At 36.6% G+C, this 144179-nt stretch overlaps 1 protein-coding gene across 1 annotated transcript; it reads right to left on the reverse strand.

The window, feature by feature from the left end:
* Positions 1 to 134823: 134823 nt before the first annotated feature.
* On the reverse strand, positions 134824 to 135219 carry LOC110698233. The gene has a single exon (XM_021875630.1). It carries the CDS (start codon positions 135217 to 135219, stop codon positions 134824 to 134826), a length of 396 nt encoding a protein of 131 aa, XP_021731322.1.
* Between the last annotated feature and the right edge of the window lie 8960 nt (positions 135220 to 144179).

The following is a 144179-nucleotide window of genomic DNA, read 5'->3' on the forward strand; positions in this document are numbered from 1 at the left end:
CGATCAACTTGCGGATGCTCTCACCAAACCTCTACCAAGGCTCACGTTCAACAATCTGGTTTCCAAAATCGGACTCTCATCATGGCCGTCCATTTTGCGGGGACATATTACGGAATAGCATCTCTGTCAATACCTATGAATGTGCCTATGATCATGGGATTATAATCAATCATATCAATTCCTATAATCATGCCCATGATCATGAACAGTACAATAATTCTTTCCCTAATTTCAGCTTGTATTTATTTACTTTTCCTTTCTTACGTTACACAGCTTGTATATAAATAGCATTGTAATCTTCTGTACAAATCAACACAATCAATATACAACTTTATACTCTCTATAATAACCACCTGCCTACACCCCAAAATCGATCACCCCAATAAAAAATCCTAACCCACCCCAACCCCCCAACTCCCCCCCTCCCACCACCCAAAAAAAAAAAAAAAAAAAAAAAAAACAAACTCATTTACTTTAAATTCAACCTCATTCATTACAAAAACTCACCAATTAATAACTAGAATTGAGAGAGAGAGATAAATATTAATAAAATTGAAGGAGGTGAGAGAGACGGGCCGCAGGCTTGGGAGATCGAAGGGCAATGGCGACGAATGTGTGGGGGGAAGGGAAATATCAGTAGTAATAATTTAATTTCTGAAAATATCAGGCATAGAAAACAGAGCCTTAGCAAAGGTTAGTGGATCTTATTTATATTTTGATTTTAATAATATAGTTAAATTATAAGTTTGTTGGGCTATATTTTGTATAGTGGTGATATATGTACTTAAGTCCTAATTGAGCTCAAAGCAAGGAAATACATTTACACAAAACTTGGCATGGCAAAGCCCTAGCAGTCTAGCAAACCAATACCATCTCAATTTTTTTTCTTCACGAATTGTTTCACGAACATCACCAGTGTGACTGTTGTTGATTACCAATGGACAACAAACTTACTTGATTCTTCTTCTCCGTTCTATCTCGGATCGGGGGATCAACCGGGAAACTTATTCACTCATGTATTATTGCGTGGTGAAAACTATTTGGCGTGGTCTAGAGCGATGACTCTCACTCTGAAATCCCGCCGCAAATTTGTGTTTGTGGATGGAATAATTACCAAGCCCACCGAGAAGAAGCTTCTTGATTGGGAAACTATTAATTCAATGCTTGTTTCATGGATGTTGCGGAGTATGGAGCCCAAACTCGCTTCCTCTATTCCCTTCCATGATGATGCTAAGAAATTGTGGAATTATTTGGCGAAGAAATATTGTATTGCTAATGGTCTGCGTTAGCAGCAGCTCCGAGGTGAGATCGTTGATTGCAAGCAAACTAAAAATATGTTTATTGAGGATTATTACTCCAAATTAACGAATCTGTACGCTGATTTGGCTCAATTAAAACCTTTCCATGCGTGTGAGTGTTTGATGACGATTTATATGCTACTGTTCGTACTAATCTCTTATCAAGAGTTCTAATGCCCTCCTTGGATGAAGCCTATCTTGCTTTTACTCAGGAAGAACGCTCCAAGGGAATTGCTTGTGGGAAGGCTGAGAAAGAGGAGATACAAACTCAGTCTATCTTTGCGTTAAAGGCCGATCGTAATCGTACCCGTTTCGAGAGGCCTGATAAATCGAAACTCACCTGTACTCACTGCAAGAAAAGGGGTCACGAGGTCAGCACTTGCTTTACATTGCACGGTATACCACCTTGGTTTGAGGAGTTGAAGAATCGCCGTGCTAAACCAAGTGCTGCATCTGACTCTTCGTCTTCACATTCTGCTTCTGCTGCAGCCCGTGTTCCTGCTCGTGCCAATGCCATCACAGGTCCTACTACCACTCATGATGAGGTTGGTACTAGTTGCGGGTCCTTTTTGGACAATCTGAAACCGAAGCAGCAACAAGCCCTTTTGACCATGCTTAATAATCAAGACCTCCATCAGATGACAGGTGAGCCCACGATTCCATCTTGGATCATTGACACTGGCGCTTCGCATCACGTCACCGGAAATATATCTTGTATGACGAATATTCTGTCTATTTTGCCTTGTCCAGTTGGACTGCCTGATGGAGGGGCGTGTAGTTGCCACCAAGGAGGGGCGTGTGCCTCTTTCAGGGAACTTAATTCTTGAGCATGTCTTATATGTTCCATCTCTACATTGCAATTTAATATCGGTATCGCAATTGACTGATAATTCTAACTGTATTTTACAATTCACTAATTCTTTGTGTGCAATACGAGACCAACGTCCGGGACGCCTGATTGGAGCCGGTGAATGATAGACTCTATTATTTCAAGGGGATTCCTATAATGTGTGTGGTGACAGTTCCTGAGGTCTCTACTTTCGAGCTTTGGCATCGTCGATTGGGGCATCCGTCAGATAGAGTTCCCAAGTTAGTTCCTCTGGTTAAACAAAGTAGTAGTATTGCTAGAAAGAAATTAAATAAAGCTTGTTGTGTGTGTCCGCAAGCAAAATAAACTCGTGATAGTTTTCCATATAGCAATAACAAAGCTAGTAGAATTTTTGAGTTAATACATATAGAGTCGGAATAGTATACAGTCCTCTAGTGGTGCACATTATTTTCTAACAATAGTTGATGATTTTTCTCGTGTTATTTGGGTGTATTTGTTGCATTCGAAAACTGAAGTTTATAAAGCTTTTTGTTCCTTTTTTTCTATCATTGAGCGTCAATTTGATACAACTGTAAAAATTGTGCGAAGTGATAATGGGATGGAGTTTAAATGCATGTTTGATTACTTTGATAAGAATGACATTATTTTTCAAACTTTTTGTGTGGGGACACCCCAGCAAAATGGTAAAGTTCAGCGAAAATACCAACACATGTCGGTCGTGCCTTGATGTTTCAGGGTAATTTACCGATTTCTTTTTGGGGAGAGTGTATTTTAGGGGTTGTTTATTTAATTAATTGAACTCCTTCGGAATTTCTACAAAATAAAAACCCCTTATGAGATACTTTGTGGTAGAAACCTAGCTTTGATCACTTGCGAGTCTTTGGCTCTCTTTGTTTTGCTCAAAATAAAAAATCGAAAGGGAACAAATTTGCTTCGCGGAGTAGGAAATGCGTTCTTGTGGGCTATCCTAATGGCAAGAAAGGGTGGAAGTTGTATGACCTTGATACGGGTGACATATTTGTCTCTCATGATGTTAAATTTCATGAGAATGAATTTCCATTTGGGGATGAGCTTGATGGCTCTTTAGGTGACACTACTATACAATGTGCGGGGCACGATGAGGTTGATGTCAGTTTTTTGGAGCACTTGGAGGGGGTATTACACACTCCTCTCCAAGACGATATGGCTGCTGCCACAGGTGGGTTGCGGTAGGGGGTTGAGGGCCACGCTCAGCCCGTGGAGTATGCTGAAACACAACAACCTACCACAGCCGCGACAACATCCCCCCATCCAGTTGTGGCTGTTATAGCTTTCCAGCCCACTACCGAGCTGCTGTCCAAACTCACACAACAGGTGCAGCAGCCCCAGCTAGAACAACAGCCTACAGTTGTTGATGAACCGGTTGAGTTGGGCCGCAGTTTACGTACCAAGCGTCCCTCGATCTTGCTAAAAGATTATGTTACACCTAGTGTTCACACTATGAGTCCATCCCCAAGTTCATCGTCCACTTCTTGCTCTTTAGGTTCTCCCTATCCTATTGCACATTTGGTGGATTGTAGTAATTTTTCTATGCGACACCGTAATTTTATTGCAGCTATTCTAGACAATCATGAGCCTCGTTCATTCAAGGAGGCTATGAAGGACGTTGGTTGGCGTGAGGCAATGCAAAAGGAGATAGGTTCTCATGAGGCAAACCAGACATGGGAAATGGAGGAGTTAACCCCCGGAAAATGGACACTCAGTTGTAGATAGGTGTATAAAATCAAATATCATGCCGATGGTTCTATTGAGAGGTTGAAGGCTCGTTTGATCATTTTTGGTAATCATCAGGTAGAAGGGATAGACTACAATGAGACATTTGCCCCTGTAGCAAAAATAGTCACCGTTCGTGCCTTTCTAGCTGTTGGCCTTAAGGCCTTCGAGTTTCCCTATTGAGCAAAACCACACTCTTGCTCTCGCTAAGGGTGAGGTCCTTGCTAATCCCGAACAGTACAGGCGGCTCGTGGGTCGTCTGATTTACTTATCTTTCACTCATCCTGACTTGGCCTACACCGTACATATCTTGGCGCAATTCATGCAAGTCCCGTGGCAAGAACACTGGGATGCCGCCATTCGGGTCGTGCGTAACTTGAATGGGTGTCCGGGTCAAGGCATTCTAGTTCGAGCTGATGGTTTGCTTTCCTTATCCGGGTGGTGTGATTCAGATTGGGCTAGTTGCCCTTTAACTCGCCAGTCCCTCACCGATTGGCTCATGTTTCTTCGTTGTTCTCCTGTGTCTTGGAAAACCAAGAAACAGTATACCGTTTCTAAGTCATCCGCAGAGGCCGAATATCGGTTTATGGCAGCCATTACGTCAGAGTTGAAATGGTTGAAAGCCTTACTTGGTAGTTTGGTAATGACGCACCCAGGTGCGATGGATTTATTCTGTGATAGTAAGTCGGCTTTTCATATTGCTCAAAATCTTGTATTTCATGAATGTACTAAGCATATTGAAGTTGATTGTCATTATGTTCGGGATGCCTTTCAGGAAGGGATTATATCTCTTAGTCATGTTTCGACGGATAAGCAACTAGCTTACATATTTACCAAGGCTTTAAGCAAGCGGAAATTTTTGTATCTACTTCGCAAGTTGGGCATTTATGATCTCCATGCTCCAACTTAAAGGGGGTGCAGGGCTATATTTTTTATAGTGGTGATTTATGTACTTAAGTCCTAATCAGGCTTTAGGTTACACTTAGATTGTAATATATATACTCGGTTGATATGCAATACAAAGCAAGAAAATACATTTACACAAAACTTGACAAAGTTATACTTCCCAATGACCATTTTTTATTCCAATATATAAGTTAATTTTAGAGTAACATATACATCAATTTTGCGTGGTATAACTCAAATTAAGAAAAATTAATCATGCAAGATAAATTACTTTTAATTAATAGTACGTTGATATATGTACAAGTTTATCTCTATTATATAAGCTAAGGGGGGAGACAGTGGTGTCTCCCTAAAAATACCTTATTACCCCTCTTGATACTCCCTCCGTCCCATAATACTTGGGACGTTGGGGTGAACACGTACTTTAATAAAACTATAAATGGGTCCATTTAAAACATTTGTTTATTGTATAAAAGATTCACTTTTGTATTTTTATATTGCAAGAAAACAACAAGTGGAGTGAGAGTAGGGTAGGTGAGGAGAGAGAAAATGTAAGAAAATATTTGTTTATTAGTGGTCCCATTCCATATTTAGTAATGTGTTAGGTATTGTGGGACGGACGAAAATGGGACAAAGGGAGTACTTCTTCCGTTCTAGTAATATTGCAACAATTGGACTTTTGCACTATTCAGCATGCTTGTTTGACTAGAAATTATGATTTATACATAAAATAAAATATAGTCATGTGGGATCTTGTTAGATTCGTCTCGTAAAATACTTTCACAATATCAACTTTTTATAATTTTTACTCTTATATATTTATGGATGTTTAACATATAAAATGTGCTTTGAGATGCGTAATTTCATCCTTGTTGCAATATTTGTGGAACAGAAAAAGTACTACAATAGTTAAATAAGGGTTAAAAAGGAGTATTCTATTTTTTAATTGCATATAATTGATTTAAGCAATATCATGATCTAATCTATTATCTTCTATTACACCAAATAGCTTCCTAAATTATTAATTCCATTAACTCACTCAATTAGTTATGTTAGAAAATCAATTTCCCATTTTCATCAAATCACAAATTCTGTAATTATAATAAAATAATTCCCTTCATTAATTAATCTACTCATGCACAAATCAATAATTTTCCTAATCAAATCCTATAAAATCTTCCTATAAATCTAATTTGTTTCACTTACTCTTTAAATTGTTTATAATTTTTACATGTATTTTATTTTATGCTAGATTTTCCACTCTAGATTTTATCTTTGTTGAATTTCATGGGGTATTAATTCCTTTTAAAAAGTTTATTTTTTTTTTGGCTTTTTGGTATTCTAATTTAATTGGAGTATCTTTATTCTTAAGTCAATCAATTTGGCTATTTAGGTTAATTTTTTTTAAAGCAACTATTAAGGTTGTTTAAAACAATTGATGCAAATATTTTTATTATTGTTTAACGCACGTATCGCCTGTATATAAAAGCTAGTTAGCTTAGCTTAAAAAAATCCAACAAAAATTAGGAATATATGTAATCAAAAAACTTATAAAAGGATACAATATTCACGTTTCAAAGATATAAAAAAATGCGTAGTTGCATATGCATGCATAGCTTTTTTTTTATTTTAATTCCAAATCAAATTCATCACACTCCGTAGACAAAGAAATTCACTTTAAAATATACTCCCTCCAATTTATTTATTTAATTTTAGTTGACAAAATTTGAAACAAGAAAACTATACAATGATAAGTGTACATTGGATGTAAAGCTATCCTAAAATAAAAAATTACCCTAATATGGAATAAATGTTGTTTATATTGCGTATTAATTATATAGATACTAACTTAATTCAAAATAAATTCAATAGATGATAGGGTAACAATTGTTGTAGCATCTGCTAATAGAGCAACAAATGATGTGCAAGAAGACTGTGAAATTAATAGGTAACAACTAGGGTGAACAAAGTCTAATATTTTTCTATATCTTCATCCTCCCTCACAAACTCAAACCCATTCAACTTAGAGGGTTTTTGGTTAATCAAGTTGTAATGAATTAGTATGCAATCTCATACTAGAGAGGTATGAAATTTAAAACCCATATTAGTCCAAAGTTATTTGGTTTTATTGTTGGAATGGATTAAATCCTTCATTAATGGAATTTATTGTGAATCTTAGGAGGAGGGGTAGGTATGGGATTCCGTGGGTATGAGGGGGTGTTAGAACCCCTTGGGTATGAGATTCCATTACTAAAAACCTCAACCAAACAAAAAAATAGATAAAACGGATTCTAACTCCATTCCAAATGATCTAACCAAATGACCCCTTAATTAATTAGTTTGCTACAAACCCACCTTCACTTTCTTCTACAACAAACCAACCTTCACCCGCTCAATTACCACAACAATGTTTAAATAATTAAAAATAGCAAGAGAGATAGATGTCCGAAGTAGGATCCAAATCACAGTTTGGAAGGGTATTCACCAAATATTGCAATCCCCTATTCCCAAACTCTTTGAGAGTGGCAGTCTGCAAATGAGGGTATTTTGTTAGCGCACTAGTTAGCCGTTAGACCGGTGACCGATGAGAGTTTGATTGAATGATTCAATCGCCAATGAAATTGAGTGAGAGACTCGAATCACCGGTTGAAGTTGAGTAAGAGAGTCAAAGATGTGCCTCTGAGAGTGTGTGAAGCGCCAATGAGGATGGGTGAGAAACTTGAATCACTAGTGAGGTCAATGAGCAATCAAAAGCAACGATGATGAGGATGACGGTGAGTAATTTGGTCGAAGTTGCGACGATTTGAATGAAGGTGAGTGAGATAATCAAGCGGTGAGGTTAAGTTAAGACCAATGAAGGTGGAAGAGGAAGAGAGAGAGAGCGTAGTGTATGAATTGGGCAGTTATGAAAGGACAGTGGCGTCTCTAGGATTTTCGAAGTGTGGGTTCGAAATTTCAAAAATTTGAAATCATAATTAACAAAGGAATAAAAATATAATAATTAAATATTCAGTACATAAATAAGTTCAAACTATGGATTACAAATAGATTACACATAGGAAAATGAAAAAAAAAAGACTACAGAAGCATTACAATATCAATATGTCAATATCAATTTATCAATGAAATAGAATATCAGAAATAATCAAATAATAAATCAGTATAAATTAAATAGAAATTATACTATTATACGGCATTACGGCTCAAATACTCAAATATACGGTCACAACTCACAAGCAGTCAAGCAAAACTTCAATTTCTGGAGGATTTTTCCCCAGATCGGCTAATCAAAACCACTGCTCAGTTTTTAATTAGCTAACCATATTTAAAAAATCATTTGGGACTAATAAATTATGAAGACTAATTCAAACTATCATAATTAAATATTTACAGTCAATTAGTAAACATATTATAGCATATGAAATCCAGAAGGCAGAAAACGAAATAGCATATGAAATTCAACAATGTAACAAAAAAATCCCCAAATTGAGAACTTGAGAAGTAAATTAGCAAATTATAACCAATCTTCAGCAATTTAAAAAAAATCCCCAATTTGTAATGTATATTAGCATATGAATTTCAAGTATTCAACGATTTAGCAAAAAAAATCCCCAAATTGAGAAGTAAATTACATTAGCCAAAAAAATCCCCAAATTCACTTACCTAGACGGCTATTACCTGTGGGTCTGCTCCGCTGCGGGGATGCGAGGTTGCGGTCGTGCTCTGCTGGCTGCTGCGCCGGCGCGCCGCTGCGGACAGCCGGAACTCTGGAAGACGGGAAGAGAAGGAGGAAGAAGTTAGGGTTTTGCAATTGGGGAAATGAGAAAGAGGAAAGCTGGGAAGGTAAGCTTCTAACTTTTGAGGAAAACAGGAAACAAAATTTAAAAAAAAAAAAAAAAGTGTGAGTTATGGGTTTTGAACCCACAAAATCTTGTGTGATGGGAGGTAAAAATAACCACTGGGCTACAACTTTACTTGTTACCATATAATACACAAATATTCTATTTAAACCTATTTCAATTTTATTTTTTTATCTTATTTTTAAAAAAAGTTTTTAATTTTTTTCAAAAAATCACTGGGTTCAATGAACCCACTTGAACCCGCATTGGCTTCGTCCATGTGAAAGGAGAATTTAGAGTAAATATAGGATAATTTATTAGCAGCAGTTCAAAGGAAAAGTCATTGCTAATCAATAACATAATACTAAAACAACACCAGAAATGACACATGTCACTTCCTAGTCTTATTTTTTTCCTCCAACCTTTTAAAGAAAAAACTAGTTTTTTTTTAATATCCCTTTATTGATTATATACAAGATTTTCTGTATATTTATTGAAAAAAAAATATATTGTATATTTACCAAATCTAAAAATCATTGACTAACATTATACAAATATATTTAGGTCACTACATACTGTAGGATTTTCAATTTTTTTTATAAATGCAATAACTCCTATTTAATTAAGGAAATTATATGAAACAGTAAATTTTTAAAATTACAATTGATCACTTATACACATGAAGTACTCCCTCGCTCCGTTTTATTATAATCACAACACTTTGATCGACACACATACCGATGCACAATTTTGACCATTAATATTTTTAATTAAATATTTTTAAGAAGTATAATAGCTTGATTTAATGTAAATATACATAAAGACTAATCCAGAAATATGTTACATGGAAATATATGTTTTTTTATAAATTAAAAAAAAAAGTCGAAGTAAACATTTGAATAGTGCAAAAGTCAAAGTGTTGCAGTTATTACGAAACGGAGAGAGTATATTACAATAAGACCTACAAAAGTGTATCAAATTAAAAATCTCAATTTATAACCTATATTATTGTCTTCTCATTTTTTTTAATCATATTCAATTTGTATAAAATTAAATAAAATATTTGTACATATCTTCAATAATATACTAGGTAAATTTTTTATATATATACTATTATATAAGGAAATTAGAATTTACCTGAAAAAAAGGCTAGGGTATAAGAATAATATTATACCAATGATTCGATCCGATTACAATAATATTATCATTCTTTTTAACTTTATTTTTTGGCTATAGAATTCATTTCATTACAAAAATTATTTTGATAACATACACGAAGTATATAGAAAAAAAAAGCCACAAAGGGTAATAACTTTGATGTCTTTGGTACTGAATATAGATTAAAGTTAATTTATTTGGTTAAAATTTTTTTTTTGTTAATACATCATAAAAAAAATTCGATATACTCCGTAAAATTTAAGATAATTGTGCATGATACGGGAGTTTAGCTAGTCAATATTTCAATTAGAAGAAGTAGTTATAGATTAAAATCATTGCTAAATAATATCACATATAAAAATTCTACTATGGTCATGCTTAAAATGACCATTAATATTCTTAAATCTTATTGGTTGATTTTTCCATTATTTTAAATACTTGATCAAACCTCTTTTTTAATTCATTTTCTTATTTTTAAGAAAATTAATTTCTGATTTTTCAAAAATAGATTTTTTTTTATTTTCACAATTATTTTATTAAAATCACTATAAAATTCAAAAATAAGATTAAATCAAAAAAATTAAAATAAAAAAATTGTACGTCATTGTTCTTCAAGGTTCTCCAATCTTCTTGTTCTTCATCCATGGATGAAATTAACCACTAATGCATGATCTTTTTCCCTTAAATTCACTCACGTATCGACGGAGAATGAACACATGCGCCGATCTACATACCATCTGCAAAAAAATAATTTGTTTTCGAAAATTGGGGTTCGTGCAAATTTGGGTTGTTTCCTACTCCTAAATAATACATTTAAATTGGACAATCTCAATCAAGGGATGCGAAATCTGCGATTATATGTATTCGTAAATCTTTAATTTTCACTTTTTCGATGATCTAGATTCGTGGAGCAAATCTTGGAAGAAACCGTAAAATATTTTCTTCAAAATCTTGTTTGGCCAAAAAAACTAAAAACGAATACGAAATTTTAAATCTTGTTTTTGTAATAGGTATTCACCAATATGCTAATAGGACATTACATATTACAAACAATTTTATTGTTTATTTGTCTAAGACCGTAAAACGTTTTGTAATTATATTGAATGCTATGATTATGACTTTTGTGATAATATTTATGTTATCATCAAACAATTTTTATTAGATTATCAATGCAAATTCAATTTAACTATTAATAATTGATCTAAATTACAATGAAGACTTTAACATGTTTATTATCAACAGAAGGTTATGACCATATACATTATATGTCATTACATTATGAAATGATATATGCCAAGCTTATATCATAAAGTATTTATTTAGAAATGTGATTCAACTAATTAAATACCAACGATTTATGGCCTATGAATTATTCATATAATCTGGCACTAGCGTGATTTTTGAGATTTAAAAAAATACTATAATATTGTTTTCTAAAAAAATAACTAATCAATAATCATATATATGGGTAACTTACCAATTGAGGTCTGAATGTTTTTTAATTAATACTTGACAAAAGATTGTTGGGCATGCCACATACAAATCTTACAATATGTCAATTTAAAAAATCATGCCTTAAATAAATCGAGTTATTATAATTAATTACTTATCATCATAAATTGTATTCCATATATATTGATACTATCCTAATAAATTAGTAGAATAAAATACTTAGTGACCCTAAATTAGGTTCATATAAAAGGGATATTAATTAATATGTTTCCAAAAAAAAAAGTTATAAAATAAAACTATTTACAAAAAAAAATAAAAAAATAATAAAGAAAAATTAAGACATAATGCTATAATTAAGCCAAGGCTAAGTAAACAAATTAACTCAAAAACCTTAACTAATTCTAACAGCATTATTGACTAAGGTATATATTGTATTTATAAAACAGCAGGTAGAATAATTATTTAATTACTCCGTTATTTTTTTTTTTTTTTTTGACAAGAATTATATAATAACTCCTTAATACTAAAGTTATTGAATATTGTTGTCTTATTTTACTTTGGAATTTATCAACGTTTTAGGGTGGTTTATTTGTTATGAGTTGTTAGAATAAAGTTTGATTATATTTTTTTATTTAAAAAAAAGGAAAAAGAAAAAAAATAAAACCAGAAGCTTATGACAAATAGTTGTCCCACATATACTTTTGTACCAATTTAGAAGATTCACCTCCTAAACAAGGCAGTAGATTTTATAGTGGAATATTATAATAGATATGGTTGAAATAACAAACTTATATGAGATGATCACTTTACATATCTTATAGTAACAAATACTTTCATTTTACCAAAAAATAAGCAATCACCACTTATTGAGTTATCGTCATAAAGATAATTTTCTATATATTGATCTTAAATTGAACACCTGCCATTATTAATTAAAATTTAATTTTAAATAGTTGCTTTAATTTTTAACATTTTTTTTTATTTTTAGAAACATATTAATTGATATCCCTTTTATATGAACCTAATTTAGGATCACTAAATATTCCATTCTACCACTTTATTAGGATATTATCAATATATATGGAATACAATTTATGATGATGAGTAATTAACTATTATAACTCGATTTATTCAAGGTGTAATTTTTTAAATTGGTATATTGTAAGATTGTATCTTATGTTAAATATTAAAAGGCATTTACATTTCAATTGTTAAGCTAACTGTATATATAATTGCTGGTTAGCTATTTTTTTGGTAAACAATATTATATATTATTTTTAAAATTCTCAAAAATCACGCTAGTGCCAAATTAAATGCATAATTCATAGGTCATTGTTCGTTGATATTTAATTAATAGAACCACATTTGACATTATTAAATAAACACTTCATGACATATACTTAGCATATGTCGTTTCATAACGTAATGACATATATAATATATACGGTCATAACCTTCTGTTGATAATAAACATGTTTAAGTATTCATTGTAATTCAGATCAATTATTAATAGTTAAATTGAATTCGCATTGATAATCTAATGAAAATTATTAGATGATAACATAAATATAATAAAAAACATCCGAATCAAATATCATTCAATATGATTACAAAATTCTTTATGGTCATAGACAAATAAACCGTAAAACTATTTGTCATAGGTAATGTCCTATTAGCATATTGGTGAATACTTATTACAAAAACAAGATTAAAATTCCATCTTCGTTTTTTTTGGATCAAACAGGGTTTTGAAGAAAATATTTCATGGTTTTTTCCTAGATTTTCCTGACGAACCCAGATTATCGAAAAAATAAAAATTTAAGATTTTCGATTACATATAATCATCGATTTCGCATCCCTTGATTTAAGATTAAAAAACAATTCAAATTCGCACGAACTCCGATTTACGAAAACAAAAAAAAGATTGTAGATGGTGTGTGATTGAGGCATATGTTCATTCTTCGTTGATTAGTGAGTGAATTTAAGGGACAAAGATCATGAATTAGTAGTTAATTTCATCCACGGATGAAGAACACTGAAGAATGTTGAAGAACATTGTAGAACAATATTTTGATTTTAATTTTCTAAATTTAATCGTTTTTTTTTACTTTATTAAAAAATGATTTTAATAAAATATTTATAAAAATAAAAAAAGATTTTCGAAAAATCAGAAATTATTTTTTGGAAAAAAATTAAAAAGGATTAAAAATAGAAAAATAAAATAAAAAAAGAGGCTTGACCAAGTATTTTTAGAAAAAAAGAAAAATCAACCAATGTTTAAAAATAGTCACGGTCATTTTAAGGATGACCATAATGGAAACATCCATATCACATATATGTAAACCACACTTAATTAATTTGCAGCGAATTGCAAAAACTGCAGTAAAGTGAATAGCAACAAATTAAAAAATTTCTACTATTGAAATCAACCGATCATATTGTTGTAAACATAAATAGCATGGGCGGGGCCAATGTGGGTTCATTGAACCCACTGATTTTTTGAAAAAAGTTAAAAACTTTTTAAAAAAAAAAAAAATTAAAATAGGTTTAAATAGAATATTTGTGTATTATATGGCAACAAGTAAAGCTGTAGCCCGGTGGTTATTTTTACCTCCCATCACACAAGAGTTTGTGGTTATTTTCCTCAAAAGTTAGAAGCTTACCATCCCAGCTTTCCTCTTCCTCATTCCCCCAAATTGCAAAACCCTAACTTCTTCCTCCTTCTCTTCCCGTCTTCCAGAGTTCCGGCTGTTCGCAACGGCGCGCCGGCGCAGCAGCCAGCAGAGCATGGCTGCAACCTCGCATCTCCGCAGCGGAACAGACCCACAGGTCACAACCGTCTAGGTAAGTGAATTTGGGGATTTTTGTTGGCTAATGTAATTTACTTCTCAATTTGGAGATTTTTTTTTGCTAATTCGTTGAATACTTGAAATTCATATGCTAATATACATTATGAATTGGGGATTTTTGTAAATTGCTGAAGATTGGTTATAATTTGCTAATTTACTTCTCAAGCTCTCAATTTGGGGATTTTTTTTTGTTACATTGTTGAATTTCATATGCTATTTCGTTTTCTGCCTTCTGGATTTCATATGCTATAATATGTTTACTAATTGACTGTAAATCTTTAATTACGATAGTTTTAATTAGTCTTCATAATTTATTAGTCCCAAATGATTTTTTAAATATGGTTAGCTGATTAAAAACTGAGCAGTGATTTTGATTAGCCGATTTGGGGAAAAATCCTCCAGAAATTGAAGTTTTGCTTGACTGCTTGTGAGTTGTGACCGTATATTTGAGTATTTGAGCTGTAATGCCGTATAATAGTATAATTTCTATTTAATTTATACTGATTTATTATTTGATTATTTCTGATATTCTATTTCATTGATAATTTGATATTGTCATATTGATATTGTAATGCTTCTGTAGTCTTTTTTTTTTCTTTTCATTTTCCTATGTGTAATCTATTTGTAATCCATAGTTTGAACTTATTTATGTACTGAATATTTAATTATTATATTTTTATTCCTTTGTTAATTACGATTTCAAATTTCCGAAGTTTCGAACCCACACTTCGAAAATCCTGGAGACGCCACTGATAAATAGTACAATTAATAAATCATAGGAATATGGAATATCATATTTATTTACTTTTATGCTTCTTCTATACCAATTTGTGTAAATTGTTATTCTCTTTGATTATGGTTTAATACCCTGATTATCATGCAATCTACTAATTATTCACTTATCTCAATATTCAGGTTGGTGACTAACATCCCAGCGAATGGAAGCATCAATTTAGGTAAGTAATTATTTTAATTGACGCTAGATTTTCTAAATTTGTAAAAACGTGTACTGTAACTTGTTTAATTTGGGTTTTGGAAATTATGTGTGTTATTGCTTAGTACGTATATACCTTGGTTGAATATACTACAACTCTACAAGTAATTATTTTGCAATCATACACCAACACTCAACTATTTAACAAACCAAAAGTTGAAGATGCTTATTTTGCAATCACACAAGCTGTAGTGTATAAATAAAGACATGAACCCCTATAAACTCAAAAAATAAAAAATAAAAAAACTATCACACACATTATTTTCATTTTGGTTTTCACTAATAGGTTAGTCTACTCCACCAATACTAAATTTTATTTATGTTCAAATATCTTTACTTTCGCAATTGTTTCTTAAACGTGGGTAAATTAAATACTTAAAGTTCATGTTAGAAAATTCGCTTAACAAATTAAGTCATGTTGATTTCCATGCATACTATAAACTCATGAACATGGTAAGGAATTTTGCTTAACAAATTGAATGATCATGTTGGTTTACACGCATTCTAAAATCCATGCACATAGCCACATATAGTTAAAAGAATAAAAGTTACAATAGGGAATAGAATAAACTAAAAAAAAAAGGAAAATTATAAATTAGAATAGGACGAGATTAAACTCTGTCTTTAGGATAATATTAGCTCCATATACATATTGTTGGAAAAATAACTATGACAAATTACCCCCAACATTCTCATATTTTTTAGAATAGAAAATACAACAAAATTCTTCATTATCCATTGACACATTTTGTGTGAAAACATTGACGATACGTCTGGTATAAGGGATAGGATAAAGAGGGATAAAAAAGAAGGATAAAAGTAGAGATATGTGGGATTAGATTTATTTTATCTCTATCCCTTGTTTGGTACTTTGATTGATAGGGATAAAAGGAGAGGATAAAGGTAAGGAAATTGATATAATAAAACAACATATTTACTATATTGCCCTTTTATAATCATCATCAACCAAACAATTTTCCGCGACCCACACCATTCTCTCTCTCCAAAGACTCCAAACCTCCAATTTTGTAGCATAGTTCGTTCACTCCTCACCCTGAGTCTCTGATTTTCCTCATTTTAATTGCATAAATTGCTCACAAGTTAACATTCCATCATCAAATCATCATCAATTGAAGTTTTTATGTTTGAATATATCAAAACCCCATAATTCTCTCTGTCTTTCTTTTCTTCTCTCTTTGCCCACTGTGTAGGACCTGGGACGTCGTGAGTTGTTGCCGCAGTTTACTGCTGCTTGATGGAGTTGTCTAAGGTTGATGATGATGGGTAGAATAGTAATTAAATATGGGAAGGATTAATCGCCATTCTTTAAATTAAGAAACCATGATAAAAAAAGATTAATTGGCAAAGTAGTCTTATTTAATTAATTGTTCGCATGTCTAACTGTTAAGTGCTAAGTCTATAGTTAGTGTATAAATATACTACTAACCAAACCACTAGCATACCCATGACCAACCATATATACAAGGGCGGACCCAAGAAAGAACAAGGGGTAAAAAAAAATTGTTGATTGGGAGATCGGTTGTTATAGATAACTGGTCTCTTTGAGCTGCCATAGTAAATTAATACCAAATTAATATCGATTTCTTAGGTTGTCTCTATTTTTATTATTTTTTTTTTATTTTTTTTTATTATTGATTCTACTTATACGTGGTGATGATTAATTTTGTATTCATCCAAATATTTCTTTAATATTATTTTTTTTGAAGGCATTATTTAAGTTATAAAAAAAAATAGTAAAATCTATGATTTTTAAATTATAAAATAATTAAATGCTCATAATTTAATTATTTTTTAATCACCGTACATGATACCAAACATTAAAAAAATAATAAAAGGAGTAGCTTATTATTATTCTTAAAGACTCCTTCATTTGATGAAATTCTTCCCATTTTTATTGCACTTATCAAAGAAAATATTTGTTAAGTAGTATATCATTTATACTAACTTAATACTAAAACAGACACTGAAAATGACACGTGTCACTTGTTGGTGCTGTCGTTTTACTCTAAAAATTCATTTCCAATATAATAAAAAAAAAATTCCTACTTTATTTTCTTTATATATACTTCGTATATCCTTTTTCATTGACAATATCTATATACAATAAATATTTGTACTAGCAAGTACAGATTCTTAGTATAAATATAAATATTATTTGCTAAAAATGAAATGATATTATAATAATATATTTCAATTAAACTTTTCCATTCAATTTATAGTATAAATATCGTAACTTAAATTTCTTACAAAATAACATTAGCCATACAATGTATAAATTTTTTTTATCACTCTCTCTCCTTTTAAAGTGTTACAGTATTCTTTTGTTTTTGTTTTTATTCAAGCATTACACCTCCTTATCTTTGGTAAACTACTTTTTAAAGTGTTACACTATTCTTTTGTTTTGTTTTTATTCAAGCATTACACCTCTTTATCTTTGGTAAACTACCATTGAATTAAAGAGTAAAGATATTATTATTGTAGTAAGTTGCGTATTTATTTAAAATCTAATTTAATTTTAATAATATATAACTTTACACAATATTTTTTGGTTGAATCCGTGCATCCCACGGGCACTAACCTAGTTCTATACAAGATTAGTCTCATGCGATGCACGATTTGAACAATTAAAATTTTCCAAATTTGTTAATATTTTCTTACCAAAATTATAAGCAAAAAAAATTCCTAAAAAAAATAATACATCAAATAATAAAAAAAAAAATAGAGCTCATGGAAAAATTGAATGATAAAAGAGGTATTTAAGGAAGAAAAATTAAATTATTATTGCTAAAAAGAATAGACTGTTTTTTTGGAAATCGATACTAATAATAATATAGCTGACCATAATTTTAATAAAAATAAAAAAATGATGACATCATTTATAGTTTGAAGGAAAATTTTTTAATGACAACATAACATGTGTCTAATTTTAAAATAGGATGATGTCACCAATTGTTATTTTAATATTAGTTATAGATGAGTAATTTCTAAACAAACATTTGGTAAGTAATATTGTAGATTTTATACGGGTAAAGCAATTACAAAATTTTATTATAAACAAAATAATTTCATAGTGTTGTGTTTTCTTTTTATTTATAATTTACTAGTATATATTACCATACACGTGGTAGTTTTGTAACGTTATGATTAATGGATACGAAGTACATAAAAAAGTATTATTCACATGTTGAGTACTTTTTAATTTGATTACTGTATTCGGTGCTTTTTTTTATGTGGTTGGTCACACCGTGTGGTCAGGGTTACTTATTTAGGACTTACTCAGTCGATCAAAGATTGCTTATTTTGGAGTTACTCAGTTGTTTAGCGCGTTTTCACCAGGGTTACCTATACAAGGGTTACTTATTTAGGGGTTACTCAGTCGATCAAGGGTTACTTATTCTGGGGCTAATCAGTCGTTTAGTGTGTTTTCTGTGTGAGAGTAACCCCTGAGCGACCGAGTATCCCCTGAATAAGTAACCCCTAACTGAGTAACCCCAGAATAAGTAACCCGGCCACACAGTGTAGCCAGCTACATATAAAAATTTGAGTATTGTATTATATTATATTGATACTTAGAATATAAATTATTCCATATTTGTAAAATAAAAATTAATCTACCAAAATAAAAGTTTAAATTTTAAAGGCTAATTATTAAACAATAACATATATAATAACTAGTCTCTACCTTTTTATTTAGTTATTGTTCACAGCTACCCCTAGTTAGAAATTTTGGATCCACTACTGCCTATATATTATAGACCTAAAACATTTTAATTATACATAGCACACACAAGTTAATAAACACATCAAAGTTAAATTACTAATGATATAACCTTTATAATTAATGTAATTCAACAAGTCTACACATGAAATTATTACTCCCTCCGTTTTTGAATATTTGACACTGTCAAATTTGGCACATGTGCCAAGTTTGACCTTAGATATATACAATTACATCTTTGTTAAAATTAAAAAATTAGATAAATTGAAACATTATATTAATACGTATTTAGCAATATAAATCATGATAAAATTTGTTTTTTTATTTGTTACTAAAAAACGATGGTCAAAGTTAGTATATGTATAGTGAAATAAAGTCTAATGTGTCAATTATTGGGGAACAGAGAGAGTATTATTTTTTTATTTTTTTTTTGAAACAAAGTACTATTATTATTTGTTATACACAAACTGCTATTAAATATTTTTATTATTATTATTATTAATTATTATTATTATTATTATTATTATTATTAACAAAAACCTACATAGTCAAACAATTTACAAGAAATTAGTGGGGAGTCGAGATACAATTTGGGCCCCACCCCTCTAGCTATACTGAACCCGATTCTGTTGAAGATGTGAGCAGCTGCACGAGCACCAATATCCTGAGTCTTAGCGTACGCCTAAACCCGCTTCAGCAACGCAACAATATCCTTCTCTAATTCCTCCACTGAAGAAAAGGAGAAAGGAAGAAAACCATAGCCAATAGCCCTGCAACGCGCCCCATACTTGTCTCGCTTCTTCTAAGCCGCAGCCGACACAACACAACCAGGAACGAAGTCAGACAACCCACATTGTGTCAAAGGAGAAGACCCCGTCAAGTCAACACATACATCAAGGCCTCTATCCTAGGAATAAAGCAACACATCTGCTAGTCGAAGAGTCTCGTCGTTCCCTCCAGTCAACCCAACGTTAACCTCCTTTCTTGCAGAAATCCCAGAGCGAAAACAAATATCAACAAGGGTACCACGAACAACGTTGTGCCGATGTTTAATACCTACCATCCCAACACAAGACACTGCATGATCTCCATATATATCCCCATCAAAAACCCTTGAGAAAGCAGAATACGGTGTCAAAACGGAGAACAAGGGAACACCCAACTGATAGCAAAGAACACAACGGTAAGTCTTATCATTCATAGTCTGACCTAAACTTGATATTGGGACCGCTCGCAACCAGGCAGAAGTGTGATCCCCCTGCTGGGACTTCCATAAGGAAACCTGATGCAGAGATAAGGAGAAAGTGGATTCTACAAATGCAGTGACCTTCGTGAAATATATATCTGCCAATTTCTTCATGAGTTTGGGGGCAGCAATCTCACTAGGGTTACACATAAGGTCAGTCTCCACAGTCCTATTAAAAAGACTAAAAGCACCATCGAATGTCAGTCTTGGACCAACAATAGCAGAATTGCGAAGAAGCGTAGCCTGAAGACCAGAAGACTGCAAACGTGACGCAAGGAAAACATAGTGCCGAACATCTCCCGCTAAATAGACACCCAATCCACCATAAGAAAAAGGTAAGGTGGCAAGTTACCATTGCCAATCACCAAAACCTGGCCCCGAAGTAGTTATAATGCGCTCCAATAAAGCTCGAAGGGCCATATAAAAGAAATCTGGGCCGCTTCAAAAAGACGAGGAGGACAAGTGCGCATAGAAAAGTAGAGTTTTAAAACCCCAGTACACGCACGAAGTAGTAACAACTCACATTGGGGATCATCAAGCTTAGCAATAGCATCCATTAGCACAATGGTCTTCGACACTCTATGCGAAACAATCTCACCACAGAAAGAGGAATCCGTACTGACAGGACGACCAAACAACTTAACACCATGTACAGGACGAGCAATATCTGGAGGAAAGACACTGACAAGACGGCTACGAGGGTCCTCCGTGGGCCAGAAAACTTCCGTTTTCTCAACGTTCACATGGAGGCCGAGACGAGGTCCCTCCACCAAAATCAACTCCATAACCTTTCCTACCACCAAGGTGTCACCAATAATAGTGCCGTCATTTAAATACCAAGCCTGCAAACATAAGTCGAAAGAATCCCTGATTCGACACACCAATTGATGGAGCACCAAAGCAAAAAGCAAAGGGCTAAGAGGATCACCCTGTTGCACTCCTTGACAAGACCTTAAGGTTTGCTCCCCATAAAACAGTCTGGCTGGAGAAGAGTAACAGAATTCAACCCAACGCGAGAGAGCAAGACAACGGAGATGGACCTCACGCAGTAAAGCCGTACGATCAGCCAAATTAAAGGCATTATGAAAATCCACTAGCAACATTGAGAGGCCAACATAACTACCACGAGCCTCAACTAAACGATTAATAGCATGAAGAATAGCCTCACCACTCGCCGGCACACCAACACCAAACTAAAGACCTCCTAAATAGTTTCCCAGACGTGGACCAATTAAAGCAGCCCCAACCTTTGAAACCAGACGCCTCTAAACTGTACCCACAACAATAGGTCGAATACCACCACAAGGCTTAACAAGTGGCGTGAGAGGAGCACTGGCGATGTATTCTCCCAACACAGCAGGACATTTCCCAGCGAGAAAGAGATTAACCACCTGCGTAATAGAGTCTACCAACTCATCCGAAATAGCAACTACATCACCACCCAAGCAATCTATAAGGTGTTGAGCACGCAAGCCATCTCTACCGCATGACGTACCACGCGGAAACCCCTAATTTGATCCAAAACAACAGCAGGTATAGCAATAAGGGGCTGATCAACGGGAATATCCGGTAAGATAGGAGCCGGAAAGGAAGGGTTCTTAGCTTGCAAATCAGCAAGAGTACAGTAGCATCATTGTAAAGGGCAAGACCAGAAGACGAAATAACCCTTACCGCAGCAGTGTAATGTCCGTCACAAATCTTTCTATTACATTGCTTAATATTACGCCTAGACAAATCATGCTCATCATCTGCATCCAACAAAGGTGGAGACACATCTGCCAACGTATCCCGCACAAGATGCACTGGACCACCAGGCTCACACCAAGATCGAATAGCAGCGGTGATACTCTCTTCCTGCCGCTGCCGCCTGACACCCGAAGAACACTCACGACTACTCCTCTTATTATTATTATTATTATTATTATTATTATTATTATTATTATTATTATTATTATATATCGTTGACCAAATGGAATAGTAATTTAAGTGAGTGCGTGTATAACAACAAAATTAAACAGTAATTTAAGAAGCATAAAAAAAGTTCATTTTTATTTGGTGAAGGTATAGTTAAGCGTTCTTATTGTTGCTCTTCCCATTTTCATAAATGCTCAAGTACTTTCTTAATTTCTTTGATTATATATGAAAAACTAGTAATGATATAACAGGGCAAGAAGTCATGGCATATGAAAGCCCAAGACCATCATTGGGGATACATAGGTATGTATTTGTGTTATTTCATCACTTGGGACTCCAAACAATCACTGCACCTGGGTGGCGTCAAAATTTCTTCACCAGAGAATTTGCTGAACTTTTACAATCTTGGCATGCCGGTAGCTGCCGTGTACTTCACCTGTCAAAGAGAAGGTGGCTATAGAAGAAGACGCTATGAATGAAACTTGAAGAACATGCAGCGTGAAATATGCACCTATATAACTATCTTATCTTTCAAGTACAGTATTATTGGCAATAGTTGCTTAATATTAGCTATCAATATGAATAATTTGGATTGTATACGAGATCTAAATTAAAAGTAATGGATACTGTAAGTACTCCTAAAAAAAAAAACATACCTTTTTCTTTATTTTAATAATCCATTTTTAGTCTTAATTTAAACAATATCCCTTCTCCTTTTCATTTTAATTTAAATGAATTTTCTTAAAAAAAAAATAATTAAATGATTTTATTTCCATTTTGGTAAAAAATCTAGAACTTAGCTAGATTATTTATGCTTGCCAAGCATTGCCGGTGACAAATAGCACCTCCAAAACACTAGACCTAGCACCCCAGGGCCCAGGCCCAGGCCCATGCACAGATTTCCTGCTTGCGTTGGCACTTGGCAACTCAAGCCTCCTTCCCTGATGCCATTTTTTTTTTTTTTTTTTGGACTAATGTCTAGCTAGAAATTTGATCTTTTTACTTTATCATGTCATTGATGCACCGGGTCAAAAATGACATTTCTTAGAAAGAATGTTATATATAAATGGAACACACGCAAATGGGAATAAGTAGAAAATTTAAAAGAACATTGAGTGTAAGTGTTCGAAAATAGTAATGGGGAATGAAGAATTAGGAATGTGTGTACATTGATCTTCAAGGAATTTTAAACCCCATTATTATAAATATGGGTTTCCTGTTAATATACTTCTAGGAATTACCTAAGTATCGAGATCAAGTATAGCATTGTAATTAAAATTTTTTGAGAACACTTAAGAATAGTGAGAATAGAATAGAAAATGAAATGAATATTTTTATGTCTTAATGATTGATATTTATAATGTATAAACATTTTAACCAAGACTCACCATTTCCTAAACTTAATTAATTAAGTTAATCTGATTATGTAATGAAAAGTCACGATTATCTACCTTAAATGGATTAAAACCGAAATCTAGTACAATCGAAATTGAAATAGTAATTCAAATCGGATTTTTTAAAATTCGGATCAGATCGGATTGAAAACAAAAATTAAAATTTGATTTTTCAGTTTGGATTTGGTTTAGGGATCCTCAAAATCGTAAAACCTGATGCAAATCGAATTATCCTACTAAAGTACATGTTCTTTTCATAAATTAGGTCCAAAATTTAAGCTCACTTGCTTATTAAATCAGACCATATAAAATGAAGAAAAAATCCCTAAAATTTGTTCATTCGCCATTCCGCATGCCTCACTTCCTCTCGGATCGTCTTTCTCTCTCTTCTCATTTCACCTTTTTCATGCTTAGATTGTCCTTTTTTTTCTTCTTTCGATGCAAGTTTAACCTTTAATCCCTATCTCCCATCTTTTACTTTGATTTCTCTAGACTTTTTCTTCAAACGATTCAACAGATGTAATTACAAGCCCAACATTTTTGTTTTTCTATGCTTATTTTCAAATCAATCTATTTTATCTGATTTATTATTTATCTTTTCTGGGTAATGTTGACGAACAATGAATCTAAAGTTCATGTTGACAATCAAGCAAGAGGCGTACGCAAAGAAACATAGAAGATCAACGATATGTGGATATTCATGATTTTTCTTTTACTACCTCCGTTTTCCTGAGTTTTAGTTGTAGTTACGCAAATAAACCAAGAAAAAGTAAAAAAATGAGACCATACATATGGGTATTTTTGTATTAAAGGGAAGAAAGATATAAAGTAAGGATTTATTAAATGAAATTGGAGCCTAAAAAGTGGGGTTGTGCATAGATGATTAAAAAATGAATAAAAAGTTGTCATAAAAGAAATAAAGTAAAATCGAGTAGAATTTAGAAAAACAGATAAAAACGAAAAGTGAGTAAGACATAGGACAAGTGAGGTATACTATATAGTTTGGCATATAAAGATTAATTTTGAGATTATTGGTGGACAAGTTTAGGATTTTTAAGAATTCTAATAAAGGTTTTGTGAATTTCTAGATCTTCTTAAAATATAATTTGTAATTACACCTATAATAATTTGCTCAATTTTAGAATAAAAAATCAGCAAAAATTTGGCCGAAATATTTAAGTTTTCGGATTTGCATGAGTTTAGTACTTGAAAAAATTCGATTTGATTTGGATTGGACCGAATCATTATTCAGTTTGGATTTGGATCCAAAAAAATTGAACAAATTGTTTTTTAGTTTGGATTCATTTTGTGTCATAATCTAAACTGTAAACCGAACTTCCACCTCTATGGGAACTACCAAATGTACACTTGCCCCATCAGGCTAAGCCCACTCAAATGGACGAATAAAATGATGGAAGTGGAACTAGATGCGTGCAATTGGTCCAAACTCACCCAACCCGACTTTAGCTTTCTAAAAACAAGTGTGCTTTCGCACCCGGTCGGGCTAGCGATCAAACTATCCGTTTTCTAAATATGTTGCGCGCTCGACCAGACAAATTTAGCCTGACTAGGCTCGAGGTCAAAGTCCTTGACTTGTGTTAAAATTTGTTCATGATCCAAATATTCAAACTTATACGCTTGTTCCAAGCTATACTTCTTCTATATAAACTAAACTATATATATAAACCAAATTTTATTCTAGCTACTAATGTGTGTGAGACTTCCTTCCCAACATTAAGCTAAGCTATATAGACTAAACTATATAAACCAAATTATTTTATTCTACTATTGTGAGACTCATTCTCATTATTAAATAACATATACTATAAAAACTACTCCAACAATAAGTAGAAGAACACAAACTGGATTCTTTATAATTAATAATTATGAATATATAATACCACCTTCCTACATAAACTGTTAGTCTTTTTGTTTCCATTTTTATTTAATTTCATTTTCATTCTCTACAAAAATTATGTTCTCCAAATAATACGTTCATCTTTTTCACCAAAGAACCATTATTGAAGATCATTCCAGAAATTTTTACAATATATTGTCATAATTAAACCATTACACACTGATGCGGATCAAAAGTGTCAAGATCGAAATTTAATTGCTTTGAGTGATCAATCCAAAGATTACGCACGGTTAATGGGACTAGTGTTTGTTTCCATAATTAGTTTAAGGAAAATCTGCATTTTTATCTTTTAATAAGATATAATCACGATTTCCACTTTCTTAGGGTTAACTTTAATCTTATAGAATCCTAATTACCCTAGTTTACGTAAGATTTATTTTCTATAAAAATCTTTTGATTTTCATTAATTAAATCTTCGATTTAATTGTGAGTTGCAATTGCTTTAGTTTTTGTGATTAAACTACCAATTTTGATCAAGATTTCAAAATTGAACACTCAAGTCTTGCGATTGATTTGAGTCAATTACAAACACTATAATCCACTACGTGAATCCATAAAAAATTTGTATCAATAGCCTTAGGTTTTTGAAGAAATTTTCATTTCATCATGATCTTGAAAGTGCTCTGTTTTCGTCAGTTTTCGTCAGTTTCAAAGGTCGAATTCAGGTGGCTATTTCTCCTTCATCACATAGGCTTTTTTGACGATTCTTTTTTAAATTTGGATATTTTTTTTGTCTACTTTTCAACTATAAAATCTCATAAAATATTTAGCTACGTAACTATTAAACTGGGTGTGTTATTCATAAGGACTCTGTTCTTACGTCAGTTTAGAGTGATTGAATGCTAATGCTAGCAGCCTACTTAGAATTTTCAACAGAATTCTTTTTGCAGTCGTTTCCTAATATATTGAAGTTTATTTGTTTAAAATTTCATGGCCTAATTCATTGTAACGAGTCTAGTAGAGCACTACACATCTGTTGCCCTGTTTTGACTTGATACAACCATGGTAAACCAAAACGAGTCATGACCAAATAATGAGATCTGAATCCATGACCTTTGTGTCACGTTGACTCTAATACTATGTATGTTAGAAGTCCAATTCAACCAAAAGATTAACCTGATGATTGACACCCATGATCGATTTATATTTTCTATCATGTTGTTGTTCGTTTTCACCTCTTTTAAAGCTTATTTATTATTGCTTGAATTGGTTGATTAATGTTTGAATTTGGAGGCTCGAGAGAGATATTTGTTGGATGGGCTGAGATAGCTAGGCTAGGTTAATGACTTGCATGTTGTAATAAAATATCTTACCAAGTACTACAATACTCAATAGCACTTGCCTTTAATTTGATGATTGTTAGTTCTTGTATCTCAAACTCTAGCAAGATTCGAGTTTTCTTAATGTATGTTAAATGTTGGTAACAGTGATCGGGTTTGACTAAAGAATCCTTGACACCTTCTTTGAAGTCTTTGTCGACAAGTGTCAAAAGGAATTAGAAAGGACAAATACTACCATAAGTGCTTGCCTTGCATGTTAGTAGTGTTTGAATGGAAATTTTTCTTGATGATCTTGAGTGAAATCCATTCCCCTAGTCCTCCACAACTTTAAGTGCACATTTGGTTAGGGTTTTTTTTCAAGAAAGGGGAAAGACAATCATCTACCCTGAATCCCTTTTGTGATGTTTGTTAAACAAATTCAATCATTTTCTTTATCCCTTTGTTTAGCCCACTTCCTCTACTTTGATTTCCCAACCACCACGAAATCAGTCTTAACTTTTAACTCCACTTCACCCAATACCTTGACCACCTTTATAACTATCCTTGTCCAACTAATAATTTGAAAACACCACTTGAACACCTAGAACCACCGTTTAGCCACTAAAACCAATGCATAGCAACTAACACCACCGTCTTGACGCCATCAGAATCGCCATCTAGCCACCGGAACCACTGCCTAGCCACCACTTAAACCACCTTCCTTGCTACCGCCAACCCAATATCACTCTAAACCCATCTAGAAAAAACCCACCTTACCCATAATTACCTACTCGCACTCAAAACCACCCAAACCTACCCGATTTAAAATCCACCCTCTTCGAAACCACCTAACCCCACTAGAAAGTAACCCCAAACTGTAGGCATCAATCGAAGCGCGCCTACTTAAGCATGTGTGAATATGCTTGGCAATCATAGGAAGTAAGGATTTGACATATACGATTAGGGACAACGATTAGACAAATATAGTAGGGAGCCGCCAACAAGTTTTTAAGGAACTTGTAAACCGTTCACGGATCATTTAAGGCAACCACGAATAAAGGACAACAGTAGGCAACAACGATTGAAATGTGAAGGTTACACCCCATTCATAATCCATGATATTACTAACACCATATGGTGCGGAACCACGAAAGGAGGATCAAATTGGTGATCGATGATGGTACGAAGTGAGTCATGGAGTCACATTCGCCCGCATTGGCCTCTACTCGATTCTTATAGTGAAAAGTATATTCTGCGATCTCAAAGACATACAATCAAAGATCTAATTTGCTCTAAACTAAATTAGGCTAAATTGGTTGAATATGCAACACATAATTTTAATTAGTAGTGACCACTTGATTAACAAAAAGATTAAAAAGGAACCTAAACCGGCCGTCAAAATTATCTTATTAGTCGTGATTTGCAATTACATATTCCCTTTAAACATGCAATATGGTTGTAACACCCTAGAAATTCCTTTCCTTAAAAAACTTCTCTCTACTTGTCCCCACTACTCCCCATTAGAAATGGGTCGTCGTAGGTCCAAGGTAAAGACAAGGCCAAACAAACATACAACATACAATCAACAATGCTGAGTACATAAGCGTAATAAAAACACACTAACCTGCTTTCATCTTATCATCACACAACTTACCTTGTTGCACCTATTTACAAGCATAGAACATACCAAAAGACCAACCAATAGATAAATAAATAAATTGCTTATTTAATTTGATTAAGCATCGAATTCCCACCAAATTCTTGCCCCAAATAAATTGAGGTAAACTACACCGGGAGTTAACCGGGTAGGCAAATGTCACATGAAGTGACTGGACGTCCTACGCATAAAATAAATAAAAAGGAAATTACAGTGTCCTGTACTCCCAGTAGAAGTCATGGTTAAATATAAAACCCCATAACTCCCCCCATATGTTCATACTCAAGGTATATACGTTCCAAGAGTTTTGGTGCGTAATCTCTTTCACTTTACGTTGTTTACATCTTTTTAGACTTGGTGATGACTCTCAAACCATAACACAATCAATCAAAATAAATCATTCAAGCAATCAAACATACGAATTTAATTCTTGAACAATTAGTGGTCACATAATTTAATAGTAGAACCCTTTTTAATCTACCTCGGTTCCAAAGACACCTTAAACGCATAATGTGCCGCAAATCCTATCCCTCGGTGTTAGAAACACCTTAAGTGCACATAGGCACCGCAATATAATTTATTCCTGTGTACTAAGACACTTAAATAGTTCCTTCCTCATGCTTATAGCATCAATAAAATTATATGAACCATAATAAAATTTCCTTTTCATATTCCAAACCAAATTAAACATTTAGTTTAATTAATCATGCTCTCTATCATGCCAACAATAAAAGTGTGGTTCATAATCAACATGGCAACATAATTAATTCCAGTCACCAATTCATCATAAATAATTCTTAAATCATAAATCATTTATCAACATCAATCCAATCAACAAATTCCAACCAACACCTATCATGATACTACTTGGAATTAATTTATCAAATCCTAGCATGCTTCTACATATTCTAATAATTATCAAGTATGCGAACGTACCTTGAATATGATCTCAAAATCGCCACAACTAAATAAAATCACTCACTTGGAAGTCTCCTACAAACCAAAATTACAAAGAGGCATTAATACCTATTCCACACAAATTTTTAGCAATATATACCCTCTTTAAATCACTCATAAACCCTCTAAAACAAGCTAAAATTTAATTTTAAACCCTTACTTTTATTCCCAATTAATGGGTAATTAAAAATCCTTTCAAGAAACATAATAATAGCTTATATATAAAAATTCTAGCTTTATTAAATCATCTATAAATTGTTGTAATTGTGTTTTAAAACACTTATTTCAATAATTTAAATCACGTATAAACAATTTCCATCAATAAACATTAATTTAGAAACCTAGGGTTTTCAATTTAGGGTTTTTTAATTAAAAACCAAATCTGAAAATTTATATACAAAATACTTATCATCAAACATCATAAAATCATCACAAAACCTAAAAACAATAATTAGATTAAGAGTAGATTTAATTAAAAAAAAAGAAGAATTAATTAATTTTTTTTTCGTTCGACCACAAGCACACAACCACCAAGGCCGGTTGTTGTTGCGCCTGCCTAGTGGCTGTTGCTACCGGCGAGTTCTGGTGGTGGTGGCCGCCGGCCGGTGGGCAGCCGTGGTGGTGGCCGGCGGTGGTGGTGTGTGTGTGGGTGGTGATTGAAGCAAAAATAAAATAAAATAAAGGGGAAGGGGAAAAATTAAGGGGAAAAGAAAATAAGAGGAGAGAGAGAATTTACCTTTGGATGCACTCCACCTTAGGCATATGATGGGTATTTATACCCTCTCTCAATAACCCTCCTACTTAAAACTCCTTTACTACCCTTAATCATCCCTTTCCTAATTAAACTAGTATTTTGACTTTCCTTAAAAAGACATTGACTTTAAAATTTCCTTTTATAAAATAATATGCCCCAATATTTCCAAATCATGAAATAAAATTTTAATTAAAATAATTCTTTTTAAATTAATGAAAAAAACATAAATAATTCATTTCGAATTATTTAAATACTTTAAGAGATATTTATTTAAATTAAAATACATATAAAAATACGGGTTATTACAATGGTGATCATCAATAAAACAATAGAATCAACATTAATATTGGAAGAAATTTAACCATAATAACAACGATTAATATGTTACAAACGTAATAAAAATCGTGAGAAATATATTAGGAACAAAAGGGACATGATTCCTTACTTTGGTTGCATTTGCTTGCAATTATAAAACAATAAATACGTTAATAAATTAATAAACAATAATAGAAAGTAAATTAAATGAAAGAAGAGTTGATTTGGGGCCAAACCCTCAAACAATTATACCTTTCATGCCTTGGCTTAAGTACGGAATTTCGAGTAAAGTACGGACCCCAAGGAGTGCTTAGGGAATAAATGATAAAATTAGGAAGGCAAGTGTATTAGGCTAGAGTATAAGAGAGAAAGAGAATCTGAATTGGTGGCCCGAGAATGTAAATCAACCTTGTATTTATATAGAGGAAATGAGGGATGAGGTCCGGAACCTAGAAATGAGGCGCCTTAGAAGAATTATGCACTGCACCATGGCATTGGGGACCATGGCACGGTACAGAGGGTCAAGGCACGTCACAGATATGTAGGGTTTCGTAGTGACCCGAAACTACGCGGAAGGAAACCCACCAAGACCCGCCCCTTAATTAAAACAATTAACAAGCATATTAAACTTAATCAAACAAGATTAAGAACAAGAATTAAACCTTTGTCGCGTGCTTCGCTCCTAAAGAGCTCTTACTTCAAATTCCCGAAAACACGAGATCTCCAACGGATCGTACCCTCGACCCGACCCGAGCGTCCTAAGTCTTGAAGGTTAGTCAAGACCCGGACAAAAATAACTATAAGTTTTACAAATCAAAGATTTACTCTTAAATAGAGTTGCCTTTTTAATTCCACTCAAGGTTGTCCATTCCCAAATACCCATGCTTGGTATTTATAGGGAAATGAACCCTTGAACTTCATTCCCCAACCAATTCGTGGGAGAATGAATAATTTCCTAATTAATTTATTTCTAAAATAAATCAATAATTAAATTCAATCACAATGCAACAAGTGTCAATGGGAGAGAGAAGGTTAGGTGAGGACCATGGAGAGGTGGGGGGACCATTGCCTTGCTCCCCAAGTCTTTTCCCAAGCCTTGGTCCCCACCCCTCACAAAAATGCCTCAACCAAAGGGTTGCTGGGCTGCTGTCAGCTAGCACCTGCCCAGCTAGCAGCCTCGCAACCCAGCCAGGCAGTGCTGGTCGATGCTTGGAGCTGGTGCGTGCCAGTGCTAGGCGCTGGTGCATTCCAGTGTTAGGCGCTGGTGCGTGCTGGCGCTGGTGCTGGCCCTCGCATCCCATGCACCACACGCATCATCGCTGCACCTTTCGCCCATGCTCGCATAGCCAGCATGCGTGCTGCTAGCGAGCCACGCATGCTGGCCCCTTTGCCTCGCTAGCCACACGCACCATCCTCGCAGCATCCCTCGCACATGCACTAGCTACGCACCATGCGCACTAGTCATGCACAACACGCATCAGCCTCGCACCACACGCACACCCACGCATCACACAACAGCCTTGGTGCGTGGCGATGCTAGGCTGTTGTGCGTGGCCTAGCAATATGCTGGCGCCCAGGCCCTCGCACATGCATGGTGCGCTGCTTGGTGCTGCCATGCGAAGGCTAGCACATAAGCCAGCACGCATGCTGCGATGGGCTGCTTGGTGCGCCTGGTGCCTGCGATGGCAGCGATGGTGCCTAGGCATGATGCTAGGGCTGCGATAGCGCCTAGGCATGATGCTAGGGCTGCGATAGGCTGCGATGGTGCCCCCTAGCACACCTAGTGTGCCTAGGCTTGCGCCTAGCCATTCTAGGTGCATGCTAGCCTGAACTAGCCTAGCATCCACACGGCTAGGCCAGTGTGGTGCTAGGGCTATGTTCATACTTGTTGCTTTGTGATTTCGCGACGCTCGTTCTCGACGCCCTAGGCTCGATATCCGACGTCTGTATTCGTAAAACTCCGCTAACTCATTAAATCCTTTCGGATTAATTCGTCATCTCGGATCGGTGATTCGATTGGGTTCGACCCGAAGGGTTCAGTTAATATTAAGCTGTAACATCAATTGTACATTGATATTACTGATCGGAAGCGGCCTCCACCTAGGCATTCCGATCACTTGACCTTACCTAAGAATTAGCTCTGTAATAATTCTGAACCCTCTATCGGAAGAATACACTTGTTGGAAGGACACCATTTCTTTTAATCTCCCACTTGTCCTTCCGGACAAGTGTGCATACAGTGTATAGCCCATGTCCTATGTCACTTAATTTTTCTTCGTGAACTATAAGGTAAGATTCTTTGTCATCCTTATTACGTTCAGAAGTGTTTCTCAATCTCCGAGTTCGACTGTCAATAAGCAGATGATTTCTAAAATCCATCTGAGCACGACCATGCATTTTCACAGTCTCGCTCTTCGAGCGGCCTTGTAAACAACAAAACATTTTCCCAATTGTTAGTGGGGGGACAATCCCAGTCTTGTATTGTAAGTTGAGTATAGTACTCAAACAAGAAAACTTCACAATACTCATGGTCGGAGGAAACAGGTTCCGATAGTCATAATGATAAATGTACTTATGACAATTTTAAAATTTCTTAAAGTACTCTCATAGGTCTTATCCAGTACAGTTCCAAACTGTGCCTGTGCAAATGATTTATGACCGTCACGTCCTCACAGCACAAGAAACGGTGCTGTAAATCATACTACACACTAATCTATGGCGATCATCAATCGTCCATCCGTTAGATGACCTCGATTAGGGACAATTTTCGATTTAAATATTCAATGTTCACTTAACAGGTGTTTCTTTATCCAAGACATGGTCTTGATACCCTGTTTTGAATATTTCCGTAAATCGAATGGACTCATTATTTAATTCTAAACCACAATTAAATATTAATGGAGCGAATGATAATTTTGCACAAAATTAATTACTCCATTAATGAATGGTTTTAATACAGTGTCTTACATTAAATATCCTATTTAATTAAAACACATGTACAGGGAATTTCAAAGCCAGTCTCCAACATGCTTAATTCCCATCGCCTCAATGCGTTTGTTGTGTTTCACTTGAGGCAGCGATTTAGTCAAAGGATTAGCTACATTATCATCTGTGTCAATCTTACAAATTCTGATTTCACCTTCGGATTTCCATTCCCTTATCATGTGAAATCGCCTTTGCACGTGTTTGACTTTCTGGTGCTCTCTCGGCTCCCTGGCCTGAGCGATAGCTCCATTGTTATCACAATAGAGGTCTATCGGCCCCTTAATTGAGGGTACAACACCAAGTTCGCTAATGAACTTGCGAATCCAAATAGCTTCCTTGGCAGCTTCTAAAGCGGCCAAGTACTCGGCTTTAGTTGTAGAGTCTGCAGTGGTGCTCTACTTGACACTTTTCAAGCTAAACGCTCCTCCATTCAGACAGAATATGTACCCCGACTGTGACTTGAAGTCGTCTCTGTCAGTCTGGAAGCTACCGTCGGTGTAACCTTCAACAACTAGTTCTTTGTGGCCTCCATACACCAGGAATTTATCCTTGTTCCTTTTCAGGTACTTAAGGATGTTCTTGGCCGCAGTCCAATGCGCCTCTCCTGGGTTCGATTGGTATCGGCTCGTTGCACTCAGGGCATACGATACATCTGGCCTTGTACATATCATGGCATACATGATCAATCCGATTAGCGAAGCATATGGGATCTGATTCATTCTTTCTCGCTCAACAGGTGTCTGTGGACACTGTTTCTTGCTGAGAGTTATGCCATGGGACATGGGTAAATGCCCTCTTTTGGCATTCTCCATGTGGAATCGATCCAGTACCTTATCAATGTAAGTACTCTGGCTTAATCCAATCATCCTCTTAGATCTATCCCTGTAGATCTTGATGCCCAATATGTACTGTGCCTCTCCTAAGTCCTTAATTGAAAAGTACTTTCCCAACCAGCCCTTTACGAACTCCAATAATTTTGTGTTGTTTCCAATGAGAAGTATGTCATTGACATATAGGACTAGGAATGCAATATCACTCCCACTTACCTTCTTGTATACACAAGATTCATCTGGATTATTGATAAAACCAAACTTGCTAATGGCTTCATCAAATCGCAGATTCCAACTTCTGCTGGCTTGCTTTAGTCCATAAAATGGACTTCTTCAGCTTGCAAACCTTTCCAGCGTTGCCTGGATCGACAAAACCTTCTGGCTGTGTCATATACACAGTTTCTTCCAAAATTCCATTAAGGAAGGCGGTTTTGACATCCATTTGCCATATTTCGTAATCGTAACATGCAGCAATCGCTAGGATGATCCGGACGGATTTTAGCATTGCAACTGGTGAAAAATTTTCATCATAGTCAATCCCGTGGACTTGTCTATAACCTTTTTCCACCAGCCTAGCTTTGTATATTGATACATTTCCATCCTTATCTGTCTTCACTTTGAAGATCCATTTGCAAACAATGGGTGTATAACCCTCGGGCAAATTCACCAAGTCCCAGACTTGATTTTCAGACATGGAGTCCACCTCGGATTTCATGGCCTCTTGCCATTTTGCAGAGTCGGGGCTCGTCATAGCTTGCTTGTATGTTGCCGGCTCATCACCATCCATGACTAGGATGTCCTGATCATCGGTTAAGACGATACCGAGGTATCTGTCTGGTTGAGATCTTTGCCGTTGCGACCTACGAAGGGTAATCGGTTGAGCATTTTCATTGTCAGTTTGATTCTGACCAATCTTCTTAGATGCTTCCAAAGCATCTAGATTGTCAGTTTTGTCAGGTTGACATTGTTGCTCGTCCTCTCGAACTTCGTCGAGTTTGATTTTCCTCCCACTTGTCATTTTGGAAAGGTGATCCTTCTCCAAAAAGACACCATCACGAGCAACAAATACTTTGTTCTCGGATTTATTGTAGAAGTAATACCCTTTGGTTTCTTTTGGATATCCCACAAAGAAACACTTATCCGATTTGGGGTGAAGTTTGTCCGAAATTAATCGCTTGACATATGCTTCGCATCCCCAAATCTTGAGGAAAGACAACCTAGGAGGTTTCTTAGTCCATAATTCATATGGAGTCTTTTCAACAGCTTTTGACGAAGCTCTATTCAATGTTAGTGCTGCAGTTTGTAGCGCATGTCCCCAGAAGGAGATAGGGAGTTCACTAAGACCCATCATTGATCGAACCATGTCTAACAAGGTTCGATTCCTCCGTTTGGACACTCCGTTCCATTGAGGAGTTTCGGGAGGTGTCAACTCCGAAAGAATGCCATTTTCTTTCAAGTGATCGTCGAATTCATGGCTCAAATATTCGCCACCTCGATCCGATCGAAGTGCTTTAATTTTCTTGCCAAGTTGATTTTCAACTTCTTTCTGAAATTCTTTGAATTTGTCAAAGGATTCAGATTTATTCGACATCAAGTAGATATAGCCATATCTACTATAATCGTCGGTGAAAGTGATGAAATATCGGTAACCTTGTCTTGCGGGTGTGCTCATTGGTCCACATACATCTGTGTGTATTAGACCTAATAAGTCACTTTCCCTTTCTCCCAACTTGGAGAATGACTGTTTTATAATCTTGCCTAATAAGCATCCTTCGCAATTTTCAAACGACTCTAAGTCGAATGAGTCAAGAACACCGTATTGAAGAAGTTTCTTGATGCGCTTGATGTTAATATGGCCAAGACGACAATGCCACAAGTAGGTTTGATTCGACTTGATGGTCTTAGCCCTTTTGGCAGTATTATCGATGTTATAAACTTGTTTGTCTAGTGAATGCACATAAAGACCATTTTCTGAATGTGCCTTACCATATAAAACATTATCAAAATAAATAAAACAACTATTGTTTTTGATTCGAAATTCGAATCCTTTGGAGTCCAACGCCGATATTGAGATAATGTTTTTGGTCACTCTTGGAACATGATAGCAGTTTTCAAGTTCTAGAATAAGCCCTGAGGGCAAAGACAAACTGAGAATTCCAACGGAGACGACAGACATCCTTGCTCCATTGCCGACCCGAAGCTCGATCTCTCCCTTCTCTAGCCTCCTATTTATCCTTAGTCCCAGAGCATTGGAACAAAGATGTGAGCCACATCCGGTATCTAATACCCATGATGTTTTGCTAGCGAAGATTAAGTCTATAACGAAAATACCTGATGAAGAAGCAACGTTGTCGTTCTTCTTATCTTCCTTAAATTTGAGGCAGTCCCATTTCCAATGTCCCTTCTTCTTGCAGTAGAAACATTCGGAATCAAATTTAGAAGAGGCTGCCTTCTTGTCCTTGCTGCCCTTGGCAGATTTTGACTTAAGGGACCTAGGGTTTCTATGTTGGTTGATTTAAGTGAACTTAACTAATCGTCGCAACATAATAGAAATCCTAGACATGCATCTAGCAATCATATATAATAACAATATATAAGGCATAAAAATAGATGCATTTGGCAACTAGCATGACCCCTTGAAATCTTCAATTTCCATGGGTCTTCATCTTGGCTCGTCTTCATCGAAACGCCGTCTTGAGACATCTTGGCCAAAATAAAATAAAAGAAGCTAGCTAGAATGACTAAGATTAATCTAATAGTACAAAAATACTTAACGGTTCGCAGACCGTATTTAGATTTACAAAAATACATAACGGAACGCAGTCCGTATTTTCTACCTAGTCGGGCCCCACTAGTTGCCATTTTCATAGACCTGTTTTGAAAAAACAATCTTCCATTCACCCATTCACTATTTGTGAATGGCCCATGCAATTTTACGAAATACATAATTAAACACGCAGAACTAGTAACTAACTTAGGTGGTTAATCCAATTAACGCGCCTAATTAAACTAGTCAAAGTTGTTTAATCCATTATTTCTAAACGCAAAAAGCTCACGCAATTAATTAACCTCCCACTAAATTCTGCATCCATACTTAACTAATCCGATAATTTAAGTCGGCATAACCCAAAATTTGTCAAATTTTGCAAAATCGAAAATCGAGGTTTTTAACCTCGTTAAAATAATTATTTAAAAATATTAAAATTGGAAAAATTGCAAAATCATAGTTCAAACATTAAGCAATAACTTCCCACAAAACCCCTAGTGGGTGCGCACCATGGCTGCTAGGCAGCCCATGGCCCTGCGCCATGGTGCGTAGTGCTGGCAGCTAGCAAGCATGCCTAGCACAGCCTGCCTTGCTAGCTAGAACCAGCAGCAAGCTACGCATGCTAGCTGCTTGCTGGCGCAGGCAGCAATGGCCTGGCTGGCGGGGGCTTGCTGCCTCGCTGCCAAGCATCAACACAAGCGCACCAGCAGCGTAAGGCCTATGCACCAGCACACGCACTACACAGCTGCCTCCTCGCCACACATCAATGCACAGAAGCATCATGGCACACCCCTGTGCGCACCATAGGCAGCCACATGTGGGCTGCTAGGCAGCCCGGCTAGCCTTGGTGGCGCTTGGGTGTTTTTGCCTTGATTTGCGTGCCATTTCTCGAAATTTAATTCCGATTTGTGTGTGACAAAATTTAATTCTAAATTACATTTTAGAATTAATTAGAAGAAAATTAAAGTAAAATAAGATAAGACTTAAATAAACTTATTTTCATTGGTTCACAAGCCTAAATTATCCAAAAAATTTATTTTGAACAAAATTAGGTCTTTCTTTATGCTTAAAATAAAATGAGCTATGTCCATAATTAATCTTGCCAATATGCAAATTAATAATGGATTTGACAAATGGGAGTTGGAAAAATAAATTAACCATCCAATGATAAAATTTTTAAACTTGCATACTTGTGTAAAATACCAAGATTATATCTTCCAATATGAAGATTAATCAAATTTTACTCACAAGTAATTGAACTTGATGGATTTTAATCAACCAAACATGAAAAATCCAAACTTTGTTCAACATGGAATTTAGGGTTAGGGTTCCAATCATTTAAACCTTTAAAGATTAGAACTTTAATATTATAGGAACTTTAAAATTACAAGATCACAACAAGCTTTCACATTTTATTGCAATTTATTTGCAAAATTTGTGAAAAACAAGTTTATGTGAAAAATTAGTATATCAACTTAAGCACTAATAAAAACTCCATTATTATGCTTAAGGATATTTAATCTAACATTGTAATGCTTGCATTAATCAAGGCTTAAAAAGAATTAAAATTTTCGTTGAAAAACGAAAAACCCCAGAAAAAATGGCTTTCTGGTTCGAATTTGGCTTCTGGACAGCTCTAACAGGGTTGAATCTGTTCCAGAATGTCGATTCCACCCAAAAATCACTATTTTTGAGCCAAAATCTGGGTTCGACAGCCAAATCAAAAATAAAATCGAGTTTTAAAATTAATTAAAACGAGCATCTAATCTAATTAGAAGAACATGAACCAGAAAAATAATTTTTTTTAAAACACCTTAATTAAAAAATAATTGCAAAAATTAAAAGGAGCGTGGCTCCGATACCGCTGTAGGGTTTCGTAGTGACCCGACACTACGCGGAAAGAAACCCACCAAGACCCGCCCCTTAATTAAAACAATTAACAAGCATATTAAACTTAATCAAACAAGATTAAGAACAAGAATTATACCTTTGTCGCGTGCTTCGCTCCCAAAGAGCTCTTACTTCAAAATCCCGAAAACACGAGATCTCCGACGGATCGTACCCTCGACCCGACCCGAGCATCCTAAGTCTTGAAGGTTAGTCATGACCCGGACAATAATAACTATGAGTTTTACGAATCAAAGGTTTACTCTTAATTAGAGTTGCCTTTTTAATTCCACTCAAGGTTGTTCATTCCCAAATACCCAAGCTTGATATTTATAGGGAAATGAACCCTTGAACTTCATTCCCCAACCAATGTGGGAGAATGAATAATTTGCTAATTAATTTATTTCTAAAATAAATCAATAATTAAATTCAATCACAATGCAACAAGTGTCAAGGGGAGAGAGAAGGTTAGGTGAAGACCATGGAGAGGTGGGGGGACCATTGCCTTGCTCCCCAAGGCTTTGCCGAAGCCTTGTCCCCACCCCTCACAAAATCGCCTCAACCACGGCATCCCACGCACCACACACATCATCACTGCACCTTTCGCCCATGCTCGCATAGCCAGCATGCGTGCTGCTAGGGAGCCACGCATGCTGGCCCTTTTGCCTCGCCAGCCACACGCACCATCCTCGCAGTATCCCTCGCACATGCACTAGCTACGCACCATGCGCTCTAGCCATGCACAACACGCATCAGCCTCGCACCACACGTACACCCACGCATCACACAGCAGCCTTGGTGCGTGGTGATGCTGGGCTGCTGTGCGTGGCCTAGCAATATGCTGGCGCCCAGGCCCTCGCACATGCATGGTGCGCTGCTTGGTGCTGCCATGCGAAGGCTAGCACACAAGCCAGCACACATGTTGCGATGGGCTGCTTGGTTCGCCTGGTGCCTGTGATGGCAGCGATGGTGCCTAGGCATCATGCTAGGGCTGCGATAGCGCCTAGGCATGATGCTAGGGCTGCGATAGGTTGCCATGGCGCGCCTAGGCTGCGATGGTGCCCCCTAGCACACCTAGTGTTCTTAGGCTTGCGCCTAGCCATGCTAGGTGCATGCTAGCCTGAACTAGCCTAGCATCCACATGGAAAGGCCAGTGTAGTGCTAGGGCTATGTTCATACTTGTTGCTTTGTGATTTCGCGACGCTCGTTCTCGACGCTCTAAGCTCGATATCCGACGTCTGTATTCGTAAAACTCTGCTGACTCATTAAATCCTTTCGGATTAATTCGTCGTCTCGGATCGGTGATTCAATTGGGTTCGACCAGAAGGGTTCAGTTAAGATTAAGCTGTAACATCAATTGTACATTGATATTAGTGATCGGAAGCGGCCTCCACCTAGGCATTCCGATCACTTAACCTTACTGAAGAATTAGCTCTGTAATAATTCTGAACCCTCTATCGGAAGAATACACTTGTTGGAAGGACACCATTCCTTTCAAGATACTGTGGCACGGTATTTATACCGTAGCGCGGTACTCAATTTTATTCTTTTTGAACATAAAAACGTGTGAAAAAGATTAAAATAGGTGAAAAATGTGTCGTGGCACGGAAAAACACAATGTGGCATGGTATTCTTACCGTAGCGCGACAATTATGTTTTCTGGAAGCTTCTTTAAAATTCATTTTTATCCTGTTTTAAATAAAAACACCAGGATAATTAGGCGTCATTTCCGTCATTCCCGGATTAGGGTTTTATAATTTTATTAATTGGGCTTAATTAATAAATAATGAAAAGGATTAAAAATGGTTTGGGCTAAAATGAGGATTGGGCAAGGTTTGACTAAATACTTGGACTAAAATGTGGACTGATTTGTAAACTATATTGGACTGAACAATGATTTTAGCACTCTCGAGATTAAATACTCGACCCGACCAATAATGGCGATAAAAAGTTTTTCATCATCGAGTTTAGTTTTGGGGAGACATTTTTAGATGTCTATACAAACCCACCACTTACATACACCACCCAACACCTTTTAAAACCACTACACCCACCACAAAAACCACAAACATAATAAACCCTAACCATTATAATAAATACCTCTATCCATCGCATAAATAACCCCCCAAACACCCAAAAACAAACCTATAACACCATGAAAACAAACAAGAAACCAAATCTAAGAAAGGTTACGTAAGGAAAAAAAGAGAGAAGGGGACTTGCAGCGGTGACAAAGATGAGGGCTGGGGAAATAGTAATAAGCAGTTGGCAGAGGGGAGGGTCACGACGGTAGGTGGTGAAGTGGACAATTGCAAAAGTGGAGGTGGTAAGGTGAAGGATAGATTGAAGTGGTGGTGGTTGTAGAAGGAGGGGTAGTGGCGGTTCTAAAGTTGATTCTTTTCTTAATGTAAAACGAGAAAATACATGTATCTTAACCAGAGATACGTTTGAAGCATCTCAAAAGTGTATGCTGGACTTTTCCTTAATAAAAGATGGGTTATATATGTCATTTTATCAGATTGGTATAAGACGGTAAATTAACTTCGTTAATTACAGTAGATCCGCAAAAAAATTGCGAGATTAGTGAAGCTCTTAATTTTGCAACAATGGAGTTCGGGAAAATGAATAGGGGAGGGAAACTTTCAAGAAAATGACAAACACTTACCCTTTGGGGTTAACAACACCCTTAATTTCTCTTAGTGTTTTTCGTGAAATTCGGCGGCGAAGTCGCCAGAAATGGTGTGTGGGGGTCGGGATTAATTACAGTATTAGTGGTGTTGGAGATGATATTTGTTGTATTGGGCTAATTCCACCATTGTTGCACAGAAATGAGGAAGGAGGGTGAATAAAGAGGATGAAGAGACATTAGGGACGAAAAATTAAAGGCAGTCAAACAAAGTTTTTGTGAGTCAGCGGTGAATAAAGAGGATGAAGAGACATTAGCGACGGAAAATTAAAGATAGTCAAACAAAATTTTTGTGAGTCAACAAAAATAATAATTAAAAAATAATTATTTTACACACACAGTAGCAAATAGGCATTTGAGATATAAAAAATGTATCTCTATTTGAGATACTGGGGCCTTCCCATGTAAAACAAACAACAATACAAAACTGAGAGATCAGTTTTTTTTCTCCTTATTTTCTTATCTTAAAAGTTTTCCTGTTTTTCTCCTTGTTTTCTTACCTTAAACTTTTTCCCTTTCCCCTTCACCAAGCAAAAACCCCGTATGATCTTTAGCTTAGATTCGTGACTACAATTCTCATCCCCTATACGATTGTTTGACAAAACCAAGTCTAAGCCCCATTGGCCGTTGTAGAAAAATGACCCTACTTGCCTTATTACATTAATTAGTCGTTGGGATGACTTGAGTATAACTTAGACTAGAGCCGCGATATCCTAGTCACTAGCTAGCAATGCATTTTGGTTTGATTATTTCCAATTGAGGTAAATTACGCGCACCCTAAATTGTTATGGGAATTGGGATCAGACTTAAAAATTTAAAAAGTGAAAAAGTGAAGTATAAGTATAATGTAAACGAGATAAATAATTAAAAATAACAATAAAATTAAAGATCCCATAGGGAAACCCAAAAAAATAAAAAAAAATTGTGCTTATGAGAACTTTCGACCCATTGAAATTTGTGTCATGTGCTATATGCGTTGCACACCTTCACCTAAAAGCCTCTTAATACTAGCCCAAGTATTAAGAAAATTTGAGAGAATGTGTATGTACTGTTGACATAGGCACGTTCTTTTGTACTTATAAGCAGAACAGAGCAAATTTTATCAGAATAGAGAAAATTTCAGTAAAACGGAGCAGATTTTAATAGTGTAGAGCAGAATAGTTGTTATTATTATTATTATTATTATTATTATTATTATTATTATTATTATTATTATTATTATTATTATTATTATTATTATTATATCTCAAAAACAGACAAAGTCATTCAACCTACAAAATGTTAGTGGGAAGCCGAGATACAATCTGGCCCCCCACTCCTCTAGCTATATAGCAAATCCTATCCTAGTGAAGATATGAGCAGCAACACGTGCCCCAATGTCTTGCGTCGTCGAGAACTTCTGAACCCGCTCCAGCAATACAACAACCTCCTTCTCTAACTCCCCCAATAAAGAAAAGGAGAAGGGAATGAAACCATATCCAATCGCTTGACAACTAGCCTCATACTTAAACCTCTTCCAATGAACCGTATCAGCCAAAACCCGTCCAAAAATAAAGTCAGATAGCCTAGAATGTGACAAAGGAGAAGACCCTGTCAAATCAACACAAACATCGCGACTTCGATCCCAGGAATAAATTAACACATTTGCAGGTGTGAGGGCCTCATCATTCCCTCTAGGCAACCCAATATCAACCTCTTTTCTTGCTGAAATCCCAGAATGATAGCAAACATCAACAAGGGTATTTCGAACAACATTATGCCAATATTTAATACCTTCAATACTAGCACACGACACCGCGTGATCACCGAAAATATCCCCAGTAAAAATCCTTGAACAAGCAGAGCATGGCGTCGAGACAAAGAATAATGGAACACCCAATTAGTAGCACAACACACATCGGTAAATCTTTGCGTTCATCGTCTGGCCCATCCCCGAAATAAGGACCGCCCGTAGCCAAGTAGAGGTATGATCTCCCTATTGCAATTTCCACAAAGCTGATTGTCGAGGAGATAAAGAAAAGGCGGATTCTGCAAAAGCGGTAACCTTTGGGAAATATATATATGCCAATTTCTTCATGAGTTTAGGGGCAGTGACCTCACTATGATTACTCAAAATGTCAGACTCCACCGTTCTATTAAACAAACTCAATGCATCTTCAAAGGTGATTAGGGGATTTTGCTCCAACCAATCGGAATGCGCCACGTGGGACAATCAGGTTCTGCCAAGTGTTCCCCAGTTGGACCTCTCAGGGCTTGCCACGTGGCACACGCTTATTCGTCCGCCTTGGACCTATTATGTCATGACACGTGGCATACTCCATGCCTAATGGAGAAGTCGGCCACCCAGGCCCAACTTCCGAGGGAAGCCCAATCAGCCCAAGGTTAACCTAAACCTAGATTGGCACGTTTCCCGAGGTTATAAATACCTCCCTTAATCCTCATTAAGGGAGATTACGCAGATTACACACATTAAACTCTCTCACCTAGAGAGACCCAATCACTTTAATTTCCGCATTAATTACTCCTTAATCAAGTACTAACTTGACCGTCGGAGGCGGATCTCCAATCATCCGGAGCATCCGTTTGTTTTGCAGGTACAAGCGTCCTGTTCTAGTCTCGGAATTGTAACTCTCCCGCAGGACATCAGAAAACCCCGAAACATTTTGGCGCCGTCTGTGGGGAGATTACTTCTAAGATGGCATCCACGTTTGTATCGGCTCCTGAAGAGAGACGTCCCCTGGACGACCCTCTAGTTCAGTCGAACCACGATACTGAAAATGAATTTGAAGTTGAAGCTCACACAGCTTCAGACGGGACCCTAAGGGCCCGACGTACCCGTCATACCGAAAGGAGGGAACGGGAACATCTTCAAACTGGAAGCGAGCCAGCAGGCGCACCGCCTGTTCGGCAGCAGCCGACTGATGGGTCTGCTCCCATCACAAGGAACGAACTCATGACCTTCATGAGGGACTTCAAGGGAGAAATTCAAGAGTTGATCAACAAGAAGCCGCCTGCTCTGGACAAGGAGCAGTCGGCTAAGAAACCCTCCACTTCACGGAAGAGGAAGCCAGTTCAAGGGCGAGAGGCGACCCCTCATCCGAAATCTAGGAAGTGGGAGCCACCTGCCCTTGATTTCACAAAATACCGTTTTCCTACTCTAGGAAATAGGAAACCTGTTCGTCATATTTAGGCGGACGGGTCGAGGAAAACATACACAGACGCTCGGCTACTGCTAGAACAGAAGAAGAGTGACCGATTGTCAGAGTCGGCCTCTAATTCAAACTTCTAAGACAGTCTGCGAAATACCTCGATGAGGCATACTCAGTCGTATCATGAGAGTCAGTCAGGCGGCACCTCCCGTCAGTCCGGCTTTCATAGCGACCAGGCGGTACCAAACTTACCATTTGTACCGCAACAACGGTATTTTTTACAGCAGGCGGCTACGGACTGGCAGCTACGATTGCTTAGACTTGGTGAACAGCCGTCGACCTTCTCCAAGGAAATTACTAAAGCCGCTCAGCCGGCCAAAGTGAAAAATGTATTAGTAGGCGCCTATGACGGCACTACTAACACAGAAGACCATCTGATGGCATTCACCAACCTGATGTACCTTCAAGGGTTGGATGATCCCACTTGGTGCAAGTGTTTCCCAGCGACTCTCAAAGGAATCGCACAAAAATGGTTCGGCAACCTGCCGACTGGTTGTGTAAATAACTTCAAGACGCTTGCTTACTTATTCACCTCCAACTTCGCCATGAACATCCCTGCGAAGAAGACGACCCTTGATTTAGGAACAATTCAGCAGGGCGAGAAGGAGGGGCTTCGTTCTTACATCTGGCGGTTTAACCTGATGAGAATACATATTCAAGGGTTACCAGATGAAGTAGCCTATACTGACTTTTTCAGAGGTCTCAAAGACGGGTCGACCTTCAAATTTGATTTGGTCCGAAAGAGGGTGGCGACTCTTCAAGAGGCCTTGATTGAAGCAGAAGCCTATATACAGGAGACTGATCTTTGTAGTACGGTAAAACAGTCAGACGGGAAAAGGTCCGACAAAAGAGAAGGACGACATAAGCAGTCGTCAAACAAAGACGAGAAGAGAAAAGAGGTCTGGGCAACTGATTCCTCTAAACAGCCGTCCCAGAAGAAGAAAAAAGAATTCAAACCATACTCCCCAAAGTATGTGTTTAACAAGGATTGCCAATTTATCCTAAAGGAAATCAAGGGACGGATCTCAATTGAGAAGCCGGTCCCCATGAAGGGTGCTGCAAAAAATCGGAACCAAGAAAAATTCTGTGATTATCATGAAGATGTTGGTCATCACACCAATGAATGCATCAGTCTCATGCGGTATCTGGACCGCCTGGCTGAGCAAGGTGATCTTGACACTTATGTCAAGAAATCTACGGGGAACACTTCCTCGAAAAAGAAGTCGACCAAAAAGAATCAACAGGCCGACAACCCCGATACAGATGATGCAGTCGTCTACACCATTGCAGGCGGCTTCTCAGGAGGCGGCCCCACTATTAGGGGCAACAAAGACAATATCAAACGGTTAGATGTAAATTCCGTTCACCAAGAACGGCCCTCCAAATATTCATTTCTTGAGATTGTCATCACTGAAGAAGATCTAAGAGGGGTAAGAGGGCCGCATGACGACCCTATCGTTATTGAATGTAAAGTAGCCAACCAGAGAGTTGGCCGAATCCTCATAGATACCGGAAGCTCCTCAGATCTCATCAGTAGCAAATGTCTGTCGAAACTAAAATATCAGACTGATTGCATACATCCGGCATCCCACCCTTTAGTAGGGTTTGGAGGAGGAGTCGTCCACCCAGTGGGACGAGTGGATTTACCCATCCGCGTGGGCGAAAAAGAGGAAGGACGACACATGGTAGTCCGGTTCCTGGTAGTAGAAGAACTCTCGGCCTACAACATGATTCTGGGACGACCAACCCTGAATTCCAAGGCTGTTATAATCCCATCTCTTATGTTGCTCAAGTTTGAGAGGGATAATGGAACAGTCGGGTCCCTAAGGGGAGTTCAGAGGATGGCCCGAGAGTGCTATCTCTCGGATGTCAAGCCCACTGTTATGGCCACTATGTTGAGCGGTGGAAAAATAGACCTTGACAATGTCAAGGAGAGTGCGTCTGTTCAAGAAGCAGGTTTAAGAAGAGAAAGGCATCCCGGACAGGGGCCGCAAGAAAAGACAGAAAATAGCAGTCGTCCAGGGGCATAGGCGGCGTGACTAACTATCCGTACCTGTCTGCAACTATCGGCCATGTAAAACAGTCGGTATAGTGTACAATTGGATATCAGAATATTCAATACTTAAACAAATTTGAAGCAAAACAAAAATATTCATTAAAAAGAAGCCGGTCATTAAAGACCGGCAAAATATTCAGAGCCCCAGCCCCCTGGCCGGGTAAATACAAACAAACGGCACGCAGGCCGTGGAAAGAAGACATAAAGCTTAAGAAGGGGGCAGATCTTCAATATTAGCAGCTGCCGCCTGGTCAGCACTCTTCTTGCTGGACTCGGCTTCAGCTGCATCCTTCTTTGATGCATTACCCCCAAGCGGCACAAGCGCCACTACCGGCTGCTCCTCCTCCTCCAACGCCTCTTCCTCAGCAGCCGCCAGGATCTCTTGATTATATCTATCAGAACACTGGCGGTACGTTTTTTCCCATGAGGCAAAGTCGGCATTGGGGAAGAGGCGGCCCCAAGTCATGCGCTGGATTTGAGCAGAGTCTTCCATCATCTCCCGGACCAGCTCTTTCTTTTCTTGCTCGGCCTTTTCTGAGAGCTCCTGAGTAAGACTCTTCTCCTGGGTCACCAGGCGTTCCTTTACGCTCGCCAAGGATTTCTCCAAGGTTTCGTATGAGGACATCTTTTGGCGAAGAGGTCTCAGCTCGGCCTTGAGGTTGTTGATGGTCGCCTCCAGCTCGCTATTCCTCTTCTGGGCCGCCTCTAACTGAGCCCGGATAGCGGCGGTAGGCTGCGCCTGATAATAAAGAATATCAATGGTCAGAACTTCATTTTGGGCAATTTGAAACATTGCCTTATCACAGTCAGTGGCGGCCATAGCTTTTGCAGCCTTTACCTCTTTGTTCTTCCGGTCAAGCGGCTTGCGAAGGCCGTTCACTCGGAGCAGGGCCTAAGTAAAAAGGGGAACAGGCGACAGTTTCCAAACAAAAAAGAAAATAGGTGTCCTGGAATTCAAATACTCAAAAATATGCTAAGTATACCTCAGCAAGGACCCCTGCAATCCCGTCTAGGTCAAGGGTGCCGACACCCCTGACTGCCTCCCTTTCAGCTGGAGGAACGACCTTGATCATAGACTTGGCCACCTCGACCAAGTCAGGCTCCTGAGGGTCGGCTGCATCAAGCATAAACAAACGGATTAGACCTAGTAAAGAAGGGAGCAAGTCTAAAATTTACAAGGATAATTTCATACTTCTAGGTGGCCCAGCTGGAGTTTTAGAAGAAGTGGCCGGTTGTTTCTCAGCCGCCGCATGTTTCCTGGCAGAACTAGGAGAGCTCGCAATAGTCGTCCTCCGGGCCTTGGGGTCTGGCTGTTGGGAAGAAGAAGCTCTTGGAGCGCCCGTCTAAAAAAGAAGAAAAGAGTCAGTATATGCATAAACACAACTCCAAAAAGAGGGTGAAAGGTTCGAAGCCCACCAAGGGTGCCCCCTTGTTGGGGGGGATGGTTGAAGACTGTTGCATGATGGAGGCCCGCAACATGGCCGTCGGAGTCTTGGAGGCGGTAATTTTGCTCATGGCGTCCGCTGCAAAAACAAATAGCAAAGTTAATAAAAGTCATAACAAGAAATGCATGGAACAACAGAGTATTCGACAGGTCAGCTACCTCTTGAGCACTGACTGCTGAGGCCACAGGCGGCCAAAAAGTACTCGTCGTAGAGCCTTTTGAAGCTCGGGACGCAGTGCAGGGGTACTTGCTCTCGTACCCCTGAAGTAGAGTTCACCTTCGACTCTACTTTGAAGAGTCCTTTATCTAGGATCTCTTTCTTAGCCTTGGGGGGAACAGGCGGCATGCTGCGGCCGCCTGCAAGAAGGGGCGGATTCCTGTTCCACCTGTTGAAGCGCTTGTTCAGCTCTGTGTCTGAACTCTCAATGATAAGGAAGGTGCTCCGCCAGTCCTTCCATTTGTTTGCTTTACCTCTCGTCATGAGGTAGCCCCTGTGGCTCGTCAATTGATACCAGCCGGTACCACCTGCCTTAGGGGTCCGGCTGAGGTAGTTCATGTGGGCGAAAGCCTTGAAGTTCGGCTCCACCCCGTGCAGTTCGCACCCGGCCACATAGCCGAGTACGTTGACCCAGGAGTTCGGGGCTAACTGCCATAACCCCAACTCATACCCATCCAAGATCCGCTGAACAGCCGGATGTAGTGGGAAGCGCAGCCCAGCCTTGATGGCCGCCTCGTAGCAGCCAAAGCAGGCGCCATCATAACTGGTACCAACCGGCCAGACGACTGTGTCTTCTGGATCCGGCACGAACACTAAAAAGTCGGGGCCCATTGTGTGGTTTGCGATAAAGCTCTCCACTTTCTCTTGCATGGCTGTGATCCGGCCCCGAGGTACCGTGCAGTAGTACAGGGTATTTTGCTCTCGGTGAGAGGCGGATGGCTCCGCCCAATCGTCCCCCTTCTCAACTGCGTGAGAAATCCTCGCCTCTTGTAGGCGACTTTTTTCTCTTCTATGTCCAGAGAAGCATGACCAGAAGAACTAGACTCGGAATCGTCCTCTGACGAGTCCGAAGAGGACGAATCCTCCCCTCTCCCGGAGGGGCCCGCCTCCTCTCCTTTAAAAGGAGCAGGAGAGAATGTAGAATTGTCAACTGTAAAATGGGAAGGGGTCACTTTGACTCCTCCCTCAGAACTGCCAGCTTTCAAGCCTCTTTGTTTCACTTCCACATCTGGCGCCTGGTCAGATGTTTCACTAATCGACACCCTGTGGGAGGAGCCGTCTGAGTTTGAGATCCTGGCAGTCTTTTTTGTTCTGGCCATCATGCTCTGCATAGACACAGATACAGTCGGACTTTGTATAAAGGGCAAAGATGGGTCCAGAAAAGGGTAGGCGGCACTCCTAGTCCGAGATTCAGCCGTCCCCGGTGACCGGCTGATCACTAACCTAGGTCGTGTCGTGTGCTTCCGTGGTGTCATTTCAAAAAAGAATAAAGTAAAGAGAAAATTAAGAGTAAGAGAACCGACGGTTACCTGAACGAGTGACGATTGATGAAGTTATGAAAATCCTTTGCAGTCGGCTTGTCAGAGCAGGCGGTAGGCAGAAAGGGTCCAAAATGTCAGAGCAAGTTAAGGGGTCCGAATGTTCTCTCACAAAGTTTTCAAGTGTGAAAATGACCGAAGTCAACACTCCTTTATATAGGCGAAGTGAGAAGGCGAAGGGTCACTTCCAGAATTCAAAATTTTGGCGGGAGAATCTCTCGGCCTCTCGCCGAGTGACACCTGTAGCAGGCTGTCGCCTGTTACAGGGCGATACCTGTCACAGGTAACACGTGACCAGTCACGTGCCACCTTTGAGGGGCAAATGATTAGGGGATTTTGCTCCCACCAATCGGAATGCGCCACGTGGGCCAATCAGGTCCTGCCAAGTGTTCCCCAGTTGGACCTCTCAGGGCTTGCCACGTGGCACACGCTTATTCGTCCGCCTTGGACCTATTATGTCATGACACGTGGCATACTCCATGCCTAATGGAGAAGTCGGCCACCCAGGCCCAACTTCCGAGGGAAGCCCAATCAGCCCAAGGTTAACCTAAACCTAGATTGGCACGTTTCCCGAGGTTATAAATACCTCCCTTAATCCTCATTAAGGGAGATTACACAGATTACACACATTAAACTCTCTCACCTAGAGAGACCCAATCACTTTAATTTCCGCATTAATTACTCCTTAATCAAGTACTAACTTGACCGTCGGAGGCGGATCTCCAATCATCCGGAGCATCCGTTTGTTTTGCAGGTACAGGCGTCCGGTTCCAGTCTCGGAATTGTAACTCTCCCGCAGGACATTAGAAAACCCCGAAACAAAAGTCTCGACCAAGACCAACAATGCCAGCACGCCGTAGAAGCTTTGTCTGTAACTCACTAGACTGTAATCGAGAAGCAAGAAAAGCATAATGACGAACATCACCTGCGGAATAAACACCAAGCTCTCCAAATGCAAAAGGTAAGGTGGCAAGCCGCTATTGCCACTCGCCAAACCCAAGCCCCGAAGCAGTAACAATACACTCCAAGGAAGATCAAAGGGCCCCATTGATGTGCGCTGAGTCGCCTCAAATGTACTAGGAGGACAAGTACGCTAGGCAAATTAGAGTTTAGAAACTCCTGTACATGCCTTAAGCAACAACAACTCACACTTAGGATCATCAAGCTTAGCAACCTTATCCATAAGCGCAATGGTCTTAATCACTCTCTACATCAGAAGCTCACCACTAAAATCGGAATCGGAACTAGCGGGACCCCCAAAGCAACTTAACACCATGCAAAGGTCGAGCAATATTAGGGGGAAAGACACCCACAAGCCTGCTTCGAGGGTCTTTTATAGGCCAGAAAACATCAGTTTTTTTCATGTTAAGATGTAACCCAAAACGAGACCCTTCCTCCTTAATTAACTGCAAAACCTTCCCCACCACCAAAGTGTCTCCAATAATAGTGTTGTCATCCAAATACCACGCCTGAAGACATGTTTTAAAAGCATGTCTAATTTTACAAACCAGAGGTTGGAAAACCAAAGCAAAAAACAGAGGACTTAGGGGATCACCCTGTTGTACCCCCGAGACGACCATAAGGTATGGTCCCTATAATACAATCTGGCTGGATTAGAGTAGCAGAACACAACCCATCGCGAAATGCCCGGACAACGACGACGAACTTCACATAACATGACCGCATGATCAACTAGATTGAAGGCATTTTGAAAATCCACCAACAACGAACATAGAAAGACCAACATCAGAACCACGATCCTCAATCAACTGATTCACAACATGAAGAATTGCCTCACCACCTGAAGAAACCCCAACACCAAATTGAAGACCATCAAAGTAACTTCCCAAAGACTGGGCAATCATAACAACACCGACCTTCGAAATCAGACGGTGCCAAATAGTACCCACAACTATAGGACGTATACCACCACCGGGCTTGACAAGTGGTGTGAGAGGAGCACTAGCAATATACTCTCCTAATTCTATAGGACATCTTCCAGCTAGAAAGAGATTAACTATCCCGGTAAAAGATTAACTACCCCGGTAAAAGAGTCTACTAACTCATCTAAGACTGCAACAGCAGCACCACTCAAGCAATCCATAAGGTGTATAGCACGTAAACCGTCCCTACCACAAGATGTGCCACGTGGAAAACTCTTAATCCAATCCCAAACAATAGCAGAAGTCACAACGAGATGAAGGTGATGAACAAGTATATTAGGCAAGGATGTAGCTGGAGAAGAAGGGTGTTTTGACTGTAAATCCGCAAGAGTGGCCTCATTATAAGGAGCAACGCCTGAAGAAGAAAGAATAAGGACTGAAGTGGTGTAATGGCCATCACAAATCTTCCTACGACACTGCTTGGTATTATGCTCTTCCAAATCAAGATCCTCATCATCAACCACCGACAAATTAGGAGAATCCTCTACCAAAGTTTCCTTACAAGCTGCAAACTACCACCTGGTGCACTCCAAGAACAAATAGCATGGGAAATACTCTCTTCTTGATGACATCGTTTTACCGAAGACCTAGACTCACGACTATTCCGCGGGTGAATGGTTTTAAGGGTGCAAAAAGGTAACACCAACAAAGAGACCCAAGTAGAAATGTCATTCGGCTTAGAGATCACCTTATCAAGAGCGCCTTTTAGAACCTGGGAAAACCCCAAACGACACTTAGAAGGGATAAACTTCACAGTGTGAAACCCCTTAGAGAACAAACAATCAAGGAGTGCCACATCAAAACCATAATGTTGATCTTGCACCAAATTACCCATGTGCCCAAGCCAAGCTTGAGAAGAGGGAGCTTCCGGCTTAGAGAAACCATGAAGCACAAAATGAACAATATCATCTCCTTCATCAGGGGGTGACACAACCTCACCCCTACTATGACGGCACTTAAAACGAAGCGTCTACATTTTGTAGCAAACCCCACATAACCAAATCCCCATACGCGATAAAGTAACTTCAGCCTTATATAAACAGCCAAATTAGAAGTAAGAGAATGTCATTTGATATCCTGCGCACCGATACAACAATGACGGTCACAAAGATGCTTGATTAGAGAACTTCTGGTAAAACCATTTCCACCCCCATCTTGACAACCACTAAGACCTACAAAAGGACAATGAAACCTCACAACAGCAGTCGATATAGCTACACACAACCAACTACAGCAAAAACTAGCTGCATGAAATACCAACAAAACCAAAACGAAACAAAAGCAACCCAAAACAATAACTTGCAAACTAACCAAAGGCTAACACACCAAGAAACCCCTGCTACCTCCTGAAAACAACACTAGAAAATGCACCAAAACAGCACCCGAGACTGCACTAAAACAGCACCCAAAATTGCACAAAAATAACACCCAAAATTGCACCAAATTGCCCAAAAAAACCTTGAAAAATGGCTAAAAAATTAGCCTGAAAACTGCCCCCCAATTACGTCTAAAACTGCCACAAATCCTCGCCGAATATACAAGAAAACCTCGCCGAAAATATCACCAAACCTTGCCTGAAATACCAAAAGGATGCTTAAACTGTTGCTTGGAAAACCGCTGTCGAACCCTCTAGATACTGCACCAAAAACTGATTAGAAACCAACACCACGTCCACGACTGAAACCCCCTGTAAACGATACCAGTAACCACCACGACCACGAAAGAAACCTGCCTAAAAAAATTTATTACCGGATCCCAAAATAGAAACCAGCGTTGCGCCCTTAATTTGAAATATGAATGTTGAAAAATAATCGCTGAATTAGAAGCTTGAACGCTGACCCTGAAACTTGAATGTTGATGCTGAACAATGATCACCGCCTGAGAGGCTGGAGAGCCGGTCGACGCGTGGAAAAAGAAACCTGACCCACAGCCCTAACCTAGTCGCCCTTACGAGAGAGTTTTTACGATGATTATTATTATTATTATTATTATTATTATTATTATTATTATTATTATTATTATTATTATTAGATAAAAGCCCGTGCGATGCACGGTTTTTTCATTTAAGATTTTTAATTATTTGATTTATTGTATTTAATAATTTCAGACAAAATTACAAAGTTTAATATTTATTTTTTTACTATAATTTATAATGAATTTATTAAATATAAATAAATTGTAAATACGATATTTTTTTCCATTATATAAAATCTTTAATGTGAAATGATAAATTTTTAATAATTTATATTTACCGTATCTTTTATTTTGATAGAATCACCAACCTCGTCCACAACCAACCTACTACATCAAATAAATTGAACAGTGAAATGTTAGCCAAACTGAAATTGATATAAATTAAATCTTTATATTTATTTAAAATAAATCAATATATTTACGATTAAATGAAAAATTATTGCGATATAAAATCAAATCTATGCATTGGAATTTTTTCATCATCTCCAAAAATAACCAAAGTCATCCATATATTAAGTATACAACATCTAATCGTATGCCATTACATAAATAAATAATCGTTAAGTATCCAAAATAAATACAATGTAACTAATAATTACAAATATAAATTTAAACATAAGATATTAAAAATTACCCGGACATAGATGACCTAAAACTAAAAAAATTACTAACACAAAATTCACTTGATGGGATTTTATATTGATACGAAATTTTATTTGTGTCATATGATGTGTTAGTTCTGCATGTAAAAAAATATTTAGTAAATAAAACATGAACATATAATCGTTGAGTATCCTAAATTAATACAATGTAAGTAATAATTAGAAATACTAATTTAAACATAGGATTTTAAAAATTAAGCTAAAAATTACGCGGTCATTGATGACCAAAAATTAACACAAAATTACTAACACAAAGTTCGCTTGATAGAGTTTTTTTATTGATACGAAATTTTGTTTGTGTCGTATGATGTGTTAGATCTGCATGTAAAAAAAATATTTAGTAAATAAAACATAAACATATAATCGTTGAGTACCAAATTAATACAATAAGTAATAATTAGAAATACTAATTTAAACATAGGATTTTAATAATTAAGCTAAAAATTACCCGGCCATTGATGACAAAAAATTAACACAAAATTACTAACACAAAATTCGCTTGATTGGTTTTTTTATTGATACGAAATTTTGTTTGTGTCGTATGATTTGTCAATTTATAGTGGTAGGTATAACAAATTTTAATTTAATTATAATTAACGAACAATTTATATTTCTTATCATAAATACTATCAAAATTTATCTTATAATGATAGGTATCAAACTTTATTATAAGCGTTTATCATTTAAATATTATTTAATATATTTTGTTTTTTTGGATTTCTTATACTCGTAGTATGGAATTAATAAATTTATCTTTTCCTATATATTTACTTTATTTTTTTTCATTAAAATAATTTAATTCGTGGATTATAATCTACGTGGCATTAAAATTTTAGATATATCAAATCTAATTCGTTAATTTTATCTAGGTAGCGACATAATTTAATTCAAAAATAAAATAAAAATCTTTCTTCTTATTGGTCGAAATAAGTATATCTCTTACGTGGCGCTCCGAATGCTCTCGAAAAATGCCTACTTTATTTATATATATTAGATTATTATTATTATTATTATAATTATTATTATTATAATTATTATTATTATTATATTTAAAAACAAACAATGTCATACAACCTACAAAAAAAGTTAGTGGGAAACCGAGATACAATCTGGGCCCCCACTCCTCTAACTATAGCAAATCCTATCCTAGTGAAGATATGAGAAATAGCACGTGCCCCAATGTCTTGCGTCGTAGAGAACTTCCGAACCCGCTTCAACAATGCAACAACCTCCTTCTCTAATTCCCCAATGTCTTTTGTCGTCGAGAGGTTTTTACGATTATTATTATTACACTACTACATTTAAGAGCTAATACAACGACTTTTTCCGTTGTATTAGGTGTCAAAAACCGTTGTATTAGACCTAATACAACGGCTAGCAACCGTCACATTTGCTAGGGTTGGATTAGGTCTAATACAACGGAAAAAGTGACCTAATCCAACGGATTGAGCAATCCGTTGGATAAGGTCCTTTTTTTTTCTTTAATCCGTTGTATTAGCCCCCCCCCCCCACCCCTTTTTTTTTTATACCGTTGTATTAGACCCTTTTTTTTCTTTTATTTTTTGAAGACCATTGTATTAGGTAACTTTTTTTAATTTTTTTTTAGAATATATAATTATATATTTATACCTAAGCTATATATTATATATAATTAATTAGTTTAAATCTAAAAGGTATAATATATAATAAATATAAATTATATTAGTATATTTATAATTAAAAATAAACAAAGTGCCGATACTAACTAATGATAAATGAAAGTTCACTAATTAATTAACAATCGTTTGAAATTAAATTAGTACTTGCAATAGATACATAAAATCAACATTAGTCCGTACTTCATTCATCCCGGGGTAGCTCATCGTCATCAAGCACCTACATGTAATAATAATAATAATAATAATAATAATAATATATTAGGACAAGTAATGTATATAAATCAACATTAGGGACAAGTAACAAATAATATAATGCATATAAGCCAAACAAAAGCTAAAACAAGTAATGCATAAGCCACAACACCAACAACAACACAACAATAACACCACCAATTGGGGAAATTAAATAACGCACAAGTGTAAGAGCCTAAAATGTTCCAACATGACAACTTTGGGTCTAATAATTCCAGGAGCCAATGCCACCCAATACACGATTTCCCTCTTTACTCTTCATAGTTTTCCCCAATGGCACAAGAGGCTTCTGAGAGGGACTTGTAAGAATTGATAGTGACAGTCAATATGGCGTGCAAAGTTATATGTCCAGCAGGCATAAGAGATAACCAGAACTAAAAGGCAATGAGAAAATCCACATCCTTGCTTTAGTATTAAAGATCTAGACTTACACATAAATAGACAGTATAACTTGTACTATGATGTTGAAATGGACCAAAAAGTGTAGGAAACATATAACATAGAGGCATATCCTTCTAGTGGAGAGCAACACTACACACAACACTACCCTTCCCTCCTCTCTCTGAGTTCATTGCACAAGGGCAAGAGATATAAAATAGAGGGGGGTGGGGAGGGGGGAACAAAGGTAAATGAGATATCATTCTAGAGAGAAGGATCCTCATACACGTGGAAAAAACACGGCATCAACAAATTCAAGAAAAAATACCTCACAAATTTCATATCCCCTCTGGAACTCTTCTATCATAATCCGCAGAGTACTGGCTGTGACATTATAACTAGAATTCATGCATGTATAACTAGATATGTTGTACAACTATGTATATGTGCAAGTGTAAGGAACATCTAGGAAAAGAAGAAAATAGAAATTAACAGAGTAAATAGGTACCAAAGGATATGCACTACATATGAAACCAGTTTCTTAATAGAGGATTACTGCTTGATTAAGATCTATCTCCTTTCTATCATAATAAAGCAATAAAAAGAGTTCAATGTGTTATTTACTATCCAAGATAGATATAAAGAACCATGTTCTAATCTTCTACTATTTTCAAGATTCCAATGACCTATGTTTCACAAGTACATTCATTAAAAACTTGAAACTTCGTAGATGGCAATTATTGTATGCTAAAAATAAATATTTGGATCAGTAGTGCACTAGTATTCAGCATCCAATGTGTCGTAAGAATTCAATATCAAATTTTATACTATGATTACTATCTGTTCATCAAAAGAATTCAGTACTCCTTGCTATATATTTGACCTCAGACTAGGTTCATCAACAAATTAGACAAACCGCTGTTGTCACAAAAAAAAAAAAAAAAAAAAACAAAACAAATTAGACAAACCACATGAAGTGTAACATTGACCTTAAACTAAGTTCATTAACAAGCAAACCTTGAAATGTAAGTAGACCTCAAACTCGACTTATAAACAAACAAATTAAACCATAAGCTTTATTGGCCTCAAACTCAATTCATTAACAAACAAACCATGAAGGGTGTTATTGTCCTTAAACTCGATGCATTTATTGTGAAATTGTGAAGTGCATTATTGACCTCAAACTCGATTCATTAACAAACAAACCACGCCTCACAAGAGATAGGGCTATTGGACATGCCCTTGCCAATTCGGCCCATGATAAATTGGATCGGTAGTCATTATCGTTCATGTAGTACGATAACAAAAGAAATTTCTACGTTATTTCTGCCTAACATTATATTGTTGTCGTCATTAATTTTTGATATTATATATGCTACTCCCACAATTACCGCCCCAATAACAACAAAAACTACTCTAACTATTTAAAAATTACTCCACTTACTCTTAAAAACAACCAAAATAGGTTGGGGAGTGACAATGGTGGTGGTTATGGAGAGTAGTGGTGGTGGTGGTTGACCTTCTTTCCCTTTCCTTATTTTTTTAAAAAAAATTAAAAAAAAAAACAACCTAGAAGATATAAGGGAGTAGCTATCATTTTCCCTTCTTTCCCTTTCCCCTTTACAAACAATCGACCCATTACATTGTTGTTATACCAAGACCCCTGGAAATCAAGCTAACATAGATTAGTTTGGTTTCGAGCTAAATATCCCACTAACATAAAACTAAAAATCCAACAATTTTGCATACAGTTTATTAAGTTTTCAGATAAATTCTAAACACACAGGTTTCTTCAGCAAAGTATCAGTACAAAAATCCAACCAGTTAGAGGTTAAGTGCTTGAGGTAGATAAATTTTTCACAATAATGAGAATTAGGGAGGATTCAAGTAGAAACTAAAGATATACCAAAATCTTGGTCATCCTAGTGAAAACCACAATAAAAAATAAATAAAACAACTCATTAGATAAAGTATAAAACTACATTTGCATGCAACTCAAAACACCATTTGATACTACTACAGCAGAAAACCGAAATCACGCGTTTAAAAGTAGCTAAAATTACCACAAGCTAGCTAGCAATCCCCCATTTAAAATCAAGCTCTCTTCTTAAGGCAATTCAGACAGACTAAGTATATCATGAAGCATTAGTCAAGGCTTTGGTTTCCAAAGCTAACATATAATACTTTTAGACTAGTTTGATACTTAATTTCGAATTGGAGGGAATACTATATGGGCGAAATTACGAAATATGATCTTAAACTAATGGTCAATCAAAACTTGATTTTTTTTTTTTTTTTGGAAAAATCAAAACTTGATTTCTATTCCAAAAATTTCCTATCAAAACGTGATGTCTATTCAAAAAGTTCCTACTAATTACCTTTGCAGTCAAATTTGCCAATAATAGTAACCAAAAACCCTAATTATTTATGCATCAATCAACACTGAAATCCATTGTGTTAGAAGAATAATCCGTTGGATTAGCTCATCTAGTACAACGGATTAATATATCTAATACAACGGTTAGTATAAACCGTTGTATTAGCCCTGTTATAGTGTAATACAACGGATTAGCCTACTCTAATACAACGGTATGAAATTAGCCGTTGTATTAGCTATTTTTGTACCGTTGCATTAGATCAAAAATGTAGTAGTGTTACTAGATGTAAGCCCGTACGATGCACGGTTTTTTTATATTTATTTTGATCTATGGTTCTCTATAATAATTTTAATTCTATTTTAATTTCTTTTACATAAATTAAAGAAATTAAGATTTTTTTTATAAAGTCTGACCGAGAACCCCTATAACACTAACGAAGTAACCATGGATCTCTATTATTAATTAAATATAAGTATATAACATTAAATATTCGTTGCGTGTACACAATGAAAAACATATCTGTTAATAAAAAAAATCTATTAATAATTAAATATAACATTAAATAGTCATAGCGTGTACACGATATTGTGTTCGCATACTGTAATTCGCCCTCTTGCAAAATGAACATTTTGACTTCTTAATTATGACCACCGTTCATCACTTGTTTGTTTTTTTTTTTTTTTTTTTTTTTTGCTGTAAAGTTGTAGACACTTGAGATAATACTTTTATAAAATTGTATATTTAATTGTGTGGAATTGACTTTAGATTGATTTATATAGGTTTGAAAAAAATATTGAATTTAATGTGGTGATGAACTTTTATCATGAATATGATAAACTTTGTAATGTAATACTTAATCTTTTTAGTTGAACAGATAAATGATGAACAATTTTTTTGTTTGTGCAAGATGAATGAGAAGGAATTTTTTTTATTTTTTATTTTATTTTAATTCTAAAGATTTTTATTTAGTTTTTTAGTTTTTTTCTAATCCACAATTGAACTTTTTTATGTGTTTGAATTATATATTTTTTTGAATAGAATTTTTTTTGTTTTACTTGAACGTGGTTTATTTATTTATTTATTTTTACTTTTTTTTTTGTTTTTAATATATGTATGTTATTACAATAACTTTTTATATTTCATCATTAGTTTTAATTGTAAACATGTTTATAAGTTTAAATAAACGTGATTTTTATTTTGTAATATTAGTATTTTTTTATTTTTAATATTGTGAATAAATTTTTATTGGAATATATATATATATATATATATATATATATATATATATATATATAATGCTATTTCATTCGTTGACAACACTTGTATTGATTAAAATTAAAATAAAATTCTCATAACATTTTATTGAACATTGGCATGAATCACTATTAGTCGTTTTTCAACTACGTGTAAATTGAATTAAAATTGTTAAATTTTATTTGTTAATTTTGCTTAAGTGATGAATGAATTTTTTTAATTCTAGAATAAAATATAAATTATGTTGTGTAATTTTTAGTATTCTAAATAATACTTCCTCTGCTCCACAAATATTGCAATAAGGATGAAATTACGCATCCTAAAGCACATTTTATATGTTAAATATTTATAATTGTATAAGAGTAAAAAGTATAAAAAGTCGATATTATGAAAGTATTTTACGAGACAAATCTAACAAGACCCCACACTATATTTTGCTTTACGTATAAATCATAATTTGTGGTCAAACAAGCACGATGAATAATGCAAAAGTCCAGTTGTTGCAATATTACTAGAACGGAGGAAGTCAAATTTTAATATCTAAAAATATTTTTAGTTCTTTAAAAAAAAGATAAGTTTTAGTTTTTTAAATAATTTAAATATTATTAAATCAGTATTCGTTGTTTTACGTACGTGTCCAAATTCTTAAATCTCATTCGTCACTTTTTCTTAGATGGCGAGTGAATTTTTGAATTCTGAAATAATATACAAATGTAATTATTAATAGGTCGAAATAATACTTTTGCTTATGTGGCCACCGAATGCTCCTGAAAAATGCCTACTTTATTGATATATATATATATATATATATAAGCGCTATAACTATTTATCGTACTTATAATCATTATGCTCATTAGCTTAATAAAAGTTGTCGTATTTTTATCTTTTCGTTATCATTTAAGTATTAATCATTTTTTAGCTATAATTAGTTGTTCAATTTAATTTTTATTTTTTTTTATTAATTATCGTTTATTAATTATTATTTACTATTTATTATACATTTTATATTATATATTATTATTTTTATTTAATTTTTTATTTAAATATTAATTTTTTATTTTTTATTTAAATATTAATTATTGAATATTAATTAGTAATTATATATTATTAATTATAATATTAATTAGTAATTATATATTATTAATTATAATTATCAATTATTGATTATTAATTATTAATTATTAATTAGTAATTATATATTATTAATTATAATATTAATTAGTAATTATATATTATTAATTATAATTATTGATTATTGATTATTAATTATTAATTGCTGATTATTAATTGTTGATTATTAATTGTTGATTATCAATTATTAATTATTAATTGTTGATTATTAATTGTTAATTATTAATTGTTAATTGTTAATTGTTAATTGTTAATTTTTAATTATTAATTGTTAATTGTTAATTGTTAATTGTTAGTTATTAATTGTTAATTGTTAATTGTTAATTATTAATTATTAATTGTTAATTGTTAATTGTTAATTATTAATTATTAATTATTAATTATTAATTATTAATTATTAATTATTAATTATTAATTATTAATTATTAATTATTAATTATTAATCATTAATTATTGATTATTTATTATTAATTATTAATTATTAACTATTATTGTTATTTGTTATTTATTGTTTATTAATCATTAATTATTTAATATTAATTGTTAATTATTTATCATTATTTATAAGTTGTTAACTAGTAATTATTATTCATTAATTATTAATATTTAATTATTACTATTATTACTAAGCAAGGGCGTTGAGTAGGTAGGGATCAGCAGAATATAGCAAAACATAGCATATTTCAGCAGAGCACAACGTAGTGGAGCAAATTTGAGCAGAGAAGATCATAACAGATTGAGCAGAGCAGCTCAAAAGAACACGGCAATAGTGTGTTGGTGTAAGAAAAAGTTGGTAAAAGTAAGAGAGGTCTGTATAAAAAGTCAAAGTTGATTAGTGTAAGAAAAAGAATGATAAAGTAATAAATAGTGTTTAAAAAAGAGTAAATATTGTGATCTATTAGGGATTAGGTACTAAAGTAGGAGAAAGTACTATTGGCTAACAGTTAGCTGCATCTCGTGCCTTACAAGGATAGTTTAGAAATTTTGCTACATTAAAGTATTTCCTTAGTACCACACAAGTCGTAGTAGTAAACTTTTTAGTCCTACTGGCACATTATTGTTACCTAGTAGTATAATTTTATTTGTCAGTAGTAAACAACTAATTCAGCCTAAGTGTTAGAAAAAATCTAGTTAGTGTCAACTTTTTTGTGGTATTATTTTGAGTCCCAGTGGTAGAAAGTTAGTGCCCAGTAGTATAAAACTAGTATTCAGTGGTAGACCTTCAATAAATTGATTTTTCATTAAGCAAATTTACTAGTTGTTTTATTAATTTCTATAATCTCTTTTATTAGTCTTAATTTTTAGTAGATGCGTTGATTTGGTATCAGAGTCATACGGTTAAGTTTAATATAAGTGGTTAATTAATTAAAACTAAAATAAACTGGAGAATGCTAGGCCGTCAACTGAGTCTAAGAAACCTGATTTTAAGCATTACTATCACATTCTTGAAAATACTAGTAATTTTGATCCAATCCTTAATTATGTAGTAGATCAAATTGATAAATTAAAATTAGAGGTTGATAACATATATGCTCGTTGTATTAATATTGAAAACAAGATATCAATAACCACAACCGATATCAATTAAAAAGTAAGTGAGCAAAAAGAACAAGTTAAACAAGTACAACTTGCTTTAACAAACGAAGTTAGATATCAATCTAATAAAGAAGTATCACCTAATAAGGAAAAAATCGTCCCTTATAGATATAAATATCCTTTTTCAAAATCTAGATAAAAATAAGAAGTTTACTGTTTCACTCCCTAAAAGATCCACTAGTGAAAAAGAAAAGAACCAAGAGACTAAAGATGGGCAATCATCTTCAGGGGAAAACGATTGAAGAATTACAAATCTTATTTGATAAAGAAGAAGACCCTGATGAACGAACTGAAATCATGAAGATAATTTCTGAAAAAAGGATTGCTTGTAATAATGAAATAGGAGAAAATAATTATGTTTCTTTAGAAGAAGATTTATATCAACAAATGGGATTAATGAAGTTAGATGATTTAGACTTTCCACCTATTAAAGTTGTTCAACAAAAGAATCAAAATAAACTAGGTAAGAAAGTAAAGGATAAATATTAACGTTGGTGAAGAAATTATTAATGAAAATAATAATGTAAATAATTTCATTCAAAGATCTAGGTACTAAAGAGAAGGAAGTTGTACATAACCAAGATACATACCAGGGAAGACTACCCGGTTTAGTGTCAAGGTTATGCCTAATCAAATACCTAAGCAAGAAGAAGTAACTCTTGAACCCATAAGTTAAACTGGTTATAAGCTTAAATTAGATGGTGTAAGAGATAGACAAGATATTTTAGATTGGTGGAAGAAGAGCATGAGTAGTGTACTTTATTTAAGCACTGAATGGACTTCTGAAAATTTCTTAAACTGTATCGAACATAGTTTCTATAGCCGTGTAGAAGATTGGTATGATAGTATAGATGAAGAAGTCAAAACTACATTAAGAGCTAGTGAATATCCTAGTAGAATGTTTAGACAGTTATGTCAATACACTGAGTTAATAATTCATTGGTCCTAGAGCTGATCCTAATGAAAAAACGAATGGAATATCAAAGAAAGTTAAGTAATTTGTCCATCTGTAATATGAAATATGTCGAGAACTACATCATGCAGTTTGAGACATATTATTATAAAAATGGTGAAAATGAAACAAATCTTGGAATGTTCTATGATAAATTACCAAGTTCTCTTAATGAAGAAATTAGTGAAAAATATCAAGAATGGAGAGAAAAATTCTTAGCTAGGGATGCCCTAGGTAATAGAATTACTTTCCTGAGAAAATGCATTGAAAAGAAATGTAGAGAGGTTGCAGGAACTCAACAAATGATGAGACAATTTCTCACCTGTTGGGATTTCCCAAATAACTATGGCTGTGAAAGAAAGAGCTATAACAAGGGGAAGAATTATATAAAAAAAATTGATAGATCAAGAGGAGAAATCTATAAAAAGAGGTACTATAAACATAAATATAGGAAACCCTGTAGGGTTTTCAGAAAGGCAACATAGTCTCATGAGAAAAGAAAACATGCAAGTGTTTGTCTTGTGGAGAATTAAGACACTATGCTAATGAATGTAAGAAAGCTAATCATAAGTTAATGGAATCCTTAGGAAGTTGGGATTACATAGAAATACCCGATGACGAGGCTTTAGAATTGACTTTAAGTAATAATAAGGGAATAGTAAAAATAATAGAGGAAGAAAATGAGTATAATGAAAAACCTGAAGAAAGTAAGTTTGAAGATGAAAATTATGAAGAAATAAATAATATGGAAGGGGAAGTGTTAGAAAACTCAGAATCAGATGATGATGAGGATATAAGTAAAATGACTATAGGTCAACTAAAAAGAGCTGAATATTCATTTAAAGATAAAGACCTAGACCAAATGAACAAGGAAAGTTGGAATTTTTCCCAAATTACTAAAGATAAAATATTTAAAACTTTAATTTTTTCTTTAAACTAGAACTAAATATGTATGTGAAGAAATGGAAGGAAGTATATTAATCGAGGATTGCGAAAAGAAAGCAGTAGAAATTAAAATCATAAACTAGAAAAGTATTAAGAACCACAAAGAAAAAGGAAATTATAGTTATATTTGCGTGTATTGGTGCATTACAAGTATACTTAACTCCTTTACAAGATTTTGGCAAGAATGGTAAATGTGTAAGCTTTGTTTGTGATATTAGACACAAGGAGTTCTATGATCAAATAATTAGTGGTATCACATGTAACCTAAGTCAAGGAACAGTAAGCTATATATGTGTGAACCTAGATATTATGTGAGCTTAGAAGATTCATTTGCTTCAAGTTTTTAGCTATCAAGTTATTAACTGATGGAGTAAAAATGCTTAAAGGAATTCGACCTATACTGTTAAGATGGAAGGTAGTCTATAAGTTAGTAAATATTATAAATTTATCTTTCAAGAAACAAATAGTCGATGCTCAGAAATATGAGCAAGGAGGAGACTCTAAGAAGAAAATTACCCCTATAAAAGTAAATCCTAATGAGATTGAAATTGAAAAAACTTGGGAAGAATTCTTCATGAATCCTGCAGTTAATAATAGGTCAAGTAAGTTGTTAATTGATGAATCAGGATTACTTCATATCGGGATAACTACAAAACCTAAAATGTAGATAAGTACGAGTCCTAGATCACCAAGTCTAAGTAGGAAAGATTCAATTATAATAAAGATGAAAAACAAGTTGATGAAAAGCTAGAGGAGGATGAAGAAGAAATACTAGCTTTAATAAAGAAACTAAATGAAAAATATGGAACTAAAAAATCCTTACAACAACCTGCAAGACATAGTATTGATATTAGTTCATATTCTAATTTAGAGATAAATGAAGATCCAAATAATCCTATTATTGACAAAAGAAAGGTAATAAGATATAAGACCAAAATTGTGAGTGAACCAGTATATGAAGATGAAGTTAATATGCTAGTGGAAGCTTATAATGAAATATCCCATACTAATCCTAATAGCATTTATATTCCAGCTGATATATGCATTGAAGATTACAATAAATATAAATTATGTGCATATATTGATAGTGGTTGTTCTACATGTTTTGGAAAAAGATCATTATTTCAAGAATTCTTGTGGAAAAAGCTAAAAATCCTATGGAAGTTAGAATTGCTAATAATAGTGTCATGATGCATAGAGGGGTCAATGTATTATTCCTATGTTATGGGCTACGGATCAACCTAGTCATGATATGATAAAAGGAAATAACTTTCAAAGACTATACTCTCCATGCACTCAAACCATTGACCAAATTATATTTACTATTAATTGTCATTTTGCTCCTATACAGAAAATAACTAAAGCATATACTCATCAAACAATGAAATTTACGAGCAGCCAGCGTGGTGATAGGGTTACACCTACACAATGAGAGGTTGCACTTAGAATTTCAGAGTGTGAATCTTCATTAATAGATCATATAAATAAGCAGCGAGAAAATTTATGTGAAAAATTATATTAAAAAAATCCATTATAACATTGGGAAAAAGATAAGGCATTTGCTAAGATAACTCTAACAAATCTAAATAAGATTATTAGAGTAAGACAAACGGTTTATACCTAGCAAGATATATTGGAATTTGATGAATAAATAAAGGAATTGTTGAATAAGAAGTAAATTAGGAATAGCAATAGTCCTTATAATAGTCCAGCATTCATGGTAAGAAATCATGCAGAAGAAAAAAGAGGTAAAGCTAGAATGGTCATTAATTATAAGAAACTAAGTGATAATACTGTGTTTGATGGCTGTTACATTCCTAATAAAATTATGTTATTCAATAGAATACAAGGATCCACAAGGTTTTCTAAAATGGATTGTAAGAGTGGTTATTGGCAAATTAAAATGGAAGAAGAAAGCATTCCATTAATTGCGTGCAGTACCCCTCAAGGGCATTATGAATGGTTAGGTATGCCTTTTGGATTAAAAAATGCTCCACAAATATTTCAGAGAAGAATGGATAATATTTTTCAGGGAGCTTAATCATTGTTGTTTGGTTTACATAGATGATATTCTAATCTTCTCAAAAGACTTACAACAACATAAGAATGATCTTAAAGCTGTAACTTAAAAATGTGCTGAGCATGGTACAATTCTTGGAAAAGATAAATGTGTTTATTCTAAACAAGAAATTAAGTTCCTAGGATTAGAAATTAAAGCAGGACAAATCATCTTGCAAAAACATATCCTGGAAAAGATTGAAAAATTCCCAGATAAAATTGAAGATAGAAAACAACTAGAAAGGTTTCTAGGGTGTTTATCCTATGCTTCTGATTTCATAGAAAATCTTGCTTTGTTAAGAAAACCATTACAAGAAAAACTCAAGAAAGAAATAACTTGGAATTGGAAGAAAAGTGATTCCAAAATTGTTCTAGATTTAAAAGCTATGTGTATAGATCTTCCTATACTAACACTTCCTACTAGTGAAACAGATGCTAGTAATGAGCACTGGAGTACTTTGTTAAAAATCAAAGAAGGAGAAAGACTCTACAGATACAACAGTGGAAGTTTTAATAGAGCTAAATTAAATTATCATACAATGCAAAAGGAAATCCTTGCAGTCATCAGAGGGGTTGAGAAGTTCTTAATCTTCATAGCCCCTAAATAGTTCTTAATAAGAAATGATTGCAAAGGCGTACTTAGTTTTGTTAAAAAGGATTTGTCTAATATGCAATTGCTGGCAATTATGGATTAACCTATTCTCTTTAACTGTTGAACATATTTACAGGGATCGAAGAATTCTTTGGCAGATAGCTTGACCAGAGAACTAGCCAATGATGAAGAAACCTAAGAGATTAGAAAAACCTCCTGCCCATCAACTAGAAAAGATGGAGGCAGAGAGAAAAACTCTTATTGAAGAAATAGATAGAGTAATGGAGTGGGTTTCACCCTCCACTTGGGCCTTGGTGGAGGCCATGATCGTTTCATCAAAAAAGAAGTCTAAAGATGGTTTGATTAAAAGTTGTCATGTTGTTGTTCAAAGGTTCCTGGTGTATGAAGTAATGACAATAATCCTATGACTCATTCCTAATATTCAAGATATAATACTAAAATAAGAGATAACGACTTCAAATTTTGGTATAATTTAGTTATATCAAGATCGTACAAGATGTATGATGTTTATGATCTATGGGGAAGTAGAATAATGTTTAACACTAATTCCAGAGTGGGTATTGTGTCAATTCATCCACATACTCTAGAATGGACGGCACCATATGTGACGGAGCACTACAGAGCTAGGGATTATAGAATGGTTCTTAGTATTGTACCATTTCTTGATAATAATACTACATTTTTTTGAAAACTCACAAATTTTCAAAGGTATGTATTTAAAAGGATTTTCAATGCAACAAGATACAAAGAAAGAGTAGAGCAAGTTCAAGTGCAAAGTGCAAATATCGAAATGGTTAAAGGAAAAGTTAGCTCTTTACATTTCTTAATCATGTTTAATGATGTTCACCGCAAAGTCAAAGATTAAATCTGTATCCAGCAAAGACGTGTAAAAGATCTAACAGAAGCTAGAGCTTCTGGATTTTTCTATATTTCTTAGTATCTTAACCGGTTCATAGTAATAAAAGAAGAACCACCAATCATAATACATGTGGGGAATAAAACAATAGTAGCACCAGAATGGTTAAGAAATTACATAGAAATAGGAGGTCACATGGTTAAATTTGAGGAGTTCAAAGAAGTCTTCTAACTTGGAAAAGGCTACCAGATTGTGGTGCCGAGCCGCTCATACTTCGTGGCCGCCTGGGAAGGCAGGAGGCAACGAAAGAAATGCTTCAGCGTCTACTGCGCCGCCATGGAAGTGGGGCTTCGCTTCCCCTTACATCTATTTGTCCAAGCTCTACTGGACGAATACAACATTGCAAGTTTCCAGCTGGTGGCGAACAACAAGGTAAACATTTTTGGCTATCTGGTGACGTGCCTTCGGCAAGGCTTCAAGCTGGACGTCCTAGTTTTTTGTGAGATGCACTCAATGGTCCGACTGGATGCTGAGACGGACGACTGGTTTGTTCTAAACACTCAGAATGAATATTGGGTGGTTATGCACAAGTCGTCCAAGTGGTGTGACTGAAAGCACCGATTCTACCGTATCAGAACTGACAATGAAGAATTCAACTTATGGATGAATCGCTTCAACGCCGAGCCTATACAGCTCGGACGTGGGTTGCACAAACCCATCAAGCCACCTGTCCATTCTAACAACAGTTTTCAGCTAGAGTACTTCAAGGTCCAGAAGGTGTTTAGGAATGGGAAGTCGGTGACAGTGCCGTCCAATTAGATCCCGTTGGCCGACTAGCTTAGGAACCACTAGGCGAAAAAACGAATTCCCCACCGGTTCAAACCCCCCATTTTGCACCGGTTTTGAACCGGGTTGGATTTGGGGGGTGCTAAAACCCTATAGATTTCGCACCGGTTCAAAACCGGTGGGAAAAATTACTTTTCACACCGGTTCTTGGGGAGAACCGGTGGCAAAAACTGAACTTTTCGCACCAGTTTTTACTTAGAATCGGTGCTAAAAGTACCCAAAAAAATTTTTAAAAAAACTTTTAGCACCGGTTCTTTTCCAAAACCGGTGCAAAAAATGCCCAAAAAAAATACATTTTTTTTTTTTTTTTTTTTTTGCATTATTTTCACTTAAATTGATATATAAACACTAACATATATATAAAGTTACAAATTTACTTCTAATACTCCAAAAACCTGTTCTAATGAAGCATATAAACAGCAAACATCGAACTAAACAGCTTAAACTAAGCAGCTCAACAGGCTACAAAAATAACAAAACACAGCGCAACACCAAAGTTGCAGAGCAAGAACATCAACTCAGCATCACAGCACCCTAGAAACCAGCAACACAGCACTGCAAAAGGAAGCAGACAGCAACACCAACACAGCAGCGCATCACATCAACACAGGAAAACTCGACATCACAGCACAGCAGACACAACACTGTAGCAAAAATAGCAGCTCACAACATCACAGACAGGAAAACCAACCCTGCAGTAATCAAGATAATAGAACCAGCATCTAATAGCTGAACAAGACAACCAGCTGAGCATACACAGCTAGAGAGCTAACATCAATAGAACAGAAACAGCTACATAGGAGCATTGATCTCTGTATTAGAAGATTTATATTCAACCAAACTAATATTCAGCACCTTCGGTGCCATTTCCTTCAGCACCTTCAGTGTTATTTCCAAAACATTACTAATATTCAGCTATGTACATTTTGGTTTACAAGCTACGAAGATTGAGATTTGACCTTTTTGATCATCTACTTCTACTTTTACTGATTGTAGTAAAAAGCAGTTCTCATTCTCTTTTCTAGTATGGAGACTTCATTTGATAAGCAAGGATATCAATTTGGGAATTGAATTCTGATCCTCCAGAAAATTCAAGCGCCGGCCTGTTGTGTTTTAATGAGGAGTTTAATCAGACACAATGAAGCGATGTTTTACTGTCGATTCCTTTATGCATCCTTGTTTGAACGGCTTTCACAACAGCCACTCGCGCATCATTAGCTGCTCTATTAGCAGTTGCTACAACTTTGTTCACCATGTTATCTACTGATTTCACCTTATATGCTCTTTCAGATACTCGCACAGCATTAGCTGCACTTGCTATCCTTAGGGCACGCCTTATTGAGATTAGTGTAATCCACGCACATCCTCCAAGTTCCATTTGGCTTCTGAACAAGAACTACATTGGCCACCCAATCAAGGTAGTAATATTGCCGAATAAAAACGTCGAGCAGTTTCTTCACTTCGGCCGTGGCCACTTGGTTCCTTTCTTCACCATGATTTCTCTGTTTCTGCCGTACAGGCTTTACGGCCAGATTCACATTCAATTTATGAACTGCCAAGTCAGGGTATATATCCAACATCTCATGAACTTCAAATGTAAACACATCTCTGAATTCTCATAATAAATTCACCAAGTCATCTCCAAGCAAGCCCATGGCCATAGTTCCCACTTTGACCGTCCGATCAAGCTGGTCAGGGTCTAGCACTATGTTCATAAGATCGCTAGCCGGCTATGGCCACAACCCTTTTGGCCGGCCGACAGTCATTAACTGCTACGCTTGTTCTTTCTTTATCGACTTACACTTCTTGCCGACCTGGTATGCTTGGAGTGACCCTTCTTTGGAGTTTTTCTCGGACGCTTTTCCATATCCGTGTGATGTTGGCTTCACGGCCAGCTGATTACATTCTTTTCGATCTTTTGGTTTCCCTAAATAGAACCTATCTTCCCATCCGACCGTTCAAACTTCATCAGCGAGGGATGATTACATCGTTTGCTGAGGTCAAAGTCGGGCGACCAATGATGACATTATAGCCAATAAGATCTTTAATAACTAGGAAGCAGACGAACATGTCCCTTCCTTCTCCCTTCTCCCTTCTCCCCTCTCCCCAAATCAAACGGGCAAGTTTATTTGTCCGACCGGGTGGATAATGCTCCCACCGAACTCAACCAATGGGTGGGAGATATCCTTTAGGGAATCTTTTGAAAACTTCATATTCTTTAAACAAGCTAAACTGATTATGTTGGACAAGTTGCTTGTGTCTATTAGCACTCTTCCAACCTTCAAATTGGCGAATTTAAGAATGAACACCATGGGGTCATTGTGGGGGCTTTGATTTTGCCTCGGTCTTCCTCGCAGACTGTCACCTCTAGAAAAGGCTCAACCTTAACCCTTTTTGCGTGCATTACATTCCCTAAATTCCAAGCATCTTGCTTGATTCCCTTCATGGTTGGGCCGCTTGTAGCAAAGCCGCCTGATATGACGGCCACGAACCCTGAGTCTATGATGTATCCATCATCATCTTTTTTCTTTTCCTTCTTCTCAGACTCGTTGTCTGTTCGAGAGTAGGTGAACTTAGACTTTAGAACGTACAAGTTGAGCATGCCCTTTTTGGCCAGCTTTTCCGGCAACCATTTTAAGTTGTTGCAGTCGTTTGTGTCATGCCCCACATCCTTGTGGTAATGGCAGTACTTATTCTTGTTTCTATAATAGGCCGACCCCTCTCAATGGCTAGGGCTTCTCAAACTCGAACTTGTCTTTGATTACCATCAAAATTAAGTAGCAATCCTTGTTGTACTCATACTAAGGCTCGTACGTCTTGGCTTTCTTTGACTTGGTCTGTTGGCAATCAGCCACCTAAACTTCTTTTCTTTTGTTGTTCCTTCTTTCTTTTTGTCGGCCGAGTCTTGCTGAGAAGGTGGTTTCTTCTCGGCGCCCTTGGTCGGCTCTTCTGACTTTGTTAGAAAACAGAAATCAGCTGGCTTAATATATGATTTGGCCTCCCGCAGGACGCTTGCGTATGTCCTAATATTTTTTCTGATCAAATAAAACTCGAAGCCATTATGCCTTAGACCTCAAAGAAACTTCGAGTAGGCCATTTCAACCCCTAGATTCTGAATCTGTGCTTTCTCCAAGTTAAACCTCTGAACGTTCGAATGCAACTCCTCTTTATTTCCTTGGACGATGGTCGCCAAATTAAAACTAGTCTTTCGGGGTGGAATATTATAGGAGAAGTTTCCAACCAACAACAGGCTGAGGGTAGTAAAGCAATTTATGCATCCTGCCGGCAAACTGTTGAACTAGTCTTGATCCGCGCCCTTGAGGGTGGTCGGGAAGCATTTACACTAGGTGGTCATCAACACTTTGCTAGTACATTAAATTTTTGTACGAGGTAACATGCTCTTATGGGTTGCCCGTACCATCGTAGGCACCCACAAGCACGCTCTTCACTTTAGCTGGATGAGGAGAGTTTAGACTTTCTTGAAAAAACGGAGGCGACTTGTCACCAAGATTTAACACGTGCATTTTCCAATCAATAGGCTGAGGTTAGGCGGCCGGTCCGGCCAAGTAAGCTGCTTGATGGTACGGCTGGCCATACTGCCCATACTGCCCATACACAAGGGGAGTAGGCAGTAGAATTGCACCATAGTTATGGGGCGTTTGAATTGAAGTGGTTGAGTTAAAGGGACTAGAGTTGGAGTACGGTGAGCTTCACTCTTGTTGGTCCTGACCGAGCTAGTATGCTTGGAGAGGGTATGGTTGAAAAATTCATCTGGCATGGTGGGAGTGGAGGCAGTGTCCGAGTAGTAGGATTGTGCTCGCTCCTCCCGCTTGTGCCGAAGATAGGCTCAAATATCCTTCTAGTGCCGGGATGGCTCATTTGGCTGCTTGGTCCGCCCCCCACCCGACTGTATTTTCTTAAGTAGCTTGGACTAATTCATCTGAGGCACCCTTGGGGACCTCTGATGTCTTCTTAACGGGGTATTCCCTACATCTTCAGTGTTGCCCGTCTTATTTTGGGGTTTTGTTTTTTCTGATGCCTTTTTCTTCTCTTCTGGACGACTGTCTAGAATAAAAAGGTATCTTACCCTCAAGCCCCTTTCGGAGCTTGTTCAAGGCGGCCTACAAGGAGCAGGCCATTACAGGGGGATCCTCTGCCTAATGGAACGAAGCGGTCAGAGGATCACTAGTGTTGATCGTAGAAATGATATTATCTACATGTTTGTCCTGACCAAGACCAGGTGTCTGACCATCTTTAGCCATTTCAGACGTGTATCCTTACAGACGGTGGCGCCAAATGTTTCGGGGTGTTTTTGGAATCCCTCGGGATATAGGTCTTGAATATAGCCGGACATTTGCGGACACTTGTAAAACAACGAATATTTCGTTTGACGGAATATTTGCCTCCGACAATCAAGTTAGTGATTGGAAAACGAAATAATTTAGAGAGAGAAAGTAGAGAGAAGTCAAAGCAAATTGCTTATGAAATAAATGAGATGTCTCTATCCACCCCTCCCATCATAAATGATTGGAGTATTTATAAGGGTGGGAGTGTGTGCCATCTAGGGTTTGGTGACCTAGAATGGTATGCTTTGATTGGCGGCGCAATCAGGTAAGGACAAGTGTCCTTTGGGGGCGCCTTTTTATTGCTTTTCTTGGGGTTTCGGCCTCCTAATGTAAGGAGGCCTTTCTCTCATTCAGGTTTTCTCTTGTTCGCTATGTGTCATCTTCCTATTAGGAGACGTGTCGCCCTGTTATTGAGCCACGTGTCACTATAGGATTAGACCACGTGCTAGGGGTATTTTTACCCTGAACAACATACTTCCTCCGTTTTTTTTACTTGACGTGCTTTGACTTTTACACTATTCACCACCATCTTTTGTGAATAATATGTAAGGAAAAACATATTCGTGTGTTATCTTTTTGAATTTGTCTCAATAAGTACTAACATAATATATATATCTTTTATAATTTTTACTTATGGAGAATTATAGTTATTGATCGTTAAAGTTTTCCATAGGCAAGCGTGATAAAAGAACGGAGGAAGAATGTTTTTTTTTATATGTTGGTAAAAAGTATAGCCAAAGTAAGCTTACAAATAGTGCAAAAGTCAAATTGTTTCGATTATTACAAAACGGAGGTAGTAACTAATATTAACGCTTTAACTATATTAAAATAGCCCATTCCTCTTATTCCAAAATTTGTTTCATAAGTTTAATTAGATAGCATAAATATAACTAACCATATCAAAAATAGTTATCCCTCCTAAATTTGTCAAACAAACCAACAATTCTACATACATAGTACTAATATTTTACCGTAACACACAAAAAAAAAAAAAAAAAAAAAAAAAAAAAAAAAAAAAAAAAACTATCAACAACCACTTTAAACAATCATATCAACCAAAAGAGCATTTATTATACAATCGGCTCAGAACAATCTTAAAAATTAAATTAATTAAAATAGAAATTACAATGAAAATTAAAAAAGCACATCTTATAATAGTTGGGAAAAAAAAGCTTTTTAATGGAAAACCAAACCACGGGCAATGGAAACATTCATTGACCAGAAGAGACTGATCTACTAGATCAATCCAAAAAGAAACCAAAAAGAAAGAGTATTCATTTGATTTTCAATAATGAAAATCAATCTGATGAAACTATGAAAGAAAGGAGAAATTCAGAGGAGAATCCTAATAGGGTTAGGGTGCCGCCGTCACTGGCTCCGCAAGGACATGGAATTTCATTCAGGGATCTAATGAGAGGGGACATGAATAAGGAATCTAGTAACAACATGACAGGCATCAATGGGGATATTGATGATGAAGTGATTTATGATGATGAAGAAGTGCCAGAAGACATATTGAATGATGAAAGATGCCCTGTAATTCAACTCACAAAGGAGGAAAATAAGCAACTGAGAAACTTTGGAAATCTTCATTGATTATCAAGATTTTCAGTGGAAAAATAGGCTACATGGGGCTAATGAGAAGGCTAAATAAAAAATGGAATATAAAGGGTGAATTGGCTCTAACAGATATAAGATGCAATTACTATATTGCAAGATTTTCAAGTCAAGCAAATTATAATTATGTTCTTACTCTTGGAAATCTTCATTGATTATCAAGATTTTCAGTGGAAAAATAGGCTACATGGGGCTAATGAGAAGGCTAAAGAAAAAATGGAATATAAAGGGTGAATTGGCTCTAACAGATATAAGATGCAATTACTATATCTACTAGATCAATCCAAACCACGGGCAATGGAAACATTCATTGACCAGAAGAGACTGATCTACTAGATCAATCCAAAAAGAAACCAAAAAGAAAGAGTATTCATTTGATTTTCAATAATGAAAATCAATCTGATGAAACTATGAAAGAAAGGAGAAATTCAGAGGAGAATCCTGATAGGGTTAGGGTGCCGCCGTCACTGGCTCCGCAAGGACATGGAATTTCATTCAGGGATCTAATGAGAGGGGACATGAATAAGGAATCTAGTAACAACATGACAGGCATCAATGGGGATATTGATGATGAAGTGATTTATGATGATGAAGAAGTGCCAGAAGACATATTGAATGATGAAAGATGCCCTGTAATTCAACTCACAAAGGAGGAAAATAAGCAACTGAGAAACTTTGGAAATCTTCATTGATTATCAAGATTTTCAGTGGAAAAATAGGCTACATGGGGCTAATGAGAAGGCTAAATAAAAAATGGAATATAAAGGGTGAATTGGCTCTAACAGATATAAGATGCAATTACTATATTGCAAGATTTTCAAGTCAAGCAAATTATAATTATGTTCTTACTCTTGGAAATCTTCATTGATTATCAAGATTTTCAGTGGAAAAATAGGCTACATGGGGCTAATGAGAAGGCTAAAGAAAAAATGGAATATAAAGGGTGAATTGGCTCTAACAGATATAAGATGCAATCACTATATTGCAAGATTTTCAGGTCATGCGGATTATAATTATGTTCTTACTCAAGGAACTTGGTTGCTTGATGATAATTACTTTTTTTTTTAAAGGCACGATACCTAACTTACCAGTTGAATATTTTGACATCAATTTTTTAAATAGATTGGTTCAAAGATTGGAAAGGTTCTTAGGGTTGACAAACTATTGCACAAGCTGAACGTAGCCAATTCACAAGATTAAGGGGTCGTTTGGTTCGCAGTAATAATCAAAGGGAATGGGATTCCATGGAAATCATTCCTTTTGTTGTTGTTTTTTTTTTTCCATTTCTATCATTCCCTTTCCCCTCTGATTACCCAAAAACCTTTTACTCCCATTCCCCACCCCCTAGCCTTTCCCATTCCCTTTCCCCAACCACCACCATACCCACATCAGCCACCCTCACCCACTTCTCGCCGGAACGTCGCCGCCCCTCACCGGAACCTCGCCGCCCCTCCTCTCACCCGAAAATCATTCCCTCAGCCACGCATAACCCTCCCCCTCCACTTAGATCCGTCGGCCGCACCTCGCCGACCCTCTCCGATGATCGCATCACCTTTTTTGGGGTCCACAATGGCAAAGATTGGAACCTTCTAGGAGGTTTCGATCATGGGTTAGAAGTTCAGTGGTGGGTTGATTTAGCCACAGAAAATGGGTCCTCTTGTCAACCAACCCTCGGTGTTGCTGTTCGACGGACCTCACCAGGTCAAGAGAGGGGCGGCGAAGGTCGGAGGAGGGACGGCCGGTTCCGTTGTGGTGTTGGTTGGGCGGTGTGGTGGATGGAGAAGGTGGAAACTAATGAAGGAAGGGGTGCAACGATTGTGCTGTGGTGATTCTATGGTGGTTTCATTCCATTCTCCTCCATTCTCACCAAACAACACCCTAAATTCTAAGGGTTTCATTCCATTCTCCTCCATTCCCTTTCTGCATTCCATTCCAATTCCCTTGTGCGAACCAAACAAACCCATGCCTGGTGGTGAGAGGAACAACGCGGGTGAGGCAAGGGTGGCTGACAAGGTGGGGATTGAGTCAACTCGGGCTGGAGGAAATTTAGGAAACAATACAAAGAATATAATTGCTGGAGAGATTTTAGGAGGGGGATCAAGATTTAATATTGACAGAGCAAGAAGAGGAAAATAATGTGATAAAATTTGAAGAAAATCAGGCGGTTAATGATTCCTTGTAGATAATATTTGATAAGGATGGCAATAAGGGAAGTTTTATCAATTCAGGTGATAATTAACAGCAAATCAAGCTGAGAGAAGATATTTTTCCCAAGTTTCGAGTGAATAATATCTTTACAAGTCAACAATCTACCAAGTCAAAGAAACAATCAAAAAAGATATATCAAGAAAATAAAAAAAATAAAAAAATATCATTTTAAGATGCTAGTATGCTCTTAAAGGAAAGCACGAGTTTCACTAAAGATTAGAGTGCTAAAAGTGGAGACACTAAAGACAGGGAGGAAAATTCTGTGCTAACACAGGCAGAAGACAAGCAAAACGAAGCAAGAGCTAAGCCATAGTCATGTCTCGAACACCATGCTCGATCAAACTTTTGATATCTTCGGAGAAAACACTATGTGTTGGATCTCCAATGGAGCAGCCGTACCTAACAATAATGTGCTCAATGGTACATATAATGGAGATCCGGATGGACTCATGGCTGCCACCGACTTCAAACCCCTCGGAATTGGTGGTGACGGTGAAAATTCCCAATGAAGTCTAGCGTCTCTTGACGCTAATTAGACAAAGCATATGTCTCTTCTCTACCTTCAATACCAGTTTCTATGGAAGATAGCATTCATAATTTAGATTCGAATACTTTACCAATAACGTGCATGGTGTGGAATTTGTAAGGAGCGGGAAGTACGAACTTTGTTAATAATCTCAATGATTTAGTGCGGATGAATAAACCCAATGTGCACTCTGGTAGAGACTCACATGGGAGGTGAACAAGCCTTGAAGATTCCTTCAATAATAGGGTATGATGGACATGTAAGTGTAGATGCTGCTAGCTTCAGTGGGGAAATATGGGTATATTGGAAAATAGACTTGGTAACAATGAGCCCTGTAGTGCAGCACAATCAACACATTACTATGGAAATTTCTCACTTAGGTGCTATTCCGTGGTACTTCTCGGTTGTTTATGCTAGCCCCGATCCCTCAAAAAGAAAAGAACTTTGGGATGAACTCAAGAATTTTGCTGCAAACCATAATGAACCATGGTTAATTGCGGGAGATTTCAGTGACACTAGATACCCGTCGGAAAGGAACAAATCTTGCAATGAGACTAATAGAAGATCAAGAATTTTTAATGATTGGATTGAGGAGATAGACTAATTAAAGGTTGAATTCTCTGGAGCAGCGGAGGATGCCCCAATTACTCACTGTGAGAAACATAAAAATGTTTCTTACAGTGGCAATTTGGTAAATAAAATGTATCACTTTAGTTACGATGATGCGAAATTGTTCAAGGTGGTACAAAAAATGGATGATAAAACCACTTTAGTCACGGTGGTACAAAAACCCCCTGTTTTGTTTCTCACGGTGAAACATGGATTTAGCTGGAGCAGCGCATACATGGGCAAGAGGTAAATATTTAGAGACTAGAAAGAGTGCGCAACTAGACAGAGGCTTGTTTAATACTAGTTGGGTAATGAGGTTTGACCAATTGGCTATGACGCATCTAACAACAGTATACTCCGACCACTGTCTGATTTTTATTTCTCCAAATGGATTTGTTTCAATGCAAGGTCTGCATCGCCCATTCCTTTTTTAGGCCACTTGGTTAACTCATGAAAAGTTTAAACAATTCGTGGCTAAAAAATGGGATAAGGAAGGAAATCTTATGAACTCTCTCACTAGCCTTTCAAAGGAATTGCAGCATTGGAATAAAGATGTATTTGGTAATATTTTCAAGCAAAAACAAATCCTACTTGCGCGCATAGCAGGAGTTCAAAGAAAGCTTGCGATCAAGGTGGATAGAGGTCTCATTAAACTGGAGAGCAAACTGAGAAGAGATGGAAGAATAAGATCAATACATTAAAGGATATAGATGGGCAGTGGCTTCAAGATAAGACAAAAATCAAAAATCAAGTGGTAGGATATTTCGCTAACTTATTTACAGAAGAAGGTGAACCGGATCATTTTGATTTGCCATAAGATATTTTTCCTGAATTATCAACTCAAGATTGGAGGGCCTTAACAACTCCTTATACGAGGATGGAAATTGAGAAGGTAATAAAAGAGATGGGTGCATTGAAAGCACCAGGGCCGGATAGATATCAAGCTCTTTTTTATCAATTTGGGATATTGTTGCAAAAATAGTATACAAGACTAATATTCCAATTCTTGAAGGGAATGGGCTGCCTAAGCATATTAATGAGCCGAGTCTTTTATAGCCTTGATTCCGAAAATTGAACAACCAGAGCTAGCCTCTCAATTTAGTCCTTTGGGGTTGTGTAATGTGGCGTACAAGTTTGTGACAAAAGTATTGGTGAATCGGTGACACGCAAGCAAGTTTCGTTCCAAAGCATTAAATCACTGACAACATTGTTATAGTTCAAGAGGTGATTCATACTATGAGGAGAAACAAGGAATAAAGGGGTATATGGCGATTAAAATAAACTTTGAAAAGGCCTATGATAGGCTTCGATGGTCGTTTATTCGTGATACAATGCTTCAAATGTACTTGCGAATATTCATGATTGAATTGATTATGGAGTTGTGACTTCGGCATCCTTACAAGTGTTGTGGAATGGAGAGCTTACACAAAGTTTCAAGCCAAGTCATGGAATACGGCAACGGGATCCACTTTCTCCTTACCTTTTTGTGATGTGCATGGAGAGGTTTTATCAAAAAATTGAAGAAGCCATAATACAAGAGAAATGGAAACCAATCCGTGCAAGTCGTGATGGACCACTGCTTTCCAATTTATTTTTCACAGATGACATAATATTATTTGTGGAGGCTAGTGTGGAGCAGGAGGAAGTGATTCATGAATGTTTGAATCGATTTTGTAAAGCTTCAGGGTAAAAAGTGAGTTTGGCAAAATCAAGAGTATATTTCTCAAATAACATGACTGCCTCTATGCAAGATGAGATAAGTCGGCTTTTCAGATGTAGAAGATAGAGGATCTTGGCATGTACTTGAGAATGCCAACATTGACTAGCAAAGTTACGAAAGAAACTTACAACCACTTGTGTGAGAAAATAGACCATAAACTTGTGGGATGGAAGTCGAAATATCTTTCTCTTGCGGGTAGGATCATGTTGGGTTTCGTAGTGTCTGACACTACGCGAAAGAGAAACCCGCCCAACACCCCCCACTAATTTAAGCAACTAAACATGTAATCACATAATTAACAACATAAGAGAGAGAAGGAGAAAATACATTCTTACCCTCAACACGTGTTTCGCTCCGAGCTCTTACTTGAAAGCTTAACCTCGCAAGTGCGACGACCTCCTACAGCTCGCACCCTCGACCCGACTCGAGCGGTCTTAATCCTGAAGGTTACGCGGAACTTGACCAAACAAAACTAGAGTATTACAGACTTAAAGGTTTTCTCACTAATTGCCTTATTGAGTTCAACTCAATTGACTTTTCCCAAACCCAAAATTTAGGTATTTATAGGGAAAGGAGACTTGATCTCCCTTCTCCCATCAATGTGGGAGATTTGCATTTTTCCTCAATTTTATTTTAATCAAAAAACAAAATAAAATGCAAGGCAATCAACAAGCTCCAAGTGTCACATGGAGGGAGAAGGTTGGTGAGGACCACCAAAGGGGGGATCAAAAAACCTTGCTCCCCAAGCCAAACACCAAGCACATGGTCCCCTCCCATGACCGGGTTGACCATACCACATGGCTGGCTGGCAGCCTGCCTTGGCTGCCAAGGCTGCCAGCTGGCGCCTAGCACCAAGGTTTGGCAACCCAGCCAGCCAGCACATGCATACGCTGCTGCGATGCTGCTGCTTGGTGCGTGCTGCTGTGCGAGTGGCGTGGCCAGGCGCTTCTGCTTGGTGCTGCTTCACTAGTAAGCACACATAGCACACACACGCACACACAACACGATGCTAGGATGCGATGCGTGTGCTACTTGGTGCTGCTATGCTAGCACGCACGCACAGCCCAACACGCATAGCACGTTGTTGAGATGCTTGTGCTGTGCGAGTGCGCTGCTTGCATAGCTTGCGGCTGGGTGCGTGGTCCAGCACACTAGCACACTAGCATGCATTAGCTGCTAGCATGCTTGCAGCCAGCAACACTAGCCATGCTAGCATGCTTGGCCTAGCATGCAACACATGATATGCATGCGGCATGCCTTGCGATATGCATGGTAGCTTAGGCTAGCCTAGCAATCGCATGGCAAGGCCAATGCGAGGCTACGACCTAGCTCAAACTTTTCGCTTGCTTGATTTCCCGTCTCGTCGAATTCTAAACTCGACTCGACTTGTGACACTCGGTTTCGACGCTCTAAGCTCGACATCCGACGTCTTTGTTCGTAATACTCTAACGACTCATCTAATCCTTCAGATTAATTCGTCGTCTTGGATCGGTTATTCGATAAGGGTGCGACCCGAAGGGTTCAGTCAAAATTAAGCTGTAATATTAATTACACATTAATATTACTGATTGGAAGTGGCCTCCACCTAGGCATTCCTTGTTGGGTTTCGTAGCATCCAACGCTACGCGGATGAGAAACCCGCCCAAGTCCCGCCCACTAATTAAGGTAACTAAGCATGCAATCACAAATGAAACAACAATTAAGAGAGAGAACGAAAAGACATCCATACCCTTGGCGCGTGCTTCGCTCGATCCCGAGCTCTTACACTACAAGAAAAAGGTCGAATTCCGACGGACATCTTCCGACGGACATGATATTCCGTCGGAAATCGTGTATATTCCGATGGATTTCCTACGGAATAAAAATCCACCGGAATTTATGGGCTTTCCGACGGAATATTCCTGCGGAATATTAGTTTTCCCGCGGAAATAAAATATGTCAGAAATTTCCGACGGATTATTCCGTCGTAACAAAAAATTTCCGACGGAATTAAAATCCGTCGGAAATTTCCAACAGAATATTCCGTCGGAATGTGATTAAATAAAAAAAATCCAAACCCTAAAAAACCCAGATTCCCCCCCCCCTTTTATTTTTCATTTGTCTCTCCTCTCCTCTTGTCTCCGCCTCACTGCGCCTTCTTTCTCCTCTCTTCTCCTTCTTCTTTTCCGTTTCTCTTTCCTTTCTCCATCAACTTTCTCCTTCTTTTCTTTCCATGCTCCATCTTCTCATTTCTCTTTCCTCTCTTCTTCTATCTCCGCCTCATGTCTCCCTCCCTCACAAAAAATGCTCGCAAATTCTGTGAAGAAAGCCACTTTGAAGATTTTTGAAGAACAAAATAACATCCGGGGTTTCACTGGAATTTGAAGATCTTTTTTTGTAATTTTTTTGTTTTTTTTTTCAGATTTTGATTTTAGATTTGTATATGTTTTTGTTTTATTTTTTTTCGGATTTTTTTCTTCATTTTGTAGGTTAGATTCGATTTTTTTATTTGTATATATTCAATTTTTCTGTATAATAGATTTGTTCAATTCGACAAACTCAATTTTCCTCTCCTCCTCTCATTTTTTTTATGATTTTTTCGGTTTTTTTTTTTTTAATTCTGGGTGGGGGTTCGATTTTCTGGGTTTTCATGTTCCTGGGTTTTCGATTTTCTGGGTTTGTGGGTTAGTATAGTGGGTTAGGGTGTGGGTGGGTGTGGGGGTTGTGGTGGTTGGGGGTGGGGTGGTCTGGGTGGGCGTGGTGGTGGGTAGGGTTTGGGGTGGGGGTGGTCTGGGTGGGCGTGGTGGTGGGTGGGGGTGGTCTGGGTGGGTACTGTTTGGTTAGGGTTAGGTGGTGCTCTGGTCTGGGTGCTGGGTGGGTTGTCTAGGTGGGTGGTACTGGGTGGGTGGTCTAGGTGGGTGTGTCAGGTGAGGTGGTAGGTGGGTGGGTCTGCTTAGGTGGGTTAAGGTGGGGAGGTGTGTTAAGGTGGTATGGGGCCTGACGTGGCTGGTGGTGGGGGTGGTGGAGGCTTTTTTTTTTATTGACTTTTCCGACGGAATGTTCCGTTTAAAGTCAGAACCAGCTCCGACAAAACGGTTTCCGTCAGAAATTCCATCAGAAAAATGGCTTCCGACGGAATTTCACTCAGAAAACGTCGAATTTCCTACAAAGGGTATTGCGACAGACTGTTTCCGACGGAATTGGCCGTATTTCGACGGATTTTCCGATGTTTCCGACGGAATATTAAGTTGTTTTCTTGTAGTGTTACTTCAAACTTGAACCCCGCAAATGCGAAGGTCTCCAACGGCTTTTACCGACGATCCCGACCCGAACAGTCCTAGTCCCGAAGCTTAGTCAAGACTTGACCAATAAAAACTAGAGTTTTACGAACTTAAGGTTTTCTCACTTTTCTAAGGAGATGCCTTTTTAGTTCCACTCAAGTGTTCTTCCCAAACCCCAAAACTTGGGTATTTATAGGGAAATGAACCTTGATTTCCCATTCTCAATCAATGTGGGAGATTTGCAATTTTCCCTATTTTATTTTAATCAAAACAAAATAAAATTGCAATTCAATCAACAATTTACAAGTGGCAATGGGAGGAGAGAGAGAGAAGGTGAGGACCACCAAAGGAGGGGACCAACCCACCTTGCTCCCCAAGGTAAAGATCAACCATTGGTCCCCACTAGCAAAACCGGACCACCCCTCCATATGGCTGGCTGGCAGCCTGCCTTGGCTGCCGAGGCTGCCAGCTGTCCCCTAGCACTAAGGCTGGGCAGCCTAGCCATCCAACTAGCACACACGCATTGCCAACCGCAATGTATGCGCAGCCAGCCAGCACATGGCCAGCCAGCACACATGCCTCGCTGGTGCTTGGTGCGTGCTGCTGGGCGCTGCTGCTATGCAAGGCCTAGCACGCATAGTGTGCTGCTGCCTGCTAGCACACACGCACTACTGAGCATGCCAAGCACGCTGCTGGCTAGTGCGTGTATTGTGCGATGTGCGAGGCTGCTACTAGCAATGCACTAGGCCATAGCATGCTAGCAAGCACGCACAGCCCAGCACGCTGCTAGCTAGTGCGATGCTTGCGGCTGTGCTAGCCCATGCCTAGCACGCTGTGATGACTAGTGCTGCTATGCTAGCACGCCTAGCCACACATGCACAGCCACACCACACGCGTGCACGCATCTTGCGATGCTTGTGCCATGCGATGTGCGTGTGCTAGGGGGTTGCTAGGAATGCATTGCTTGGGACCTTGCCTAGCCTAGCGCTCTCATGGCTAGGCCAATGCGAGGCTACAGCTAGGCTCAAACTTGCGATGCTCGGTCTCGACGCTCTAAGCTCGATATCCGACGTCTTTGTTCGTAAAACTCTGACGACTCATCACATTCTTCGGATTGATTCTTCGTCTCGTATCGGTTGTTTGATTGGGTTCGCGCCAAAGGGTTCAGTCAAGATTAAGCTGTAATAATAATTGTACATTAATATTACTGATCAAAAGCGGCCTCCACCTAGGCATTCTGATTACTTGACCTTACTGAAGAATTAGCTTTGTAATAATTCTTAACCCTCTACCGGAATAATACACTAGTTGGAAAGACACCATTCCTTTCATTCCTATCACTTGACCTCACTGAACAATTAGCTTTCTAACAATTCCAAACCCTCTATTGGAAAAATACACTTGTTGGAAGGACACCATTCCTTTCAAGCTCCCACTTGTCCTTCCGTACAAGTGTGCAGTTAGTGTATATCTCATTTCCTATGTCGCTTAATGTCTCTTCATGAACTATAAGGTAAGATTCTTCGTCATCCTTATTACGTCCAGAAGTGTTTCTCAATTTCCGAGTTTGACTGTAAATAAGCAGATGATTTCTAAAATCCATTTGAGCACGACCATGCATTTTCACAGTCTCGCTCTTCAAGAGGCCTTGTAAACAACAAAGACATATTCCCTATTGTTAATAGGGGGACATTCCCAATCTTGCATTGTTAGCTTCCCCTACTAAGAGGACCCTAATCGCCCAAGTGTTGCTGTTATAATCCCCATTTACGGCAAACGTTTGACAGCATCGAAACAGACTAATACTCAAACAAGAGAACTTACAATACTCATGGTCGAGGAAAAAAGTTCTAATAACTATAATGAGAAATATACTTATGACGATTTTATATCTCTTAAAGTATTCTCATAGGTCGATCTGGTATAGTTCTGAACCAATACCTATGGAAATGATTTATGACAATCATGTCCTCGTAACACAAGAAACGGTGCTATAAATCATACCACACACTAATCTCAAGTGGTCATTAATCGTCCATCATTTAAATGACCTTGATTAGGGATAATTTTCGATTGAAATATTCAATGTTCACTTAATAGGTGTTTCTTTATCCAAGACATGGTCTTGATACCCTGTTTTGAATATTCTTAGAAACCGAATGGACTCATTATTTAATTCTAAACCACAATTAAATATAAATTGAGTAATAATAAATTTGCAGAAAATTTATTTGCTCCAAAACTGAATGGTTCAACATAGTGTTTTACATTAAGACATCAAGTTTAATTAAAACACATATACAGGGAAATTAAAGTCAATCTCCAACATGCTTGATTCCCATTGCCTCCACATGCTTGTTGTGCTTCACTTGAGGCAAAGGTTTAGTCAATGGATCGGCTACATTGTTGTCTGTTCCAATCTTACAAATTCCAATTTCACACTCGGACTTCCATTCCCTTATCATGTGAAACCGCCGCTTAACATGTTTGACCTTTTGATGTTCCCTTGGTTCCCTGGCCTAAGCAATAGCTCCATTATTATCACAATAGAGGTTTATTGGACCCTTGATGGAGGGTACAACATCAAGTTCACCAATGAACTTACGAATCCAAACTGCCTCCTTAGTTGCTTCCGAATTTGCCAAGTATTCGGCTTCGGTTGTCGAATTTGTAGTGGTGCTTTGCTTAGCACTCTTCTAACTAAACACTCCTCCATTTAGGCAAAATATGTACCCTAACTGCGACTTGGAGTCGTCTCTGTCAGTCTGGAAGCTCGCATCAGTATAACCTTCAACAACCAAATCATTACTACCACCATAGACCAGGAACTTATCCTTGTTCCTTTTCAGGTACTTTAGGATATTCTTAACTGCAGTCCAATGCGCCTCTCCTGGGTCTGATTGGTATCGACTCGTAGCACTTAAGGCATACGATACATCCGACCTAGTACATATCATGGCATACATGATCGATCCAATAAGAGAAGCATATGGAATTTGATTCATCCTATCTCGCTCATCAAGTGTCTGTGGACACTGTTTCTTGCTGAGAGTTATGCAATGTGATATGGGTAGGTGCCCTCTCTTGGCCCCATCCATGTTGAATCGTGCCAGTACCTTATCAATATAAGTACTTTGGCTCAATCTAATCATCCTTTTAGATCTATCCCTATAGATCTTAATGCCTAATATGTATTGTGCCTCTCCCAAGTCCTTCATTGAAAAGCATTTTCCAAGCCAACCCTTTACGGACTCTAACATTTTAGTGTTGTTTCCAATGATTAATATGTCATCGACATATAAGACTAGGAATGCGATGTCACTCCCACTGACCTTCTTGTAAACACAAGACTCATTTGGATTCTTGATAAAATCAAACTCACTAATGGCTTCATCGAGTCGCAAATTCCAACTTCTGCTTGCCTTTGTATACCGACTAAAAGGTTTTATCATAATCAACACCGTGAATTTTGGTTGTAACCTTTTTCCACCAATCTAGCTTTGTATATAGATACATTTCCATTTTTGTCCTTTTTCAACTTGAAAATCCATTTCCAACCGATAGGTTTGTAACCTTCTGGCAAATCAACCAAGTCCCAGACTTGAGTTTCAGACCACTACTACAAAACAGGTCATTTCCGACGGAAAAACACCGTCGGAATTAACGAAAAAATCTGTCGTAGGAAAATCGACCTTTTCCAACGGAAATTCCGTCGGAACAACTTTTTCGACGGAAAATCCATCGAAATTGTTCCGTCGGAAGAAGAATTCCGGTACCGGAAAAATCCATTGGAAAATTCCGACGGAATTTCCGTTTGAAACTGGTGAAATAAAATTAAGAAAAAAAACAGGTCGCACCACTACCGACGCGGCCTATCACCACCTTCAGCCACCCAAAAACCCATTTCAACCCCACCCTCACCCTAACGCACCCAAACTACCACAACAACCGTAACAACACCAACAAAACCCACCCCACCTGCCCAGAAAACTGAACCCACCCCATCTCCACCCACTAGTCGTACCCACCACAAACACCGAAAACCTATATCCCCTAACCTCCACCACCTAACCCATAGCCACCAAACCCTAACCCCTAACCCAAACCCACCTAGCATACCCACCAAAAAACCACCCACAACCGCCCAAAAACCACCCACAACCGCCCAAAAACCACCCACAACCGCCGAAAACCACAACCACAACCCAAGCAACGAAACAATGTGTAAAAAAAATTAAAAAAAGAAAAGAAAAGAAAACATACCAAAAACCACCCACAACCGCCCAAAACCTCGAATTTGGTTTAATATGGCCAAATTCGACCATAAAACCTCTAGATCTAGAGGTTTCATGGTCGAATTTGACTAAAAAAACCATGAAACACCGCACCTCCATGATGTGAGAACCGCCACCGTTGTTGCGAGAACCGCCACCGTAAAGCCACCGTGGAACCGCCATCGTAGGGGTATTTAATAGAATTTGATTGGAAAAATGCAATTACGTGACATACTTTAGCATTTGGTAACGAGAAATACAAGAAGAAGAGAGGGGAAATACGCAAAATCACAAAAGAGAGGAAATAGCAGAAGAGGAAAGAGGAGAGGAGAGAGAAAGAGAAGAAGAGAGGAGAGAGAAAGAGCAAAGAGGCGGAGAGAAGAGGAGAGAGAAATGAGAAATAAAAGGGGAGGAGGGATTTCTGGGATTTTTAGGGTCTTTTTTTTTTAATAAAAAAGCCATAATTCCGTCAGAAGGGCTTTAAATTCCGTCGGAAATTAATTAACTTCCGACGGAATTTAAATCCGTCGGGTATTTTCCGACAAACTTTAATTCCGTCGAAAATTTCCGACGGACATTTTAGATTCGTCGGAAATCTCCGACGGAATTTAAATCCATCGGAAATGTCGTTTTTTCCGACGGATTTTTGTGTCCGTCGGAACACGTCCGTCAGAAATTAACCTTTTTCTAGTAGTGGACATGGAGTCCATCTCGGATTTCATGGCCTCTTGTCATTTTGCAGAGTCGAGGCTCGTCATAGCTTATTTGTATGTCGCTAGCTCATCTCCATCCATAACTAGGATGTCTTGATCTTCGGTTAAGATAATACCGAGGTATTTTTCTGGTTAAGATCTTTGCCGTTACGACCTACGCAGGGTAATAGGTTGAGCATTTGCATTGTCGGTTTAACTTTTACCAATGTCATTAGCTGCTTCTAAAGAACTTTAATTGTCCATTTTGTCAGGTTGAATTTGTTACTCGTCCTCTCGAACTTCATCGAGTTCGATTATCCTCTCACTTGTCATTTTGGAAAGGTGTTCCTTCTCGAAAAAGACACCATCACGAGCAACAAACACTTTGTTCTTGGATTTGTTGTAGAAGTAATACCCCTTGGTTTCTTTTGGGTATCCCACAAGGAAACACTTGTCAGATTTTGGTTGAAGTTTGTTAGAAATTAATCTCTTGACATACGCTTCGCAACCCCAAATCTTAAGAAAAGAAAACCGTGGAGGTTTCTTCGTCCATAATTCATATGGAGTCTTTTCGACAATTTTTGACGGAGCACAGTTCAGAGTTAGTGCTTCGGTTAGAAGTGTGTGTCCCTAGAAAGAGATAGGAAGTTCACTAAGACCCATCATAGATCGGACCATGTCTAACAAGGTTCAATTCCTCCTTTCGGTCACTCCGTTCCATTGTGGAGTTCCAGGAGGTATCAATTCTGAAAGAATGCCATTTTCTTTCAAGCGACCGTTGAATTTGTGGCTCAAATACTCGCCACCTCGATCCGATCGAAGTCCTTTGATTTTCTTGCCAAGTTGATTTTCAACTTCACTCTGAAACTCTTTGAATTTCTCAAAAGATTCAGATTTGTTCGACATAAGGAAGACATAGCCATATCTACTATAGTCGTCGATGAAGGTAATGAAATATTGAAAACCTTGCCTTGCGGGTGTACTCATTGGTCCACATACGTCCGTATGTATAAGACCCAATAAGTAACTAGCCCTTTCTCCCAACTTGGAGAACGGCTTCTTTATTATCTCGCCTAATAAACATCCTTTGCAATTTTCAAACGACTCTAAGTCGAATGAGTTAAGAATACCTTCATGATGAAGTTTCTTGATGAGTTTGATGTTAATGTGGCCAAGACAACAATGCCACAAGTAGGTTTGATTCAACTCGATGGTCTTAGCTCTTTTGGCAGTATCGTTAATGTTATAAACTTGTTTGTCTAGAGAAAGCACAAAAAGACCATTTTTTGAATATGCCTTACCATATAAAATATTATCAAAATAAAACGAACAACTTTTGTCTTTTATTCAGAAATCAAATCCCTTGGCGTCCAATGCCGAAATTGAAATAATGTTTTTGGTAACTCTTGGAACATGATAACAATTGTCAAGTTCTAAAACAAGCTTAGAGGGTAATAACAAACTGAGAGTTCCAACGGATACGGCAAACATCCTTGCTCCGTTGCTGACCTGAAGCTCGACCTCTCCTTTCTCTAGCCTCCTATTTATCCTTAGTCCCTGAGCATTGGATCAAAGGTGTGAGCCACATCCGGTATCTAATACCCATGATGTTTTGCTAGCGAAGTTTAAGTCTATAACAAAATTCTCTGATACAGAAGCAACGGTTTCGTTCTTCTTATCTTCCTTGAATTTGAGGCAATCTCGCTTCCAATGTCCTTTCTTCTTGCAATAGAAATATTCGGAATCGGATTTAGAAGAGGTTACCTTCTTGTCCTTGCCGCTCTTAGCAGCACTTGACTTAGGTAGAAAATTCTTCTTCTTTTTCCCTTTAAAGCTTCTCTTCTTGCCCGAGCGCTTAAATGGCTTGCCCTTTCTCACCATGAGCATGTCATGCTTCCCCTCATCCTTGAGGGTCTGCTCGGCCTGCGTTAATATACCGTGAAGCTCGGTGAGGGTTTTCTCCATGTTGTGCATATTATAGTTCATCTTGAACTGATCATAGCCTTTGTGCAACGAATGGAGAATGATGTCAATTTCCATCTCTGTTAAATACCCAACATCAAGCCATTCCATTTTCTCAAATAATCCAATCATTTTAAGAACATGCGGGCTGACTGGCTCTCCTTTCTTGAGCTTGCTCTCAAGGATCTTCCTGTGGGTTTCGAACCTTTCAGTTCGGGCCTACTCTTCGAACATGTTTTGAAGTTCAGAAATGATCTCAAAAGCTGTCTCCTTTTCAAAGAAAGTCTTTTGAGGGTCAGGAGACATAGTGGCCACCATGATGCACTTGACATCCCGATTGGCACTTTGCCATCGGTTAAGGGTAGCGGTGACGTCCTCATTAGGAGTGTCGGGCATTTCCTCATCAAGGACGTATTCCTTTTACTCTTGCATAAGAACAATACGCAAGTTCCTTTGCCAATCAAGAAAATTTGGCCCACTCAACTTCTCCTTGTCCAGAATTGAGCGTAATGAAAACTGGTTGTTTAAGTTATTTGCAGACATGTTTCTACAATTGAAAGAATTTGGAGTAAAAAACCATTCATAAACCAATAATATTGAAATTTAAAGCATACATGCAAATTTTCAATCTTATTGAGCGTTTTATCCACGCATTAATATTAGTCCCTTTTAGACGAGAATAAAACAATTCCAAGATCCCAAAAAATCAAAAAGTGATTAAGCATGCTTTGGCTTGTCTTAACACTTAATATTTTAGGGTAAGCAATCCAATTACTAATAGCTCTAAGCTACTCTTGGTTCGATAAAACGTCGCATCTAATACTTCCATGACATTTTATCTCCATTGCCACGATATCTAAGGACTCCTACTAATATCGTTGAGCTTAACCAAGACCAATTTGTACACCTAGTACACCTTACGTTCCTAGGGAAGTAGTGATGCCTCACTTTGGCGTAGCCCATCACTACGCGCATTAGTTCGGTAAGTGTTGTTCTTGGAATGGCAAATTTGGCTCAATATTATAGGGACCTAGGGTTTCTATGTTGGTTGATTTAAGTGGACTTAATTAATCATCGCAACATTTGAAATCCTAAACATGCATCTATCATACCATTCAATCATGTATAAACACAATTATATATAGAAAACATAAGTAAAAGATGCATTTGGCAACTAGCATGACCCCTAGAGCCTTCAAATCTTCAAGGGTCTTCGATGCATCCTCTTGGCTCCTCTTCTTAGAAACGCCATCTTTGAGACATCCCCGCTAAATATCCAATTACTAGTTACTACGACTAGGATTAATCTAAATATTAAGGTACAAAAAGACCGTATTTAGATTTATAAAAATACATAACGGATCGCAGTCCGTATTTATTATCCTAATTGAGCCCCACTAGTTGCCAGTTTCACTAAACCTGTGAAACAATATACATTCCATTCATCCATTCACTATCTATGAATGGCCCATGCATTTTACAGTGATAAAGCAAGTAACAATGCATAACCACGTATTTAGTAACTAACTTGGGTGGTTAATCCGATTAACGCGCCCAATTAAAACTAGTCAAAGTTGTTGAAAAATTTTATGTGATTAAGGCGCAATTAGTTCAAGTAATTAACGAAGCTCCCACTAAATTCCGCATCCAACTTAATTAATCCAATTAATTAAGCCGGTTAACCCATATTTTGCCAAATTATTTTGCAAGTGCCGGAGAAACCGAGGCCTAGCCTCGTTAAAATAATTAAATAAATAACTAAAACGGCCTAATTACACAAAATGATAGCCCACCACATGCCCAAGTGCCTAGCATCAAAGCCGGGGCTAGGCTTGCTGGGCACCTAGGGCCATGGCTTGCTTGCCTAGGGTGCTGGCCTGCCCAGCCAACAACGCACCCCACTAGTGCTGGCACCAGCAGCCTCGCAGCATGCTACGCATGCTTGCATGGCGCTGGCAGCTTGCGGGTGGCCTGCTAGCATGGCTGGCTTGCTTCCCCTAGTGTTGCACAACCCACAACACTCTCGCACAGCCCATAGCACCAAGTGTGCATCACACGCACACACACACCACACACTAGCGCATCTACGAGGTAAGGCAGCCCCACCACGCACCTTGGCAGCCACATGTGGGATGCTTGAGCAGCTCGGCTAGCCTAAGGGTGCATTTTGGGCGGTTTTTCCTCGATTTGCGTGCACTTGTCTCGGGATTTTAATTCCCGATTTATGTATGATAAATAATTAATTCTAAATTTATTTTAGATACAATTTAGAGAAAAAATGAAAATAAACCAAGTCCAACTTAATTAAATTCAATTTTAGTAGTGCACAAGCCTAAATCAATTTAGGTTCATCTTGATGCTACAAAACTGAAGGGATATACTCATAATTAATTTAACCATTCATAAATTAATAATGAGATTTGACAAAATTAAAGAGGTTGAAAAATAAACCCATTCATCTAATGAAAAATTTCCAACACTAACTTATGTATAATTGAAAAATTACATCAGCCAATATGAAGATTAATTAAATTTCAATCACAAGTTTTGAACTTTTAGGACTTTAATCAATTCAAAAATGATTAAATCCAAAAATTAGTTCAACATGGAATTTCGCAATCAAAGTTCCAACCAAATAAACAATTAAAGATTGGATCTTTAATATATTAGGGACTTCAAAATTACAAGTTCACCATAACCATTCACACTTGAAGCAATTTATTTGCAAAAATGTGAAAATTTCAAGTTTATGTGAAAAAGGAACTCACCAAATTAAGCACCAATTATGAATTCATAAACATGCTTATTATAATTGCAGTAGATTAGTGATGCAACCATACATTTAATCTACCTTTAACATGCCATAATTAATTAAGGTTTAAAGATTTAAAAAAAAATTCGTCCAAAACGAAAAACCCCTCGAAAAACATGTTTCTGGGTGGATTTTGGCTTCCGGAGAGCTTTCAAAGAGGGTCAAAAACGATGTAGAACATCGATTCCACCAAAAAATCACTACTTTTGAGTCAAAATCTGGGTTCGTTGGCAAAAATTAGTAAAATACGAAAGTAAAACTAATTAAAACGAGCTTCTAATCTAATTAGAAAGCAAAACTAGAATTTAAATCCATTTTAAATAACCTCAATTAATTATTAGTTGCAATAATGAAACCCGCCCAATACCCGCCCACTAATTAAAGCAACTAAATATGTAATCACATAATTAACAACATAAGAGAGAGAAGGAGAAAAGACATTCTTACCCTCGACGCGTGCTTCGCTCAATTCACAAGCTCTTACTTGAAAGCTTAACCTTGCAAGTGCGACGACCTCCTACGGCTCGCACCCTCGACCCGACCCGAGCGATCTTAATCCCGAAGGTTAGTCGGGACTTGACCAAACAAAACTAGAGTATTATGAACTTAAAGGTTTTCTCACTAATGATGAGATGCCTTATTTAGTTCAATTCAAGTGATTTTTCCCAAACTCAAAACTTGGGTATTTATAGGGAAAAGAGACTTAATCTCCCTAATCCCATCAATGTGGGAGATTTGCATTTTTCCTAAATTTTATTTTAATCAAAAAATAAAATAAAATGCAAAGCAATCAACAAGCTCCAAGTGTCATATGGAGGGAGAAGGTTGGTGAGGACCAAAATACCTTGCTCCCCAAGCCAAACACCAAGCACATGGTCCCCCTCCCATGAACGGGTTGACCACGCCACATAGTTGGCTGGCAGCCTGCCTTGGCTGCCAGCTGGCGCATAGCACTAAGGTTGGGCAGCACAGCTGGCTAGCACACAGCCAGCCAGCACATGCATGCGCTGCTGCGATGCTGCTGCTTGGTGCGTGCTGTTGTGCGAGTAGTGTGGCCAGGCGCTGCTTCTTAGTGTTGCTTCGCTAGCAAGCACGCATAGAACACACACGCACACACAGCACACTACTAGGATGCGATGCATGTCCTGCTACGCTAGCACGCACGCACAACCCAGCACGCATAGCACGCTGCTGCGATGCTTGTGCTGTGCGAGTGCGCTGCTTGCATAGCTGGCGGTTCGGTGCGTGGCCCAACATACTAGCACGCTAGCATGCACTAGACCAGCAGCACCAGCCATGCTAGCATGCTTGGCCTAGAACGCAACGCATGATAGACATGCGGCATGCCTTGCGATGCACATGGTAGCGTAGGCTAGCCTAGCACTCGCATGGCTAGGCCAATGCGAGGCTACGGCCTAGCTTGAACTTGTTGCTTGCTTAATTTCCCGTCTCTTCAAATTCTAAACACGACTCGACTTGCGACGCTCGGTTTCGACGTTCTAAGCTCGACACCCGGCGTTTTTGTTCATAATACTCTAATGACTCATCTAATCCTTTAGATTGATTCGTCGTCTCGGATCGGTTATTCGATTGGGGTGCGACCCGAAGGATTCAATCAAGATTCAGCTGTAATACTAATTACATATTAATATTACTGATCGGAAGCGGCCTCTACCTAGGCATTCCGATCACTTGACCTCCCTGAAAAAATTAGATTTCTAATAATTCCGAACTCTCTATCGGAATAATACACTTGTTGGAAGGACACCATTCCTTTCAGATCACTCTTGCTAAGTCAACTTTGTCAACAATGGCTATGTACACTATGCAAATAGCAAAAATCCCACGGGCTAATTGTGAGGAAATTGATAAGAAAATGAGAAGGTTTATTTGGGGAGGCAATGATAAGAAAAGATGGGTTCACCTTTTGTCTTAGGCTAATTTTCAAATGCTAGTTGATCAAGGAGGGATAGGAATTGTGTCTGCAAAATAAGCCAATGCGACATTTTTAACCAAGTTTGGTTGGAGGGTCCTAGCTGAACCAAATGCATTGTGGGCGAGGGTTCTTAGAGCTAAATATTGTAAAGGCTGTTGTGATGTAGACATGTTCGACCCTAAGGCAAGAATGTCAAATGTTTGGAACAGTATAACGGAGAATGCCAAATTAATTGGTGAGGAAACTCGAACTACAGTAGGCAATTGATAGCGTACTCTCTTTTGGGATAACAAGTGGTGTTTGGATAAACCGTTAAGTGACTTAGCAAATTAGCCTATTCCAGAGCAAATAGAAGGAGAGACAGTTGGTGAGATGTGGGATGAGGAAGAAGGATGGCGTTGGAATATCTTCTCGCCTTTTTTTAAATGCTGAAACTCTGAAATTAATCCAAAATCATGAGTTAAGATTAGATCCGAATGTAGGGGAACTAGTGTACTAGAAAGATGATTCCAAAGGAAAATTCACAATTCGATCGGTGGTCAAACTTATAAGGCATGGGACTGAATTGGTCGATGAAGAATGTTAGGATTTGATTTGGAAAGCTCCGGCGCTGCAGCGCATTAGAGCTTTTTTATGGTTAGCTTACCATGATCGTATTTTAGGAACTTGAATTGATTTAAGCGTAAACTCACGAATGATCCTAAGTGCTACATTTGTGGTGAACGAGAAAAGAGCACGTTTCATATTCTTCGTGACTCCTCAGCAGCAAGAGTAGTGTGGCGCAAGACCCTTACTCCAGAGATAGCCCACAAATTCTGTCAAGGCAGTATCAAGGACTGGATCACAATGAATTTGAAAGACCTAGACCATGAAGATGAGGATAGCTGGGTAATTTATTTTGGAGTAGCCTTATGGTGGATTTGGAGATGGCGTAATTGTTTTGTGTTTAATCGGACGGATGAAATGCCTATTGATTTTGTAGCCTTTTCGTAAGTGAGATATGAGGAGGCAAGGAGAGCTTTAAGGAGCGAGATAGGGGAAGGAAGCAATGCACCAACTCGCAAAGTTCAAGCCCACGCTACTTGGTAATCTCCTAGATATGGATGGTACTCTCTTAACTGCGATGGTGTGGCAAAAGGATGCTCGGGTCCGGCTGGGGATGGAGCTATCATCAGGGACTATAATGGAAAATTTGTTTCGGCTTTTGCTAGCAACTTTGAATATTGTACAACCTCTAGAGCTGAAGTTTTAACATTAACAAGAGGATTGGAGCTTGCTAAAAATCTGCAAATCACTAAGTTGGAAGTGCAGATGGATAACCTTGCGTGTGTGCAAGCTTTACAAATGATAGAAGTCCCTCGAGGCGAGAATGTGCATGACATTAAGTACTGCTAGAAATTGCTTAATGGTTTGAATTGGGAAGCTTGAGTGGTCCATGTCTATCGAGAAGGGAATCATGCAGCGGATTAGTTGACCAACCGCGGAGTTGTTTAAGACTCTCAATTAGTTTACTTTAATATTATTCCGTTAGATCTTAGTAGAATTTTAGGGGAGGACTCTAGGGGTGTGTCTTTACCACGCTTCATCCCTCCGTAGTAGCGTTCTTTGTTTTTCTAGTTTTTATTTTATTTTCTTTTGCTTTGGTCCTCTTTCGAATAAAAAAAATTAAAACATTAAAAAATTAAAAAAAAAAAAAAAACAATGAAAATTAGTAATTTTTTTTTTCACAAACCAAAAATAAAAAAGAATTTTTTTTAATAAAGTAGTAGGGCTACAAGGTCATACACTAGTTCCGCCAATGTCGAGAGCTTGGCCATTGTATGGGCCCTCAACTTGAAACAAATATATCTTATTCATATCCTAGTTTTTCTTTTTTCTACATCGATACCTGTGACCTCTTTCCTTACAACTTGAAACAAATATATCTTGTTTATATCCTAGTTTTCCTTTTCCACTACATCGGTACCTGTGACCTCTTTCCTTATTGGAAGAACTCTATGACTCACATTTGCTTTCTCTTTGTAATGGAAAGGAATGTCTACCGCTCAACTCCGTTTCATGCTTGAGAAAAGAAAGATGGGTCAGTTCATCCACCCATTGAATTGGTTAACGTAAAAATCCGTGTCAGTATATTGAACATGTCCTCGGGCAAGCGAAAGAAAGGAAGAGAGAAAACCAAAAAAGGGGAATTAGACCCTTATCTTACTAGAGGAGTGAAACAGTCTCAAGACAAAAGACATAGACACTCATTAGAATAATAAAGCACTCGGGAATGGGTTAACTAAGAATGCGGGATGGACCTTATGAAGGGATCCTCAATAATAAGATCAAGGCAAGGATCTTAATCCACAACAGGAGGTGTGCAACTCTGCCATTCTTTTGTCCTATTTGTTTAGCTTTCAAAGATGGGTCGTTACTACTAGCAATGACTTCATCTTTCATTACTTCATCCTTTCCATATCCTTCTCCCTTGTTCTCAGTTGCTCATCAAATGGCACTCAGTTTATAGCTTTAAGTTCGATCATTGACAAGGTTCAAAGAAAGGGTGGGCCATTAATAAAGAATCGATTCCAAACCACAATGCTAGCAGATGGTCGGTCCCCGCTTTTATTTTCTGCCATGCCAATTATTATGGACTCAAAATCTAGACATCATTGGGTGATTGAATCAGAATTAATAAGAAGATGATTTAATCTCCAAAACATCCACTGTAATAGGGGGTTTACAAAGGATCGTCTAAAGGTCAAGAGGAATCCAAGGGAAAGAAAACTAAAGCCAAAAGAAAGAATCTAAAAATGAAAAAGTCTACTCCACAACTCACTTATGGGCACACGTGATAGGTGACAACCTACTTATGTGGAGTAAACTAATTAAACTCTAGGAAAACCTCAATAACAAACCAAAAAACATGTATTTTGTTATTCTCTTTACTCCAACAATTTCTTATTAAAGAGAAGATCAAAAAAGAAAAACAAAAAAAAAAAAAAAATAACAAGCAATGTACGTATGGGCATAAGAAGAGATTAGTACTTAAAACTTGGATATTACATATGTATTTTGAAATCTAGTGTTTAACTAGTAAAATGAGACAATTAATTACAATTCCAAGGGTTAACAAGCCTTGAAACTCTTAAACTCTTAATCAAGGAGTGGACCAACCTTGAAACTCCAAGATTTAGTGCAAGACCCCCACGACACATACATCACTCTAAAATTTATATGAACTCCGTGAAAAGATGTTCTTATTTTGTAGCCAATTCACCTTAGGTATAGTGGAAGCTTTAGGAAAACTGCCTAACAATTTCATAGAAGATGGGTAGTTTTCACAACCACATAGATGAATATCAAGTTCTTCTCAATAACACTTTGTTAATGGGGTCAAAACGTGCTCACAACAATTCAACAAGTGCTACATCATATCTATTAACTTCCACAAGACCATTGATTTTTTTTTTATTTTTATTTTGCACAACTAAAGTGAGATGCTATTCATATTTGACTGAGTTGGTTAGGGGAGATGTGCAGTAAGATTGATTGATAAACCTCAAACAAAGCTCCAGATCTCAAGTTATGGATGATTTAAGATGAGTTATGTGCGTAGTAGCTACTAGTTAGGCACGTCCGTGCCTGAGCGAACCACATAGAGGCACATCCGTGGCACGTCCTTGCCTTTGATGAATAAGGGGAGTTTCTTGGGGGATTAGTTTTCTTATTTTATTTTAATTTCTAGCTTTATTATAAACACTCCTTGGTTTTATTATTTCATTATCCATGAACTTTAGACCTATTATTTTCTCTCTAGCAGTAATTTATCAAGATTTATGCACTCAAGATTCATCGTTTATTTCTCATAAATCAAGACTCGATATTTTCTTATACTCTTTACTTCCTTTAATTGTTAATTTTATTTTCTTTAATTATTGTTATTATTTTGGTTGTTATGACTGAGTACGTAGTTATCTTATTCCGAGACTTAATTAGCAGAACTCGAATATGATTGTTGCGTGAATTAATTCTCTAAATTCTCTAATAATAACTGCAATGGAAATTCTTAATTGATTGTGCTTATATGTTGATACTAGATTAGAGATAATTAGCATTGTTATTAATCCATTGTTTTAATTTCAATGAGAGTTGGGTTTTAACAAATTTGAATAGATCAATTAATTAAGGGTTCGAAGTTTTTCACGATAGTAGTCGAATGAATGATTAGGAAGCTAAGTAATGTGCTTAATGTCACTAATTTGCATAATTCCACGAGAGTAGGTTGGATTATATTGTGAATAGGGAAGTCATTGATAAATCGAGAGAGAGCTTTGGTATCATTTAGGGGTTGCTATTCCTCTTGTTAATTGAATTATATATTAGGGGCAACATGTATGACTATTGCATTGATTATATTCGTGGTGATACTTGATCTTGGATGTCCTTTATTATCGAATTTCCTTATTATTTTGTTATTTGCATTAGATTAATTAGAATTCTTATTATTTGAATTAATTGCTTGCTTAGTAATTGCTTGAGTCTAATAATTAATTAAGCTATAGTCTCTTATATTAGGGACCGACCCTTACTTGCCCCCCTACATATTAGTGGTCTAGTTAGTTTCATGTTTTATAGGTACACGGCACGCTTGTCAATAATAATACAACTCTAAAAATAAATATGTTATATTTAAGCGACCTATTTTAAAAATTTATTGTACTATATGTAGTAAAGTCATTTTACTATAATATGTAGTACTTTAATTTGTTTATTTTTAAAGGTGGGTCTAAGAGGGATTAGGTGGGTCTGAGCAGGGATTAGTTGGGTGTTTTGACAAGGAAGGGTTAGGAAGGTGGGAGTTAAGTGGGTTTAATATTTAGGCTAGGTAGGATGTGGGTGGAAATTAAATGATTTTAGATATGTACCCATCCGGGTAAGAATAGGGATAGGAATGGGGACGGTTTTAAATTCGTACCCACTGGGGTAGGAACAAAGATGGAAATGTTAATCGGGGATATGGATGAGAAACACAAAATCCGCCCCACCGGCTCTCATTGACATTCCTATTTGAGTGTATTGATAATTATTGCAAAATATATGTATGTTAGCATCTTCAATGACAAGCTAATACAAATTAGCTTACTTTTCACATTGTATTTTAAGCTAATATCCTTTTCTATCCTATTTGTACCAAATTTCTAGCTAATAACTTGCTATTAGATGTGCTCCACTTGTCATTAAAAAATTGGCTACCGTTTTTCATCGTTTCATCAAACAAAATAGGTTACATAAAACTAATTTTCTTTGCCAAGCTATTATACTTTTATCCCATTCTAACTCCAATAGTCAAGCTAGTAGCTTAATTAGGTCTTTACAGAAATACAAGCAAGTTAATAGCTACAACCATTGGAGATGCTTGTATTGTGTAAAATGCAGAAATGAAATTTATTATGGAACGACAGGGAGTATATAGTTATGTTCATTTCAACTTATTTAAGCATACATTTGCTTATTTTAGATATTATCTTTTCGAACAAGAGTCACAAGACCTGACCACAATTATCATATATGAATATGTGTTTCCTAAGTCCAAAATATCTTTAATTTAGTAATTAATAAAGAGTTTTTATTTAAAATGTATATATTAATACAAATCAGAAAACATAACCTATATATAGAGAGATGTACACTTAGATTAGAGAATATTACTCCTTATTATAAATATGTAATTAGATATTTTAAATTACAAATGTCATAGACTAATCTTACTAGCAGTATGTCTCTCTTGAAAATGTTGGACAATTATACTTATCCCATTTCACAATTTATTTTTTTTTATTTATTTTTTTTTTTTTTTTTTTTGAAGGCTATCCCATTTCACATATCGCATTATGTATCTCTTAAAAAAGTTGGACAAATGATGCTTATCCGATTATTCATGTACAAATGGTTATTGCGGCGCAACATATGATGCTCACTTTCATGATATAATGCCTTTTGCATGTAAGAAAAGGTAATATTAACCTTCACATATGGTGCTCAACTTCAATTTCTCAATATTACTACCATCTTGTCTTAATTAAGAGTCACAACATTTACCTACTTAAATTGTTTATTTGATAATTGTTACACTATTTGGTCAATCACAACATCACATTAATTTATTATTTTTGTCTCTAACAAATTACATATATAATAACTTTTTTTGGTAATTCTATCTTTCGTAAACAGGTAAAAATACCTATATTAATTAACTTAACTTGCATAATTAAATTTCACTTTCTATGTATTATCCACTTGTTCTCTTTCAAAATCAATGTTTGATTTTGAATCACTAAAATAAGTGTTGCAATTAATAGAACAAGCGGACTAATTGACAAAAGCATTACATTATAAAATCAAGAAAGGTCTAAAAAGGATGACACTTATGGCAAGATAAGTTATCATATTATGTGGCTTAAACGTTGATGACATTAATCATTGGTGGTGTGGGTCAGGGTTAATAAACTCTTTTTGTCCCACTAAGATAGTCAATTTACCTAGAATGAAAGTCTTATTGATTTTGCCAATTTATTTAATGGTATCAAAACTAATTCAACGAGTATCTATTGTATGAATGAATTGAATTACATCTAAAACATGATGATCTTTAAATTTATGTACGAAATTATACTAACCGACTCAAATTGATCACTCTATAAAATGAATGATGAAAGTTGATTTATTCGGTCTAATATACACTTATGAAAACTGATCATTTTTAATTAGACATTATGTGAGAAATAATCTCCTTAAATACAACAAAAAATGACTTTTTAAGGCTTTTTGAGCGTAAGAATGACCTGTTGTTTGAGTGATTGTTTACATTGACCAAATTTCTACAATGTTCACTCGTATGTATTTGATGAACAATCATGTTTTTCCGATGTTTCCCTCCTTTCTTCCTTTCTTCTTTCAAGTCCATTATACTCTCATAGATGCATCTCACCTTATCAATCTGCAAAACACAATCTCACAAACCAATTAGGGAAAGAAACATACGACATAGCGAGAAAAAGAAAGGAGAGAAGAAAGAGATAGAGAGTCGTGTTACAGGTTTTTCTTAATTATCCTCCAAACTTTTAAATTGCCCGTTAAATAAGAATTCCCAATCATACAATAAGTAACAATTTAAAAAATCCATGAACCTAATAATGTCAAACCCTTGTTAATTAGGCAATCAAGGAAATAAAAAACATTTGAAAAAATTAGAGAGGTTCTAATAAAATAAAGTCAAACCCTTGTTTATTATGTAATTGGTGACAGGGGCGGATACAGGATGGGTTCAAATGGGTTCATTGAACCCACTGATCTTCTGAAAAAAATTTAAAAATAATTTTTGTTGACACGTTTTAAAGATTTCCAAGCGCAGCCCAGTGGGTTTTTTACATTGCATCCTAACTATTAGATTGTAAGAGATCAACGGTTCGAGTCCGACATTCCACAAAACCTCACTTTTATTTTTGTTGGAACATTTAGTCAATACCATCAGGGCTACTGGGCCTACCCTCAAACTTTATCTCTCTTACTCCCCATTTTCCCCCAAATCCCCAAACCCTTCCATCAACACAGTACATAAGTTCACTGTTTTTAAAGATACTACTTGCGAATTGCTAATTTGATAAGTACAGTATAGTATATAATTGGATGATATGATTGATTGTGGAGTTATATCTTGTTGGGTTATTGTAATTTATTGATAATTGATATATACTTGTAATTTATATACTACGTAAGTTTTTTTTTTTTTTTTTTTTTTTTGGGTGTAATATTGAGTTTTTAGAGTTTGAACTTAGAATGTTAGATTAATTAGAGATTTTAAATTAGTTTGATGCTTGTTTGATTTTGTTGTATTATTGATGTACTATATTAAAAACTAGAATGTTAGAATTCAATCCTTGCTTATGGATAAATTAACAATTACATGAATTTTCCCTGATATTAATGTAGACTGTGGATTTTTTTGTTTTCACCATGAGTTCAGAGTTTTTCATGAAACTAACGTGCCGAAAACCTGCTTGAATAATACTTTAGTTACTTGTCGCGAGAGAGACTTATTTCTAGAGTTAGTGATGATGATGTGTATTGACATGCTAATAAAGTATGAAAACTCAAATAACGTTTTTGTGTTTTCTTTCATTTTTCTAAGTGTATTCCATTCGTAGGACGAAATTTAAACTTATGTATCGAATCTTAATTAATAAATTTTTCGCTCATTTTTTAACGATTCCGAACCCACTCTTTGGAATGTCTGGATACGCCACTGATTGGTGAATGAAAAAAATAGTACACTTGAAGTGATAGGAGAGGTGTTGCTTCATCATTTTGAGGTGCTTTCAAATGACCACGATCACTTGCCTTCAATCACCACTCACTCGAATATCAACTATCTATCTTCTATTTCAATCACCAATGCTAGAAACCAAGCAACATATCTTTCCTTACAACCAAAATGCTTTTAAAAATTCCTTGTATTCATTTTTATTTATTATAAGATAAAAAATTATCTCAAAAATTAATTAAAAGGTGTGACAAAATTTATGAACTATATAAAAATACAAGATAATATGACCTAACTCATTTTAAAGTCAAGTTAAGTATATATCATCTCCCAAATATAAGTTGATTCAAACCAAAACTAATGTTAACATCAATGTCCAATATTTCAGTTACTGCTAATGGATGAAGAACGAAGAGTAGATTTTATCCCCCTTTTCAAATTTTCCGTCTCACCACATAGTGGTGGACCCAGAAATTTCCAACTGGTGAGTCACAATCGATAATCAAATATGTAAAAAAAATTTTTTACCAAACAACCAAATAATAGTACTAAAAAATACATCTAAATATTCAAACAGTACAAAATACAACCAAATTTAACTCCTCAAGATTCAACTTCACATCATCCTTACCCTTTCTAACACCCCGGTTCAACCTCCTGAAATCGTTCAACAAACCCTTCAACACTTGGAGATCATTGCTCTTTATGCGATCAATCACTTTAGGAGGAAAAATTGGGTTGTTTGAATTATCAAATTCCATCTCTGAGTAAATTTTATCCAGCAGCGATTGACGTTTCTTCGCATCAATCATGTCTGGAGTCATCACCAAGGGAAGACGGACATACAAGTACTTTATACAATGTCCGGCATCACATATTCACAATTTCACATAATGACATAAACAGATAAACTAATAAGTTCAATTTAACAGTCAAAACACAATTTACACAAATAATGCAAATTCAATGAACATTCACCGTATATACTAATTTTAAGAGACAAGTAATGCAAATTTGATCAAAAATTCACAAAAAAAAAAAAAAAGAATCAATTGATGATTACCTACCTTGCTAGGCGGAGGCGGCAGACGCTGATTGAGGCGAGCAGCGGAGCAGCACTGTAGCAGGGCCACGGCCAGCACTCAGCAAGTCAGTAGCACAGCCCGCACAGGCGGCACAGATGTCAGCAGCACTTGAGGCGAGTAGGCGACGAGGCGTGAGTTAAATTGCGTTAACTACAAATCAACCAAAGTTTAAACCAAAGTTTAATAAAATTAACTAATTAGACTGAATTAAATTGAAGATTAGAAATTAAAAATAAAAATTAGAAATCAACTTACTAGCGATTTCGAAATGCGAAGACTAGAGGCGCTGAGGCGAAGAGGACGGAGTCCACCGTCCACGAAAACGGAGCAGGCGACTGCCGACTATACGGAGACGGAGCAACCATATCGGCAGTCGGCAGAGAACGGTGGCTGGGTGGAGAACTAGAGATGAAGCGAAGAGGTGAAGAGAACTAGAGAAGAAGGCTAGGGTTTGAACTTTGAGGAAGACAGTAACTCAGGAAGACGGGAAGCTAATGTTAGCTTTTTTTTGTTTTCTTTTTTTTATAAAAATTAACTTAAAAACTTTTTTGGGCCCTGGTGAGTCACTTGACCCACCAGGCACAAGCCCAGGTCCGCCACTGACACCACATGGAACAAAAAACTAATCATGTTCCATACTCTGGATTAAGTTGCAGCATAGGTCAACAAGTTTGAATAAGTATTAGCGCATACCACCTATGTGCTTAGAAAGTGTATAGGATGGCACTGATTTTCTAGTGGTACAATTCAAATTACAAAATGTACGTACCACTCTGATTAAATGTACCAAAGTGATTTCAGTGTACATTTTCGGAGTATTAAATGTACCACTAGCACAGTTAAGTGGAATATTCAAGTTTTCTAATGCCTAATAAATTACGTTTCTGCCCTCCTATACACTTCGTTTGTCAATAGGTGCTATGCGCTGATATGAACTCAACAAGTTTAGAGACCTCTACTTACATCTAGCACTGTCAAAACAGTTGGATAGTTCGGATTCGCGGTTTGGTTAGAAACCGGTTCGGTTTAAAATCGATTTAATTTGCCGACAAGTCGGTTTCGATTTATCAGTGTAGTTCGGTTTCGGTTTATTTTTGGTCGGTTTTAATTCGATTCGGCTCGTAAACAGTTTGGGTAGTAAATGGTTCGGTGCAAACGGGTTGCAATTTGTAAACGGTTCGGTGTAAACGGTTTTTAACCGGGTTTAAACGGTTTTGGGGTAGAAACGGGCCAGGTTAACAATGGTTAGGTTCTTTTCGGTTCGGTTCTATTTCAATTCGGTTTAGAATTGGTTTAGTTCGTTAACGCGGGTTCGGTTCTTATACGGGTTAACAGTTATTTGGATCGGTTCGGCTTCGTGTTTACTAAAATACGGTTTGGGTCGATTTTCGGTTTCAAAAAGTCTTATTCAATAAGAAAAAATCTTGTTAAAGATGTACACAAGTATTTTCATACCACTCTGATTAAATGTACCAATGTGATTTCAGTGGTACATTTTCGGAGAATTAAATGTACCACTAGCACAATTAAGTGGAATATTCAAGTTTTCTTATGCCTAATAAATTACGCTTTTGCCCTCCTATACACTTCGTTTGTCAAGAGGTGCTATGCGCTGATATGCAATCAACAAGTTTAGAGACCTCTACTTACATCTAGCACTGTCAAAACAGTTTGATAGTTCGGATTCGGTTTGGTTAGAAACCGGTTCGGTTTAAAATCGATTTAATATTCCGACGAGTCGGTTTCGATTTATCGGTGTGTTTCGGTTTCGGTTTGTTTTTGGTCGGTTTTAATTAGATTCGGCTTGTAAACAGTTCGGGTAGTAAATGGTTCGGTGCGAACGGGTTGCAATTTGTAAACGGTTTGGTGTAAACGGTTTCTAACCGGGTTTAAATGGTTTTGGGTTAGAAACAGGCCAGGTTAACAATGGTTAGGTTCTTTTCGGTTCGGTTCTATTTCAATTCGGTTTAGAACTGGTTTAGTTCGTTATCGCGGGTTCGGTTCTTATACGGGTTAACATTTATTTGGATCGGTTCGGCTTCGTGTTTACTAAAATACGGTTTGGGTCGATTTTCGGTTTCAAAAAGTCTTCTTCAATAAAAAAAAATCTTGTTAAAGACGTACACAAGTATTTTCATTTTCAAGCTAGAATTTAGGAGTTTCTCTTTCTATTGATAAATTGATTAATAATATTCATTATTAAGGAGTATTATTTTTGTATTGACTTTGATTTGGTTTTGAAAGATCAAAGAATGCAATCTCATTCTAAAATTTCGAGAATTAAAATAATACATTATAAGAATTTGATTAGGCCAGCTTTGGTACAATATAATTCCAAACAAAATATGAAGTACTTTGATAATGTCATTTAAAGAGAAGACAAAGATTATTTTTGCTTAATTACATAAAAAAGTCCGGGAAAACAATAATGTACTCCTTAGTAAACATGTGTGCATAATTATATTTCATTTAAAATTCCTTTTAACGTGATTTTAATCATCCCATTATAGTAAGTGATTTGTAAATGGTTCGTTTTAATTATAAGCGGTTCGGTTCATAAACGGTTCTATTTATAAATGGTTCGGTGCAAACGGGTTGCGGTTTGTTCACGGTTCGGTGTAAACGGTTTTAAACTCAATTTAAACGGTTTCGGGTTAGAAACAGTTTGGTTCATTATCGATTCGGTTTTATTTTGGTTTGGTTTAGAACTGCTTTGGTTCGTTAACGGGTTCAGTTCTTATACGGTTTGACATTATTCGGATATGTTAGATTTCGGGTCTACTAAAATACGGTTTGGATCGATTTTTGGTTTAAAAAAAAATCAGTTTTTAATCAGTTCAGTTTGTATCGGTTGGTTTCGGACAGATAGACGATTTTGGTTTGAAATTTGATATTGCTACATACATAGCAATTTTTCAAGTAAGGCTCGCTTGATCAAGCTGAATGGTTTGCATGCATCCTATAATTATGATCTTGCGAGATCTAATCGCCCTAGAGACACTTTAGTGTAATGATTGCCGTTAGAGGTGTCCACCGTGCGAGTCGTGCGAGCTGGGTTAGGGTTAGGTGGGTCGCGGGTTGGGGTTTCATGACACACGGCACGACACACGTAGGGTAAGGTGGGCCGGGTCGTGGGTTGGGTCGGAGAAGTTGGACACACCAGGGTTAGGTTCGTGGGTTAGACGAGTCGTGGGTGGGTCGAGCTGGGTTTGTGGGTTAGACGGATCGTGGGTGGGTCGAGCTGGGTTTGTGGGTTAGACGGGTCATGGGTGGGTCGAGCTAGGTTCGTGGGTTAGACGGGTCAAGGTGGGTTAGTGAGTTAGGGTGGGTCGAAGGGTGGGTTAGTGGGTTAGGGTCGGGTGGGTTTGTGGGTTAGGTGGGTTAGGGTCGGGTGGGTTAGTGGGTTAGGGTCGGGTGGGTTTGTGGGTTAGGTGGGTTAGGGTCGGGTGGGTTTGTGGGTTAGGGTCGGGTGGGTTCGTGGGTTAGGGTCGGGTGGGTTGTGTGGTGTTTTAATTTTTACAAAATTAACAATTTGATGGCTTGCTCTTAATTAAGATGCCTACGTATCCTTATATTATAAAATAAGGAATCAAAGCCAGCGTAGTTCTTATATTGTACTTCTTTTGAAATTTGGGGGGGGGGGGCTTGGACCTATCTTTAGAAAACTAAAATTTAATTTTGCAATTAAATTGTAATTTTCGAAAAATAAGTTGCCTACGTATCCCGAAAGAATCAAAGCCCACGTAGTTCTTAGCGTACCTGATTTAGACTTTTCTAGCCACCCATGTTTGTTGCATCATCATCCCCGGAAGCTGCATCATCCGTTGACGACTCCAATATCATCACAGGATCATCTTCATCGTCTTCGTCTTCCTTTAAACCTTGAGTTCTTCTTTCAGCTTGATCCCAATCTTTCTTACAAACACAAATTTGAATGCTTTCCGGAGTTAAGCGAGATCTTTTTTCATCTAACACTCTTCTACCTGCACTAAAAGCAGACTCGGAAGCAACAGATGAAGCGGGAACTGCAAGTATATCTTTTGCAATTCTCGCCAATATAGGAAAACTTTTTTTATGTTCTTGCCACCATTTTATAATTTGAAAGTTGTTGTTGGTCTCATGTTGATATGACAAATAATCATTAATAGCAAGTGTTGAAGAAGATGATGATGAGAATGATGTAGATGCTTTGTGTTTTTTTTTTCATAACTTTATCAAGAAAACCAAATCTAGAATCGAAAGTGCTAGTAGTAGTTGGTGTTGCCAAATCAAAACCATAAATAGATGCATAATGATCATAAAGGTCTCCCAAAACAGATTTGCATTTGTTAATATATTCACTAACATCATAATCGATACTTAAACTTGTATAATAAAATTCTAAAAGATTTTCCAAACCTTCAGCTTTGACACCGGGGTCAAGAATAGCAGCAATTCCATAAATGATTGGAAATTCACTAAAATAAGTATGCCACTTACGTTTCATGCTATCAAGAACGGGACGAAGTCCATCAATCTTCATATGCTCTTCGATGGTGTGAACAACTTTAACACACTCAATTATGACTAAATGAACGTTAGGCTCATAAATATAAGAGAAAATATGAGTTGCACTATCAAAAGCATTTAAAACATCACGAACAAAAGAAGCATTAGTCCAATGACTTTCGGTTATTAACTCAGTAGGATCAACACGAGTCTCATTGTAAAGTTGGGTCAAAATATCACGATACTTTATAGCATCACTCAACAACTTGAAAGTAGAATTCCAACGGGTAGGGGTATCAATAGACCATTGTCTTTTCTTAAGACCTCTCTCTTTACACATAGCTATGTACTTTCTTCTAACTGACTGAGTAATCCTAATCCATTTTATAATTGTTCTAATTGGGTTTAGCAATGGTTGCAACTCAGCGAGACCCTCTTGAACAGACAAATTCAAAATATGAGCACAACATCTAACATGCAAGAGACTACCACCCAACAACAAATTCAACTCGGAGTCATTTTTCAAATAGTCAATACACTTTGTGTTTGCAGTTGCATTATCAAGAGACAAAGAAAAAACTTTATTATTCAAGTGAAATTCTTTTAAACAATCCAAAATACGAACTTTGATGTTAAAACCGGTATGCCTTTCTTCCATAGCTTGAAAACATAGTATACGTTTTTGAATAAACCAATCATCATCCACCCAATGAGCAGTAATGCAAAGAAAAGGTTCGCCAAAACTAGAAGTCCATGTATCACTTGTAAAACTAACACGACCATCAAAAGTACGAAATAATTCAATCAAACCACTCCTATACTTATAATAAGAAGTTTGTGTATAACGTCTTAGGGTATTTCGGGGGACACGAGTAAATGCAGGTTGTAATGCAACTTTATTAAAATGCTCAACGTTTGCATTTTCACCGTAACTAAAAGGGTATTCATTAGCAATAACTAAAGTACTCATTTCATCAATCATTCTATCTTTATTATAAATGAAAGGTGTACCTCCGCCGGGTTGGTTCATGTATCCACCCAATTGTGTTTGGACGCCACCCCCCGAAGGACGGGGGCCATTTTCGAACAAGTCGTGTTTATTTTGCAAATGCCGACTCAAGGTTCCGGTTCCATCTCCCGTTTTCCAATTATATGACTTGACATTTGCACCTAGCGCCTTGCAAACTAGGCATGTACACGTGAACCTCTTTGGTTGACCAGGTTGCCATCCCGGGGGTGTGACCTCAACTCGTTCAAAATGTTTCCACACCCAAGAAAAATGTGCTCGACCTCTACTTTCACCGCCACCACCTTTCATAAATCAAATTATTAAAATTAATTTTTAAATGCTATTCATGAAAATAAGCTTTTAAATTTTAAATATTTTAATTATACTTATTTAAACGCATTTTTCATGGTAATTAACTAATTGTAAATCATAGAAAATTGGAAACTAAACTAACTTTATAATCATTAATAATAGTTTTTTTAAATATTCATAACAATAAAAATTTAATTAGAAATTACCTTGAGATGAAGGTTGAGATGTTGGTTGCGATGGAGGTGGCATAGTTGAACTTGATGATTGGTGGGACTCATGGGAGAAATGTTGTGGTGGAGACGTTTGAATATTTTGCCTATCTCCTAAACCATAATCTCCATATTCATTGACAAATTGGTTTAAATTTTCCGTATTAATTTCATACGAAAAATTTGCACCACCACTCCTTTGGCTACCACTTCGACCACCACTTTGACTCCTTCCCATTCCTCCTCTTGAGCTCATTTTTTTTTTGTATGATTACTAATTATAATATGGAGAAGAACTTTTTTTTTTTAGAATCTTAAGAATACTAATAATAATATTAAGGAGATTTTTTTTAACAAAAATATAACTCTATATAACACTTGAGAATTTGAGAACAATAAGAATTTTTAAGTAAGAGAGAAAGAAAGCTTGAATTTGTGTGGAAATTTGAGTGAAATGGAATTGGTATTTATAGGAAAAATAGAATGGATGATCATACACTTAAAAAACTAGCCGTTAGATACAAAAAACTAGCCGTTAGATACAAAAAACTAGCCGTTTTTTTTTAAAATGGATGTTAGGCCGTGCGGGCCGTGCGGGTCGTGCGAATTGTGCGGGCTGTGCGGGCCGTGCGGGTTGTGCCGGCCGTGCGGGTTGTGCCGGCCGTGCGGGTTGGGTGGGTCATGCGTGCGGGTTGGGTGGGTCATGCGTGCGGGTTAGGTGGGTTGGCTCGTGCGGGTTGGGTGGGTCATTCGTGCGGGTGGGCCGTGCGGGCTGGGTTGTGCCAGGTGGGTCGGGTTAGGTGGGTTCACGGGCTAGGTGTGTCGAATTAAATGAGTCAAAACGGGTTGTGCGATTTGGGTCGAATCAAACGGGTTAAACTGAGCTGGGTTGAAATGGGTTGTGTCGAAAATTTTGGACCCACGACACAACCCGGATTAAATCCGAGCTGTGCCGGGCTGTGCCGGATTGAAACCGGGTCGGACCCACGTGACCCACCAACCGTGCGAGTTAGGGTGGGCTGGGTCCAACCCGGCCCACTGGCCACCTCTAATTGCCGTTAACGTATTTCGGGATGACTTGTGATATATTTCGATTTTAACAAAACCTTTTTCCTTACCTACCGAAAAAAATAATTTGTATCCATTGTAAACTTTCCTATACTTCAAAAAAAATACTGATGATTTAAATAAGAATAGCTTGACTTTTTGTGAAAAAAAAAAAAAAAAAAAAATACTATAAATTGAGGTAAGCAGAAAAGGTGTTAGGGATTTCACGTGGGGCAACTGTACGGGATTGTTAGATGGAAGATGAGGGGGGTGGTGAGAAGAAGATGCATTATTCCCATTGGCCCACCAGCTCAAAAATACCTGCTGTTCCAAAATTTGGAGGGGTTTGTACATTTTTTTGCCCCATTACAACTTGCAAAATCATGGAATATTAATTTTACTCCTATAGATACTCAAATATCTTCTCTATTCAAAAAAAAAAAAAAAAAAAAACAAATATCTTTATGTTGTTATTCTCTTTATGATGTAGATATGCCAATTCTATTAATAAAATGTAGATATGCCAATTCTATCTAATAATGAAAAAAGAAGTAATATTTCTTCCTTCCCACATTTCTTATACATATGGGTGTATTATTTTCACACTTAGCGTTGTTTAAATAATCTAATTTAATTGTCTCTTATTATTAATATATGAATGGTAATATACAAGAAGTCTTTTGGTTTATCTTAGTATATATTTTAATATTAAATTTTATAATATTTACTAATTGAAGATTAAGATATTGATGCCAAAGGTGTTTAGTCATTGTAAAGTAAGTAAATTAAGATAGTAGAAATACTATTGTTTTTTATTTTATAAGTAAGACCCTGACTGTGTTTGCAGGTCAGAAACTTAAAAGTGAGAGGAAGGAGAATGGTAAGAGTTCCTTACCTTCAAATACCGTATGTGAGAGGATTCAATTTTGTGATCTCAAGATTACGAAGTGAATTTCTCACAAATCACATCAAATTAAACTTTGCTTGCTAGTAGATATTCATTGTTAAACGCAAATTGATAAAAACTTTTTGGCTTTTCATCTTAGCCATTTTGACACACTCAAAATAATCACTTACGTTCAATAAGATAAAATAAAACTTTGTGGAGTACGGCTAATGTTCGGATTTCCCAATCAAAGAAAGAACATCTAGAATAAACTAGTGAAGGAATTGGTCCAGCATATTTTAATTTGTTGATAATTGGTCCCATAGCCAAACGCCATTAGTGAATACATTGCTATTATGGTATTATGTGGTAAATGTGGTGCAGAACATCACGTTATGTAAGCTTGTAAACTACATAAATTGAACAAAATAATACTCCATATTTTTTTAATGGACCGCACTTTTTAAAATGTGACATGCACTCAATCGGTTATTAGATATTGTACATGATACTCCGTATCTCTTATAAACTTAAATAAAATTTGTCACCTACAACCTTTTGCAAAAGTGAAGTTGGCAATTGCAACTTTTTTAAGAGCCATATATAATAAAATTGTTAGAATTTTATGATTTTTGGTAAATTCAAGTGTTATATTTTAAAGATTGGCTACATTTTAGTGGTATTTTTCTGTTTTATTTATTGTCTTGTTTCACATTTTACAAAGCTCACAATTACTCATATTACACATATTACACACACAACTCTTTGAAATAGGTATAATAAAATATTAAATAGCGAGAAATTAAAAATTCAGAAAAATGAAAAAATAAAGAATTATATTTATCCTTATATGAATATATAGACAGAGTACTGTTTTTTTTTTCGATTGAATATATAAAGATTTAAAATAGGAAAAAAAATAAAGCAATACATGTTAATGAGTGAAATGCTTCTTTCATTTTAATTTATTGTTTCTACTTTCACGTTTATTTTTCAATGCATAACACTAAACTTGATTAGTATTATTATTTTTTAATCATTTGAACATTTATTACGGAGTATTATTATAGATATTCTAAATTGGGTTATTTTCGTTTATTTTAAGTTTAAAAGTATCACAATTATATAAGAAGTTTTTTCTAATTATAAAAATTTGGATACTTAAATGAAAAAAATGTTTCATCTCTCTGCTTTGTTCAATTCTGAATTAACTATGCGCTCTTATCACTTTGATTAATGAATACTTCAAAAGATTCCTTAAAGAATAAAAGAATGTACTCTCCGTCTCATTATATCTTGCTTATTATAATTTACACGGTCTTCAATATACGTCTTTAACCATCAATATATATAACTACATATATGTCACATGGATGGTCTTCAAAATGTGTCTTTTACCATAAATTAAAAATGCGTCTTTAACCATCAAAGATATATCAAATGATATCTCACGTGACTATGTTTTTTTTTATATATATCAATCAGAATTTAGGATCATTAGTCTTAATATATTGACCATAATAGCATAAAGAAGCACTATATTATTGGACAAAAAGAGTACAAGATGTTTAGGTAATGTGATTAAAGAAGTGGTAAAATTCAAACTCGGGATTGATCCTAACTTGATCGAGTTTCTTATACCTTTTGATAACAACCTTTCATATTACTTTCTTCATTATTATTCTTTTTTTTTCCAATTAGCACACTATTTTTTTTTCATCACGTTTGCAAACTGTAGACATCTACTTTTGGTCCTTGTTCCGACCAGAAGTGCTATGATGATAAATAATTCCATCTTTGTGCTAGATTGGAGTAAATTAAAGAATGCTTATGGACTACTGATAAAGGCCTAAACACATAAACCAATTGACCCAAAATGAAATGAACCAAAGCTTGTTAATAATAAGCCCGATCAGCAATTAGGCCTAATCCCGAGATTAAACCTAATTTTGACGGATTTAGAAGCGCTTAGGTTAAAATCTAGGGCTGCCGCAAGAAAAATCGCTCGCAACTCAAGGAGTCGTGCTAGTCTGGCGCGCGCAACTCACAAGGTTGCGCGTGACACCCAGCGCAACCCCTAGTGATGCACTTGTTGAAGATTCAGAATTTCATAAATACACTGAATTGAATCATACCATAAAGCCACGCGCAAGACCATAGGTTGTGCTGCCTAAAGCAGTGAGTCTAATTCACTTGCGCGTAGCAGCCGCACGCAACTTGTTGAGTTGCGCGCGCCACCTGCTGCGGCAGAATGTCTGAAACCCTAAACTCAGCCATTTCCTATAAATAGAGGTTCAATATGAGCTTTGAACACACAGAAATTAGCCTAAAAAGTCAGTAGAAACTTTGTGAACTTATGCAATAATCATCCCTCTTGTCCTAAACACTCACCCTTTAATTGCTTTGTTCTTACGGTGGAGGTTCCCGAACAAGAAGGAGTCCATAAGTGTTCTAAACGAAGATCTAGTAAGGAAAAGTGGTAAATTCCCGAGCACTTAGATGAATCACCTTTCTTTTCTTGCTTAAACAACTTTTAATTAATTAATTAGTGTTGTTTGAACACTTTAAATAAACTTTAATTAATTTATTTTCACATATAGTATTCTTGCGTTAAATCAAGAATAGAATTTGAATAATTAATTGATTGTTTTATCACCTAAGTCAAGTCAAATATTGTTTAGTTCTTGTTTCTTTCACGAATTTGAATAATAAAGAATAACGACATTCGTTGCAATGTAATCTTTATGTGATCAATGCTTGTAAATAAAATCAACTAACGTAGTTTTAGGTATCACGTTGCATATATTGTTTGGTAATGAAATTGTGTAAAAGGAAGAGCTAGTAGAGGTCGCACTTGGGCTAGAATAGCGATTCCTCCCTAAAAGGAACGTTATTTTAGTATCCTCGCTCCCGAACTCATTTCTAGTACAAGTAGACCAATTTGGGCATGGGTAAACCTATAATTCATGCTAAATATCCCTTGAACCCTACTTGGGAGAAAGGCATGAACGAGGTTTATGAGTTTTCCTAAAACTCATTCACTACTAGAAAACAGGCCATTTCCGACTGAAAAATTCCGTCGGATAACCCGTTTCCGACGGAATTTCCGTCAGAACCGGTTGTCGGAAAACCTTTTGTAGGAAAAACGACCTTTTTCGACGAAAATTCCGTCGGAAACGGGTTTTCCGTCGGAATTGTTCCGTTAGACGAGGAATTTCGGCACCGGAAAAGTTCGTCGAAAATTTCTGACTAAATACAAATACGCCGAAAATTTTCGACGGAAATCCCATCAGAAACTGGTGCAATCAAATTAAAAAAAAAAAAAGTTCACACCACCACTGGCACGGCCTGTCACCACTGTCAGCCACCCAAAAACCCATTGTCAACCCCACTCTCACCCCACCTAACCCTAACGCACCCAAACTTAACCGAACCTGACCCACCTCCTAAGTCCTAACCCTAACCAAACCGAACCCACCCCACCCAACCCTAACCAAACCGAACCCACCCCACCCCACCTTCCCAGAAAAACCCACCCACCACCCTAACCCGTATCTTTCCCCACCACCCTAACCCTAACCCGTATCCTTCCCCACCAACCTAACCCTAACCCATATCCTCAACCCACCACCACCCACCTACCTCACCATCCGAACCCCCAAAATAAAAAACACCCACCTCGCCGCCCAGATCTACCAACCACCACCACCCACCTCACCATTCGAATCCCCAAAATAAAAAAAAACACCCACTCAAAATAAATTTAGAGATCCGAAAAAAATAAACAAAAAAAATTGAAATCAAACAAAATAAATAAATATACAATTATCTTATGAAATTATTAAAATAACATTATAATTAAATCAAAAATTAATTATAATCAGAATTGTTTTTTTTTTTTAAAAAAATCTAGATCTACAATGTTGTTGTTGTTGTCGTTGCTGCTGGTGTCATTGTTGTTGTTGTCGTTGCGGTGGTGTTGTTGTTGTCGTTACTGCTGGTGTCGTTGTAGTTGTCATTGCAGTGGGGGTGTTGTCGTTGTTGTGTCGCCGTTGAAGTGGTTAGAAAGAGGGGAAGGAAGAGGAGAGAATGAGGAGATCGAAGAAGAGGAGAGAAGGAGGAGATCGAAGAAGATAGAGAAGGAGAATGAGAGGACTAGAGAAAAGGAGAAGGGGAAAGAACGAGAAAAGGAGAAGGGAAGGAAAGAGGAAAGGAGAGAGAAAGAGAAGAAGAGAGGAGAGAGAAATAGAAGAGAGTCGGAGAGAGAGAAGAGAAGAGGAGAGAGAAAAGAGAAATGAAAGGGGAGGGGGAGTTCCGGTTTTTTTTGGGTTTTTTTTTTTAAAAAAAAGCCATAATTCCGTTGGAAAGGCTGTTAATTCCGTCGGAAATTTCCAACAGATTTCCGACAGAAAATCTAAATTCGTCTAAATTTTCCGAAGGAATTTTAATCCATTGGAAATTTCGTTTTTTCCGACGGATTTTTGTGTACGTTGGAACACATCCGTCGGAAATTGACCTTTTTCTAGTAGTGATATTGGGGACTCCCTATTAGTTTCTTACAAAAAAAGCGTAATGATAGAATCAATTCTAATTCAAGGTCCCACAAACAGTCAGGATTTCAAATCCTAGCACACCTTAAGAAAGTGTAAAGTCCTAGGCTTTAAAGGGCCATGGGCATAGAGGAGAAGGATCCCCTACGATGGGAACACGCTCCTCACAGTGGCAACTCCGCTAGGGACTTAGAGGTTACAAGATTAGTTCTTAGTTATGGTTCAAGGTTTCCAACTTAGGTTACCTATGAGTTGTAACGAGGGCTAACTTGGAAAATCTCTAGTTAGAGAGCGAGACTTGAACACATAATATCTTCCTTTTTCACAAAAGTAAAATCCAAACAAGCAACATTTATCATGCATAATCATAAGCACCTTCTAAACATTGGGGATTAGCTCATTGACTAGGGGTTGCCAACACCAGGCTTCTATCCCAAAATCAATAACAATCATCCCACCCATATCACCAATAAAATTTTGGGAGAGCTATGTCATGGGTCAACACGTTGAGTGATTGATTCGTTTATCATTTCTTAAGATATGGTACCTTTGGACACCCAAAACCTTGACCTTAGAATGACATTATGTGTTTTAATGGTTTTCTTGTACGCTTATGTGATTACATGACTATTTGCGACGTGTATAGGATAGTTTTTCCTCTTTTTAGTCTTAACTTAGGTTCCCAACTACAAAGTTGTCCCTTTGTAGTTTTGAGTCACGTTCAAGGGATACCATGTGATTAAAAAAAAACGTAAAAAAAAAAATCAAAAATAATGAAAAAGAAAATACCATCGTTCGAAAAAAAAATCTTGCTCCAACAGGTGGCGCGCGCAACTCAATATTGTGTTGATCGAACACACCTAGTCCAAGTGCGGAGGCTGCGCGCGCCAACCGCGCGCGACCTAATAACTTGCACGCGCCTTCTATTGCGAGTCCATTTTGATTCCTCGTGAAATATTGGCTCGTTCAAACAATATCGTTATTCATGAGTTGTTAAAAGGCGATGATATCTCTTTGAACGTAATTTGAGTCTTTTTTCTTCCTTTGTCTTTCTTTTCTTTTCTTTTCAAAAGCAAGCGTGTCAGTTTTCTTAACTTCTCGTACTTCCTTTAGGGCTGATTACAAAGCTTGGGAATGAACACATATGGGCACTCGCATTCTACGTTTACCATCAAATAACCCACCCCTTTCGAAGCATCTCCCTTTGTCAACTCATCCTAGTCCAACAATGTCAACCATCGAACAACTCCAAGAAGAGATTATTCGCATGAGAGAGGAAAAGGCTCAAGAAGCCGAGGCTAGAAGAATTAAGAAAATAGAAAAGGTCAAAAAGGAAGGGGCTGAGGCTTTAGCTATTAAACAAAAAATGGATGCTTTAGCCGAACGAGAGAAGACGTTAGAGAAACTTGTTCTTCGTTCTACAATGGAGAACAAGTACTTTGACGCAGAAAAGTTTGTTCCACTTGTGGGACTTACTATACCTGAAAAGTTTATAGCCACAGACTTACCAATGTTCAAGGTGACCAATAATCCAAAAAATCATCTGATGAGTTTTACTTGCACCATGGCTCCAAAGGGAGTTGATCCTAAGCTCTATGCTTTGGCATTCCCTTTATTTCTAGATCCAGCTGCAAGAGAGTGGTATTATGGACTAGATGCCAAATTCAAAAGTACATGGGAAGATGTTGTTTCACCTTTCATCATCCAATATGAGAGTAACGTAGAGTTCAAATCAACTTTTCGTGAACTTGAAATGCTTAAGCAAGGTGACGATGAAGGTTTCCGTGCTTTCTATGGTAGATGGTGTGAAAAGGCGGCCCACCTTGCCCAAAGGCCGCCTGAACTCGAGTTGGTACAAACATTCATTAACAATTGTCATGAAAAGTACAACAAACATCTACGCTACCTTAGTTTAGACACTTTTCAAAAGGTCTATTCCGTGGCTACTAGGATTGAAGATGATCTTGCCAAAGAAAAGGCAAACAAAACTCATCATCAACAACCTAAGAACAACTACAAGAAGGGGAATGATAACACTTCATCCTCTATTGATGTTTTTGCAACTTCCAAGCAATATAACAATAATGATCCTCGAAAAAGGTGGACGAGGGAAAGAAGATTTACACAATTCCCTTTAACTTATAAAGAACTATTGGAAAAATCAAATGAAATGGGGTTACTCTCACCAAATGGGCCAACACTTCCTCCTCCCATAGAATGAAGAAATCCTCAATGGGATGGCAATGCTTGATGCACATATCATAGGGGTGTTGGGCATGATACCGAACGTTGCTTTGTTTTAAAACACAAGGTTCAAGATCTAGTAGACGACGGGAAAATTCCCATGCCTAAGCCTAATAATAATGTTTCCCCATTGGGAATATTTCATATCGATGAGGACCATGTGAGGAGTGATGAGTTCAATCCCTTGGATTACATCACTCCCATAGGGTAACCTCTAACCACAACACTCATAGGGGAAACTAATGAAGTTTGTGGATTATGGGACAACGACTTTAAAGACCTATATATCTCAAAATATGCCGCCGTCCCACCTCCACCTTGTCTTCAAGTTGAAACAAGTGGAGTGCTTGACTGAGATCAATTTTTGGGATAATCGCAAGATTTGTCAAACCTTTCCCTAGATGAACAACGACATCAAGCACAACTTATGTAACATTTAGAAATGGAGGAACATTCAACACCTCTAGAAGAAAATTGGTTCACGAGTATTAAGACTAATCCAAACGAGATCGATCACCTAACTTATTCTGGGCGAGTCTATCAAACACAACCAAACGGACCTTTGACCAACCAAGTTCAAACTCAAAATCCAATACCACCTCCACTTGAGGTGGAGGATCCATTGGTTAAATAACTTTGGCGAATGTTAGCATTTGGGAACTCCTAAGAACCTCTAAGAAACTCTAAGAAACATAGGGAATTCTCTAATGAATGCTTTAATTGCTTTGTTTGTAAGTACGAACAAAAATCATGAGGATCTCGTTAGCTTGCTTACTAGCAAAAAATCCGACAAATTAATCACCTTTACTAGTGATGATTTTCCATCAAAAGACACCACTCATAATAATGCATTATATCTAACTGTGGGGTGTCAGGGATACAACATCCATCTTACTTTAGTTGACAATGGGTCCGCAGTTAATGTGTGCCCATTACGAACCGCAAAATATCTAGGCCTAGACCTAGAAAAATATTATCATGCAACAACACAAAGAATTAGGGCCTACGATAATTCAAGAAGATCGGTGTGTGGAACTGTTAAGCTACCAATTACCACAGGCCCAATACAAAAGATGGTTGAATTCCATGTCATGGACATAAAACCTACATTCAACCTTCTTCTTGGACGTCCTTGGATACATGAACTTGGAGCAATACCATCTTTGCTCCATCAAATTATTAGGTTGAACTATCAAGGTCTTCCTATGACTATACATGCTTCTCCTCTCAAACTCGCAATAAACGATCAATCTATTTTAGAGATAAATCATGACAATGATGAAGAAGATATGTGGGGATTCGCTACGGAGGCTATCTGCACACTAAAAATGGATGAAAATCTTGAAGTAGCTTTCAAACTTGATCTATGTTCCACCCCAATAGTAAACCATATCTTGTTCAAGAGTAGTTACTTTCCTGGGATGCCTTTGGGAATAGGAATAAAGAAATCTATCTTACTTCCTATCCTAAATAAAAGCTTCTCCTTTGGATTGGGATAATAATCCAACCAAAGAAAAACTTGAAGCTCGCGATGCCAAAATAAGGCACATAGGAACAACACAAAAAAGGGATAATTTCCTTACTCCCATCTTACAATCAAACCCTTAATGGACAATGCATTAGGGAGTGGGAGGATTACCTATGCCATGACTTTCCAGAAACACTAGTTCTTGAAAGAATCAAGAACCCTTGATTTGAGATTTTTTAACGATTGCTACTTCTTGAATGATGACTTAAGTATCACTCAATCAAAACACCTAACTCCAGGGTGCTATGATAGGCAAGTCTTTAACTTGCTATTTGGACTAGAGCAAAACCATGTTCCTATCATAACCAATAAAAATGCCATCCAAGACGAAACTTTTGACCCTACTTCATTGATCATCCCTTTCAATAATACCTTCAAGCATGGATGGAAGAAGACCTTCAAATGGATTAACCACAAGGGTGACAAGCTAGAAATCACCACAGGCGAAGGTCAAATGTTTGAAGAATCCGACGACGAGTCTAGTTTAGATTTTAAGGAAGCTGAGAATTTAGGCCTTGTGGCCATTACTGAGTCTTTACTTTCTAGTTCTAAGGACGAGGATCCCAAAAAAGATTCCTCTCTTGATGTACTTTCTTTTGATTCCAATAATATGAGCTCTATTCCCGAGTATATGCCTTCTCTTGAATCTTTTGTATGCTATAATAATTAATCTAACGAAGATGATGATATTAATAAATTGATTGAATCAATGAATGAACAAGAACAAAAGAATCCCGTGATCGAAGAAAATGAGACGATTAGTATAGGAGCAAACGAAAACAAAAAGAAGTCAAAATTGGCTTAACCTTAAATCCAGAAGAGCGATCGACTCTCATATCGACGCTTAGAGAATTTGAAGCGTGTTTGCTTGGCCATACAAGGACATGCCTGGAATAGATAGGGAAATTGCGAAACATACCATTCCCTTGAACCCTATATCTAAACCAGTAAAACAAAAACTTCGATGAATGAAACCTGGCGTTTCTTTAAAAATAAAAGAAGTACAAAAACAATTGGACGCAGGTTTCATTCGCGTATGTAATTACCCAGAATGGGTAGCAAACATCGTCCCAGTCCCTAAAAAGGATGGACGAGTTCGCATGTGTGTCGACTTTAGGGACCTCAACAAAGCTAGTCCCAATGACGATTTCCCTCTACCACATATTGATATATTGGTGGATAATACGGTTGAACACGCGATGTTATCCTTCATTGATGGATATGTAAGTTACAACCAAATTCTAATGGAAAAAGAAGATGAAGAAAAGACATGATTTATTACTCCTTGGGGTCCTTATTGCTACACAGTTATGCCATTTGGTCTTAAAAATGTAGGAGCTACGTACCAGAGAATGGCTACGACTCTCTTGCATGATATGATTCACAAATAAATAGAGGTATATGTGGATCATATGATCGTAAAATCCAAAGATAGAATGGGTCATGCAAAAGCTTTACGCAAATTCTTCACTCGAATAAAATAGTACAAGATGACATTGAACCAACAAATATGTGCTTTCGGAGTAACTTCTGGCAAGTTACTCGAATATGTAGTAAGCACACGTAGCATTGAGATCATATCAATCCCTAAAAAATAAAGGCAATCATTGACATGCCTCCCCCAAAAACAGAAAAACAAATTAGGGGGTTTCTTGGCAAATTACAGTACATTAGTCGATTCATTAGTAAGTTGACAAGACTTGTGAGCCAATATTCAAAAAATTGAAAAAAGAAGAAAAACATGAATGAGACGACCAATGCCAAGAGGCTTTTGAGAAAGTAAAAAGCTATCTCAAAAGTCCTCTAGTTTTAGCACCACTAGTACCCAAACTACCTCTTAGACTTTATATCACTTTCACGGACACGGCCACAGGAGCCATGCTCGCACAAGAGGTAGATAAAATAGGACGTGCAATAAACTACATAAGTAAAAAGTTTATACAATATGAAACAAGGTATAGCACTTTAGAAAAAACGTGTTTAGCATTAGTGTGGGCAACTAAAAAACTACGACATTATAAGCTTCCCCACACCACTCATGTGATTTCTCAACACAATCCAATAAAGTATTTGTTTAAACAACCACCTATACAAAAAAAAAAATATCCAAGTGGTTAGTGATGTTGGTCAAATTCGACCTAAAATATATTCCTGAAAAATCAATAAAAGAATAAGTAATATCCGATTTTCTGGCCCAACAACCCATTCAAACAAGTCGTGAAAAAACCACTCATCTTCCGGATGAAGAAATTCACATGACACAAGATGAAAAATGGGTAATGTAATTCGATGGTGCGTCCAACCAAAAAGGGTGTGGCGTAGGAGTGTTACTCATAAGTCCAGAGGGAGCACATACTCCAATCTCTGCCAAACTAGACTTTGAGTCTACTAATAATGTCGCAGAATATGAAACGTGCATTGTTGGATTAGAAGCAGCAGCTAGCATAGGTGTGCAAAAACCAGAGGTATATGGAGATTCCAGTTTAATAATAAATCATATACTCAAAAAATGGAAAATAAAAAACTCCAGAATGATATTATACCAAGCAAACCAAGAACAACTCATCGAGCAATTTGATTATATTAATTTTAAATATCTCCCAAGGGACGAAAATCAATTTGCTGATGCGTTAGAAAAATTAGCCTCATGATCAACATTCCTGATCAATTAAATATGATGCCATTATTTATTGAAAGAAGAGATGAACCAGCTTATTGCAACGCAATAGAGGAATTAAATGACATCGAAGGGGAAAACCCCTGGTATGATCATATCCTCCAATATATTACTCATGGCACATATCCTGCAAATACTTCATCTAAAGACCAGCACGCCTTGAGAACGCTCGCAGCTCATTATGGTATGGTTAATGGTCGATTGTGTAAAAAAGGGCCAAATGGTAAAAGCTTATTATGTATAGACCAACCCGAGACCACACGCCTTATGGAGGTTACTCACTAAGGTGTTTGTGGACCTCACATGAATGGAAAAATTCTCTCTAAAATAATCTCACGTTTAGGGTACTTTTGGTCCACAATGGAACATGATTGCATCCAATATGTCAAAAAAATGTCTAGAGTGCCAAATGTTTGCTAACTTACAACACCTTCCACCATCCGAACTATATAATCTCACTTCTCCTTGGCCATTCTCAACTTTGGGAATCGACATTATTGGTAAAATTTCTCCAACAAGAACAAGAGGACACGAGTACGTATTAGTAGCCATCGACTACTTCACTAAGTGGATCGAGGCTGCCTCTCACGTTAATATTACTTCTAAACATGTCGCAAAGTTTCTCGAACGAAACATATTTTGTAGATAAGTAATTAGTAACTAGGGATCTCAATTCAAAGCAAAATTTGAATCCTTCTTGGCTCGTTACAAAGTAAAACATCACCATTCTTCCCCATATCGACCTCAAATGAATGGAGCAATAGAATTGGCGAATAAAAACATAACATTCATCATTAAAAAAAATGGCAAAACATGATAAAGACTGGCTGAATAAACTATCATTTGGTCTTTGGGGTTATAGATCGTCCATATGAACTTCAATAGGAGTAACTCCATACTCCTTAGTTTTTGGCATGAACGCAGTTCAACCAATTGCACTGGAAATACCATCCCTACGTATTGTACACAAAAGTAAGCTACCGGAAGCTAAATGGGTTCGAGCTAGGTATGAAGAGTTTTTATTCCTCAACGAATGACAATTAAAAGCTTTGCATCATGTATAAGTCTACCAACAACCCATTGTGCGACATTTTAACAAACGGGTACGACCCCGTAATATTAAAGAAGGCGACTTTGTACTAAAAGAGGTTAGAGGTCATCCAATTGATCCATGAGGGAAATTCAAACCTAATTGGATAGGACCATACCGCGTAATTGAAATTCTATCAAGAGGGGCAGTAGATTAATGGATATTGGTGGCGATGAAATCCGTCAACTAATAAACATGGATTTCCTTTGAAAATACTACATATGAATTTCGGATAAACTCGTTCATTCAAATATTCTAAATCAATTTCATAGCATTCAAACCAAAGATTCTAAGTGCTATAAATTTTACTGAATTCCACGGTAAAATTTATAACACTTGGGGGGGGGGGGGGGGGGGTAGATCAAAATAATAATAATAATAAAAAAAAATTCTCACTTAAGTGTTTCAAATTTTACCGAACCACACGGTAAAATTCTCAACACTTGAGGGGTAAACCAAAAAAACCAAAGGTTAATCAAAACGAGCCGTTCAAGTGTTCGGACTTTTTTCGAACTCCACAAAAAATTCCTCACGGTTTGGGGGGGGGGGGTAAATAAGATATCAAAAAAACTCACTTGTTTTAAACCTTGGTAAAAAAAACACAAAAAAAAAAGAAACGAAACGCTGGCAGCACAGGTGCTACGCATAACTCACTAGGTTGCGCCAGGCTGTTGTGCCCAACTCCCAATGTTGCTCGCGCCACCTGATGGCGAACTGTGAACTTTAAGTTTTAAGCTTGAAGAAAATTAATTACGATGTTTACTAGCGATAAAACAAAGGAGTATTCAATTCTTATATATATTCGGAAAATAAAAATTAAACTTTGATTTTAATTATTGAACAAAGTGTGATTTATTTTTCATTTAATTTCTACAAGTAGGATTAAAGGAAAAACAAAGAAAATAAAAATAAAACAAAGAACTACATGAGACCTGATTTCGTGATACGAATACGTAGGTAATCTTTGATCCGGTTAAATAAAACAACAAATTAAAGAGTTCTTTTATTTAAAAACATAAATTCGTTCAAAAGTACATCATGAAACTTAGATAGTAATGATTAAAAAAAAACAAATGTACTTCTAATAGTGATTACACTTTATTAAAAAAAAAGTACTACTAAGAATATTGTGTAACACTCTAAGGTTTTACTATATCCTCAATCGTAATAGTCGAAGGAGTAGTATCCATTGCAGCATTCTCAGCAACCTTAGAACTTTCGCCTTCTCCCTTCTTCTTGATCCACACATTATTCTTCAATTTGGGAATAGGAGCCCTTTCTACCTTTTTCCCCTTCTCTTTGGAGTTTGAAAGAGCGTTTTTTCAAAGATCTCAGGATGGCTCCTTAATTTTTATTCCTTGTTGCGCAGGTTTGGGAGCAACCTTCCTCTTAGGTTCTCTTGGTCGAGCCTTAGGAGATGTGAAAAAAAAATCTAATTTTCTCCTCACTCCTTTGTTTTGGCCATTAGAAGGAGTAGTGGTGGTCGATTGCACTAAAGGCTTAGGTGGATTGCGAGCCAAAGCACCTTGATTTTGTTGACGAGCTTTATTCAATTCTCCCTTGTCTGCCGCATTCATCCAAGCCTTGTAAAAGGAAGATAAAACTATACTTGCCATGGGATTTTGCACTACCCACTTAGGAAGGCTAGTCCAACACTCAATCTAACGGGGAATTCTTTCGGCCTTAAAATTCACATCCTTGGAAGCATCATAATCTTATAAAGGGATAAGTTGTTTCATCCCATATTGTCTCATAACCCTGCAAGGAAAAATGTAAGTGGTACTAAAAAGGCCTAAAAGGCGAATGTAGGGACAATTAGAATTATTCCTAACCATACTACTTATGTTCCACCAAGGAATCACTAAGCGTATGTTAGGAATCCCATGACAGAAAAAGGCCGTCCATTCTTCTTCATTCTTGTGCTTGTAAAGAATACGACAACCAAGGAACGATCTCGGTCCATTAGCCTCAAGGTTTTGTGGCTGATCAACAATTCGCAAGCGCTCCATGAGCCAACTCAAAAAAAAAAAAGTTAGATTGCGAACATTACACCAACAGGTGGCGCGCACAAAAGAAATAGTCGCGCGCGCCATCTGCGCGCAACTGTGAAGATTGCGCTAGACATACCAGCGCAACTTCCAGAGTTGCGTACGCTGACGAGTACGTTTTTTTTTAAAAAAACGTACGTGTAAAAGGAGTGGACTTTCGGTGAAGCTGTTCTCATTTGGATCTCCTCTAAGCTGATTCAAGCAAAGCACAGTTTTCGCCAAGGGTAGTGGAGCGGGTGAATGACACCCCTCTATTTGCTTTACTATGGACACCATTGAATAATCTCCATATTCTTTGACTGTCCTAAGTAAACAATTGACAACAAGACAAAAACATAAAGCACGAATTTTAAAGCATTGTTTAGTCAAATTGTTTCGAGGAGTTACAAAATGTTCGATGAATTGAATTAAATTTACGCCATGATCCATATCAATTTTGGCCATATCATTGTCATTCAAGCCAAAAAATCGCTAAAAAGCAGGTTTGGAATCTGACAAGTTAGGGGCATAAGTCACAGGGAGAGTATTTGCAAGGAAGCTTAGTAGAGGCTCGAACTCGCCAGGTAATAGGATTATTTCATCCCTTTTATTTGAAGAGAAAAATATGATGGTTAGAGTCCCAATGGTTAACACCGGCATGAAGAAAATCAAAATTAATATTTAGTTGCATATAACTTAATAGAGCATCTAGATGGTATATTTTAACAAGTAGCTTATCCTCACTAGAAAGGGAGGTGACCCATTATTTCAATCGTTGCTCAAAAGTTTTTACCATTGTAATAATTTAAAAGAAGAGAGAGTGATAAAGAATCCTTTTTAGTAATACTAATTGTTGGTATCGAATGGATGTGAGATAATCAAAAGCCAAACATAACCGTGTTTAAATAGACCAAAATGGTACGATTTTTGGAAAAATTCGCTCGAAGGAAAGTTCACCAGCAAGTGGCGCGCGCAACTCAAGCAGTTATGCGCGCGACACCCGCGCGCAACCCACGGAGTTGCGCGTGCCTAGTTTGTCGCAGCTTATTTTTGGTCATTTCCATGTTTCACTTAATGAATAATGGAAATATTATCACGGTTTTTATGATTAACTCATGCACTTGCCTTTTTTTTATGTACTTCCTTTTTCCCCTTTTTCTTATTTCACTTTTCTTTCTTTATATTTTTATTTATTATTATATTTTTCTCCTTTTTTATTTATTTATTATTTTTTCCTCCTTCTTTTCTTTCTTTTCCTTTTCTTTTCCTTTTCTTTTTCCTTTTCCTTTTATTGTTATTCTACTTTTACCTTTTCCTTTCCTTTTTGTCATTCTTTTTTCGAGAGGGATAAGTCAGGAACCCTTTCTCTCCCTCGGAAATTTTTTGCGCACATATTTATGGAAAATAAAATACGACAAAAGACAAATGGCGATACATAAAACATACGTCGTATGTACAAAAATGGAATGTATAAAAAAATAACAATAATAATATATATTTTCCATGAATCAGAAAATATATACACCAATGGAATCAAGCGGCGACTCCCGGAAGGCTGCTACACATCTTGCAAAATCCAAATCAAAGATTAATACACGTTCATGTAATAACTTTGATGAAATAAAAAAGAAAGAAAATAAAAAATTTACCGCAACCATCTGATGATCACGGCATGACAAAGCCACGAGGGACCTCCGATAAGTAGCTCGAAGGGTCCTCACCATGTCGTTCACAGTCTCCTGCGGAATTTGTTCCAAAAAATAGGAAAGTTATAAAAACATGTATGACAGATAAAGAATTTATGTACATATGCGAAAAACATACCGACTCAACTGTTTCTGGGACGAACGGTATGTCCTCATCCTCCGCTGTCGGAAGAGTCTCGTGAATCACCAATCCAACAGCGTCGGTATACGAGATCTGTGCCACGGGAGGCACCCAACCACCCTACTCCACCCTCTATAAAAAAAATGAAGCAAAAACAAACGAAAGACTAACCAGAACGAAAGCTGGAAATGGGGTCAGCCTGGATGCAACAAACGCTTGGTAAGATACACCAGGCAGCATCAGTTGCTCCACAAGATAACCGAGGATTGCCTGAGCTCGATACTAAGTAGACAGAAGATCCGGATGCAGCATCCTGATTGGTGGGTCCGTAGGAACTAAAGGATCCTCGGACGAGAACTTCTAGACGACGCGCTCGCCTAAAAACCACTCGTCCATCCGGTGAAACAAAGAGAGTCCTTGATAGAGCGCCCGGAAATGGCAGCAAACAACGTCTGCCTGGACGGCCTTAGGGACTCTAACGACTAAACCCCAAGGGTGAAGGCCGACCTACAAAACACAACTTCATGACAAAAATGGTGACGACTAAACAAAGAAATATGGACATATATTGGTAAAACTATACTCACCGACGCACGAGTCGCCGAAAGAATCCTCTGGCGAAATTCGCTGGCTGTAGTAGCTCGTTTCTTCCTTATTATGGCCAAACGATGGCCAATAGGGAAACGAGTCGGCCCAAGTGTCTTAGGGGCTAAAAAAGGCAGGTACGAGTACCCCCAAGCCTAAAAAAGACAAACAAAACGTGATTAACTTAAAAGAACAGTGGAAGAAAAAAAAATATATAAAAAAGAAATAGACACACACCTCAAGAATACAGCCATGCCATGAAATAGAGATCCGGGGCACCTCAGTAGCTGCCGCGGAATCCATCACCCGGGTCGCCTTGCCCATAACAGTAAGCATACGGGCATACGACACCTCCACCCAGCTTAGGTTACCCACTTGCCCCAAATCACTAAGTCAAATAAGTAACCCAATAGTGAAACGTTCTCCCCGATCACTCAGAATAGTGACGGAAAGAAAATGAGCAATGTATATCCGAGCCAGTTGCTCAATAGTACACTGTCGGTTGACCTCATTAGTCGATAGCTCATCGGCAAGAACCGAGTACGGACAAGATTACGCATACACAAGGAGGGTCGCCGCAAGACGATCCACCATGAGGTCACGCAGTCTCTCGTCTGACCCCTTTACGTTCTCTAAAACCACGGGCTCACCACCGAAAGGAAAACCCGTGATCATGGAGGAGGTCGTAAGGGGTAACTGTCATCTCTCCCCCCGGGAAGTGAAAAGTGTTAGTGAAATCCCACCAAAACTTCAACAACCTGCGAAGGAAAGTCAATGACGCAGGTTGACTCGATAGAACCGAAGAGCTGCCAGCTGGGGACTGACCCCCGAAAGCTCTATCACCTCTTTCGCTACATCGGGTAAACTCTCAAACCGACTTCTCAGGTCACGCGAGCCACACAGGCGCATGCTAGGCTCACTCTAAAAAGGGAAATTCGGTTATCACGGGTTTTGAAAAGAAACAAAAAAGAAAAAATAGAAAAATAAAAATGCGAAGAAACTCACTATGCCGCGCCAACCTCGAACCGAAACATGGTGGTTCGGGTCCCATTTAACGATCTGCAGATCCCAGTTGGGAGAAGCCTCCCAAACACTCAGCCGACGCACCGCTCTCGACCTTCCTCGCGAGGACGTGTTACCCTCTTTCGAGGGCGAACCACCTTGTCCGAAACTAGTCCTCCTAAAACCTTCTCGGCATCGACAAACGGGGGAGAATCCATGCTACAATCGATGGAATTTTAAGAAATTACACGTTTAAGTATGTTTTCTAAATCCTAAAAGAAACGTAAGGACGAACCCTAGGCCCATTTCGGCAGCATAACGGTTGCAAAAAGGGAAAAACACTAAGGCGAATGCCACGCAATACTTGGGGGCTACGACACCTGCAATTTAACTTAGTAAATGAAGGCTCAAACACCCACAAAGCCAACCTATACCAGTTCAACTAACCATTCTAAAGATTATTTCTAAAAATCTTAGAAGTTAATAGTTCGTGGATGAATAATAATCACCCAAATATAGTTATCATCTACCAAACAATTATTTTGAAGCTTGAAAATGGCCAAAATAAATAATTAAAAAAAATGCATTTCGCGCAATTTCTCGAAATCAAAATTTTCAAAACATGATTCATGAACATAATTGTAGGCATAACACTATAATTCACTTCATAATCAACAAGTATGACCAAATGAGCTAGCAAAAAAAAAAAAAAAAAAAAAACAAGCAATTCAAACTAAAAGTCAAAAGAAAAGTGTGAAACGAACTTGAACAAAGTCATGGTCATACAAGGTTCAATACTTAGCCATTTTTTGTGAAATTTGTTGCAAAACTCTCCTTAAACATAGCATAATAACATGAAAAAAACAATTTCAAGAATTATGGACTGAATTGAAAAGCCCCAAATTCGAAATTTAGGGTTCTTCATTTCGTAATTCCCCAAATTTGGCCAAAAATAAGTAAAAATGACAAGAAACATACAGTGGATTTGGCAAATACAAGTGGGATGTCAGATCTCCTCTCTTTGGCTTCAAAAATAGCGGATAAAGGAAGGAGATAGAGCAAACTGAAATCGCGCTCTTCGATCTTCTTTTTATTGATTTAAATATCGCGTACAACTCTCTAAGTTGCACGTGACATACCAGCACAACTCAGATCCTTGTGCACGCCTGGCCAACGTAACCTACTAAGTTGCGCACGGATACTGGTCATTTAAAAGATCGGTATCCTAATTTTGATCCGTTTTGAATTTTTTCTTAGGGTTTTGTGTGTTGTTAGACGTAATAACGCGTTAATCATCAAAATCCTTTTAATTGCTTTGCATCTTGTAGTTTATTTTCTTCTTTGATAGTTTTTTGCATCATCCTGCATGCACACCGTGCTTTGTGCCTGCCCCAAGCATAAGTTTTGGATGTTTTTCGTGAAGCGTCTTAAAATGTCCCATAGTGGTGCTTTATGTATAAGCTCCCATAGAAAGTTTGGCATTTTCCTGTACTGCCTTTTTAGAAATGTCACATTTTTTGTATTTTTGGCGTCCATAACAAAAATACAGCATATCGTACAGCGTAAAATTGTATGGTGTATGTGCTGCGTAAAATTGCACTAGCAACGTGATCTGCCTCCCGTCAAAAATGGTAGAACTTCTGTTTTTGTCATTAGGCATTTGCATAAACAAGTTCACGAGCGCGCCGAACCATCGGGGTTAGATGCCCCCTGTTGGAAGCAAATACGGTTAGCTAGGAAGCAATCTAGCTTTACCGGACAGTTAGGGTGTCCGTCCACCCCCTGTATAAAGAGCGGCCCTTGCTAAAGCCGCACCTATTTAGACACCTGTTTTCATCTTGTGGATAAAACTGCCGAGAGAGTTGCCGATTTTCTTCTCCCTCACTGGATTTGGATATGTTCCAATGTATTTCTATCTTCTGGACATCGAGTATCTGTTTTAGCAGCGTATGTCAATCTTTTATTCAAGTGCTAGGCTACAAATGCCAAAACACCCCCCATTTTATCATCTTTTACTTTGTTAAAATCATGGACTAAAGTTTCAATGATAAATCAAGGGACTTTAGACCGCCGATGACATATTAAGAGGGTATCATCCTCTTTACTCTTTTTAAACTCGGTACCTTCTCATAACATGATATCACCTAGGATAGCCTTTACTTGTAAAAGTTTTCTACACTAGCAAAGGGTCAATCTAGATTCTTTAGCGCACTAGAACCAAAAGATACCTTTTCTGGTCTTATCAGCTACTTGTCTTGAACACTTAGCGAATCGAGAATAATTTCGACATTCTCAACACTACTGAAAGATTCCTTATCCCTAAGGAACTTCGCAGAATGAGTCTCAGATTCATTTCGTTGGCTACTTTAATACTCGTCTATTCTAGACTTGATAAAAGTGGGGGCTTACTATAGACATCTACTTTTGGTCCCCTATCTCGACTAGAAATGCTATGACGATAAATAATTCCATCTTTAAGCTAGATTGGAGTAAAGAATGCTTATGGACTACTGATTAAGGCCTAAACATATAAACCAACTAGCTTGACCCAAAATGAATGAACCAAAGCTAGTTAATACTAAGCCCGATCAGCAATTAGGCTTAATCCCGAGATTAAACCTAATTTTGTAGATTTAGAAGCGCCTAGGTTAAAATCCTAGGGCTGCCGCAGGAAAAATCGCACGTAACTCAAGGAGTTGCGCTGGCCTGGCGCACACAACTCATAAGGTTGCGCGTGACACCCATTGCAACACACAGTGATGCGCTTGCGGAAAATTCATAATTTCATAAATATACTGAATCAAATCTTACCATAAAGCCACACGCAAGACCATAGGTTACGTTTCCTAAAGGAGCGCGTCTAATTCACTTGCGCAGCAGCCGCGCAACCTGTTGAGTTGCACGCGCCACCTGATACGGCAAAATGTCCGAAACCCTAACTCACCCATTCCCTATAGATAGGGGTTCAATACGAGCTTTGAACACACAAAAATTAGCCTAAAAAGTTAGCAGAAACTTTGTGAACTTATATTCAATAATCATCCCTCTTGTCCTAAACACCCACCCTTTAATTGTTTTGTTTTTACGGTGGAGGTTCCCGAACAAGAAGGAGTCCATAAGTGTTCTAAACAAGATCTAGCAGGGAAAAGTTGTAAAATCCCGAGCACTTAGATAATTCACCTTTCTTTTCTTGCTTAAAAAACTTTTAATAAATTAATTATTGTTGTTTGATCACTTTACAAAACCTTTAATTAATTAATTTCACATAGTATTCTTGCGTTAAATCAAGACTAGAATTTAAATAATTAATTGTTTGTTTTATCACCTAAGCCAAGGCGAATATTGTTCATTTCTTGTTTCTTTCACGAATTTGAATAATAAAGAATAACGACATTCATTACAATGTAATCTTTATTTGATCAATGCTTTTAAAAAAAACCAACTAACTTAGTTTTAGGTATCATGTTGCATACATTGTTTGGTAATGAAATTGTGAAAAAGGAAGAGCTAGTAGAGGCCACACTTGGGCTAGAATAGCGATTCCTCCCTAAAAGGAACGTCATTTTAGTACCCTCGCTCCCGAACTCATTTCTGGTACAAGTAGACCAATTTGGGCATGGGGAAACTTATGATTCATGCTAAATATCCCTTGAACCCTACTTGGGAGAAAGGCATGAACGAGGTTTATGAATTTTCCTAAAACTCATTGGCGACTCCCTATTAGTTTCTTACAAAAAAGCGTAATGATAGAATCAATTCTAATTCAAGGTCCCCAAAACAGTCAGGATTTCAAATCCTAACACACCTTAAAAAAGTGTTAAGTCCTAGGCTTTAAAGGGCCTTGGGCATATAAGAGAAGGATCCCCTATGATGGGCACACCCTCCTCACACAAACACACAAATTCAATAATTATTATGTCTAATTATTAATAGCAAAAGTTATACAAATTTGATATTATTTAATAAATTAAGATGTTAGAGGACTAGCTTAACTGTTTGGACCAACTTAACCAAAAGGTTAAGTTAGCTAACGGTTGAAGCCCAAGATAGGTTTATATATTGACATATGAGAGCCTATTGGTCATTGTTAATGGACCATCTCAACCAAAAACTTAAGCTGATGGTTAAAGCCTAGGATCGGTTTATATACTCTATCACGCCCCTCACATGAGAGCCTATTGAGCTTGAAATGTGGATATAGCATGGACCCTACCATAACCAACAATTAATATTCCACTTTGAAAGGAGGGGTGGATGAAATTCGAACCTATGACCTTTGTATCACGTTGGCTCTTTATGCCATGTCAATGGAGCATCTCAACCAAAAGCTTAAGCTGATGTTTGAAGCATAGGATCGATTTATACACTTTATCACCAACTAAAATAAATTGAGGAATGCTCAAATTAAATAGTCTAGAGATATTACCCGAATCACGGGTCATGTGAGAAGTCGTCCCCGTGTCCATCTACCATCTGTTATCGGGGGGTTATAGGCTCATCAAACTGTATGCCTGGCCTAATTCTGTTGGTGACATGAGTTGGCCGTAGTTGGGCTGGACTGAACCTGCATAGTAGGGTTGATTATGCTAAGGACGCGGGCCCAAAAAAAGGCTTGAAGGCCACGGTATTGTTGTTGTCCGTGAGATGGGTCAGTGGAGTAAGGGTAGGGTGGTGAAGCCCGCTGCCCTGATGCTGGGTCCATCTAGACTAGGCTGCCTACTGAGGAGTCGCCTGCTGATGCTGGTAAGTAGGCCTAGTTGGCTGATTTGCTTGTTGTTGCGAGTTGTTGCCTCGACCTCGCCCACGACCCATGCCTTTGTTATTGCTTCCCTTTGCCTTTCCACGACCACCACCCCTACCACCTCTACGCAACTGACGGTTGATGTGGTGGAGACAAGGTGTTAGCGTATGTAACGATGAGGGCTTGTTTCCAACTTTCTTCTTGTTTGTTCTTTCGGGTTTCCTCCAATAAGAACATTGAACGAGCCTTGTTGAAATTCGGGGTTGGCTCGGATTGGGAGACAATAGCAGCCACGGTGTCATATTCACCCTTAGTTAGTCCCGCAATTAGTTGCATAACCATCCTACGTTCAGATACCGGGCAATCAACGTTGGCTAGTTGATCGGCAAGGAGCTTGATTTGCTTACAATAGTTAGACATGTTAGCAAAATGTTCAAGCTTTTTGTTCGCGAACTTCTCTTCCAAGTAAACAGCCCTAGTATGCTTATTATCATGAACACCTCTTCGAGTCAGGTCCATAATTCAAGAGCCGTGGCACCCGGTTTCATGATTGTGTGAACAAGGTCTTTGGAGTTGGTACCATAGATCCATTGCTTCACGATAGCATCTAATCTCTTCCATGTCGCATCATCAATGTCTGTCGAACTAGAAACCTTTGTATCTATATGATCGAGAACATTAAAAGCACAAGCTTGAATTTGAAAAAGTTCGACTCACGTATCATATTGTGCATCTTCTTGATATAGGGATATGCTCATGAGGTTTTTGATGTTGGATACGGCAAAAGCTGGGTAGAAGGGGCCGTTTGAGGGAGGAGGAAGAGGGGGGCATCATCGCTGGCCATGAGAGGCTGTAGGAGACTGCTAGGTTGATAGTGGTGGACGGCTAGGTTATGGTAGGTCCAATAGGATCATTTAGGGTTTGAGAGAGAAAAGAAAAGAAAATCCTAATAGGAATCTGATGCCATGTAGAATAGTGTGATTCTCCTTAGTTGGAGTGTTATCATTAATTAATTTATATAGGTATTTACAAACCTAATTATGAAAAACTTGATTACACAAGATATATCTTTACAGAATATTAATAAGATAATATTAACCTATTATTTATTATACATAAAATGTGGATGCAGCTTAGTCCATCGATCCTTATATTGAGCACGAATAAATTCTGCATGTAAGGAAGGGTATGTGAATGAGATTTGGACTTGTGTTTTTTTTTGTCCAGTTGACTCTAATACCATATTAGAGAACTAATTCAAAAAAAAAATTAATCTAATGGTTGAAGCCCATGATTAGCTTATGTACTTTATCATTTATCGTAACTATAAATTACAAAAGCTAATTCAAATAGAGTTTGTGAATTGTGTCAATTTTCAAAATGTGTCAACTAAAAAAGAGAATGGAAAATGTATTTCCCTTTTATTATTATACATCCTCCATCCTTAGGCCAATTGTTTGCCTCTAAATCGTAATAGTATAGCACGCGTTAAGCTTTTTGGCTAAACATATGTTTTTTTTAATTAAGAAATTGTACTATGTTAATTTGTATTGTTCTTACATTTTTTTTAAAATAAAAACCATGTGTAAATATAGATCGCATATTATTAGTAAAATAAAATACTACATAAATGTAATGCATTATATTTATATATTAAAAAAAAAACAAACTATGTATGTTACATTTAGAAATACAAATTGCATCAAACAAAAACCCTATATAGGATTAATTCAATCCCAACATGTAATGTATTCATTAACCTCTATACGGATGCATTAAATAATGACACTATTGAAATACAAGATAAGTAATAAAATAATTAAGCATTAACCAAACACTAATTCTTCCTATAATTAAGATTTTATTATTTATGTTTTCTTAGTTAATATCTAGAAATACGTGAGAATACAAAGGCAAATAAAATCATCTATTCAAAAGTAATCATATAAAACTCTCTTTAAACTATTACAATTGTCTTCTCACAAAATTGATATACGAAGTACTGTAATTTCCATCCAATATATTGTTCATTTGTTGAATATTGAATTTCTCCTACAAAACACACAAAATCACCAATTACTAAATTGAATCGACAATCCTTAAGAAATTTAGAAAATATGAAAATAAAAAACAAAATTAATACCAATTATTAAAGACAAAATATATAGGGAGTAGAATGTAAAACTTAGAAAAAGGATAAAAAGAAAATAAAGAAATAAAAATGAAAATTAAAAAAATCAACAACAAAAATCGCAAAATAAGACAAAGTCAAATATAAAATTAGGATAATATCTAAATAAAAATAATCAAACAAATATTAAAAAACTATAAATAAAAACCATAACAATAAGCGTAGCTAATAATGAAATTAAACAATTTAAAACGGAATATGAAAAATGATCAAGTAAAAAAAATTTGTTTTCCAAAACTATATCAAATTTTAGCAAAAATAGTATTAAAAACACAAAAAACAAAATCACAAACATAAAAAGGTAAAAAAATTACAGAATTTAAAATAAAATTCGAGATCTTAAAAAATGAAAATGAAAATGAAAAATACAATGAAATTTAAAATTTTTTGAAAATTGAAATAAAAAATAAATTGTAAATAAATTAAAATTGAGAAAACTGACCTTTGAATGCTCCCTTAAATTAAATACCACTGTTATTTTTTGAAGTTTATATCCTTAAAATTATTTTTTTTTAAAATTACTGATAAATTGTAGATTTAGGGTGAAAGAGAGGAATAGTAGAGAGGAAAGGAAGAGAAAGAGTAAAAAGTGAGAGAGATGAAGATAAAATATTAAGTTTTTGTCTAATTGAAAAATAATAAGTAATAGATTTAGAGGAACCAAAAGACACAATTGAACATTGATCATTTTATTTTTTGAAGGGATTGATAGTGTTTGGGATAAAGAATTTTTTTTTTTTTCAAATTTTTTTTTAACACTTCGGTTGAAATAAAAAATAAAAAATAAAAAAACTGAAATACAAGAAAAGGACAAGTTCCCTTCAAACTTTCTCTTTTAAAAAAAGTGTATAGATATAGATTTGATTATTTATTGCTTAATTTTTGTTGGATTACTGCTTATTCAAATGATTGCTTAATAATTAATACTTCATACGTTTTACAAAGATATTTCGATTTGGAATCTTTTGACTATAAAAAATAATGAGAGATAATCTTCAAAATTATTACCAATGTATAAGAAAAAGAATATATAATCATACATGATTTGATTTTTTTTCATTTTTGTTAATGTGAAATTTAATATAATTCTTCCATTTCATTTAAATTGCATCATCACTTTATTACAACAAAAGTTTCAAATTAGTTGCATCACATTCCTTTTTTATTTAATAAGCTCTCTCTATCTCTCTCCATCCTATCACATGGGTCCATCTTTTTTTTTCTATCTATCTCTTTCATCTCCTAAAATTGCCTAAGAATTTGCAATTTACAAAGTGATGCAACTAAAAAAATCGAAGGAAGTAATTACTATAAAATATTTGCATCAATAAACATAATCAGGGGAGATTATTATGAAACGATTGGAGTAAAAATTGGTAATATCATGCTTTTTTACATTTAATAATTTCAAAATTAGAGCATCGTTCGGTTATTATCAAATAAATGAACAAAAAAAAGTATTCATTAATGGACCGCATACTTTATAAAATGTGACATGCACCCATTTTATAAATTTTTTTACATGAAATCCCATATAATAAATATAAAATAGAAATAATAAAACTTGTGCATATACTAGTTCCGTTTTTAAATACTTGCTCAATTACTACTTTTTGTACTATTTATTTGTCCTACTTTGACTAATGTTTGCGATTTATACATAAGAAAAAATATAGTCTTATGGGTACTCGTTGAAATCGTCTCAATGAATAGATTATTAATATTCACTTGTTAGAATTTATACTTATTGATAATTAAACATATTTTTGATCAAAGATTAGCATCAACATATGTGCCCAGGAGAAATGGAGCAAGTATTTAAAAACGGAGGGAGTACAACCTTTAGAAAAGGTTTTTCAATTACGATAAATAAAGCAAAATTGTTGGAATTTGATGGATTATGGTTAGAAAAAAACCACTAATATATGTTTATCCATATATGTATTTCTCTATACGTATTTTTCTAGAGAGTATTAAATTTCATTTGCAATGTAATCTCAAAAACATTTCAAATAAGACAAAAAAAAAATCTAATATATACATAAATAAAGTAGGTATTTTTCGGGAGTATTCAGCGCACCACATAATCAAATATCTTTTTGAACCAATGGAATAAGAAATTCATAATTTATTTTAGAATTAAAAAATATCAATCGCCACATAAGCAAAATTAACAAATGACATTTCAGAGTTTAATTTTATGTGTTGCGTAGCTAAAAAAAAAAAGAATAGTGATTTAGGATTTAAATTATTTAATTAATAATAAATTATTATTTTCACGTTAAAAATTTTATCCTAATATTCTACGAATGAAACAAACTATACAAAGGCATTGTTTTGGAGGAAGCCCCAGTTTATATCCTTGATAAACAACATTTGTCTATTAAATGGCAAAACTGTAAATAAATCAACAAATTTGCCTACTTATCATGACATATTTGTAAATAAATCAACTATTGTGGGGTCCACTTTCTAGTCAACATGCATATTTGTAAATAAATTAACTATTGTGGGGTCCATTTTTAACAAAAAGTTGTTGATTATTACAGTTTTGCCGTTTATCAAGAAGATAAACTTGTATTTTCTCATTATTTTGACCAATGAAAAAAACAATTACATTTTGTTTTAGAATTAAAAAATCAATAAACACATAAAATTACAAATAATGATTTAGGATCTAAATTATTTTTTAAAAAAATATCCTTTAAAATATATTATTCTAATATCCGATGAATGAGATATCATATTTACAATGTATTTTTTAATTATAAATTCAATTTACATATAACATACATCAACAAATAAGGTCGCATTATAAATTACATTAAAATAGTTAAAACTATTCTTTTCTAACAAGCAATAGCAAATTAATCAAGAAATAATATGCTTTAATAAAGAAAATTATCCCTTCGTCATGAGTTTATGTATAAAAAAAATTGTGCATCACACGGGCTTTCATCTATAAAAGATAGTAAGGGAAATTCAAAATGTATATAGTTTTACTCTTAATGTTATATATAATCCATATCTATATTAATCTAATAAATCAATTAAATAGCGTTCTAAAAAACATCTATGTTCCATGTATACCCTCCCTCATTACGCCACATCACTCACTCAACCGGTCATTGTGGCACGTCACCCACTCAACTAACATTACTCATTATCTCTAATTAAAAAATATAGGAAAAAGTAAGGATAATAAGGAGATTTGAACATCCAACCTCTTCAAATTAGGATGATTATTTTACCATCCAAACAAATTCCCAATCGTGATATAACCTTACACATGAATCTATGGGAATTTCCCTTTGGTAACATTAAATGTTTAATATTTCTCTTTCGTAATTGCAAAAAAATATACTCCCTCCGTTCCTGAAAGTTAGATTTACTTTGCAATTGTGCGGTTTCCAATGAACATCTTTGACCAAGAATCACTCCGGTTGTGTATAAATGAAATTTGTAAAAAGTTGATATTTGGATTATTTATAATATGGGGAATCTAATATGATCTCACATGCTAATATATTTATATTGTATAGCTCATAAAATGTGGTTAAAATTATTTTATTTTGACCACATGAATAGTAAGTGAGTCGAACTTTCAGGAACAGGGGTAGTATTATCTTTGGTAACCTTGTATTATTAATTACTAAAGATAATAACTATTTTAATTAAAATCATTAGTTTTTCATTTTTTTAATAATTAAATTATTTAAAATAAATAAATAAAAAAAAAAACCAACTCACCCACCGGTGCACCAACAAGACTGAAACCCCAGCCCCCTCCCTTTTGCCAACGCCACCTCGTCCCCTTGCCGCCATTGGCACCCAAACCCTCTCCCCTGACATCGTCAGTGGCATACAAAACCCCCATCCCTTCCTCCCCCACCTCCTCGAATCCTAAGACCCCTCCCCCAAGAAACACTAGATACCCCCACTCACACCCAGCCGCCCACCCCCACCCTTGAAAACCCTAGCTATCCCTCCCCCACCCTCGGGCGGCTGGGTGTAAGGGGGGTTTCCAAGGATTTTTAGGGGGGAGGGATTGGAGATGGGTTTCGTGAAGGGTGGTTCAAGGGGAAGGGGGAGAGGTGCGAAAGGGGGAGGGGCGTGGCAAGGGGTATGGGAGGCCGGCACGCCGGTGAATTGAAGGAAGGGGCTGGGCGACGATTGTGGGTGGGGGCAAGGGCGGGGTGGCTTGCTAGTTAGGGCAAAAGGTTTTTTTTAACAAAATTATTTCTAAAATCATTAACATGTAAAAAAATACCCTAACTTTAGTTAAATGTTTAATTAAATATTTATATTTTGGTTGACTTGGTATAAAAAAAATTCATGATTACTAAAGATGATAATTTTTTATTTTTTATTTATTTTATTTTTTTTTACAATTCACCAAAGAGAAAATTAAAAAGTGCAGTGCTACCAAAGAGAATTTCCCTAAATCTATCATAAATTTAAATATGAAGGTCTAATTAATAAGAAAAAAGACACTACATATTGAAACAAAATTTATTGAACTAACTATATTTTCATTACAAAACAACTATTCAACGAGGTAGAGCCAAAGATAGTGAAATTTTCTTCGCAGCGCCGTATATGTACCAAGCTTGGTTTATCCAACCTTTTAATTTTTTTTTTCTTGAAAAAAGCAGAATGAACATATAGTTATTATATAAAGAACATATAACTGTTTTATAAAGAACATCCTGCTTTGTGTTCTTTTTGTATGTATAAAGGACATCCATAATATTAATAAAGAATATGATAATATTATGTAATGAACAATATTTATATTCACCCACCATAATCTAAAAACAAAATTCAAAGAACATTTCACAATAAATAATGAACATTATGTCACAAATAAAAGTACATTACATTGACAATCAAATAAAGAACATGGAGATAAAGAACGTTATTTGACAGTATGTTCTTTTTACTCTAACTATATGTTCATTACATTTTAATAGTATGTTTTTTTCACTGTAATATATGTTTATTACATTTCTATAATATGTTCATTTCGCTTTTTTTATTTATTTATTTATTTTTTTTTTTAATTACACGAATGTACCATGCACGCCTCTGCGAACCAGGTATTCTAAAGATAGCATCATCTACGCGGAAGAAAGTAGTATTTATGCGGCAGAATGTTCGTGAAGAAGAAGATTGGATTTTGTTGATTTCTAGGAGATGACTTGGAACAACATGAAAAAAATTAAATATGGCATTTTTGTAAAAACATTGGACCGAGAGTTTAGTAATTTATCTATTTACAAATTATGGAATAGTTTGGAACAATTACATTAATACGGGCTTCCTACAAAACTTTATGATTAGTGTGAAAAAAAGTACTACGACTTAATTAAGCCGGTCTGATCTGGGTTTTGGATTAATTTTATAGGTCCAATATAGGTCTGATCCTAGCACAACTAGTCTAATTTTTAGGTCTTGAAATTTAAATTTTCGGTCTTCGGTAATTGGTCTAGTTTAGTCTTGGACAGGTGAACTACTAAATAGAATTTTTGACAGTAATTATAGAGAAGCATATTCCAATTCATGTAATATATTGTTAAATAATCTGTGTTAATGAATAGTTTAGATGAATCAAAATTTTAAAATGTGCTATTGAAATATTTACAATGGTCTAATTTGGGCAATGAATATATATTATGCAAAACAGAAAATGTGACAAATATAAAACAGAAAATGTGACAAATATAAAGATCGAAGTGAACGTATAATAGGCATTAATTAAAATTAGTTATATATGTAATAATTAAATAATTATTTTCTTAACTTTATTAATTATATATGTTATTACGATACATATTTTACATTTGTTCAAATATAGTTAATATTAATAATAGTAATAATTTCTCCATACAAAGCATCCTGAAAAATAGTTAATATATGAAGATGGTGAGCCCTAAAAAGAAATATTTAAGTTTTCTCATAATAAAATAAGTTTATCTTTTTTTTTGACAAAGGATTAAACAGAATTACATAGTACTAGTATTAAAGCAAAATAAATGTACTGCCGCTTCTCCTGTAATGTGGTGTGCCCACGGAATACACTGTATAATGCAATGCTGAAAAGTCGATACAAGCAAGTGAATTTGCTGGGTGAACCCAATGTAACTGATGTTTCGATGTCCATCACTTCGAAGAAGAGAAACCAAATTAAAAGATTTTGTAAACACAATAGCGGATTTTTTTGTTACAAGCTGAAGCCCATTCTAACTTACATAAACGAGCTGATCGCATGCAAAGACGAATGAAGTGCAAAACTTATAATTGCTACCACCAATAATCTAGTGGTTCGTAGGGTCGTCATTATCAAGGCACCAACCCATCCCGGCTTTCAGAGAATCTTTGAACCATGAACCATCTGTCTGCGTTCGAATCAAGCCAGTTCGTGTTCAATGCTTACTCAACTAAGCTACGAAAAAACCAGTCGGTTGCAAACCACCTTCATTGACCTGGGGGACGAATATTGGCTACTAATAGTAGTATCTTCCTCGATAAAGATTATATGTATCTAAAGTATATTCAATACTTTTAAAGTAATTGGTTTAGTAAAAGGGGAATCTGACCTAAACATCTTGTTATTCCTAAATAACCAAAGAGTCCAAAGAGTGCCAATGAAGGTACTAATACAGGGACTCATAATCCCAATCAGACTAATAAAAAGTCCGATTAATATAAGTTTATCATGCATGGAAAAATGTCATTTGATTTGATAGAATAATTATATTAATAAAAAATCATATAAAATAAATGTTATTGTATATGTGCCCATGGCCTCATGCTAGAAAAATCTTTAATTGCATTACAACGTATAGTGGCGATTCTAGGATTTTATGGTTTCTATGTCACCGTCACATATCGACCGCCTATCGACTGCATACCAATTAATAATTAATGCATGAATTTCAAAAAGCTAATTTAAAAAAAAAAAAAAAACATTCCAAAGTATTAAATATCCATATTACCACAAAATAGTTAATTAGGAGGATGATTTTGTGTTAGAGGAGACGATTTTTGTGGAGGAGGAGGATTGTTTTTAGGATTTTTGAAACTTGTGATATCACACGTTGTAGGCGTCATTCGAAGCGCGCCTACTTAAACATGTTGTGAATATGCTTGGCACTCATAGGAAGTGGGAATTGACATACGATTAGAGACACGATAAGGGACAAAGAAAAGTAGGGAGCCGCCAACAAGTTTTTAAGAAACTTGTAAACTGTTCACGGATCATTTAAGCCAACCACGAATAAGAGAT

Source organism: Chenopodium quinoa, unplaced genomic scaffold (genome assembly GCF_001683475.1).
Source record: "Chenopodium quinoa cultivar QQ74 unplaced genomic scaffold, ASM168347v1, whole genome shotgun sequence".
NCBI lineage: Eukaryota > Viridiplantae > Streptophyta > Magnoliopsida > Caryophyllales > Amaranthaceae > Chenopodium > Chenopodium quinoa.

Coding starts and splice junctions, on each gene's coding strand:
- LOC110698233 (XM_021875630.1), bottom strand. CDS start 135,219: ATGGACCTGACTCGAAGAGGTGTTCATGATAATAAGCATACTAGGGCT.